The sequence below is a fragment of the Thalassophryne amazonica genome, chromosome 3, assembly GCF_902500255.1.
Source record: "Thalassophryne amazonica chromosome 3, fThaAma1.1, whole genome shotgun sequence".
In the NCBI taxonomy this organism is placed as follows: Eukaryota; Metazoa; Chordata; class Actinopteri; order Batrachoidiformes; family Batrachoididae; genus Thalassophryne; species Thalassophryne amazonica.
Genome location: NC_047105.1, coordinates 68,991,213 through 69,127,856, shown reverse-complemented (window position 1 = coordinate 69,127,856; position 136,644 = coordinate 68,991,213). Strand labels below are relative to the sequence as shown.

At 42.7% G+C, this 136,644-nt stretch overlaps 3 protein-coding genes and 1 long non-coding RNA gene across 4 annotated transcripts in view; 1 reads left to right on the top strand and 3 right to left on the bottom strand.

Annotated features, from left to right (window-relative positions):
* Window positions 1-31,032: 31,032 nt before the first annotated feature.
* Window positions 31,033-57,026, bottom strand: LOC117506968 (MAP kinase-activated protein kinase 2-like). Its single transcript, XM_034166642.1, has 10 exons — window positions 56,517-57,026; window positions 48,722-48,861; window positions 46,883-46,947; window positions 46,730-46,809; window positions 46,522-46,648; window positions 46,253-46,328; window positions 46,049-46,173; window positions 34,298-34,383; window positions 34,136-34,216; window positions 31,033-31,399 (listed from the first exon to the last, which is right to left on the bottom strand). Exons 1-10 carry the CDS (start codon window positions 56,733-56,735, stop codon window positions 31,193-31,195), a joined length of 1,206 nt encoding a protein of 401 aa, XP_034022533.1. The 5' UTR covers window positions 56,736-57,026; the 3' UTR covers window positions 31,033-31,192.
* Window positions 57,027-59,583: 2,557 nt separating this feature from the next.
* Window positions 59,584-100,358, bottom strand: uroc1 (urocanate hydratase 1). The gene is given in 20 exon segments (XM_034166641.1): window positions 59,584-59,728; window positions 59,831-59,930; window positions 61,419-61,500; window positions 64,769-64,868; window positions 64,969-65,067; window positions 65,177-65,366; window positions 65,505-65,577; window positions 78,119-78,216; window positions 78,298-78,385; window positions 78,388-78,476; window positions 83,621-83,683; window positions 92,019-92,107; window positions 92,241-92,384; window positions 92,485-92,551; window positions 92,669-92,730; window positions 92,819-92,947; window positions 93,034-93,093; window positions 93,181-93,274; window positions 97,086-97,216; window positions 100,038-100,358. Coding segments are annotated over 20 exon segments (2,025 nt in total). The 5' UTR covers window positions 100,164-100,358; the 3' UTR covers window positions 59,584-59,587.
* LOC117506967 lies at window positions 82,871-93,850 on the top strand. Its single transcript, XR_004559591.1, has 3 exons — window positions 82,871-82,880; window positions 90,552-90,556; window positions 93,764-93,850. It is a non-coding gene; the product is annotated as an uncharacterized LOC117506967 (long non-coding RNA).
* A 15,166-nt stretch (window positions 100,359-115,524) lies between the features above and the next one.
* Window positions 115,525-136,644, bottom strand: part of LOC117506965 (protein transport protein Sec61 subunit alpha-like 1) — a 24,335-nt gene continuing 3,215 nt past the window's right edge. Inside the window, exons 4-12 of the mRNA XM_034166640.1 lie at window positions 129,665-129,743; window positions 129,454-129,585; window positions 129,256-129,365; window positions 125,248-125,401; window positions 124,392-124,552; window positions 124,077-124,274; window positions 123,673-123,864; window positions 123,511-123,587; window positions 115,525-116,657 (exon numbers count right to left, since the gene is read on the bottom strand). Of these exons, the coding sequence (XP_034022531.1) occupies window positions 116,471-116,657; window positions 123,511-123,587; window positions 123,673-123,864; window positions 124,077-124,274; window positions 124,392-124,552; window positions 125,248-125,401; window positions 129,256-129,365; window positions 129,454-129,585; window positions 129,665-129,743 (1,290 nt within the window). The 3' untranslated portion in view covers window positions 115,525-116,470. The remainder of the gene's footprint in view (window positions 116,658-123,510; window positions 123,588-123,672; window positions 123,865-124,076; window positions 124,275-124,391; window positions 124,553-125,247; window positions 125,402-129,255; window positions 129,366-129,453; window positions 129,586-129,664; window positions 129,744-136,644) is intronic.

Here is a 136,644-nt window from a genome sequence, read left to right as displayed (position 1 = left end):
ACCATATGTGCATGCCATTTTTAAAGGGATTTTTTGTAATAAATTTGCAAAAATCTAAGAATAAAACCCTTTCCCATTGTCATTATGGGGTATTGTGTGCAGAATTTTGAGGGGAAAAAAAATAATTCATTTTGGAATAAGGCTAACATAAAATGTGGAAAAAGTGAAGTGCTGTGAATACTTTCCAGCTGCACCGTGTGTGAGTGTGTGTATATATCTTTTCCTGTTTAATGGAAATTGTATATTTGCATTAAGGTAAGATGTTGCACCGGGTTAATGGTGTTTTTGCTATTAGTGATGAGTTTGTGTTTTCGCAAATGTGGGAATTTGAAACTGTTTATTTTGGTGTTACGAAATTAAATAAAGGAATTTATATGTTGGCAACAAACTCTGAATTAAAGTTGATGTACCAGGACTCCATTCCACACCGCATGTTGGGAAGGGCCTAATACCCGTAATTGGACCCAAAGCAACCTCCCATTCAGAAGAATGAGTAGTATAGAGTGGTGGTAAGAGTGCTACATATACACACATGGGGTGATCACATAACTTCCACCCTCCTGTGTAGTCAGTGGTGGTAGCAAGGCCACAGGCTCTTATGTTTCACTCCTTGCTGGTATGTGTGCACCTCCACAGTGACAATCACAGACAACAAAAATCTCAGGTGTGCCATAACTCTTTAATGTCTGCATTGCGTACAGTATAGTTAAAACCATGTTTTCCAACCAGAAGCTCTTTGTCACTCTTCACTGTTGGTATCTGACATGTGGCTCCCATCTGCGCTTGGATGATGCTGGAGATGACAATACTTTTCCTAAATTGCATATTCATTTTGGATCATGTCAGATTTCTGCAGGTGAACTAATACAGTAAAGGAACGTTAAATACACACCCCAAAAAATAGTGTATGATCATATGAAGGTTTACAGTCATGTGTCTTTTAGTCCTGCAGGTTTTAAACTTACGCTCTGTTTCTCTGGAGCAGTTGGTGCAGGAGTGGAGGGAGGAGGTGGAATCCAAGGGGGCAGGTTGCTTTGGTTTGGTGTCTTTGTGCCCTTTAGTGTCTGTTGGGACGGGATGGTTGATAACAGACCTTTCTTCAGAGCTAAGGAGATAGATGCGTCCACAGCCCTCGGCAGTGTGTGAGGAGCCGAGCCTCTCAAAAACAGGCCTGTCAAATTCAACGTTTGAAAGAACACTTGAAAGTTTCTACCACTTGTGCCTTATTTGACACCAATTCATGCAAATTAATTCTTTGTCATTCACTGATATCATAATTTATAGTTCTACATTTGTTCAGTTCTGTGCAAAAACTGAATCACTTTAACTAACACTCAACACTTCCAAGATCATGTTATATCAGGGAGGATGTGCTGGTGCTATGTGTCACTGAATCCACTACACACTATATCATTTACATGGGTCCTGGATGACAACCACCCAGAGGAAATAAATCAAAAGACACACACCCCCGAAGCACTGCTGGACATCATGCCGAGTCGCTTCAAGTCATGGAGAAGTGGCCATTCCAGCACATTTAGGAGTGCTTTGAGCTGATCCCTCAGCCCGAGGAGAGCAGATCTAGTGGAGGCAGTAATGAGAAAACACAGGTGACTTCCTGTGGGGTCACTCCGCTGGACATAGCGGTTCACTGCAACACTGCTGTTACAGCGCATACAGCAGCACTGCAAGGAGATCCCAGAGCCTGTTCAGCCCAGGATCATATAAGCAAAGAATCATATACTGGTCATTTTGGGGAGGAGAGGACAATGGATCCAGCGGGGACAGTATTGATGAGACACACCTCCTGGATGTCATTCTGCGAGTTGGTGAGTGTGTTCTCCAGACTTTTCTTCCTGTTTGTTTTTTTTTTCTCCTCTGTGGAGCCACGCCAGGGTTTTTATTATTTTTAAAAAGCAAGTCCTTTTGGCTGCTCGCTTGTTTGCACTCAGGGTCGCCACAGCAAATCTGAGGTGGATCTACATGTTGAATTGGCACAACTTTACACTGGATGCCCTCCCTGACACAGCCCCACATTACTTGGAGAACTGTGTCAGGGGTTTGAGCCGGGAACCTTCCGCACTGAAACCAAGCACACTAACCACTTGTCCACCACCCCTGCCTGTAAAGTCCCTTTGGCTGCTCCCTCATTTTCACTCAGGGTCGCCACAGCAAATCCAAGGTAGATCTGAATGTTGATTTGGCACACGTTTTATGCTGGATGCCCTTTCTGACGTACTTCACATTACATAGATAAATGTAGCAGTGGCGGGGTGTGAACTGGGAACCATCTGCACTGAAACCAAGCACACCAACCACTTATTTACAGGGCTTTACCTTCCATGGCTACAGTCTGGGATTTTTCCACAGCCTATAGCAGCATAACAGTAGCCCACAGCCACCCAGAGCACTTTGTCTGCAAATGTGTCATAGTTTCAGCTGAACGAGTTCGACATCCGTGAGAGTACCGTGTGGCATTCAAGCGGCAGTCGCTCTATATATGTGGACTACTTGTAATTTTTGCTCCTATTTTAGCTGCCAGTCCATGTGACATTTGGCCCACATTCAGGCGAGATGCGCTAATCTTTCGTAAGTACCAAGTCAATGAGATTCCACCTGAATAATTGCAGCTAATTTGCATGTTTCGTTGCAAATTTGTGTCTTCAACTATGCCCCAATAGTCGCAGTCCAGTGAAATGAATGACTTGGACTTTTGTTCGCTTCAAAAGAGTTTGACATCGCTGAACACTTCTGTCTGGCGACCTGATGACTCCATAAGCTCTTCCCAGGCTTCTCTCATCATGAAAGGCCGGAGTTCCAGACACATGATTGTCACTGCAGAGATAAATGAATGTCTCACCAAGTTTGATACTTCCACCACATACAGATACACTTCAGATGCCTGATTCCAGGAAGTCATTGAAAGTCTGGATGATAGTTTTGATTCAGAACTATCACAAACCAACACATTGATTCCTCAATGAGCTTTCACCATGTTTGGAGGATATTGCTCCAAAGTGTTTGAGCTTAGCATTTATGACCTTGCGTTTTAACTTTCAACTTCACCTAATGTCCATGGTTTTGTGACCAGTAGAAAGGTGACATGATTTCGTATCAATGTCTATATGTACCGTATGTGTAACCAACCAATTCATCATAATAAACATTCTAAATATCCCTGACACGAGCACAGGGTTCAAAATTTTGACCTCAGCCTTGGACCCAGGCTTTTAACTGTTTTATTCCCCAAATCAAATAACTTTGTCCTTGGATGGCCCCCAGTCTATCAACCAAGTGTGGTTAAAGTCTGATTAAGTTATTTTCTTCACAAACAGACACACAAAACTGAAAACAATACCCCTGCATACACTTCTGCACATGCGTATTAAAAAAAAAATTGATTTTTGGAAGTGTAAGATTTTTATCATGAGTGACCTTTCTGCAGAATTCAGCAAAAGCATCACGAAACAGGCATTGTCTCTTTTTTTTTTTATATACAAAAGAACACCTTTGTTCATCATGTCTTTCTGCACCACCTTTAATCTTACAGAGGTTTTAATGATGGTATCAGCACTGTCTCTGGTTTCTGGATGTTCCTTCCTTAGGCTGGCCCCCTCACCAGCTTCCTCACATCAAGATCCAGCTCCCTAAACTTCACAAAGACAACAGGGAACCAGACTACTTTAAAATCTATTCCACAATGTCACATTTCAGCAAACAGCTCTGTATGATTTGACTCACAGAAACGCTGACAGATGTGGGGGAATCCTTCTCATCCACATGTTCCACTCTGCAAAGTACAGTAGCAGACACTGAACAACTGCTTTAATCACCTTCACCTGCTCTTTGCTGTACTTTGTAATGAAAAGCTGTCAGATTCAGCATCATTAATTCCCTTTGCTAAGCAGGTTTTAGACCCCCAAAATGTGGTTGAGTCTGGCAAGTTTATGAACACAATAGTGTGCAAGCAAATGTATATAAGATGGTCCAATGTTGCATGGTGGTGAATATGAATGTAATATACATATATATTGTATGTTGTAGCTGAACGTTCAGGTCTTTTTAAGAAAATCCTCCTCTATACCACTTCATCATGAAGTTGTATAACTGAGGATACAAAATGGAAAACCGGTACTATGCACAATTTCTCCAATCACAGAAGCTTATAACTTCTTCTGGGTGTCTTGGTGGCTTTCCTCACACGTCTCCTTCTTGTACAGTCAGTTTTTGAGAACTGTCTACTCCACACAGATTTACCATAGAGTGCCATACTGTTTGTATTTCTTAAAAATTGATGTAAATAAAGTCCAAGACATATTCAGTGACTTGGAAATGTTCATGTATCCATCCCCTGGCTTGTCTGAAGAAAACTGGCAATAACCTTGATTAATTACAAGTACTATACCAAAGTGTTCCATTACTTATGCAACCCATCATCTTGGCTTTTATATTTTTAATTAATTTATATCAAGTTGTAGAGATTTACTTTGAGTGTGAGGAAGATAATTTTAGAATTTTTTATTTTTTTTGTATTTGAAGTGGCATAAACAAATTAAAATGTGTGAAATACCACATGTTCAAATAATTTTGGAGGGCACTACAATAAGGTATGGCCATTAATAATCAGGGCTCAGCTTGGTAAAAAACAAAATAGTTCTGATAGCAATAATAAAAATATACTGATTAATTTGTGCACCAAGCGTCATATTGTGGGAGAGAGAATGATCAGCCATGGCAGACGAGCACTCAGTGTGTGTACTCTGGTTTAGTGTTCTCTTACCGTGAATCAGGCAGCTCACTTGTGTGAAGTTTGTTGTTGCTGCTGTCACTGTCTGTGCCCCCCGATAGAACATCTGCAAAGTGGGAGATGTTTTTGACAAAAGCCAGGAAAAGGAGAAGAGTCTTAGTGGAAATGAAAATATAAGATAAAAATCACATTGATGTCAGCGGGAATGAGTGATTAAAGGACAAGTTCCCATTTTTACAACCTAAGTTATATTACAACACTGTTAAGTAATCTAACCACAGAGTGCTGTACTCATCAATGACTAATGCATCATAGAGAAGTCTCATGCTAAAAAAAAAATGAAAAGGAAATACATGGGGTTCAATAGGGCTGTGTTCGTAAAGCGATACACGTGAACTAAAAAACATTTTGCCAAATGTTAAAATTTCATTTTATCCCTTTATGCCCAGATTTTTTTATAAGTAGAAAAACTTGCATTAGTACCTTTGAGATTTTTTTTATTGTGAGTATAAAATGACCGTGGTGCACTTTGGCAACAATTGTTGCCAGTGGGACAAAATGGGTTAAGGTTTGGCAATGTTTTCTGTTTACTCACAATGTGCTGCATTCACTATAAATTGACTGGAGTTAATTTTTAAGAGTGATACTGAGTTGACATGAGACGGTACATTACCAGTGTTGGACAAGTTACTTCAAAAAAGTAATTAGTTATAGTTACTCGTTACTTCTCCCAAAAAGTAACTTAGAGCATTATAAAAGTAATTAGTTACTAAGGAAAGTAAGGGCTATTTTTTTTTTTTAATGTTCAGATATGGCAATGAATTTCAATTCCCCCCCCCCCCCCCCCCCCATGGACATTAAATTCAACTCTATGTTCAATTATTTATAATAAAACTGAATATTAAATATGTTTAGTGAATTAAATGGACACGTAATAAAAAAATAATTACAGAAAATATTGTACACTAACCTACACTGTTTTAATCTTGCTGTGAGACAATTCACTTTGCTACGTGTTCAAATATGTCAATGAATTTGGATCCCCCCCTTACTGAACTTTAAATTCAACTGTGTTTTAAATTTATAATAAACCTGAATATTAAATGTGTAATGAATTAAATGGACACTTTTAATGTTGTGGTGGGACAATATCAGGCATGGTGGACAGGAATGGCTGGACACAATTGCACAACTCAAGCACAAAGCGCTGTAGTGTAAAATGGTTTAATAATGAGGTACTTAACTGGGGTCGGTATAGGCAGTCCAAGAGAAGTAACGGTACAAAAATCATCAGGCAAGGGTGTGGTCAAACAAACAGGCAGGCAGGTGAGCTAAAAACATGATGAGACTGGCAGGATGAGAAAACACACAAAAAAACACAGCTGGAGAGAAGGAACAAGGCGCGTCAATCTGGTGAGGGATGTGTGCAACCGGTGGAGCTTATATACACCCAGCTGATGAGCTACAGATTAGGAACAGGTGTGTTGAAAGCACCAGAACAGGGTGTGGCCAGACAGAGTGAAACGCCCACCACCAAGCACCAAGCGACAGACAAGAGAGATAGGGACAGAGAAAGCCCAAGCAAAAAAGAGACCAACAGGAGACTAAACACATACAGAAAACAATTGCATAAAATAGCTAAAATTAAACACAACCAACCCCAATTCCTGACAGACAAGACACCCATCAAATTAAATATATTATTGTAGATATTATCATCACTGTGTTTATAATAGTAGAAACATCAAACATAATAATTTAAATAATTTCCTTCAGGATAAATAAAGATGATCTTTATGTTTAATAGATATTTTAGAACTTTTGATATTTATTGCACCTCAACAGGCCACAAACCATCAAATAAATCTAAAATTAAATGATACTCATTCACATGTACATCCTTGCCTTTTATCTCAGCGAGGGGAAATAAATGTCTGTAGTTCCAGTTGAAAAACAGTAATGCTGTGTGTGTGTCTTGGTCACTGGTGTGAGCGAACGCGTGTGTGTTTGTATTTGTGCGTGAACTCCTGAACACCTCTTCCTCTGGTTGGCTTACCATTAAATTTTACTCTTCCTTAGCCAGTCACCATCACTTATGCAGTTGTTCTGCTGCAACCACCAAAGAAAAGAAAAAGAAAAAACTTTGCAGCTCAGCTGTGGCTGAGAGATGAAAACAGCTCGCCACATTTTACTGTCAGTAATCATAACAGCATTGTAACGATGGAAACAGTAATCAGATCCATCATCCATCCATTTTCTTCCGCTTTATTCGGAGTCAGGTTGCGGAGGCAGCAGCTCAAGCAAAGCCGCCCAGACCTCCCGATCCACACACACCTCCTCCAGCTCCTCCGGGGGAACCCCGAGGCGTTCCCAAGCCAGCTGAGAGACGTAGTCCCTCCAGCGTGTCCTGGGTCTTCCCTGGGGCCTCCTCCCAATGGGATGTGCCCGGAACACCTCTCCAGTGAGGCGTCCAGGGGGCATCCGGAAAAGATGCCCGAGGCACCTCAGCTGGCTCCTTTCGATGTGGAGGAGCAGCGGCTCGACTCCGAGCTCCTCCCGAGTGACCAAGCTCCTCACCCTATCTCTAAGGGAGCACCCAGCCACCCTGCGGAGGAAACTCATCTCGGCCACTTGTACTCGCGATCTCGTTCTTTCAGTCATGAGCCAAATCTCATGACCATAGTTGAGGGTCAGAACGTAGATCAATTGGTAATCGAGAGCTTTGCCCCCCTGCTCAGCTCTCTCTTCACCACGATGGTCCGATACAGCGACCGCATCACTGCAGATGCTGCAAAGATCCGTCTGTCGATCTCACGCTTCATCCATCCCTCACTCGTGAACAAGACCCCGAGATACTTAAACTCCTCCACTTGAGGCAAGGACACTCCACCAACCTGAAGAGGGCAAAGCACCTTTTTCTGGTCGAGAACCATGGCCTCAGATTTGGAGGTGCTGATTTTCATCCCGGACGCTTCACACTCGGCTGCAAACCGCCCCAGCGCATGCTGAAGGTTGTGATTTGATGAAACCAACAGAACCACATCGTCCGCAAACAGCAGAGATGAGATTATGTGGTTTCCAAACCAGACCCCCGCTACACCCTGGCTGCGCCTAGAAATTTTGTTCATAAAGGTAATGAACAAAACCGATGACAAAGGGCAGCCCTGGCGGAGGCCAATGTGCACTGGAAACAGGTTTGATTTACTACCGGCAATGCAAACCAAGCTCCTGCTGTGGTCGTACAGGGACCGGATAGCCCTTAGCAAAGGACCCCGTACTCCCGGAGCACCCACGACACGGTGCCCAGAGGGACACGGTTGAACGCCTTCTCCAGATCCACAAAGCACATGTGGACTGGTCGGGTGAACTCCCATGAACTCTCGAGCACCCTCCAGCGGGTGCTCGAGGGTTCAGAGCTGGTCCAGTGTGCTGTGACCAAGACAAAAACCACACTGCTCCTCCTGAATCCAAGGTTCGACTATTGGTCGAATTCTCCTCTCCAGTACTCTGGAATAGACCTTACCAAGGAGGCTGAGGAGTGTGATTCCCCCTATAGTTGGAACACACCCTCCGGTCCCCCTTCTTAAACAGAGGGACCACCACCCCGGTCTGCCAATCCAGAGGCACTGTCCCCGACCGCCACACGATGTGGATTCAGAGGAGTGTCAACCAAGACAGTCCCACAACATCCAGATACTTAAGTTACTCGGAACGGATTTCATCCACCCCCAGGAGCCTTGCCACCGAGGAGCTTTCCGACCACCTCGGTGACTTCGACTTGGGTGATGGATGATTCCGCCTCTGAGTCCCCAGTCTCTGCTTCCTCTGCAGAAGACGTGACAATGGGATTGAGGAGATCCTCGAAGTATTTCTTCCACCGCCCGACAACATCCCCAGTCAGGATCAACAGCTCCCCACCCGCACCATAGACAGTGCCGGTGGAGAGCTGCTTACGCCTCCTGAGGCGTCGGACAGTTTGCCAGAATTTCTTCGAGGCTGACCGATAGTCCTCCTGCATGGCCTCCCTGAACTCCTCCCAGACCTGAGTTTATGCCTCTGTGGCCGCATGGGCTGCAACACGCTTGGCCTGCCGGTACGTGTCAGCTGCCTCCGGGGTCCCACTTACCAACAAAGACAAGTAGGACTCCTTCTTCAGCTTGACGGCATCCCTTACGTCCGGCGTCCACCACCGGGTTCGGGGATTGCCGCCGCAACAGGCACCAGAGACCTTGTGACGACAGCTACGAGCGGCCGCATCAACAATGGTGGTGGGGAACATGGTCCACTCGGACTCCATGTCTCCAACCTCCCCCGGGATCTGGAGGTGGGAGTTGAAGACCTTGCTGACACAGGGTTCCGCCAGTCATTCCCAGCAGACTCTCATGATATGTTTGGGCCTGCCAGGTCTGACCGGCTTCCTCCCCTCCCAGCGGATCGAACTCACCACTAGGTGGTGATCGGTTGACAGCTCAGCCCCTCTCTTCACCTGAGTGTCCGAGACACGTGGCCGAAGGTCAGATGATACAACTACAAAGTCGATCATCGACCTCTGGCTCAGGGTGTCCTGGTGCCACGTGAGCTTATGGACACGCTTGTGCTTGAACATGGTGTTCATGATGGACAAACTGTGACAAGCACAGAAGTCCAACAACTGAACACCACTCAGGTTCAGATCGGGGAGGCTGTGCTTCCCGATCACCCCCCCTCCAGGTCTCACTGTCGCCACCCACATGGGTGTTGAAATCCCCCAGGAGAACAATGGAGTCCCCAGTCGGAGCACTATCTAGTACCCCTCCCAGGGACTCCAAGAATGTCAGGTACTCTGCACTGCCGTTCGGCCCGTCACATGTATGTCATGTGACATGGATTAGTCGCCGCATTTGTGTTGCGTTGCATTTAGCATGCAAATTTGGTTCCATACATTTTGTACCATTGCACACTATGAACCCCACCCACACACACTAGTGGGGCGGCATTTAGCTAAACATGGTGGAGTTTGTTTTACTGACAGTGGACAGTTTGAACAAACTAATTGACGGTGCTAATTCTAACACACACACACACAAAAAAAAACAAATCCAGTACGTTCAAATTTTAACCAAATTAATTTTGGACAAGTTATTTAAAATTACTGTCATGTCTGAAGTTTTATAAAGTGAAAATATCAGATATGTTTTAGTTTTAAAGTAATGTGCTAATTTTTAAGGTTTTGTGAGCACATGCTGTGCCCAGTGCATTATGGGTAGGATGATGTAATCTCAGTACATTCACGACAGGACAAATGCATTTCAGACACTCTGTTCAGGCTCCACGGACAACAGCATTAAACTCTAGTGCCTAAAACTCTCGTGAATATATTCTCTGGGTTTATAGACGTTATTGTATTTGCATTTGTTAAATTCCACGCATTTTAAATGTAGCAGGGATTATCTGGAATTTTGTTTTCAAGGCCTCTACTGCCATCTACTGGCCAGTAGTGTTCATGGCAGTATTCGCCCTAAGTACTAAGCGTCCGGTTATATCAGATGATTGTCAAATCAACTTTTTGGCTTTGCAAATGGCTTTTTTTTTAACAAATGAAGTTTAAAAACAAAACAAAACAACAGCAAAAAATAAATAAAATAACATTACAAGACAGCTCTGCAGTGTTTGCACATGCACAGTGCGAGCGGTTTGACGCTTGTAGCTTTTCAGCAGCAGGATACCCTCATGACGGCCGACCAGAATAATATCAAACAGGTTTGATTTTCATTGGACCATACGATCGGCGATCAGGAGGTGGTCCTGAGATGTTAAATGCAGCTTGTTACTCCATGTACACTACACGATGCAGGACGCGCGATTAACCTGAAGCTCTGTCCAAAAAATTCCTGCATGAAAAATCATATTGCACAGTGTAAAGCACGTTTTACATCATCATAAAATGTGCGCACATTCTCTCCACATGCAAAACATTTTGCAATGACACTTCCAGGGCTCGGCCTGTTTTTACAAATAAAAAATTGGAATATTTTACAAAAGGACATTTATCTGTAAACACCAACACATGACAGACGTCACATTAATGTGTTGGTTTACATAATGAATGGCTGAACCAATCAGTGTTTAGCGGAGGCACTTTTACCCAGAATCCTTTGCCTGTATTTGTTACAAAATCTCAGAATTAGTGCATTATTCAACATTAAAAGATATATGCTATATTTTAACTTTGTGCAAATGACAGAATTGACATTAATGGAGTTATTCTGTCGGTATTAATGTTATTTATAAATCAAAACCATAAGTCAGTATGACTTTATTTTTCAAGACCTCCGCCTGACCGGAGCATTGAGATTGATAGAGAGCTGTGCGTTGTGGCTGCTCTCAGAGTGCCTCTGTGCTGGGAGCTCTGTAGTAAACAAGAGCTTCCAGCAGGGTCAGAATGTTCGAAGAAAAGAGTGTGGTCTCATTGTTTGGGTCTGTTGTGTTACTTTTAATATTAGTAGAAGCTATTGTGGCATTAAAACTTAAATTGGTTTTATTAGTAGTTGTAAATGTACCAGAGACAATATTGGAAATTATCTGTTATCGGTTATCTGTAACTTCCGATACATTTTTGGGTGGTTTATTGTTTTATCTTTATCGAAGATAACTTTTCAGTTATCTGATTATCTGTTATCGAAGTTAATTTTTTGGTTATCTGTGCCCACCATTGTATATGTGTGTGTGTATATAAAATAGCCATATAATAAACTAATTATTAACCTCGCTTGCTCTGTCTGTGCGGGAATATCAGATCTCAACATTTTTAACAATGACCTCAATAATGCTCGGTCTGTACTGTCAACACCTCGGTTAGTAATCCTTTAATACTAAATTTCTCAAGAGAAAGTAACTGTAAAAGGGTGAAGGTTTACCCGTTGGACTATGGTGCTGAAAAAAGAAACCAATGAGGAACTGCCAACACCTGCAGTTCCTTGAATGGACACTTCAGGTGGTTAAAATGTCCAGGTTTACAGCAGAAATAAATGTGTTTATGGCCTGGTACAAAAAATGGTTTTGGTCTCCATAAATTAAATGCATTTATATTGGGGGAGGTGATGGTCTATTTTGGGGTGGGCAAACGTGTGCCATGAAGGGCCGAATCACTGCAGGTTTTCCTTGCTACCAGTCACCTCAGCAGGTGATTTCATTGACGATCAGGTGTTTATGTTCAGGGGAGAAGCTCATTAGCAACCCACCTGCAGAGGGGATTGGTTCCAAGGAAAACCTGCAGTGTCTTGGCCCTCATTGCCCACCCCTGGTAGTGGTTAAGAGTTGGGCTTCAGACCAGAGGATCCTCGGTTCAAACCCCAGCCAGACGGCAAAATCTTTAGCAAAGGTCCTTAATCCCAGAGTTGCTCCCGGTGTGTAGTGACCACCTTGCATGGCAGCACCCTGACATCAGTATGTCTGTATGAATGCGAGGCATAATTGTAAAGTGCTTTGAGCGTCTGATGCAGATGGAAAAGTGCTATATAAATGCAGTCCATTTACCATTTCATTTATATAGCACTTTCATACTCAAAGCACTTTACAGTGATGCCTCATATTCACCCACTGATGTCAAGAGTCTACCATGTAAAGGTAAAGGTGCTGAACTATACACCATGAGCAGTTTAAGGATTAAGGACCTTGACCTAGAGCCCTTAGTGATGTTCACTTCTGACATCAGTATGGCCCTAGCATCCTCTGGTTATAAGCCCGTCGCTTTAACCACTTGACCATTACTTTCCCAATACCCAGGCTCCCTGTTAATCGTAACTGTATGGAAGGTGAATTTTTAACACAGGTCGCTCAATTTCCTGATGAATTTCTGAGCAGAAATTCTTCCCCAACAGAACTTTCAAGGCATTTTTTCCTTATCTAGAGGTCGGAACCGTTGACCTTCTGAGGGTTTTGAACTCAGCATTAGGTGTTGTTAACCACGGTCAGGATGGTGACATCTACAGTTGCCTTATTTGAGGTTCAAACCAGCTTTTCTGAAAACCTGTAGGTACCTCCATGGAGGGTTTGTCCAGTATATGAACAGTTTATGGTCTCCACTTGTTGTGTGTTGGGGGGGGTTTGGCTGGACAAGGTTGTGTTGTTTTGTGTTTGTTTTCCTTCCCAGGTGATTTGGGGCTGTTCTCTGAGGAAAATGTGCTGCAGAAGAGTCTCTCTCCTCTCTTACGATGATTGGCTGCACCTGTTACATTCTCGTGCGGCTCTCTATTAGGACAATCCACGACACCTGTGATGTTCACGTGCAGATCTGAGGACTTCCAGCTGGTACCAATGTAGTGATGAAGAACTACATTTAAACCAGCAGTGAGTTGGATAAGATTGCCGGAGAATACGACCTTGTGACGACCGTGTGGGGACGCTGAGGGCCGTTTCAGAGTCTGACATCGTGCCTGTGAAGGAGGACGAGGGTGAGAGACAAATGTTGTCAGCACACGGCAGAGGTGATTATTCTGAAAAGTTTATCCGTGAATGTAAATTGGCATCTTATATGCAGCTATAAGTAATTATTGGTGGAAAGTGTTTGGCGTGCTCCTCACGGCAGTGGCATGCGGATTAATGATCCTCCACTAGCTGTGGGCAGCAGCCTCCTTGAATTAAGTTGGAATTCAGACCTAAACGTGTAGCTGATAAGTTTGCCTCCAAACAATATTTCGTAGTAATAGTGTTGAATAATCTCATCTTTGTTCCTCCTTCGCAGAGTACAGTTCTGGGAAAAAGTCACCTGGGGGGGGTGTCGGCGGAACTCCTGAGTCCTGAATGTTCGGACTCCGACTGTTGAGACGCTGAGAGAGCGCGTCGCCTTTTCACCTCACCAGAACTTTAATTAATTAGTATTTTATGTATAGCACAAAGGGGAGAAAAATAAATTGTTTTCTTTTTTGAACTGCTTCTGATTATTTCATGCTGGGTTCAGTCAGATACTGGACCGCTCCTCACTCCGCGTCTTATCCATAACAGAATTCTCCGGCCAAACCAATATGGACCCAGCGGCAGAAGCAGTTCCATTTCAGGAGAAAGTCCAGAAGCACCTGGAGATGATTTGGGAGCAGGTGCAGCACCTTTCGATTCAAATTAAACAGACAGACGCCCTGGCGTGGGTCACGGCGTTGTGGAGCAATAAATCATCACTGCTAGAATCCTTTGACGAATTTTCCCGTGAACTTCGTTTGGTTTTTGATCATCCGGTGAAAACAAATGCCGTGGTTCAGCGATTGCTGAACCTCCAACAAGGGCAACAAAGCGCAGCTGATTATTCTGTGGATTTTCGAATCTTTTCCGCTCAGTCTGGTTGGAACGCTGCTGCTTTGAGGGGGGTGTTTGTAGACGGGTTGAATGACTCCCTGAAAGATGAGCTAGCTGTCCGTGACGAACCAAAGGATTTAGATGAGTTAATATCCTTGGTTATTCGTCTAGACGATCGGATTAAGGAGCGTGGACGAGAGAGAGGGCGAGTGTCTGAGCGGGGTGTTTTGTCTTGGGGTTTTCCCCGACATAAGTCCGGACCGCCTCTTCTTGGTTCCTCTGAGACTCCTCCGACGGGACCTCTAGCTCCTCTAGTGGACGAGCCGATGCAACTTGGAAGGGTCAGAACAGCCATATTGCCCCGGTCAAACGAGCGTCAGGAGACAGCATCATAATATGGCTCCAGGTGTTTTATGGACATTTTTGTGGGATATAAATGGGAGTTTTTGTGAACCAGTTTTTGTGTGTAACACTTGAGGTAGTTCTGGTGGGGTGACCAGGCTGGCTGGTCGGAGTTCGTTTGGACTCAGGTAAGCGTGTGTTTTTTTTTATTGTTTGTAGTTATTTAATTTTTGTTAGCGGCATGGGTCGTTTTATTTTGTTGGTTTTTATTTCCCTGTCCCCTAACCCCAGCCTCACGCACTCCTGGCCGTTCGTCTTTGGTGTTGTGGGGTGGTGCAGGTTGGTTGCTGGGCATTCCCATGAGGACCTCTGCACCTGGGGGGGGGGGGGGTCCGGGGCTCTTTTCTTAGATTTAGTTGTTTCCCGGTTCCTCTCCAGCCTCAGCGTGCCTCTGACCGTTTGCCATTGGCATTGCTGAGGTGTCGGGCAGTGGGGATATACTCCAGTCGGAGCGGTGGGGCCGATCAGTGCCGTACGCCTTTTCCGCTGCCCACCCCTCCCGGTAGGCTGGAGTATAGTCGGGGGGTCGGCGCCGGCCATCTTGCCGGTTTTCCCCTGCCCTTGGGGGTGGAGCTGGGTTGCGTTTTTCCTATTGGCTTCTCCGGCTTAGTAGTCCTGTGCCGATTGCCACGACGTGTTTCCCGACGGACCTGGAGGGTCTTTCGGGGTGCTGGGGAGCTCAGTGGGGCTTTCTGTAGTTTTTGTTTGCTCCTGGGGTGGTTTTTGGAAATCCCTGGGGGTTTGGGGTTTTTGTTTCCTCCTGTTTCCCCCCGGGGTTTGATGGGACGGTCCTCTGGGGGGGAGGTTGACTGTGGGGCCGACCGGCCGTGTTGGGCTGGGGTGGGGTTCCTGGGTTGTGGGGGTGTATCCTGGGGTTTGATGGGACGGTCCTCTGGGGGACGTTAAGGCTCCCGTGTATGCCTGGGGATTCCTGGATGGCTCCTGCCATGGTCGTTGCTCCTGGGGTTGCCGATGAAGTCCCCTGGAGGAAGTCGGGCTCCACATATTAGGGGAGGGCGTTGTTTGTTTTTTCCTTTGACCTGTGTTCTAGTGTGTTGGGGGGGTTTTGTTGGGGTTTTTGGATTTGTGTGTTTTTTGTTCCTCCCCAGGGTTTGATGGGGGGGGGTTGGGTTGGGTATTGTGTTTTTCTTTTGTGTTTACCCCGGTGTGCTTCCCTGGGGTATGTTTGTGGTACTTTCTGGGGGGGGATGCTGGGGGTCTTTTTTTTGTGTGTTTTGTTTTTGTGTTTGGGGTTGTTTCGGGATGTTTTTTTTTTTTGTTTGTTTGTTTTGATGCCGGCCAGCCTTTCTACCGCATCTCCCGGCTCTGCTGCCTGCTGTGATCTCTGCCCTCCTCCTGCTTTGGCCTTTGATGTGTGGGGTGGTTTTTGGGTCTGGTTTGTGCGGTCGCCGGGAGGCTTCCTGTTGACGGGGGGGTACTGTTGTGTGTTGGGGGGGGGGTTTGGCTGGACAAGGTTGGGTTGTTTTGTGTTTGTTTTCCTTCCCAGGTGATTTGGGGCTGTTCTCTGAGGAAAATGTGCTGCAGAAGAGTCTCTCTCCTCTCTTACGATGATTGGCTGCACCTGTTACATTCTCGTGCGGCTCTCTATTAGGACAATCCACGACACCTGTGATGTTCACGTGCAGATCTGAGGACTTCCAGCTGGTACCAATGTAGTGATGAAGAACTACATTTAAACCAGCAGTGAGTTGGATAAGATTGCCGGAGAATACGACCTTGTGACGACCGTGTGGGGACGCTGAGGGCCGTTTCAGAGTCTGACATCGCGCCTGTGAAGGAGGACGAGGGTGAGAGACAAACGTTGTCAGCACACAGCAGAGGTGATTATTCTGAAAAGTTTATCCATGAATGTAAATTGGCGTCTTATACGCAGCTATAAGTAATTATTGGTGGAAAGTGTTTGGCGTGCTCCTCACGGCAGTGGCGTGCGGATTAATGATCCTCCACTAGCTGTGGGCAGCAGCCTCCTTGAATTAAGTTGGAATTCAGACCTAAATGTGTAGCTGATAAGTTTGCCTCCAAACAATATTTCGTAGTAATAGTGTTGAATAATCTCATCTCTGTTCCTCCTTCGCAGAGTACAGTTCTTGGAAAAAGTCACCTGGGGGGGGGGGGGGGGGGGTGTCGGCGGAACTCCTGAGTCCTGAACGTTCGGACTCCGACTGTTGAGACGCTGAGAGAGCGCGTCGCCTTTTCACCTCACCAGAACTTTAATTAATTAGTATTTTATGTATAGCACAAAGGGGAGAAAAATAAATGTGTTTTCTTTTTGGAACTGCTTCTGATTATTTCATGCTGGGTTCAGTCAGATACTGGACCGCTCCTCACTCCGCGTCTTATCCATAACACCACTGTTCTTTTAACCTTGGTTTCTTTGGATTGTCTCCACAGCGAGATGTAGTGCTTCTGCCTCTGTGTCATCTGCAAAGTTAATGCCAGTCTGGTGACCCTGTAAAATATGGAAAATACATATTAACTGTCAAAAAATTTACAATATGACTGTTCAAACACAAAGATAATGTAATTAAAAGGGGTTTAAAAAAATAGCAAAACCTTTCAGAGCAGATATGTTTGCTGACATTTAGGGAGTCTTACATCTGCAGGGAAAGTGTGGAAAAACGAGCGAGTTGCAAAGTATTTGAATGGAACGTACAACTCCTGCTGCCACAGTAACCTTGTACGCCGTGCATGAGGAAGGAAAAGGGATGTGATTAGGTCCAACTTTCATTTGTATCAAGACAAACAGACAAATTAAAACTTCCTGCTGACATCGAAGGAAGCATGCAGTTGTGCTTGAACACTAGCCCGACAAACCGGCCTGAATTAGGCCGGATACTGGCCTGTGTCTCCTAGCCTGTGATTGGCTGGCAGCCGAGAAGCTGTTGGTCTGGTGCGAGTGCTGCTCTTCTATTGGTCATTTAGGAGTGGGAATTCCCATTCCTAAATTGCGGCCAGTATCCAGCCTTAATCAGGCCAGTTGTGGGGCTACTTGAACGTTTGAACACAGCTGGCCACTAGGGTGTGACAGTGCACCACTGCTCTGGATGGTGAAAAAAGTTTTGAAATACAAAATGTTCTCAATATTTTTACGCATTGTGTGTTTAAATGTGATTAGTTTTTGTATATATATATATATATATATATATATATATATATATATATATATATATATATATATATATCCTCATCTTTGGGGGAAAAACCCCCCACAAGCGCACACACGTATTTGCATACACAAGCATTCTATAGTGTGTGATCAACATATTTCAGTCAAATCCCAAAAACACATCTAGCAACAAAATTTAGCCACTTGGTGTTGTCCATTGGATATAAAAAGAGTGTGATTGAGCAATTTGAGTAATGGCTGGTTGTGTGATGGTGAATTTCTGCTTTCATATAAGGAACGTGGATATTTGTAAAAATAGAGATGTGACCTTTTTTTAGTGTTTAATTACATCTTAAACACAGCAGCACACACAAATCAGTCTCATCAACTGAAAAAGAAGTACCTTGCTCTTTTGAAATCATTAACATCAATCAATCAATTTTTTATATAGCGCCAAATCACAACAAACAGTTGCCCCAAGGCGCTTTATATTGTAAGGCAAGGCCATACAATAATTATGTAAAACCCCAACGGTCAAAACGACCCCCTGTGAGCAAGCACTTGGCTACAGTGGGAAGGAAAAACTCCCTTTTAACAGGAAGAAACCTCCAGCAGAACCAGGCTCAGGGAGGGGCAGTCTTCTGCTGGGACTGGTTGGGGCTGAGGGAGAGAACCAGGAAAAAGACATGCTGTGGAGGGGAGCAGAGATCAATCACTAATGATTAAATGCAGAGTGGTGCATACAGAGCAAAAAGAGAAAGAAACAGTGCATCATGGGAACCCCCCAGCAGTCTACGTCTATAGCAGCATAACTAAGGGATGGCTCAGGGTCACCTGATCCAGCCCTAACTATAAACTTTAGCAAAAAGGAAAGTTTTAAGCCTAATCTTAAAAGTAGAGAGGGTGTCTGTCTCCCTGATCTGATTTGGGAGCTGGTTCCACAGGAGAGGAGCCTGAAAGCTGAAGGCTCTGCCTCCCATTCTACTCTTACAAACCCTAGGAACTACAAGTAAGCCTGCAGTCTGAGAGCGAAGCACTCTATTGGGGTGATATGGTACTACGAGGTCCCTAAGATAAGATGGGACCTGATTATTCAAAACCTTATAAGTAAGAAGAAGAATTTTAAATTCTATTCTAGAATTAACAGGAAGCCAATGAAGAGAGGCCAATATGGGTGAGATATGCTCTCTCCTTCTAGTCCCCGTTAGTACTCTAGCTGCAGCATTTTGAATTAACATCAGGCAGATGACTGGAAAGATTATCATTAAAAGTTGCAAAGCTTTTAATGACTTTTAATTTGTGTACTTACAGTTGTATGCAAAAGTTTGGGCACCCCTGATAATTTTCATGAGTTTCCTTTAATAATCATCGGTTGTCTGGATCAGAAATTTCAGTTAAATATATCATATAGCAGACAAACACAGTGATATTTGAGAAGTGAAATGAAGTTTCTAGTATTGACAGAAAGTGTGTAATAATTCTTTAAACAAAATTAGGCAGGTGCATAAATTTGGGCACCCCAACAGAAAATATACATCAATATTTAGTAGATCCTCCTTTTGCAGAAATAACAAACTCTAAATGCTTCCTGTAGCTTCCAATGAGTCTGGATTCTGGTTGAAGGTATTTTGGACCATTCTTCTTTTTTACCTTGAGCTTGTCCTTTAAGCTCACAATTCAATGGCATATATCCTTCATATTAGTGTTTAATGGTAGCCATAAGTGTATCTTTGTCAATTTTTTTGACGTAGCCATTCTAAATATCCCCAGTATTCTTTGGGCCAAAGGTTTGACCTTGGTCTGTGACCTTACCTTTGAAATGATTTTTCTCAAAATTGAATCAACTTGTCCTTACCTGACCCTCATTCACTCCACCAAGTTTGTTCCAGATCTGATCTAAAGTGCACGACCCCTCTTACCTTGACACAGTAGAGACGTAGAAAGTAGGAATTAACAGATTGATCCTCAATGAGACACACCACACCACAACCCAAACAGGTCCAGCGTGAACCACCCCACTGGGACTCTGCAGCCACGAGCACCTGTGCAATGGCGCAGGAGATCAACTGAAACACACCAGCACAGCAGTAAAATGATACATCACTTATGTGTAGTGTGCGCACTAAAAGACAATAATTAATATTCAAGGGAGTAAACTGTGTATCAGTATGAACTGTATGAGGAGCAGGAAGCTTAGTGGATAAGGAGCTGCTGTGCCAATATGGGAACCTGGGTTTGAAACCCACTCATGCTACCTGTCTGTGTCATTAGACAACACAGTTAATTTGCATTGTCCCAGTCTACCCAGCTTTAAAAATGGGTGCTGGCCTTGTCTGGTGAAGGAAATACTTCCAAAAATGCAAGTAAAAGAGATTAGACAGTAGACCAGACATGCTGGTTTGTGAGATCTTCTGTCTGCTGGTCCACACAGGTTTCTCAGGTCGAGTTCATACCTCAAGCTCCTTTGTTTGGACCTGGATCAAAGATCAGAATAATAATGTTGGAGTTTTCTTTTTTTTTATTATTTGTAGGTTTGTTCTCACATCACAATATCTCTCAGAGAAGCAAACCATGTAAATAAAGACACACTTACCCTCAGTGATCAGAATTGTTTATGTTTATGTTTCAGGGTTGATGTCACAATGGAAATTTTGGGAGCCAGCTTAATGAAAAGCCTAACATGACAGTGTGTAGCCTCATAAACACTTACACCATTGAACATAGAATCAATTGTATTAACACAAAGCTCACAAATCGTTATTTTGATCACACACCCATCTTCTACCACTTAGTCCAATTAAGGGTCGTTGGGAGTTGGAGCCCATCCCAGCAGTCATAGAGCACGAGGCGTGGTACACCCAGGACAGGACGCCAGGCTGTCACAGGGCCACAAACAAACACATTCACACCTACTCACACACCCACGAACAGTTTAAAGATTCCAATCCACCTAACTTGCATATCTTTGGACGTAGGAGGAAACCGGAGCACCAGGAAACATGGGGAGAACATGCAAACTCTTCACAGAAAGGCCACAGGTGGGAATTGAACCCATGACCCTCTCGCTGTGAGGCAACAGTGCTAACCACTAATCCACCGTGCTGCCTTTGATCAATGTTATTAAATTATACTCAGAACCATTACACTATCGAACCAAGGGACCGACCACCTTCAAACATGGAAACATGGACTGTCATTGGTAAAGTAATCTCTTTCTCATACACACACACAGTTATGGTCCACTGGTTCAGATTGTCTTCTCACTGCAAAAGAACCTTGATCAACTTGGAACTGGACCAAGTGCCACTTTTTCAGATGGACCATGATCTGCTTGTTAAGTCTGTAACAGAGTTCAAGCACATTCCCAAACAACCTCAACATGTTTGACAGAGAGGATCATGGTCCTAGCAAATGTCAGTTTAAAGATGTTCAGCTCAGTGAGAGTGTCAGTTCAGTATTTTCTTAAATGCTTTCTCTACCAGCCAGTAGTTTATTGTAACTGTTGATCCAATTTTTTTCTTTCAGAATATATTTTATTGAATGGAGCACAGTGGATTAGTGATTAGCACTGTTGCCTCACAGCAAGAAGGTCATGGGATCAGTTTCCGCCTTGTCCTTTCTGTGTGGAGTTTGCATGTTCTCCCTGTGTTTGTGTGGGTTCCCTACAGGTGCTCCAACTTTCTTCCACTTTCAAAGACATGCAGGTTAGGTGGATTGGTGACTATAAATTGACCATAGGTGGATGTATTTGTCTGTCTGTATATGACCCTGCAACAGACTGGGGTCCTGTCCAGGGTGTACCCGCCTCTCAACCTATGAAAGCTGGGATAGGCCCCAGCCCCCAGTGACCCATGATTGGAGTAAGCAGGTATAGATAATGAATAAATATATTAAGATTAAATTGCGCTATTAAATGCCAAGTTTCAAGCTCAATAATCTGGCACCTTCCTGGCCAGGAAATATAAATACAACTTGGACCCTGATTGGAGATTTCCATGAAAGGAATTATGGGACAAACACATTCAATTCTGAAGGCAGTTATAAGGAATTTTTAAATGTTGCACACGGGGACATCAAATGAAAGAAGTTTCTAAAATATGGACATTTTCGTTTTTCTTTTGTTGTTGTTGTCGTTATTATTGTTTGACAGCTGAATTTCCATCCATGACGAGCGCCAGAGTACATCCTGGACAGTCTGCTAGTCTATGACAGGGTCACAAGTGAAGTTATCATTATTAGGTATTATTGATGCTACTACTACTACATCCATTTTCTATACCCGCTTACTCCAATCAAGGGTCACAGAGAGGCTGGAGCCGATCCCAGCAGTGATCGGGTGAGAGACGGGCTACACCCTGCCCTGGACAGGACACCAGTCTATCACAGGGCACGACTACTTCTACTACTACTACTGATAAAGAATGATGACAATAATAAACACAAACAATTCACACAATTAAGAGTGATTAATACTCATTGTGAAAAAAAATGAATTCATAATATTCTAATTATGAGGGCATGCTTGAACGTATGCACTTAAAATAACAATGCTCTGTTTGTGCTAAAGCTATGGTTTTTGTTTTGTGTATCTGGAGCATTATTTAGAATCTTTAGATGTTAATTAAGATCTGGTGCTGGACTGCAGATTTATGTATACTGTTTGTTGCCTTCAGCATTGTGGGATGTCGTTTCCAGGACTTGGAGGTATGTGTTCTGAGAGTCCTCCTTGTCGAGTTCTATGTTTTTACATCTCAAGCTATTTGCAGATGACATTTCCTAATAACACAAACATTCAAATCTGACAAACAAATCAGCTGTCACAGACAGCCCATTCATCAGGACACCTCCTCTAAATGCTACAACTAATAAAATGAAAAAATAACATCAGAAACATGAAGCGTTAATGATGCAGTTATCATGATTCAATCAAACATGGATCAGATGATACTGCAGATTGCAGAGTCAAACCATATGAATATAAAAAAATGCACTGCTTATTTTTTTAATCGTATTTTAAATACACAGCAAATTTGTCAATGTTAAATTTCCAGTGTTAATATATGTCAGTGTAAAATGTTGATTCTGTTGTTCATGTCAACAAAATCTACACCGCATTGGTGTTACAAAGGTAAATCACGTAGTGTTAATTTACCTCTGTACAGGTGTAAATGTAATTTCCACCACACCATTGCCTTACAATATAAAGCGCCTTGGGGCAACTGTTTGTTGTGATTTGGCGCTATATACATGTGCTCTGATGTCACTGTTTATCTCCATAGAAACTACCCAAACAATCTTTCATACAAACTGTTTAGGGACATTACAGTGTTGTGGTGGAAATTACAGCAATAGTGTGGGACAACTACATTTTGTTTTAAAAAAATCACAACAGTTGTATGACATTGAATACCCCAATTATGTTTTGATTATTTTACTGATATTTTATTCAGAGATATTTTAAAACATTAGAAAAAACGTTTCTTTACCATTCATTTTTATCATTGAAGATCAAAAGTCTGGGTGTGGGACAAGCACAAAACGGCAATATTTGCATATAATGATGCTGAAAAAAGGTGAAAAAGTCATCATAGACTACTAGAACAAATTTCTTAACACACTTTCATTGTAAAGATAACTATAAAAGTGTGAAATTTCCCCTTTTTTCTGTTTTTCATACAATATGACCAAAGGACATACTAAGTGCCCGTAGTCTAAGAATCACCCATCTATCAGTTAGTTGGAAAGGAGAAAAAGAAAAATGTCCAAATGTATAATATAATAAAATGGCATCACTGGCTACATCATGCATTTACTTATGTTCAGTATTGTTACACCTACATACACAGCAAAAGCAGAAGTTCAGAATTAACCCCCACAGTGTTATTTTGAAAACAAAACTGTTTGTACATGCCCACAGTGCTATTTTGAATACAGTGTCAACACATCTAGTGTAAACCTTCTGCCAAATCAACATGTAGATATGCTGTGGCGACTCTGAGCAACAAGGAGGAAGTTGATCCAGTCTATATGTGTCCACACTGGAGCTTGGATACCAAACGCGGGCCCACCTGGACCCGATGAAACTTTGCTGAAATGATGTGTTCAGCTGCACATAATGAATGACATGTTGTCATTGTTAACCGTGTCATTTAACTTTTTTTCTTTTTGCCTTGTGGATCATTAATGGGATTGTTGACAGTGGGACAAAGTAGCAGCTTCCTCCAGCTCAGGCTGAAAAAAGCACCTGGAGCACTGTATTATGACATCGAGGATTTCTTTAAAATTTATTAAATTATTAATTTATGAAATTTTCTTTAAAAATGCTGCATTTATTCACAAGCAATTTCATCAATAAGGAATTACAGTATTTCCAGACAATGTCTTCCAAAACAAGGGCGTCTTAGGTGGATAACAGTTTTCCTCAAGCTGTATTCTGCTACAGTTACAGAAAAAAAGACGTATTCAGATTACAGGTATATTTAGTAAAAATGGGGATTACTTCGCAGGATTACAATTTTAATGCATTTTTTGATATTATCTGTATATATATTTTTTTTCCTTTCAAACGAAAACATCCCTTCATGAACAGCGACATGACGTCTCCTAACCGGCAAAATATTGATGAGGTTCCGGAATGTTAATGCAGTTTCAATGGAGATTCACGACTGAACACACTCAGAAAAATGCTTGCAAAATACGTGTTAAAAAAATGCCATTTTGACCTGGATAATTAGCCAGTAAAATTAAATTACATTAAATTATGTCAGGAAAGTATTAAACTTACTCTGACACACGCACATTCCCAAATATTAGTGTTGAAAGTTACACGGATCTGCGCTGTTCAAGCTGCTGAGCTGAGGCGTCCTGCAGCTGCTGTTCAATGCAGCTCCTAAAACCATTACAATACATTTATATACATATTATATTTTACACAATTATCCTTTATTGACCGAGTTTCATTCATGAAGTCAGTGGTGTGTGTGTGCACATCTCTATGTGTGGGTGTGACTGTGAGCGGCACAGCGCGGGTCATTATAATCTCATTATTTTAAGGTGCAAATAAAAAAAAATCCCCAGTCTTGTCGAACAATTTTAATCACTAACGACAAGTATTTTAACTAGACATTGGTCTAGCAGTGGAAAATATCAACTAGACATAAGTGAAGAGTTAATGGTCCGTGTCATCGGGCGACACAGGTACTGCAGGAAACACACAGCTGTTTATCATCCAAATATCACGGACAAAGTGACAAGAAGAACCAAAACCACTTACTTATGGAAGGAAATATTGTCTCCCTTGTTCCTCCGTTTGTGGCTTTGCCAACATGTGCAGCTTTCCGGCATATTCCACCTGTTTCTTGAACTTCTATGCACGCAAATCACTAACCTGCCCGGAATTAAAATGGCGATCACGCCTCCTTACTGACAGTATTTACTTAATGGTTTTCATTATGCTGTTCTTATTTTGAAAGTTCAATAAGTGGACTGATATGTTAAACATGGTGCGAATTTACTGAACAAGTAGACTTTTTTGTTTTGTGTTTTGTTCTGTAAGCCACTTTTAATTACAAATTGATCCGCACACACCTGAGTTTTCATCATCCTTCATTTGTTTGGCATTTTTTGTTGAAAATTTAGCAGGTGAACAAAAAACAATATTGTGGCGATCTTAATTCATAATGTGAAGTAAAACAGAGCATGCCATGTAAAAGAAACAGTTTTATTTTTGCTTAATAAACTGTACTATGTAGTCAAGACTATTTCTATTTAGTTTCTTTTGTCTGTATTAGCATATTTAATATTGGAGTAATCCAGAAGTAATTGAAAGTAATCAAATTACATTACTTTAATATTATGGTACTTATATTACCTTACTGATTACATTTTTTCAACAGGTAACTAGTAACTGTATCGGAATTTAAAGTAACCCTCCCAACCCTGCAGACTGATATATTTTAAGTGTTTATTTCTTTACATTTTGATGATTATAACTAACAACTAATGAAAACCCCAAATTCAGTATCTCAGAAATTACAATATTGTGAAAAGGTTCAATATTGAAGACACCCTGGTGTCACACTCTAATCAGCTAATTAACTCAAAACACCTGGAAAGGCCTTTAACTGGTCTCTCAGTCTAGTTCATAGGCTACACAATCATGGGGAAGACTGCTGACTCAGCGTCTTGCCTGGGCTAAAGACAAAAAGGACTGGACTGCTGCTGAGTGGTCCAAAGTAATGTTCTCTGATGAAAGTACATTTTGCATTTCCTTTGGAAATCAAGGTCCCAGCGTCTGGAGGAAGAGAGGAGAGGCACAGAATCCATGTTGCTTGAGGTCTATTGTAAAGTTTTCACAGTCAGTGATGGTTTGGGGTGCCATTTCATCTGCTGGTGTTGGTCCACTGTGTTTTCTGAGGTCCAAGGTCAACACCGCCATCTACCAGGAAGCTGTAGAGCACTTCATGCTTCCTGCTGCTGATCAACTTTATGGAGATGCAGATTTCATTTTCCAACAGGACTTGGCACCTGCACACAGTGCCAAAGCTACCAGTACCTGGTTTAAGGACCATGGTATCCCTGTTCTTAATTGGCCAGCAAACTCGCCTGACCTTAACGCCATAGAAAATCTATGCGGTATTGTGAAGAGTAAGCTGCAACACGCCAGACCCAACAATGCAGAAGAGCTGAAGGCCACTATCAGAGCAACCTGGGCTCTCATACCACCTGAGCAGTGCCACAGACTGATCCACTCCATGCCACACCGCATTGCTGCAGTAATTCAGGCAAAAGGAGCCCCAACTACGCATTGAGTGCTGTAAATGCTCATACTTTTCATGTTCATACTTTTCAGTTGGCCAACATTTCTAGAAATCCTTTTTTTTTTTTTTTGTATTGGTCTTAAGTAATATTCTAATTTTCTGAGATACTGAATTTGGGATTTTCATTAGTTGTCAGTTATAATCATCAAAATTAAAAGAAATAAACATTTGAAATATATCAGTCTGTGTGTAATGAATGAATATACAGTAATATAGTTTCACTTTTTGAATGGAATTACTGAAATAAATCAACTTTTTCATGATATTCTAATTATATGACCAGCACCTGTCTATATATATCATGAATGATATTCACGTTTTGGGGGTTGTTATTAAGTAGGGCTGGTAGGTCAGTGGAGAAGCTCCTCACCTGTCAGTATGTATTCCTGGGTTCATATTCCACTCATGTTACCTGCATGTACTTTTAGACAAAAAGCTATGTTACACCTGTTTGTGTTACTTGATAAGAGTTAAGTGTAATTTGGTAGTGCTGCTTTTCTAACACTAGTTTACATTATGATTAAGAGTACCCATCGGTAACCACTGTTAGTTTTTCAACATGGACAGTGTGGAAATAACTTGCGACCAGAAAATCCATGGGCTTTCCCGGACTGTTGAGGGAAAATCACTAACATGCTCTTGAACAAGGCCCTTGATCCCTGAAGTTGTTCCAGGTATGCAGTTGAGGGTCTTGTATACTACAGAATTGCCTTGGATCCTGGACTGCAACCACTCAGCCAGACAACCGGCCCATTCTCACTTCTTAAAAGTAACCATCTGTCTGTTGCACTCATAAAATGTGGGCATCCTCTTGGCCTTTTTCCAGTTGCTGGGGTTCTCAACACTGAGGTTTCTGTATCCATGATCATACCAGACAAACGTGCCACCTATTCTCAAACAGCGAAAGTGGTATATCTCATCTGAGTTCCCTAAATTAATTTCAAGGGTATCCAAGGGTCCTCTGAAGAGACCTAATACTAAATATATCCAGTTGTCAGCTCAGGTCACTGGTTAGTGTCCAGTCTCACAACCCTTTCATAGACTGGAAGCACCAGTCTTGGATGTTTGTCCTTCTACAAGGTTACTGGCATCGCCAAACACATCGTACACTATATAACATCTTTCCTGGTGTGTCTTAATCTCAAAATCTGAGGGACAGACAAAATAAAATTGGAATAAAATACGACTATGGCTTAAAGAAACATGATTTTTTTTAAATTATCTACAAAAGAGACGATTGACATAATGACCATTAGAATAAATAAAGTGAAGAAATGTACTCACTTAGGTTGTTTTTCTTTATATAAAATCTTCATTTGGACTTTTTTTTTTTTTGGTTTTTGGTTCAAATATAAATACTGGTACATGGAGAAATCTCTGAGGTAAATTATACATCACTTAATCATTAAAGTGTAGCTCTGAAGGTCATTGGAGGAACTTAACTGACCTTACACTGGGGTTCGATCAGAGCGAGGAGGACACCTTTCTCTCGGACGGACAGGAGACACCCAGAAATCAGACTCGACGCCATCACAACACTTTCACCTTCCTCTGTGTGCAAGCTGCCTCCAGGTTAGATCTACTGAACAGTCAGCCAAACTAACCGTGTAAATGGCAGTGTGGCGACTCATGCAAATTTATCTGACTTCATGTTTGCAGTCATGACAAAGGACCATTTGTTATTTTCCATATAGGCCATCCAAATGTTCTCACCTTTAAACTACGAGGGCTGTCAATAAAGTATAGGTCCTTTTTATTTTTTCAAAAACTATATGGATTTCATTCATATGTTTTTACGTCAGACATGCTTGAACCCTTGTGCGCATGCATGAGTTTTTCCACGCCTGTCGGTGACGTCATTCGCCTGTGAGCACTCCTTGTGGGAGGAGTCGTCCAGCCCCTTGTCGGAATTCGTTTGTCTGAGAAGTTGCTGAGAGACTGGCGCTTTGATCAAATTTTTTTCTAAACCTGTGAGACACATCGAAGTGGACACGGTTCGAAAAATGAAGCTGGTTTTCAGTGAAAAGTTTAACGGCTGATGAGAGATTTTGAGGTGATACTGTCGCTTTAAGGACTTCCCACGGTGCGGATATTCCACTGTTAAAGGAGATTTTTTTAATGAAAGACGTGCGGACGGGTCCGCGCGTCGGGATGCAGCCGGCGCGGTGCGGTGGCACAGGAAAAACACCTCCGTGTTGATAACCATTTGTAAAATCCAGGCGGCTTTTGATGGCTTTCAGTGGAGTAAGTATATGAGAAATTGTTTATCAGCTGGACATGTTCCAACTTGTCCTTAAGGCTTCCAACAGAGGTGTTTTTCCTGTGGCGGAGCGTCGCGGCGGCTGCAAGCCGATGCTGCAATCCGTCCACACGTCTTTCATTAAAAAAAATCTCCTTTAACAGTGGAATATCCATATAAAATGCTGAAACCGACTTCTTCTGAAACTTCTCCGTTCTCTCACAACGTCCTGGATCAATAGAGCCTGAAATGTGGAGGTTGTCAGCTTGAAACAGGCTGACGACAGCGCCTGAGAGCGCTGCACGACGTCTCGCACCATGGGAAGTCCTTAAAGCGACAGTATCACCTCAAAATCTCTCATCAGCTGTTAAAATTTTCACTGAAAACCAGCTTAATTTTTCGAACCGTATCCACTTCGATGTGTCTCACAGGTTTAGAAAAAATTTTGATCAAACAAAGCGGCAGTCTCTCAGCAACTTCTCAGACAAAGGAATTCCGACGAGGGGCTGGACGACTCCTCCCACAAGGAGTGCTCACAGGCGAATGACGTCACTGACAGGCGTGGAGAAACTCACGCATGCGCACGAGGGTTCAAGCATGTCTGACGTAAAAACATATGAATGAAATCCATATAGTTTTTGAAAAAAATAAAAGGACCTATACTTTATTGACAGACCTCGTATACTTGCACTCATAAAATTTAAACAGTTTATGACACAATATCAAACTTCAAAGTGCCTTAAAAACCTAGCAGAGGAAGAAATTTCATATAGGTGGAAATGTTTGGTACCACAATGTACAAGAGGTTACCCTGAGCTTTTCATGAATTAATTCATGTCTCTCAGCTCTCTATGTGATCAGTTCCACTCTGCACAAGCATTTTCAGCTGAATGTCACGGTGCCTATTAAATATATTTTGGCATTGACATGACGATGCCTGTCGTGCGTCACGGGCGTGTTATTAAGCCTGACACCGCTGCTGCTTTTATTCCTCTTTTTAGTGCATTTGAGCAGAATTTGTTAGATTCTGCTGCTTTTGGCACAGAACAGATGATGAACTCTTATTTCCACTTGCTCTGAGGTTCTGGATGTTGTTGCTCCCTGTAAAGTCATGCGTTCTAAGCTTAAGCAAGAACCGTGGCTTAATGACATCACGCACGCAGCTCGGCGTGACTGTCAGAGGGCAGAGCGCAGGTGGAAACAAGACCGTTTGGAGGTTTCCAAACAGATTCTTAAAGAGAGCTGGAATAATTATCAGATGGTGGCTAAAGATGAAAAAAAAAAAGTATTTTCAGAATTGATTTTAAACAATCTTGGCAAGCCTTGTATTCTTTTTAAAACAATTGATTGTTTTTAATCCCAGTCCGTCCACTTTACTGCAAATCACAAGTGAAATGTGTGAAAAATTTGTCCACTTTTTTATTGATAAGGGCCCTGTCTCACTGGGGAGAGGATTAATTGCACATGAATTGAGTATACAAATTGCGGGCGTTCGTTGTCGTCCGCAACAAAAATGGCCAAAAATGACAAATGTCCCAGTATGAGTTACAGATATATTAATAATATATAGCGAATATATGATGAACAATCACGGTTATATAACGCATTTAGTGAGGAAACTGATCCGACACATTGAGATTATCACGGCAGTGTGACGGGTATATTATGAATGCATCGCGCACGTGTTGTGCGTGCACGGCATCCGCATTGCGTCATAAAAGACGCGCACTTGGGCCGTCGGCATCACTATTCACACCAACGATACAGGCTCTGGAGCATTTGCTGGACTTGAACAAGTTGATCACAGAGTTAATGTTCATTTTGTCATGCAAGGGTTAACTGTTCATGAGTTTGGGGAGCGGGAGGGGGGAAGCCTCGTGTTTGAGACTGTTTTTTTTGTTGTTGTTGTTTTTGGAGTGAGTGAGTTGTGGGTAAACAGCAACTCTTCCTTTTGTTGGTGTTAAATAAAAGTCCTGGATTGCAGCAGCTACGTCTTTGTGGATCTACACAGCCGGACCGGCACTGACTGGCAGGTATGTCACTTTCTGCCGCATATAATACTTTGGGTTTAGGTGACGTGTTTGTTATGCATTCACAGATTGTCCGCAAATCACCTGCAAAGCAGATGTAATAAAAACGCTTTATTCATGGCCAGTCTGCATGCATTCACTACAACATATTTTAGTTTGTGATGTGGACATGATGGCCACGATATACAACCCCTGGCAAAAATTATGGAATCACTGGCCTCGGAGGATGTTCATTCAGTCCACACATAGTGTCTTCATGTTTGCAGAATTTTCCTCACTATCACAAAAATTCTGCTCTGAATTTAGTATTTAATTTTCAGCTGACTGAAATAAAACCAGACATTTGACAGTTATGTGAAAGAAAAGACGAGAATGGTGCATTTTCAAGCATAAATTTGATAAAGCATAAAAAACCTTTTATTTAAAATTATACAACAGTAATATAAATGATATGAGTTCAGACTATTGGAATGACATAGAGAATTAAAAAAATTACTAAAAATGATAAATTACTTCAACTGTAAAACACTGCTTGTGACTTTGTGTACTTTGGTCTGATAATCATTCAACAAATGTAACTTCTCTGTGACTGTGACTATGAGAGGCCATTTTTCCATCACTGTCTGCTTCTGCTCCTCTTTCACCTCCTCCAGGTGCGGGACGCTGACGTCTCTTATTCAGCAGAGGGTTGTTGGACGTGTCCAGGTCTTTGATTTTCACCTGGTCGTAGTCCACACGCATGGTGGCCAAGGCACTGGTCATTTCTTCCTGTGGAGGGAAGATTGACGTGTACTGCTGTAAATGTACACTTTCTGGACAATTTGTGGTGACTGACCGACTGTGGACCAAAAACTAGTGTGTTTAGGTCTGAACCTCCAGGAACAGTCAAATTTAACTGACCCAAGAACCACCTCCACAGAATGTCATTATAACTGTCCATTTTAAATACCAAGCAAAGCTAGTAGGCTAATGTTGGTTCGGGGTTACTGTCGTTTATTAAGTCATACTTTTGTGGACTGGGCAGTGATTTTCTTGATGAGCAAGTTTGGTGGGGTAAAATATGATCTGAATATCACCTCAGTAACTGTGGACTATTCGAGTTAGTGTGGAGCTAATGTCAGCTAAAACATTGCGTTAACACTTTACTTGAAGGTATCGTCATAATGGTGACATGATACTGTTATAACTGTTACATAACACAGTCATGAAGGTGTCATAAACATTACGGCTTTCATTATGTCATAAACATTTATTACTGCTGTCATTAAGTGACATTCGGTTTTTGTAATGACAAGCTGACAACTTGGCATACAACCGACGACCAAAAAGGCCAAAGACATCTTTTGGTCATGTCACTTTGATTAAAGTCAAGTTGTTAAAATCAAGACAACCAAAAAAATGTCAACTTGTCACTAAGGGCCCTTGGGCAAGGTCTTTCATCCCTTAGTGTGTAGCGAGCATGTTGTATGGCAGCACCCTTATATCGGGGTGAATATAAAGCATTATTTGTAAAGCTCTTTGAGTGTCTGATGCAGATGGAAAAGCGCTATATAAATTCAGTCTATTTACCATTCCTGGGGAATCTTGAGGCGTTCCCAAGCCAGTTGGGAAGTACGAGATGACCAGCGGGCATCCTCATCAGGTGCCTGAACCACTCAACTGGCTCCTTTTGATGCGAAGAAGCAGCAGATAGTGGAGCTTCTCAATTTGTCCAGGAGTGTAAGCCTGGATACTCGATGGAGGAATCTCATTTTTGCCACTTAGTCATTACCCAGAGTTCATGAACATAGGTGAGGATAGAAGTGTAAATCAACTGGGAGGTTTAGAGCCACACTCTTCGGCTCAACTCCTTCTTCACCCCGACGGTCCTGTACATTGTTCGTAGATGCCGCCCTAATCTGTCTATTGATTTCACGCCCCACTCGTAACAAGAATCCACCATGGTCTCAGATTTGGAGGTGCTGATTCACATCCAAGATGCTTCACACTCTGCCTCAAACCTGCCCAGTCCGCCAAGGAGGTCACTGCCAGATGAAGCCAACAAAATCATATCATCCACAAAAAGCAAAGATGCAACTCTGAGGTCACCAAACTGCACACCCTCTGGTACATGACTGCACCTTGAAATCTCATCCATCAACATCACGATCAGGATTGCTGACAAGGGGCAGCCCTGACGGAGCCCAACACCCACCAGGAACAAGTCCGATGTAATGCAGACAATGCCGATATCCTACTTTGATCGTATAGAGACCGAATCACACATTGCAGTGAATCTGGTATCCCATACTCCTGCAGCACCCCCCACATGATACCTTGAGGGACCCGGCGGTATGCCTTTTCCAAGTCCACAGAACACATGTAGACTGATTGGTCATACTCCCATCATACTTTCTAATATCCTTGCAAGGGTGGATCGCCACCTCGTGGTGGAGGGGTTTGTGTGATCCAGTGATCCTGGGAGCTGTGTTGTCTGGAATATTAGCTCCTGGTAGGGTCACCCTTGGCAAATTGGTCTCAGGTGAGGAGACAGACAAAGGGCAATCCAGTAGATCCTATATGACGGACACAAATAGGGATGGAGTCATCTCACCTAGATTGGGGATATCGGGGCCTCCTCCCGGTGCCAGGCCTGGGGGAGAATTGGTGGGGTGGTGTTTTAGGGGAAGCTCACAGTGTCTGTGGCCGAGTCTGCAACTGTGGGACTTATTTGGGCTCACACCGAAAAAACAACAACGTGGTGTCACCTTCACGTGGGCTCACCAAATGCAAGGAGTCTGTAAAGGGTCTGGGGCGCTGTGTTACAGGCAGTGTGTTAAAACTTAGAAATAAATAAGAATTAAAAACGTCTTTGTTTTTATTGGCAGATGGCAAACCAGCTTAGAGGTCCATACTGCCACATACTGCATTGGAGTGTGTGGATTCATGGCGTTATTCTAATTCAATACAATACAATACAGAATGTGAAACAATACAATTAAAAGTAGAATAATAAAAATTTACAAAAAAAAATCTTAACATTATTAGGAAACCGCACATTTCATAGTTTTGTCATAATCATACTGCACTTCAAAAAGGCTGACTTCCATAAATGTCAGCAATGACTGAACCTCAGTTGGGCTGTGCTGTGACTGTAAAACTTGATTTCTTTTTTTAAAAAAAACTGAAAAGACAGAAGCAACTTTATTCATTATTTTACCTTCTGAGTTTAATATGTATTTAACTTTTTTCTGATGAAGAAAAATAATTCTGTAAGAAAGGCAAGTGTTAGCTGGAATGCTGATAAGTTCGTAAGCATTTGGTGCATAAATTAAAAAATTTAAGTGCACCTTTGGAATTAGCACTGAAATGCAGTGGTTTTGGGCTATAAATAAACTACAGCACTCACAGAGTGCACACCTCCTACAAGGAAAATGCTTAAAACTTAAAAACTTCAAATAAAAAAATCTTAACACCAAAGAAAGAGATCAACAGATAATCAGATCTCGATCAAATGAGTCCCACCTTCACATTGTCCCACAGCTCCTTATCTTCCGTTAAGACACGGGACGTGTGGAGCGGTGTTGGAGGCACCACCATTGACTGCTGCAGTGTGTAAAACACAAACATGAATGTCAACAACAGACGGGAGGAAACCCGCATAGAACAGACAAGGTGTTAACTTACGCTAATCCAAGGGTGGTTCATAAACTGTCCAATGGTCATCCTCTCATTAGGATCTGTCTTCAGCAACTGGATGATCAGCTGTTTGGCTGGACAGAATATAAAGTGACAATAAAAAAAAAACAACAACAAAAAAAAACATCTGTCAAATTTTTAAGACAACCCAATGTTGTCTCTTATTGTTTTTATCATAGATGTAACCCATGGGTGGCTCCAGGATGGGGTAGGACTCTTCTGGTGCTGTAGCAGCCTCACAGATCCTATCAGATACACAACATCAACTAAACAAGCTCACAACGGTCACACAATGCAAAATCTACATACTTTTTTGTCATTATTCTAGTTGTTTTGTATCCTGAGCCATTTGTTGTTTGCTGTGTAGGTTTTTCTCTGTGTAACTTTGACCATTTCCCATTTTGCACCTATGTTGTGTGAGCAGGACAGTTATTATGATTTTACAACAATAACTACTGTTCTACCTATTCCCTGCACTTGTAACATCATAGGGCTTAGACATCAAAAATATGGATGAGTGGGAGAGTGTGTGGGTAAATGGGTTAGTACCAGATTTCCCAATCCTGGTCCTGGGGACCCAAAATAGAGTGCATACACAGTGCTTCACTTTTTACACATTTTGTTGTGTTACATCCTTATTCCAAAATGGAATAAATTCATTTTTTCTACTCACAATACCTGATAATGTCAACATGAAAAAAGTTTTTAGCTTTATTTTTGTGGTCACACACACATCTTCAACTGCTTATCCGGGATTGGGTCACCGGGGCAACAGCTCCAGCAGGGGTCCCCAGACTTCCCTTTTCCGGGCCACATTGACCACCTCTGACTGGGGGATCCCGAGGCGTTCCCAGGCCAGAGTGGAGATATAATCTCTCCACCTAGTCCTGGGTCTTCCCTGGGGTCTCCTCCCAGATGGACGTGCCTGGAACACCTCGCTAGGGAGGCACCCAGGAGGCATCCTTACCAGATGCCTGAACCACCTCAGCTGGCTCCTTTCAATGCGAAGGAGCAGCGGCTCTACTCCGAGCTCCCCACGGATGACCGAACGTCTCTCCCTATCTCTAAGGGAGATACCAGCCACTCTCCTAAGGAAGCCCATTTCGGCCACTTGTCCCTGCAATCTAGTTCTTTCGGTCATGACCCAACCCTCACGACCCTTGTTCCTACTCTTGAGAGTAGGAACAAAGATTGACCAGTAGATCGAGAGCTTCGCCTTTTGGCTCAGCTCCCTTTTCGTCACAACAGTAAGGTAGAGCAAATGCAACACCGCCCCTGCTGTGCTGATTCTCTGGCCAATCTCATGCTCCATTGTCCCCTCACTCGTGAACAAGACCCCAAGGTACTTGAACTCCTTCACTTGGCACAAGACCGTATTCCCTACCCGGAGTAGGGAATGCGGTCTTGACAAATTTTTGCAGATTTATTAAAAATAAAAAACTAAGGAATCACATGTACATAAGTATTCATACCCTTTGCTCAATACTTTGTTGATGCACCTTTGGCACCGATGTCCCCTGTGTGAGGATGCAGCCTGTGATGATTCAGCTTGACTGAACTGCATACCAAAGAGCTTCATCCTCCGGGAAGATTTTTGTATGAGAACTGCTGAAAGACTATAAACTGATTTTGTATCTGTTCTTGTTTTGCATGTTTGAAAATTCTTTGTTGTACTTTGTTTATTTGATCTTTTCTATTGTTAGTCTGGCTGAAGCAGTTTGTCACCCCCTCCTTCCCTCCTTAGTGTGGTCTGCTTGAGGTTTCTTCCTCAGAAAACACCCTTACCACTGTTGACTACATGCTTGCTCAGGGGAACTGGTAAAGTTTAGTCTTTACCCTTGTGAAATGCTGCTGGGGGATTTATGCTGTGACTGAAGTGAATTGAGTTGTTCATTTTCTACGGTGAAAACACTTTGTTTGAATTATTAACAGGCAAACCTGAGTGTAAATGACATACAGTGGGGAAAATAAGTATTTGATACAATAGAAAAACAGACCTTAACATTTGGTACAGAAACCATTGTTCAGATGTTTCCTGCAGTTCTTGACCATGTTTTCACACACTGCAGCAGGGATTTTGGTCCACTCCTCCATACAGATCTTCTCCAGATCTTTGAGGTTTGGAGTTTCAGCTCCCTCCAAAGATTTTCTATTGAGTTCAGGTCTGGAGACTGGCTCGGCCACTCCAGGACCTTGAAATGCTTCTTATGGAGCCCCTCCTTAGTTGCTCTGGCTGTGTGTTTGGGGTCATTGTCATGCTGGAAGACCCAGCCATGACCCATCTTCAATGCTCTTACTGAGGGAAGGAGGTTGTTTGCCAAAATCTTACGATACATGACACCATCCATCCTCCCTTCAATATGGTGCAGTTGTCCTGTTCCCTTTGCAGAAAAGCACCCCCAAAAATGATGTTTCCACCCACATGCTTCACGGTTGGGACAGTGTTCTTGGAGTTGTTCTCATCCTCCTTCTTCCTCCAAACACAGCGTGTGCAGTTGTTACCAAAAAGCTCTATTTTGGTTTTATCTGACCACATGACCTTCTCCCATGCTCCTCTGGATCATCCATATGGTCTCTGGTGAACTTCAAACGGGCCTGGACATGTGCTGGCTTCAACAGAGGGACCTTGCTGCCCTGTAGGATATTAAACCATGACGGCATTGTGTGTAATGTAATCTTTGTGACTGTGGTCCCAGCTCTCTTCAGGTCATTGACCAAGTCCTCCCGTGTAGTTCTGGGCTTTCTCAGAATCATCCTTACCCCACGAGGTGAGATCTTGCATGGAGCCCCAAACCAAGGAAGATTGACAGTCATCTTGTGTTTCTTAGATTTTCTAAGAATTACTCCAACAGTTATTGTCTTCTCACCAAGCTGCTTGCCTGTTGTCCTGTAGCCCATCCCAGCCTTGTGCAGGTCTACAATTGTGTCCCTGGTGTCCTTAGACAGCTCTTAGACAGGTCTTGGCGATGGTGGATAGGTTGGAGTGTGATTGATTGATTATGTGAACAGGTGTCTTATATACAGGTAATGAGTTCAAACAGGTGCAATTAATCCAGGTAAAGAGTGCAGAATAAGAGGGCTTCTTAAAGAAAAATTAACAGAATTCTTGCTGGTTAGTAGGGGATCAAATACATATTTCATGCAATAAAATGCAAATTAATTATTTAAAAATCATACAATGTGGTTTTCTTGATTTTTTTTTTCTGTCTCTCACAGTTGAGGTGTACCTACAATAAAAATTACAGACCTCTCCATTCTTTGAAGGTGGGAAAACTTGCAAAATCAACAGTGTATCAAATACTTGTTTTCCCCACTGTATATACAACCACTGGCAAAAATTATGGAATCACCGGCCTCGGAGGATGTTCATTCAGTTGTTTAATTTTGTAGAAAAAAGCAGATCACAGACATGACACAAAACTAAAGTCATTTCAAATGGCAACTTTCTGGCTTTAAAAAACACTATAAGAAATCAAGAAAAAAATTGTGGCAGTCAGTAACGGTTACTGTTTTAGATCAAGCAGAGGGAAAAAAATATGGACTCACTCAATTCTGAGAAATAAATTATGGAATCACCCTGTAAATTTTCATCCCCAAAACTAACACCTGCATCAAATCAGATCTGCTCATTAGTCTGCATCTAAAAAGGAGTGAACACACCTTGGAGAGCTGTTGCACCAAGTGGACTGACATGAATCATGGCTCCAACACTAGAGATGTCAATTGAAACAAAGGAAAGGATTATCAAACTCTTAAAAGAGAGTAAATCATTATGCAATGTTGCAAAAGATGTTGGTTGTTCACAGTCAGCTGTGTCTAAACTCTGGACCAAATACAAACAACATGGGAAGGTTGTTAAAGGCAAACATACTGGTAGACCAAGGAAGACATCAAAGCGTCAAGACAGAAAACTTAAAGCAATATGTCTCAAAAATCGAAAATGCACAACAAAACAAATGAGGAATGAATGGGAGGAAACTGGAGTCAACGTCTGTGACCGAGATGTAAGAAACTGCCTAAAGGAAATGGGATTTACATACAGAAAAGCTAAACGAAAGCGATCATTAACACCTAAACAGAAAAACCAAGGTTACAATGGGCTAAGGAAAAGCAATCGTGGACTGTGGATGACTGGATGAAAGTCATATTCAGTGATGAATCTCGAATCTGCATTGGGCAAGGTGATGATGCTGGAACTTTTGTTTGGTGCCGTTCCAATGAGATTTATAAAGATGACTGCCTGAAGAGAACATGTAAATTTCCACAGTAATTGATGATATGGGGCTGCATGTCAGGTAAAGGCACTGGGGAGATGGCTGTCATTACATCATCAATAAATGCACAAGTTTACGTTGATATTTTGGACACTTTTCTGATGTTTGGGGATGATGAAATCATTTTTCAAGATGATAATGCATCTTGCCATAGAGCAAAAACTGTGAAAACATTCCTTGCAAAAAGACACATAGGGTCAATGTCATGGCCTGCAAATAGTCCGGATCTTAATCCAATTGAAAATCTTTGGTGGAAGTTGAAGAAAATGGTCCATGACAAGGCTCCAACCTGCAAAGCTGATCTGGCAACAGCAATCAGAGAAAGTTGGAGCCAGATTGATGAAGAGTACTGTTTGTCACTTTTAAGTCCATGCCTCAGAGACTGCAGGCTGTTATAAAAGCCAGAGGTGGTGCAACAAAATATCAATCAATTTCAATCAATTTTATTTATATAGCGCCAAATCACAACAAACAGTTGCCCCAAGGCGCTTTATATTGTAAGGCAATGCCATACAATAATTACGTAAAAACCCCAAAGGTCAAAACGACCCCCTGTGAGCAAGCACCCGGCGACAGCGGGAAGGAAACCCCCCTCCAACAGGAAGAAACCCCCAGCAGAACCAGGCCCAGGGAGGGGCAGTCCTCCGCTGGGACTGGTTGGGGCTGAGGGAGAGAACAAGGAAAAAGACATGCTGTGGAGGGGAGCAGAGATCAATCACTAATGATTAAATGCAAAGTGGTGCATACAGAGCAAAAAGAGAAAGAAACACTCAGTGCATTATGGGAACCCCCCAGCAGTCTAAGTCTATAGCAGCATAACTAAGGGATGTTTCAGGGTCACCTGATCCAGCCCTAACTATAAGCTTTAGCAAAAAGGAAAGTTTTAAGTAGAGAGGGTGTCTGTCTCCCTGATCCGAATTGGGAGCTGGTTCCACAGGAGAGGAGCCTGAAAGCTGAAGGCTCTGCCTCCCATTCTACTCTTACAAACCCTAGGAACTACAAGTAAGCCTGCAGTCTGAGAGCGAAGCGCTCTATTGGGGTGATATGGTACTATGAGGTCCCTAAGATAAGAAGGGACCTGATTATTCAAAACCTTATAAGAAGAAGAATTTTAAATTCTATTCTAGAATTAACAGGAAGCCAATGAAGAGAGGCCAATATGGGTGAGATATGCTCTCTCCTTCTAGTCCCCGTCAGTACTCTAGCTGCAGCATTTTGAATTAACTGAAGGCTTTTCAGGGAACTTTTAGGACAACCTGATAATAATGAATTACAATAGTCCAGCCTAGAGGAAATAAATGCATGAATTAGTTTTTCAGCATCACTCTGAGACAAGACCTTTCTAATTTTAGAGATATTGCGTAAATGCAAAAAAGCAGTCTTACATATTTGTTTAATATGCGCTTTGAATGACATATCCTGATCAAAAATGACTCCAAGATTTCTCACAGTATTACTAGAGGTCAGGGTAATGCCATCCAGAGTAAGGATCTGGTTAGACACCATGCTTCCAAGACTTGTGGGGCCAAGTACAATAACTTCAGTTTTATCTGAGTTCAAAAGCAGGAAATTAGAGGTCATCCATGTCCTTATGTCTGTAAGACAATCCTGCAGTTTAGCTAATTGGTGTGTGTCCTCTGGCTTCATGGATAGATAAAGCTGGGTATCATCTGCGTAACAATGAAAATTTAAGCAATGCCGTCTAATAATACTGCCTAAGGGAAGCATGTATAAGTGAATAAAATTGGTCCTAGCACAGAACCTTGTGGAACTCCATAATTAACCTTAGTCTGTGAAGAAGATTCCCCATTTACATGAACAAATTGTAATCTATTAGATAAATATGATTCAAACCACCGCAGCGCAGTGCCTTTAATACCTATGGCATGCAAAAGTTCTGAAAATTCACAGAGAAACTCACAGTAACGACCAGGAGGACAATAGATAACAACAAATAAAACTGGTTTTTGGGACTTCCAATTTGGATGGACAAGACTAAGAGTCAAGCTTTCAAATGAATTAAAGCTCTGTCTGGGTTTTTGATTAATTAATAAGCTGGAATGGAAGATTGCTGCTAATCCTCCGCCTCGGCCCGTGCTACGAGCGTTCTGGCAGTTAGTGTGACTCGGGGGTGTTGACTCATTTAAACTAACATATTCATCCTGCTGTAACCAGGTTTCTGTAAGGCAGAATAAATCAATATGTTGATCAATTATTATATCATTTACTAACAGGGACTTAGAAGAGAGAGACCTAATGTTTAATAGACCACATTTAACTGTTTTAGTCTGTGGTGCAGTTGAAGGTGCTATATTTGAAGGTTTTATTTGTTATTGTCTATCGTCCACCTGGTCGTTACTGTGAGTTTCTCTGTGAATTTTCAGACCTTTTGTCTGACTTAGTGCTTAGCTCAGATAAGATAATTATAGTGGGCGATTTTAACATCCACACAGATGCTGAGAATGACAGCCTCAACACTGCATTTAATCTATTATTAGACTCTATTGGCTTTGCTCAAAAAGTAAATGAGTCCACCCACCACTTTAATCATATCTTAGATCTTGTTCTGACTTATGGTATGGAAATAGAAGACTTAACAGTATTCCCTGAAAACTCCCTTCTGTCTGATCATTTCTTAATAACATTTACATTTACTATGATGGACTACCCAGCAGTGGGGAATAAGTTTCATTACACTAGAAGTCTTTCAGAAAGCGCTGTAACTAGGTTTAAGGATATGATTCCTTCTTTATGTTCTCTAATGCCATATACCAACACAGTGCAGAGTAGCTACCTAAACTCTGTAAGTGAGATAGAGTATCTCGTCAATAGTTTTACATCCTCATTGAAGACAACTTTGGATGCTGTAGCTCCTCTAAAAAGAGAGCTTTAAATCAGAAGTGCCTGACTCCGTGGTATAACTCACAAACTCGTAGCTTAAAGCAGATAACCCGTAAGTTGGAGAGGAAATGGCGTCTCACTAATTTAGAAGATCTTCACTTAGCCTGGAAAAAGAGTCTGTTGCTCTATAAAAAAATCCCTCCGTAAAGCTAGGACATCTTTCTACTCATCACTAATTGAAGAAAATAAGAACAACCCCAGGTTTCTTTTCCGCACTGTAGCCAGGCTGACAAAGAGTCAGAGCTCTATTGAGCTGAGTATTCCATTAACTTTAACTAGTAATGACTTCATGACTTTCTTTGCTAACAAAATTTTAACTATTAGAGAAAAAATTACTCATAACCATCCCAAAGACGTATTGTTATCTTTGGCTGCTTTCAGTGATGCCGGTATTTGGTTAGACTCTTTCTCTCCGATTGTTCTGTCTGAGTTATTTTCATTAGTTACTTCATCCAAACCATCAACATGTTTATTAGACCCCATTCCTACCAGGCTGCTCAAGGAAGCCCTACCATTATTTAATGCTTCGATCTTAAATATGATCAATCTATCTTTGTTAGTTGGCTATGTACCACAGGCTTTTAAGGTGGCAGTAATTAAACCATTACTTAAAAAGCCATCACTTGACCCAGCTATCTTAGCTAATTATAGGCCAATCTCCAACCTTCCTTTTCTCTCAAAAATTCTTGAAATGGTAGTTGTAAAACAGCTAACTGATCATCTGCAGAGGAATGGTCTATTTGAAGAGTTTCAGTCAGGTTTTAGAATTCATCATAGTACAGAAACAGCATTAGTGAAGGTTACAAATGATCTTCTTATGGCCTCGGACAGTGGACTCGTCTCTGTGCTTGTTCTGTTGGACCTCAGTGCTGCTTTTGATACTGTTGACCATAAAATTTTATTACAGAGATTAGAGCATGCCATAGGTATTAAAGGCACTGCGCTGCGGTGGTTTGAATCATATTTGTCTAATAGATTACAATTTGTTCATGTAAATGGGGAATCTTCTTCACAGACTAAAGTTAATTATGGAGTTCCACAAGGTTCTGTGCTAGGACCAATTTTATTCACTTTATACATGCTTCCCTTAGGCAGTATTATTAGACGGTATTGCTTAAATTTTCATTGTTACACAGATGATACCCAGCTTTATCTATCCATGAAGCCAGAGGACACACACCAATTAGCTAAACTGCAGGATGTCTTACAGACATAAAGACATGGATGACCTCTAATTTCCTGCTTTTAAACTCAGATAAAACTGAAGTTATTGTACTTGGCCCCACAAATCTTAGAAACATGGTGTCTAACCAGATCCTTACTCTGGATGGCATTACCCTGACCTCTAGTAATACTGTGAGAAATCTTGGAGTCATTTTTGATCAGGATATGTCATTCAAAGCGCATATTAAACAAATATGTAGGACTGCTTTTTTGCATTTACGCAATATCTCTAAAATCAGAAAGGTCTTGTCTCAGACTGATGCTGAAAAACTAATTCATGCATTTATTTCCTCTAGGCTGGACTATTGTAATTCATTATTATCAGGTTGTCCTAAAAGTTCCCTAAAAAGCCTTCAGTTAATTCAAAATGCTGCAGCTAGAGTACTGACGGGGACTAGAAGGAGAGAGCATATCTCACCCATATTGGCCTCTCTTCATTGGCTTCCTGTTAATTCTAGAATATAATTTAAAATTCTTCTTCTTACTTATAAGGTTTTGAATAATCAGGTCCCATCTTATCTTAGGGACCTCGTAGTACCATATCACCCCAATAGAGCGCTTCGCTCTCAGACTGCAGGCTTACTTGTAGTTCCTAGGGTTTGTAAGAGTAGAATGGGAGGCAGAGCCTTCAGCTTTCAGGCTCCTCTCCTGTGGAACCAGCTCCCAATTCAGATCAGGGAGACAGACACCCTCTCTACTTTTAAGATTAGGCTTAAAACTTTCCTTTTTGCTAAAGCTTATAGTTAGGGCTGGATCAGGTGACCCTGAACCATCCCTTAGTTATGCTGCTATAGACGTAGACTGCTGGGGGGTTCCCATGATGCACTGTTTCTTTCTCTTTTTGCTCTGTATGCACCACTCTGCATTTAATCATTAGTGATCGATCTCTGCTCCCCTCCACAGCATGTCTTTTTCCTGGTTCTCTCCCTCAGCCCCAACCAGTCCCAGCAGAAGACTGCCCCTCCCTGAGCCTGGTTCTGCTGGAGGTTTCTTCCTGTTAAAAGGGAGTTTTCCTTCCCACTGTAGCCAAGTGCTTGCTCACAGGGGGTCGTTTTGACCATTGGGGTTTTACATAATTATTGTATGGCCTTGCCTTACAATATAAAGCGCCTTGGGGCAACTGTTTGTTGTGATTTGGCGCTATATAAAAAAATTGATTGATTGATTGATTGCAGCTAGAGAACTAGCGGGGACTAGAAGGAGAGAGTATATCTCACCCATATTGGCCTCTCTTCATTGGCTTCCTGTTAATTCTAGAATAGAATTTAAAATTCTTCTTCTTACTTATAAGGTTTTGAATAATCAGGTCCCATCTTATCTTAGGGACCTCATAGTACCATAACACCCCAATAGAGTGCTTCGCTCTCAGACTGCAGGCTTACTTGTAGTTCCTAGGGTTTGTAAGAGTAGAATGGGAGGCAGAGCCTTCAGCTTTCAGGCTCCTCTCCTGTGGAACCAGCTCCCAATTCAGATCAGGGAGACAGACACCCTCTCTACTTTTAAGATTAGGCTTAAAACTTTCCTTTTTGCTAAAGCTTATAGTTAGGGCTGGAATGGGTGACCCTGAACCATCCCTTAGTTATGCTGCTATAGACGTAGACTGCTGGGGGGTTCCCATGATGCACTGAGTGTTTCTTTCTCTTTTTGCTCTGTATGCACCACTCTGCATTTAATCATTAGTGATCGATCTCTGCTCCCCTCCACAGCATGTCTTTTTCCTGGTTCTCTCCCTCAGCCCCAACCAGTCCCAGCAGAAGACTGCCCCTCCCTGAGCCTGGTTCTGCTGGAGGTTTCTTCCTGTTAAAAGGGAGTTTTTTCCTTCCCACTGTAGCCAAGTGCTTGCTCACAGGGGGTCGTTTTGACCGTTGGGGTTTTACATAATTATTGTATGGCCTTGCCTTACAATATAAAGCGCCTTGGGGCAACTGTTTGTTGTGATTTGGCGCTATATAAAAAATTGATTGATTGATTGATTGATTGATATTATTTTTTCTTTTTGAATTTTTATGCTTAAATAGATTTTTGCTGGTTATTGGTGGTCTGGGAGCAGGCACCGTCTCTACGGGGATGGGGTAATGAGGGGATGGCAGGGGGAGAGAAGCTGCAGAGAGGTGTGTAAGACTACAACTCTGCTTCCTGGTCCCAACCCTGGATAGTCACGGTTTGGAGGATTTAAGAAAATTGGCCAGATTTCTAGAAATGAGAGCTGCTCCATCCAAAGTGGGATGGATGCCGTCTCTCCTAACAGGACCAGGTTTTCCCCAGAAGCTTTGCCAATTATCTATGAAGCCCACCTCATTTTTTGGACACCACTCAGACAGCCAGCAATTCAAGGAGAACATGCGGCTAAACATGTCACTCCCGGTCCGATTGGGGAGGGGCCCAGAGAAAACTACAGAGTCCGACATTGTTTTTGCAAAGTTACACACCGATTCAATGTTAATTTTAGTGACCTCCGATTGGCGTAACCGGGTGTCATTACTGCCGACGTGAATTACAATCTTACCAAATTTACGCTTAGCCTTAGCCAGCAGTTTCAAATTTTCTTCAATGTCACCTGCTCTGGCTCCCGGAAGACAATTGACTATGGTTGCTGGTGTCGCTAACTTCACATTTCTCAAAACAGAGTCACCAATAACCAGAGTTTGATCCTCGGCGGGTGTGTCGCCGAGTGGGGAAAAACAGTTAGAAATGTGAACGGGTTGGCGGTGTACACGGGGCTTCTGTTTAGGGCTACGCTTCCTCCTCACAGTCACCCAATCGGCCTGCTTTCCCGGCTGCTCGGGATCTGCCAGAGGGAAACTAACGGCGGCTAAGCTACCTTGGTCCGCACCGACTACAGGGGCCTGGCTAGCTGTAGAATTTTCCACGGTGCGGAGCCGAGTCTCCAATTCGCCCAGCCTGGCCTCCAAAGCTACGAATAAGCTACACTTATTACAAGTACCATTACTACTAAAGGAGGCCGAGGAATAACTAAACATTTCACACCCAGAGCAGAAAATACTAGTGATGTGTTGGAACGTTCTTTTGTTTTTCATGATTCCATAATTTTTTCCTCAGAATTGAGTGATTCCATATTTTTTTCCCTCTGCTTGGTCTAAAAAAGTAACCGTTACTGACTGCCACTTTTTTTTTTTCCTGATTTCTTAGTGTTTCTTAAAGCCAGAAAGTTGCCATTTGAAATGACTTTAGTTTTGTGTCATGTCTGTGATCTGCTTTTTTTCTACAAAATTAAACAACTGAATGAACATCCTCTGAGGCCGGTGATTCCATAATTTTTGCCAGGGGTTGTATAAATTTGCATGACATTTCAATACAAAATTTGTCTCTGGAGCCTGACCTTCCTCAGATACGTCAGCCCACTCAGGGTTTGGGAATTCATACTGGCCCAGTCTGATCCTTTGCTTCATGCCTGGAGAGATGGCCTGACCTGTGTTGGAGTAGAACGGAGGAAAGCCACAGAGCCTGGAAAAACATAAACAACTCTTTTACTTTGCTCATTACCTTCTCATAAAGTAGAAACAGGACTGCACATGGTACTCACAGGATGTACATAATCACACCCAAAGACCACATGTCACATGATTTGTCATATTTCTCGGGCCCAAGTACTTCTGGCGCTGAACACAGAACACACACACACATACACACACTCAGTGAAGCCTGTGTGGCTGCACAGAGCACTCTCAGACATCCAGGCTGATGTACAAACGAACATGGACAGCATGACAGCAGCAGTATGACCAGAACCAATGCAGAGGCTTTTATTTATACTGCAGAGTTCACAACGCTACGAACAAAGCAAAAACTCACCAACGTAATATGGCGTATAACAGGGAGTCTGAAGGGAGTTGTGCAGTGTCGTCTCCTTGGCAAAGCCAAAATCAGTCAGTTTCAGTGTAGCATTGCTCTCCTTGGTGGTATAGAGCAGGTTTTCAGGCTGCGGTGTGTCGAGAATGAGAAGCAGTTATTTTTTTCCTACTTTTCCTGTGTAGGATTACTTTTGACAGTAGCAGTGTACCTTTACATCCCTGTGAGCGATGTCCATGTGGTGTAGGTACTCGATGGCTGTGCCGACATCATGCATGATCTCTGATGCCTCTGATGGACAGACATGTTGTCACATGTCACAATGTAAAACTCCATGAGAGGGCTTAATGTGCACAAAACCCACCTCTCTCTGTGAAGGCCTGGTCCCCTCTGGCCTGAATGCGACTGAACAGCTCCCCTCCCTCCATGCTGAAAACAATTTGGGATGGAACGCGAGAAGAATTTTGGTTAAAACAAGCGAACACTCCAGAAAAAAAAAAAAAAAGAGAGAAAGGAAAGAAAAGGGAAGAGGAAACAAGGGGAGAGGGATAAAGAGGGGAAATAGGGGAGAAAAGAGGGAAAGGAAAAAAATGGAAGAAGAAAGAAAGGAAGAAAAAATGGAAAAGGAAGGAAAAAAGGAAAAAAGTGGAAAGGAGGACTGGAAGAAGAAAGGAAAAGAAGAAAAAAAAGAATTTTTTTTCCTTTTTTAGACATTCTGATTGTAATGTTAATATTGTGATTATTATTTAATTTGTAAATTAATCTTCTGTATAAAGGGGTAGATCATATAAGTTCACTTCTTTCTACCCCCTTTCATTCAGGAGTATTGTTATGTTTGTTATGTTTTCTTTTGGAATGACTTTTGGTTGTGTGGTTGGAACTGAATGAAATAAATAAAATAAATAAATAAGATCATGTTATCCAAATTCTATCATGACTCCAATGTTTTGAGCTATCCTGTGCAAAGTTTACAGGTAAACAAGAAAGATTTTAAAGGGCTCATATTGTGCAAAATTGTATTTGTCTATGTTTTACAGTTAAAGCTACATTATGTATGATTTAGTGTCATCTAGTGGTGATTTTGCACACTGCATTATACAGTCAATGTCAAGATTTTGTTTTCTGTCTCATTTTCACACCTGTAGGGACATGGATTCATGCTACCTTGCCTTTTCTCATGACAAGTAATACAGTGCATCTGGAAAGTGTTCACAACATTTAAGTTTTTACACATTTGTTATGTTACAGCCTTATTCCAAAATAGATGAAATTCATTTTTTTTCCTCAAAATTCTACACACAACACCCCATAATGATGTGATAATAATGTGACTTTTTTTTTTTAGATTTTTGCAAATTTACGACTACTAATAATAATAAAAAAAACCCCTCTTTTTTATGTTGTCAGGGCTCTCAACACTGTAGCACCCCATGTGCTGGATCATGCCCAGAAAAAATGTGCCACATGGCCAAAATGTCAATGCTGATGTTTCCTCACAATACATTTTTCATCCGAGTCTCCCATAAGTAACCGCTTATTTGACACAAAGTAATTCTAGTGGTACCCAACGATCCTCCAAAGAACCCTATAGTACCAAAGACCTCAAGTTATTGTCTTAGGTCACTGATAGGCATCCAAATTTCTCAAACATATACAGAGACAGGAAGCACCAGGAACCTAAAAACTGGTGCCATTGTTCTCCTGTATAAATGCTGGAATTGCCAAAAACCTGTGTCCAGCCCTACTTATGACTCCATAAGCTCTTTCAATGCATCTCTCGATTTCAAAGGTCGAGAACTCAGACACATGAACATCACTGCTGAGACATGAGTGAATTTCTCCACAAGTTCAACATGTTCACTGCATGCAGACAGACTTCCGATGGCAGAGTCCAAGAAGTTTCTGAAATCCTAGATCTTACTCAGGAACCAAGACAATCACAAACCCAGGCACTCTGACTCCTCAGGCCTCTTCTCAAGCCTGACTGAGAATATCAAGAAAGCTGCTAGTCTGATGACAGCAGCTTTCTTATTCATGTCTGAAACAGTGTCAGGATTTATAGATGACATTAGTACTGCTTGGTGTTTCAGCTTAAAGTTCACAAAATAACACTACACTGAATGACAGCAATGAGGCATAAGAAATCCATTTATAGCGTAGGTGTATTTTTTGTTCAAGTCCTGAAATAAGTAGGCAGTCTCACCACTCCATAATGACGAGGAGACACTTCTTCCCCTGATGCATGTTCTCATACAGGCTGAGAATCCGGACAATGTGAGGACCTCCAGACACACGCCAATGCAGCTCAACTTCCTGCCGCGCTTTAGGTGTGTCATATAAAATCTGGACAAAACATAGAATGCGTTAGATTAGTGAAATTCTTGTTTGATATATGCCAGGATATAAATCATGGTTATAGGGCCTGCAAGACAAGGCCTTTAGTTTTTGGCCTTCAAACCTCTGTAATAGTTTTTCTGCCAGTATTAGACAAACAAATTCAACTGAAGCAACTGCACAGACTTAAAGACTTTTCTGGTATTCATTATAGTGAAGGGTTTTAATCCCTTTATTGTGAAGAGTGTTAATATGTGAATGTACTTTGCATGCTTGATTTGAAAGTGCTTCATATATAAAAACTGATTTTAGTTGATACACAGTGTCAGGATGACACAGTGAACTGTGAACTGTGATGTTAAGAAATTCTATCTTTGGAAATCTTTGCCAAACAAACACACATGCACCATTCAAAAGTAGTTTTGATTAGAGAAATATTAAGCACAACACATTATCTGGTCCATTATCTTTGCCACCTAGTTGATTTGTGATTATAATGACCACAGAACTGGACATGCTTTGCCTGGATGACAGTTCAGTCATATCTGTCTTTACATGTTTCATCATTTCCTTGCTGTATCTTGTTGACTTGACTTTTTGTTATTGATAGTATGGCCATAGCGGTTGGTCACCACTCTGAGCCTAGTCTGCTTAAGGTTTCTTCCTACCACAAAAAAAGCCTGAATGAGGTTTTCCTTAACACTGTTGGGTGGGGTGAATTGAGTTGAAGCGACGTACTTTGTGATTTGTTGCTATATAAATAAATTGAATTACACTGAATTGGAAACACTTTTTTCAGCAAAACATGTCACCAAGTGTACTAAGAACATATATTAAAGGATACATTCACTTATTGTAATCCAGCCACTGAATGTTTAATTTACATTTGACAATGGCTTACTTTACAAGCAGTCATTTTTTGAGAATTTAGTTGAGAGTAAAAATAAATGACAGTGAACAGCCAAGCTACAAAAATCCATTGTATACTTAATATTGCAATGAAAGTACACTAACAACCCGCTTTGTAATTGTTAGCATGTTAGTGGTACAACATCTGAAGAAATAACGATACTTATTTGTAGATTGTTGAATATACTGGTTACATATAGACACACACACACACACACACACACCCAATAAAAGCAAAATACGAAGAAGAAACTATAAGTCAAGTGAACAAAGACTTTGAAGAGATCTTAAAGAGTTGAATTTGTAAAACACACTACTTTGCCATCACCACTAATAAAAGATGTGTTTCTGTGCTTCTTGCTTTAAATAGAAATGAGGGGTCCAGACATATTTCATAGAACCCTGAAACAAGCCATTCCACACCTACATTATGCTTACAGCAGTGGGGCTTCTACAATCCCAGTTCCATTGAAGTTGGGACGTTGTGTGAAATGTAAATAAAAACAGAATACAATGATTTGCAAATCCTCCTCAACCTATATTCAATTGAATACACCACAAAGACGATATTTAATGTTCAAACTGATAAACTCTATTGTTTTTGTGCAAATATTTGCTCATTTTGAAATGGATGCCTGCAACACGTTTCAAAAAAGCTGGGACAGGGCAACAAAAGACTGGGAAAGTTGATGAATGCTCCAAGAACACCTGTTTGGAACATTCCACAGGTGAACAGGTTAATTGGAAACAGGTGAGTGTCATGATTGGGTATAAAAGGAGCATCCACAAAAAGGCTCATCCATTCACAAGCAAAGATGGGGAGAGGATCACTACTTTGTGAACAACTGTGTGAAAAAATAGTCCAACAGTTTAAGAACAATGTTTCTCAACTTTCAACTGCAAGGAATTTAGGGATTCCATCATCTATAGTCCATAATATAATCAGAAGATTTAGAGAATCTGGAGAATTTTCTACACATATGCGGCAAGGCCGGAAACCAACATTGAATGCCCGTGAATCTTCGATCCCTCAAGTGGCACTGCATTAAAAACCGACATCATTGTGTAAAGGATCTTACAGCGTGGGCTTAGGAACACTTCAGAAAACCACTGTCAGTTAACACAGTGCGTCACTACATCTATAAGTGCAAGTTAAAACTCTACCATGCAAATTGAAAGTCATACATCAACAACATCCAGAAACGCCATCGCCTTCTCTGGGCCCGAGCTCATTTGAAATGGGCAGACGCAAAGTGGAAAAGTGTGCTGTGGGCTGATGAGTCCACGTTTCAAATTGTTTTTGGAAATCATAGACATCGTGTCCTCCGGACAAAAGAGGAAAAAGACCATCCAAAGTTCAAAAGCCAGCATCTGTGATGGTATGGGGGGTGTTAGTGCCCATGGCATTGGGCAACTTACACATCTGTGATGGCACCATCGATGCTGAAAGGTACATCCAGGTTTGGTTTCGACCAACTGAAGTCGTACATCAAGCAAGAATGGGAAAGAATTCCACCTACAAAGCTTCAACAATTAGTGTCCTCAGTTCCCAAATGCTTATTGAGTGTTGTTAGAAGGAAAGGTGATGTAACACAGTGGTAAACATACCACTGTCCCAACCTTTTTTGAAATGTGTTGCAGGCATCCATTTCAAAATGAGCAAATATTTGCACAAAACAATAAAGTTTATCAGTTTCAGAGACAGAATCTAAAAAAAAATCCAGAAAATCACATTATATGATTTTTAAACAATTAATTTGCATTTTATTGCATAAAATAAGTATTCGACCCCCTAGAAAAGCAGAGCTTAACAATTGGTACAGAAACATTTGTCTGCCATTACAGAGGTCAGACATTTCCTGTAGTTCTTGACCAAGTTTTCACACACTGCAGCAGGGATTTTGGTCCACTCCTCCATATAGATCTCCAAATCTTTCAGGTTTGGAGTTTCAGCTCCCTCCAAAGATTTTCTATTGAGTTCAGATCTGGAGACTGGCCAGGCCACTCCAGGACCTTGAAATGCTTCTTACGGAGCCCCTCCTTAGTTGCCCTGGCTGTGTGTTTGGGATCATTGTCATGCTGGAAGACCGAGCCACGACCCATCTTCAATGCTGTTACTGAGGGAAGGAGGTTGTTTGCCAAAATGTCGCAATACATGACCCCATCCATCCTTCCTTCAATAAGGTGCAATCATCCTGTCCCCTTTGCAGAAGAGCACCCCCAGAGTATGATGTTTCCACCCCCATGCTTCACGGTTGGGATGGTTTTCTTGGGGTTGTTCTCATCCTCTAAACATGGTAAGTGGAGTTCATTCCAAAAAGCTCTATTTTGGTCTCATATGACCACATGACCTTCTTCCATGCCTCCTTTGGATCATCCAGATGGTCACTGGTGAACTTCAAATGGGCCTTGACATGTGCTGGCTTGACCAGGGGGACCTTGCTGCCCTGCAGGATTTTAAACCATGACAGCATCATGTGTTACTAATGTAATCTTTGTGACTGTGGTCCCAGCTCTCTTCAGGTCATTGACCAGGTCCTCCTGTGTAGTTCTGATCTTTCTCAGAATCATCCTTACCCCACAAAAGTGAGATCTTGCATGGAATCCCAGACCGAAGGAGATTGACAGTCATCTTGAATGTGTGAACAGGTGTCTTTTATACAGGTAACAAGTTCAAACAGGTGCAATTAATACAGGTAAAGAGTTCAGAATAAGAGGGCTTCTTAAAGAAAAATTAACAGGTCTGTGACAGCCAGAATTCTTGCTGGTTGGTAGGGGATCAAATACTTATTTTATGCAATAAAATGCAAATTAATTATTTAAAAAATCATACAATGTGATTTTCTGGATTTTTTTAGATTCTGTCTCTCATAGTTGAAGTATACCTATGACAAAAATACAGACCTCTCCATTCTTTTTAGGTGGGAAAACCTGCAAAACTGAAAGTGTCAAATATTTATTTTAACCACTGTATCTTGTCTTTGTGGGGTATTCAATTGAATATAGGTTTAAAGAGGATTTGCAAATCATTGTATTCTGTTTTTATTTACATTTTTCACAACGTCCCCAACTTCATTGGAATTGGGGTTGTATACATCATCATAAATTACAGGACTTTGGTAATGTTTAAAATAAAACTACAACTGTATTTTACTACACAATGGAGAAAAAAAAAACATTTTGCACAATATGTCACCTTTCAGCACATTTTCCTGCTGCATTTTACTGCATTTGGAAGAGATTTCTGGGCAGAACTGGATTGATTGCACAATATTCTATATGGGAAGTGATGCAGCAGTGGTGTCAGACAAAGGGGAGTGGCTTTTATTTTCCATTAGACTCCTGATCCCTAACAGACACAGCAATTCATCTTGAAGGGAGGAGGAAGAGGCTTCAGATAATGTTTCCGAAGATCTCCCACCAAACCACTAATGCACAAAATACAGCACTAACAAGAACCCAAGACCATTATGAAATAAGTGTACAGATAAAGGCTATAGCTGAGCTTTGAATTCTTTAGAATGCTTTCCAAAATTCTTGTAGGGTAGATATGATAATGTGGATTCAACAATGCTGAATTGTTTTTTAAGATGTTGTCCAGCACGGACAAAAGAGTTCTTTATGCATGAGTGGAAACTGTCAAAGCATCTGAGACAGCACATCACTGTCTGAAGATGACAGTAGCTCAACTTATCTGACAGAATTAACTTCACATTAAAGGCCCCTTCACACCTAGTGTGAAGTCTGGATGAAGTGCACACTTACAGTAGTGTTCAGAATAATAGTAGTGCTATGTAACTGCAAAGATTAATCCAGGATTTGAGTATATTTCTTATTGTTACATGGGAAACAAGGTACCAGTAGATTCTCACAAATCCAACAACACCAAGCATTCGTGATATGCACACTCTTAAGGCTATGAAATTGGGCTATTAGTAAAAAAAAAAAAAAAAAAAGTAGAAAAGGGGGTGTTCACAATAATAGTAGCATCTGCTGTTGACGCTACAAACTCAAAATTATTATGTTCAAACTGCTTTTTTAGCAATCCTGTGAATCACTAAACTAGTATTTAGTTGTATAACCACAGTTTTCATGATTTCTTCACATCTGAGAGGCATTAATTTTGTTGGTTTGGAACCAAGATTTTGCTTGTTTACTAGTGTGCTTGGGGTCATTGTCTTGTTGAAACACCCATTTCAAGGGCATGTCCTCTTCAGCATAAGGCAACATGACCTCTTCAAGTATTCTGACATATCCAAACTGATCCATGATATCTGGTATGCGATATATAGTCCCAACACCATAGTAGGAGAAACATGCCCATATCATGATGCTTGCACCACCATGCTTCACTGTCTTCACTGTGAACTGTGGCTTGAATTCAGAGTTTGGGGGTCATCTCACAAGCTGTCTGCGGCCCTTGGACCAAAAAAGAACAATTTTACTCTCATCAGTCCACTAAATATTCCTCCATGGTAATGGTCGACAGAGATTGTGCAGGAGATTTCCCCAGAGTTCCAACTGAGTACTGATGAATCTGTACTTTGAAGCATGTTTACAGAGAGCATAAAAATTAGTGGAGTCTTTATTTGTCTTTGAAACGGCTGAGATGTTTCAGCCATTCTCGAGGCAATGGTGGGCTGTACCAAGGGTGGGGGATCAAGACAAGCTCAGGCCAAGTCCCCCTGGAAGGAGCTACTGTCCGACCAGCTTTGGGCATGCAGCTTTTGTACTGAGCATGGAAAAGTTAATCTAACATATAAAGACGAGTTCACCTGCCTGATGTGTCGTGATAGACATTGTGATATATGCCAATGAAAAACATATCGCCCAACCCTAATGCAAACTACACAACAAAATATAAATGCAACACTTTTGGTTTTGCTCCCATTTTGTATGAGATGAACTCAAAGATCTAAAACTTTTTCACACTACACAATATCACCATTCCCTCAAATATTGTTCACAAACCAGTTTAAATCTGTGATAGTGAGCACTTCTCCTTTGCTGAGATAATCCATCCCACTCAAGGTGTGCCATACCAAGATACTGATTAGACACCATGATTAGTGCACAGGTGTGCCTTAGACTGCCCACAATAAAAGGCCACTCTGAAAGGTGCAGTTTTATCACACAGCACAATGCCACAGATGTCGCAAGATTTGAGGGAGCGTGCAATTGGCATGCTGACAGCAGGAATGTCAACCAGAGCTGTTGCTCGTGTATTGAATGTTCATTTCTCTACCATAAGCCGTCTCCAAAGGCGTTTCAGAGAATTTGGCAGTAGATCCAACCAGCCTCACAACTGCAGACCATGTGTAACCACACCAGCCCAGGACCTCCACATCCAGCATGTTCACCTCCAAGATCGTCTGAGACCAGCCACTCGGACAGCTGCTGGAACAATCGGTTTGCATAACCAGAGAATTTCTGCACAAACTGTCAGAAACCATCTCAGGGAAGCTCATCTGCATGTCGTCGTCCTCATCGGGGTCTCGACCTGACTCCAGTTCATCGTCGTAACCGACTTGAGTGGGCAAATGCTCACATTTGCTGGCGTTTTGGCACGTGGAGAGGTGTTCTCTTCACGGATGATGCGAAGGAGATGTGTTGCACTGCATGAGGCAAATGATGGTCCCACCAGATACTGACTGGTATCCCCCCCCCCAGTAAAACAAAACTGCACCTTTCAGAGTGGCCTTTTATTGTGGGCAGTCTAAGGCACACCTGTGCACTAATCATGGTGTCTAATCAGCATCTTCGTATGGCACACCTGTGAGGTGGGATGGATTATCTCAGCAAAGGAGAAGTGCTCACTATCACAGATTTCGACTGGTTTGTGAACAATATTTGAGGGAAATGGTGATATTGTGTATTTGGAAAAAGTTTTAGATCTTTGAGTTCATCTCATACAAAATGGGAGCAAAACCAAAAGTGTTGCGTTTATATTTTTGTTGAGTATATGTTTATCACTTTTATGCAGCCAAGTTTAGAAGATATACTGGCAGGCACCAATTTACTTCAGAAACGTTATATTTATTACTTTACCAAATATGCAGTATGAGTGATGCTCTCAGAAAAATGTCATTTGCATTGCTTTTGTAAATAAGACATTAAAACACAGTCATGAGATGTGTATTACTCAGTTTATATACTTATATCATTATTCAATATATTGCAATATCGAATTACATTATTCACAGAATCACATTTCTTCAGAATCATGATACATAACAAATTGGCTTACAAACGTATAGTATCAACAAATTAATATAATTGTCGCCCTGAGTGAAGGGAGACATACCCATGACCCTCTCCTGTGGCTATAGTTTTCAACATATAATGATTTTCTGTGTTTCTTTGAGGACATACCTTCTGTTCAGAAAAAAATCTCTCCAGAGGGGTCCTGTCCTGATTAGACACCTTTGACATGTATAGTCAAGGATTCTTGAGCTACTGGAACTTTATTTTAGTTATGCAATTAACTGCATGCACTTTTGCTGATTCTTTACTGGCATGTTCATACAAGCCTTAGTACTACAAAAAAGGGAGGGACACTTCCTGAAATTACTGTTGCAAGAGGCCCAACGTTTTAATATGACTGAGGTTGTAAAAAAGTGAACTTGTCCTTTAGCAGACATCGAATCCGACCTAAAGGTACTGCATGCATTTTGCAGAACAGTCTGCACACAGACACCCTGCACAGATGAGTGACTAACAACATTCTGGATCATACATGACGCGCGCGCACATACCTTGAGGGCGCATTTTTCTCCAGTCTGCTTGCAATAACATTCCAGCACTTTTCCGTTGATACCCAGGCCAAGAACCTGAGCAGTTACTTTGTAGTCATCTGTTACTGCGTTTCGTCTGAACTCCACTTTGCTGTAATAAGGTGGTGGCTGAGGGTCAGTGGGGCCACTGTCCACGCTGCGATGCGCAGGGAGGGACTGCTCCTCCGTGACATGATGCATCTTCCCCTCTCAGAGCCAATAAAGTCATCACAGGCACAGAAATTGTGAGGTGATCTTAAGGTGTCTCCACGGTCCAACCTTTCCCACGGAGCCTGTGGGCCACGACCACTGCGCGACCTCTCTGAGGCCCGAAAAGGACGGAGGAGTGAAAAATCACACCGAAGCTGCTTCTACGGAATGTTTAAAAAGATGCCAGCCAGGCTGGCTGCAGTCGGTGAAATAAATAAAAATAAAGCAAATAGAGAAACACGGGACATACGCGGTCCTCATCACCGTTATGACCCTCCGGTTCTGGCAGGAAACAACGAACCTTCCCAAGAGTCTGACGTCAGCGCACAGCGGCTCAGATTCAACAAGCGCGCACGGACTTCTTAAAGGAACAACCGTGCGTAAAGACGCACGGCGGTCAGCGCAAGAAAAGTGGCGGCGCCATGGGGAGGCTATAATTCTGCCAATAATGTGAATAGCAACTGACATATTTGTGGATCTCAACTGCAGTTTTGCTGAGAATGTCTCAATATTGCGTAACTGAGCAAAGTGATGAATGTGTGTGTTCGGTGATCCACCCACACTGAATCACCCTTCACAAACAGAATTTTAAGTTTTGCAAATAAACATTTATTTGTAAAAACCCACACACAAGTTACATATCAGAAATTTGTGTTTGTGGATCACAAAGCACGTCATTCTAAGTGATGTGTGTGTGTGTGTGCACTGATACCACATTTTAGAGGAGCACGAATGACTTAAACATATACCTTGGTATTTATAAAGCAATTTACTATACGTATATTGTTCATTTCAACGACATTTTGTGGAGCCCCTCCAACTTTTACTCCCCCCCCCCAACAAAAATTTCCTGGCGCCACCACTGACTAAAACTATTCACACACTGCTTCAGATTTTGTTGTGGAACTAACTCTGGGGGAAAAAAGTGTCTACAGATGATATTATAAATGTGCATTTAATGACATACCGTATGACATTATAATGCACATTTATAATTTTATATCAAGTACTTTTATTATACTTTTATTTATCAAGTGGTTAGTCCAAAACAGAGGGTTCCTACTTCAAGACCACCGTGTCCATTTTCCATGTCAAATCAACACGCAGATTGGTCGGATTTGCTGTGGCAACCCTGAGCAAAAAGGAAAAAGCCAAAACAACATATGCAGTTGGTAGGAGAGAAGCAAACATGAACGCTATTATGACAACGAATTTTATAGATTACCATACCATACCAACTTTATTTGTAAAGCACCTTAAAACAGCCAGCGCTGACACAAGGTGTTGTACTAAATATAATACAAATTGAAACACAATAAAATAAAAATAAAAACAACCACTGAAATGCAATTTAAAAAAATAATAAAACTAAACTTCCTTGGTGTCAAAAGCTTTAATATCCTCTAAACATGCCAGGAGCCATTTCAATGACTGACCATCCCTCTGAGTCACTAGGCAGATAAATTTGGCAGTCATCTGCATAGCATCATAGATTAACACATTAAACTGTATACATTCATATACATACATACATCTTCAACCACTTACTGTATCCGGAATAAGGTCACAGGGGCAACAGCTCCAGCAAACTTCCCTGTCACTGGCCCCATTAACCCCTCTGACTGGGGGATCCCAAGGCATTCCAGGCCCGTGTGGAGATATAATCTCTCCACCTAGTCCTGGGTCTTCCCTGGGGTCTCCTGCCAGATGGACATGCTTGAAACACCTCCCTAGAGAGGCTGCCAGGGGGCATCCCAAAATAAAAATATTGACGTTTGCATTGAGATTCCTCTGAGATATCACAAAAAAAAGCTAAATGGACTGCATTTATATAGTGCGTTCCTGTCTGTGTCAGATGTTCAAAGCGCTTTACAATTATGCCTGACATTCACACAGACACACCCACACACCAGTGTCAGGGTGCTGCCATGCAAGGTGCTCAATGCACACCGGGAGCAATTTTGGGATTAAGGACCTTGCCAAAGAGCCCTTAGTGATTTTCCGGTCAGACTGGGGTTTGAACAGAGGATCCCCTGGTCTCAAGCCCAACGCTTTTAACCACTAGACCATTACCTCCTCAAAAGCTACATATATGTACGGTTTGTTGCACCAAAGTTTAACAGTTGTCACTTTATTTCCTTCACACACAGACAACTTTGTCCACAGGTCAGGAAACACAACAAACCTCCACTTCCTGGTGGTAAGCTTTTGTGATGTCATAGACACTCAGTATTAAACATAAAGTCTTGACAAAGCATCACTATGACATCATAATGCATTACTGGAGTCTTTATCACTTTTAATGCTCTTTGTTTTCATGGTGTTATAATCTGAATCAAACAATTACACATTGTTATAACAAGTATATAGTTGGCCACACAAAAGTGCTCACGATTTATTTTATTTTTATGTACTTATATTCACACAGCCAATATCCATGCACACACTTTGATGATTAATTCAGTGGTTTTGAAAGTTCGAAACTGTCTTTAAAATTGCAAATACCTCTGAGCTTCCTGCTAGTAATCATTATGAACTACATTTTGTAGTTTCTCTGTACTGATCACTGTGGGTGATATCGCTCCTCATTTAGACACAGTGATTATAGCCAGAGGTACACATAACTGGTACTCATCATGCTTGTGTGTGCTAAAAATCATTGATGCATAGCAGACAACACACAGAGGGAAACACTTTTCCTACAATCTGTCATTGCTTTCCTCCTACAAAGTGCTTCCTTTGTGTTTTCTGCTGCGCATCATTTATTTTTAGCACGCACAAGCACCATGAGTACCAGTTATGTGCATGCCTGATTATAGCTTCAGGTTTTGTTGCTGTGTTCGCTATCCTTGAAGTGCACGATCGAGCACACTCGCATCCTCTACTGGAAAGGGCATTGTGACACGCAGCTGGCTATGGTCCTCCATAGTGTGCTGGATGGTCTCAAAGGCGTTTGAGTTTCCAGACCAGCAACGACGAGCCACCTGCAGCACGTACAGACACATGACAGTCAGTCAAGGACCATCTACAATATGAAGACATTTGAAATGGTGACTGATGCTCAAATCTTCCCTCTGCACTCTCACCCCATTGGAAACATCCCAGCTGAGCATCAGACGGGCACGTTTTTCTGCTTCCTCTGATCCATCTAGAACCAAACCAAACCCTCCATTTATCACCTCCCCCCTGTAGACGAGGCAAAGAATGAGGTGATAAACATGTGCTGAGAAGCAAAGAATGCTTTTTTAATTCATGTCATTTGTCCGTGTGAGAGACTTCATCTTTATATACTTGGCTGCACCCCTTGGTAGACAAAGCTTTCTTGGTACCAAAATGTTGATGAGGAACTGCAACACTCATTTTAGGATGCTGCCACTTGATTGCAGTGTCAACAATCCACAGTTGAAGCAACTACTCCACAGCTGTTTCTTGTTAACCATTGTCCATTTTAATTGACAGTTAATTGATGTTTTATTTCTGTCAACCAACACCATGTTTTCATTTGTGTATATTTACATAATTACAAGTCAAACTTCATGTCAAACTAATTTAGCAATTTTTGTAAGCAGTACTTCAGCATTTTCAACTTCATACTTGAAGTGAAATAATACTTCAATCCAGTCAATTAAAGAGACATAAGATCAAATGTATAAATATTACCAAAGCTATGTACTTTTGGCAGTGACCTACATTTATTATGTAACAATGCAAGGTATTACAATCAATAATAAAAGGTTTCAGAAATACTACACAGCCATGATGCTTCAGAAGCAAAACCTTTCCTGTTTCTATTAGCAAATAGCTTTGAACTAAATTTGAGATTATTAGGCTTAGCCCTACACAAAAAGAATATACAGCTGGTCACATTATATTGGTTTTCCATAAACACACAATGAAAATATTACAGTTGTATGCACTGTGCAAACAATGTCATGACAAACAATCTTGTGAAAAAATTGTCAAATTGTGCAAAATACTGTTCACTTTCTTCAGAAAATATAGGAACCATTAATTTTGGTGTGTGTCATTTTAGTGGAACAATTCAGTTTGAGAAGGATTTAGACTACAAGCTACTCTATGCTACACCAGACTGTAGATATTTAAATGTTCTGGGTTTATGGCAGTGATAGTTCTTTATGCATAGCTGCAAACCCCCCATCACCCTGGTGGTTATTTTTGGTTTGATCTGATCGATTGATTTATGTAAGATTGATTGATCTGCTCGATTGATTTATCTAAGAAGATGTACCAACACTGACATGTAATGAACATACATAAGAGAACATTATTAAATTAACAATGCAAAGCGGCCGAGTCACCATATTGACACGATATACTGGACAACAACTGCATGCTGTTTCCCCTTAAAAATTAAGTTCAATCATTGTGACTAATATTTTCATGCATTTTTAAATTGCACCATGCTCAAAATGCCCCCCCCCCCCTCAAAAAAAGAGAGACCCATTGAACATGTGATGTTTCAACAGCAAAAACAGTTATGGCCACTTTGGGATAAGTATTTCACATGTTTTTACTCCAACTGGACTCTTTGAGCAGCATCCCAACAAACATTTTATGACCAAGAAACATTTGTCTTCCTGGGGGTGCAGCCAACTTCATAATTAGGCCTTGTAAGTGAATTATCCGAAGGATGACATTTATTGACAGAGTTACCAGCCAACACCACCGCCGTTGTGCAGGGCAACCCATGTGGCTCCCCTGAAAGCATCGCCGACAAAGTTCTGCACCGCCATGTCTGAAAGGTAAAGACCAACTGAGCTGCCATTTTAATTCCATTATTTTTTGATTATATGAATGAATGTAAAGCAAAGCTGGAACCAGACCTCAAATCTGACAGATGCACATTTGTGAAAATTGCAATTGTTGTGATTGTGCGATTGCACCTTTGCAACATGGTCACAATAAATATATAAAAATATTTATTTTATTATATATATATATATATATATATATATATATATATATATATATATATATACATATATATATATATATATATATATATATACACTCAACAAAAATATAAACGCAACACTTTGGTTTTGCTCCCATTTTGTATGAGATGAACTCAAAGATCTAAATCTTTTTCCACATACACAATATCACCATTTCTCTCAAATATTGTTCACAAACCAGTCTAAATCTGTGATAGTGAGCACTTCTCCTTTGCTGAGATAATCCATCCCACCTCACAGGTGTGCCATATCAAGATGCTGATTAGACACCACGATTAGTGCACAGATGTGCCTTAGACTGTCCACAATAAAAGGCCACTCTGAAAGGTGCAGTTTTATCACACAGCACAATGCCATGTCGCAAGATTTGAGGGAGCGTGCAGTTGGCATGCTGACAGCAGGAATGTCAACCAGAGCTGTTGCTCGTGTATTGAATGTTCATGTCTCTACCATAAGCCGTCTCCAAAGGCGTTTCAGAGAATTTGGCAGTACATCCAACCAGCCTCACAACCGCAGACCACCTGTAACCACACCAGCCCAGGACCTCCACATCCAGCATGTTCACCTCCAAGATCGTCTGAGACCAGCCACTCAGACAGCTGCTGAAACAATCGGTTTGCATAACCAAAGAATTTCTGCACAAACTGTCAGAAACCGTCTCAGGGAAGCTCATCTGCATGCTCGTCGTCCTCATCGGGGTCTCGACCTGACTCCAGTTCGTCGTCGTAACCGACTTGAGTGGGCAAATGCTCACATTCGCTGGCGTTTGGCACGTTGGAGAGGTGTTCTCTTCACGGATGATGCGAAGGAGATGTGTTGCACTGCATGAGGCAAATGGTGGTCACACCAGATACTGACTGGTATCCCCCCCCCAATAAAACAAAACTGCACCTTTCAGAGTGGCCTTTTATTGTGGGCAGTCTAAGGCACACCTGTGCACTAATCATGGTGTCTAATCAGCATCTTGGTATGGCACACCTGTGAGGTGGGATGGATTATCTCAGCAAAGGAGAAGTGCTCAATATCACAGATTTCGACTGGTTTGTGAACAATATTTGAGAGAAATGGTGATATTGTGTATGTGGAAAAAGTTTTAGATCTTTGAGTTCATCTCATACAAAATGGGAGCAAAACCAAAAGTGTTGCATTTATATTTTTGTTGAGTATATATATATATAAAATAAATTTTTTCACAAATCTGATTGGTTAAGCGTGTGAAATTTCAGACCGTATAATATCGGGGTAACGGTGGCAAAATATGAGACCGTTTCACAGTTGGATGTATTACTCCGCACACTGACTAGTGTTCTGACGAGATGTCATTCCTGTCGAATGTCATTCCTGTCTTCTGCGCAACTGCAATTGTCGGGACGTGGAACTGTTAATTTATGCGACGAGATGCACAATTCGACAGAACACCGACTGCATGCGCTGCTAGCTATTAGCGCTGTTAGCTGAGAGTGAGAGAGAGTCATGTATCACCACCATACAAAAGTCTTGATGTGGATTCTGATACAGAATTACCGTTTCACATTTGATGGATTTTCACGTTTGATGGATTACTCCGCCCTGACCACTGTTGGAGCGATGCTGCCTTGGCTCGACGGTAAGCCTCGCCGGCCAAAGCTCAATTTGCGACCGTATAACCAGCATGAACATCCACAAATCATCAGACACAACTGAGTTATTCCCTAAATACATATATCACAATAAATATATTCAAACATGACATTTTTATGTGAAAAAAGTTGAGATGACAAGAGTCCTTCAGCTGCCATTTGGCAAACTCCAGGTGGGCTGCCATGTGCCTTTTACTAAGGAGTGGCTTCCATTTGGCCACTCTACCATACAGGCCTGATTGGTGGATTGTTGCAGAGATGGTTGTCCTTCTGGAAGGTTCTTCTCTCTCTACAGAGGAATGTTGGAGCTCTGACAGAGTGACCCTCAGGTTCTTGGTCACCTCCTGACTGAGGCCCTTCTTCCTCAGTCCCTCAGTTTAGATGGGCAGCCAGCTCTAGGAAGAGTCCTGGTGGATCTGAACTTCTTCCATTTAAAGATGATGGAGGCCACTGTGCTCATTGGGACCTTCAAAGCAGCAGAAATGTTTCTGTACCCTTCTCCAGATTTGTCCCTCGAGACAATTATGTCTCGGAGGTCTACAGACAGTTCCTTTGACTTTATGCTTGGTTTGTGCTGACATGCACTGCCAACTGTGGGACCTTATATGTAGACAGGTGTGTGCCTTTCAAAATCATGTCCAATCAACTGAATTTACCCCAGGTGGACTCCAGTTAAGCTGTAGAAGCATGCCAAGGATGATCAGTGGAAACAGGATGCACCTGAGCTGAATTTTGAGGTTCATGGCAAAGGCTGTGAATACTTATGTACACGTGATTTCTTCATTTTAAAATTTGTAATAAATTTGCAAAAATCTCCAAAAAACATTTTTCACATTGTCATTATGGGGTGTTGTGTGTAGAATTTTGAGGAAAAAATGAATTTCATCCATTTTGGAATAAGGCTGTAACATAACAAAATGTGAAAAAAGTGAAGTGTTGAGATTACTTTCTGGGTGCACTGTATATCAGGACGTGGAGCAATGTAATTGTGATTATGACCAAACAGCATGGGATAATAATGCTTGAAACTGACTAAAAATGACTAAATGCAAACATAAATACTGTATCTCTCTTTTAGACCTAGGCCAGTTTAGCATGCCAGCACATCCTCCACTTCATGGGACTGTCTGGAAACCATGAAACCATGGAAACCATTTACAGAATGCCACCAGCCATATATAACTGGCTCAAGGGCCACATCAAGCTTGTGGGCTTTTTTTTCCACCCCACATTCCAAGAAGCCATTTGTTCCTATTTATGTCAGTCATTTGTTCATTAGGAAAACGTGCTTGGCATAGCTGATCCCTAACACGATGCATGGTTTATCAGGGACACATTAAAGTTATGTGGCAGTTCACTTAAAAGCAAACACATATCATCTGAAATTGGCAGTATGATCAGTAAAATCAAACCTTCAGCCTTCATTTACCTGCACAGAAGGCAGATCCGTCATAAATATTTGAGGTCTCCCTGAAGGGGCTGTCTGTGCCGCTAACATCATGATGGTCTCTGCTAATCACCACAGGAGCCTGTTCCCCAGCACCCAAAAAACAAACTGTCACATCAGACAGCCCACAGATACAATCAACAGCCCGAGGAAAGTTGAAAATCAGATATTTATAATCTTACTGAAACGCTTCCTTCAGCGACAGCTTTGTTGATTGCCAAAGCGACACAGACTCGGCCTTTCTGATCCGAGTACAGGATTCTGGCCTGAGATCCCACAACCTAAACAAAGAGAAAGCACAGAGGAAATCAGCAGATTTAACAGTTCCTGTATGGTGTTAGAGACAATAAATATATTGTTGACTGCAAATATATAATAAAAATCACAGGCCATTTTGTGTTTTCCAGCTTCTCTGATCCAGAGGATGTTGTCATGGTACTGCTGTCTGATACGATCAGCCACAGTAACACCAATCTCCTCCAGGACAGCAGCAGCAATTTCATCAGTGACAGCAAGGTCTTGTGGGTCCCCAGAGGTGCAAACCCAGCGAAAAGGCCCAAAGCCCAAAGAGAAAATATCCCTGTGACACAGCCATCAATGCATACATCTCATCAGCACCTCGTATATAACATTAGCAGTCTTTTTATTCATTTAAAATGGTCTGAACAAACTGTGTTCTATCAGTGTTGCAACAGAATAAAGATAATTTATATCCCACCCCATGATATGCTGGACGTATGACGGGTAACGGAATTCTGTTGCACCAGCTCCAGTCTTCTGTACATCTGCTCCTATAAACAAAAGTAATGTTTAGAACTGTTCTGTCACCCCCTCAACTGCACTCAGGTCCATAAGTAATTTCACAGCGACACTATTTTTGTACTTTTGCATCTGTACACCAACACAATGGAGTTGAGGTGAAATAATCATGATCTGTTTGCAGCGTAGAGACCATAATTAAGTGGACAATTGTCCATAAGTAATCAGACAACATAAACATAAGACACATCATTCATACAAGTGATCACTTTTACAGTCAGTTTTCTTCAGACAAGTCAGGGGATGGACACATGAATATTTCCAAGTCACTCATTGTGTCTTGGAAGTCATTTCCACCAAGAAATATAAACAGGGTGGTACTCTGTGGCAGTGGTGGGCACACTTCCGATAATCCGATAACAGATAATTATCGAAGATAATGTTTTCAGTATTGGATTATCTTTTTAGATAACTTAAAAAAACATTATCGGCCCAATTATCTTCCGATTAATTTTTGTCCGATAACTTTTAAACCGATAAACAAAATAAACAAAGCTGAACAGCAACAAGCATTTTTAAAACTAGTTCAGCACCCACCTGTTAAAAGTTTTGTAATAGAAGCATAGCTATAACCTTTGCAAACAGAAGAGAACTGCTTGTATAAAAAGCATTTCAATCCTCTGCTAACAAAGGACAAACAGCCCCAAAAGGAAAAAGGAAAAAAAAAACACTTCCTTTAACACCATACTGATATGCTGGCAATATGACCTAAGTCATCCAAAGGCATACATTTTTAACTTATGGTTCAAATTTTAACCAAACTAATTTTGGACAAGTTATTTAAAATTACTGTCATGTCTGAAGTTTCATAAAGTAAAAATATCAGATAAATGTTTTAGTTTTAAAGTAATGTGCTAATTTTTAAGGTTTTGTGAGCACATGCTGTGCCCCGCAGTGCATTTTGGGTAGGATGATGTAATCTCAGTACGTCACGACAGGACAAATGCATTTCAGACACTCTGTTCAGGCTCCACGGACAACAGCATTAAACTCTAGTGCCTAAAACTCTCTTGAATATATTCTCTGCATTTATAGACGATTTTTTTTAATTGTGTTTGTTAAATTCCACGCATTTTAAATGTGAGCAGACAGGGATTATCTAGAATTTGTTTTGAAAGCCTCTACTGCCATCTAGCATCTACTGGCCAGTAGTGTTCATGGCAGTGTCTGGGAACCAGTAGATGGTAGTGTTCTATTTATTTTGACCCCGGTTATGTCAGATGATTGTCAAATCAACTTTTTTGCTTTGCAAATGGCTTTTTTTTTTTTTAACAAATGAAGTTTAAAAACAAAACAACTGCAAAATAATAATAATAATAATAATAATAACAACATTATTACAAGACAGCTCTGCAGTGTTTGCACAGGCACAGTGCGAACGGTTGGATGCTGCTTGTAGCTTTCAGCAGCAGGATAACCTCACGACGGCCGACCACAATAATATATTAAACAGGTTTGATTCTCATTCGACCATACGATTGGTGATCAGGAGGTGGTCGTCAGATGTTGACCACAGCTTGATACTCCATGAACACTACACGATGCAGGATGCACGATTAATCTGAAACTTGGTCCAAAAAATTCCTGCATGAAAAATCATCTCGCACACTGTAAAGCACGTTTTACAACATCAAATGAATGTTGTAAAGAGAGAATGTGGAGAGAATGTGTGCAAACATGCGCACATTCTCTCCACATACAAAAATTTTGCGATGACACTTCCAGGGCTCCGTAAAAATGCCTGTTTTTACAAATAAAAAATGGAATATTTTACAAAAGCACATTTAAACACCAACACACGACAGACGTCACATTAACGTGTTGGTTTACATAATGAATGACTGAACCAATCAGTGTTTAGCAGAGGCACGTTTACCCAGAATCCTTTGCGATCTGTCTCTTTGTTACAAAACATCAGAATTAGTGCATTATTCAACATTAAAAGATATATGTTATATTTTAACTTTGTACAAATGACAGAATTGACATTAATGGAGTTATTCTATCGGTATTAATGTTATTTATAAATCAACACCATAACTCAATATGACTTTATTTTTCAAGACCTCCGCATGACCGGAGCTTTGTCATTGATAGAGAGCTGGCTTTACGGTTGCTGTCAGGGTGCCTCTGTGTTGGGAAGGCTGTAATAAACAAGAACTACCAGCAGGGGCCGAATGTTGAAAGAAAAAAGTGTGGTCTCATTGTTTGGGTCTCGGGGTGCCTCTGTGCTCGGAGCGCTGTAGTAAACAAGAGCTTGCAGCTGGGGCAGACTGTTGAAAGAAAAAAGTGTGGTCTTATTGTTTGGGTCTGTTGTTATTTTTAATATTATTAGAAGCTATTAAATTTGTTTTACTAGTAGTTGTAAATGTGCCAGAGATAATATTGGAATTTATCTGTTATCAGTTATCTGTAACTTCCGATACATTTTTGGGTGGTTTATTGTTTTATCTTTATCGAAGATAACTTTTCAGTTATCTGATTATCTGTTATCGAAGTTAATTTTTGGTTATCTGTGCCCACCACTGCTCTGTGGTAACGGTGCAGTGACACAAGCATGACTTTGATTCATGACCTGTGTCGTGCTGGAGAGTAAACTTGTCTTTAAAGGGTGCAGACTGAATGTGAGAGGGGTGCCGACGCGTGCTATTGCACACAGAGGATTTTGAAATGTTCAAAAAATCTTTCACGCACAGGTGTCGTGGTATGTGGCGTGATTAATCGCCAACATGATGTGCAGCTCATCAAGTGGAGTAAAGAAGTGAATAGAGCGAGTGGTGACGTCAACGGATCGCATCAGAGCGCAGCTCGTCTGAACGATTATAACAAGAAGTTAAATCTGTTAAAAACATACTTTAACAGCTGCACACAAGTAGGAAAGAACACGCAACTGGTTTACCAAGCCATGACAATGTAAACATGACAAATAATTACCTTTTTAGATGGCTGAAAATGCTCTATCCAGCTTGTTAGGCATGCCCGCACGGCACCAGCTGAAGCCTCCTCTGTGATTCAGGAAGTGATTGGAGCCATTTTCACCAGCCAATTTGCAGAGAAAATGATTAATCCACAACAAATAATTATTTATATACACAGCATCCACTGCAGAGCACGTGGCAGGCAGTAGAACAAAGAACGGCATCCAGCTGGGATCACAGTGGGTGGGATCATCACGACGACGGGCATGCTAGTGCGTGAATCAAAGTCATACTCGTGTCACTGTGCCTTAAATCTGGTCTTGAAAAATGGAGGCGTTGTTCATATTGCACAATAGGGTGTAATTCCTAAACGTCTAATGTGATATTTTCATTAAACCCCTTAAATTCAAGCTGAAGGGCTACACTACAAACACATCTCATTTCATTTCAACTCCATTTTGGTAGTGTACAGAGGCAAAACTACAGAATTGTGTCACTGTCCAAGAACTTATGGACCTGACTGTATACCAGCTTGGATTTACTAATACTGGTGTTCTTCAGGAAAATATTTACGTTAAAATTACTAAACAGTATACCAGTATAAAGGCCTTGTATACAACCCCTACTGCAAGGATCAAGGTTAACGGATACTTATCTGACAGTTTCATATTGCAAAGAGGAAATAAACAGGGCTGCGTGAGGTCCCCTCTTCTGTTTGCATTATATTTAGAGCCATTGGCCCAATCCATAAAACAAAACCAAAACATTAAAGGGATTATGATCAAAGGAAGGAGAATAAGCTTGCTTGTTACGCTGATGACATTTTAATTTATTTAGGACAACCAACAAACTCCGTACCAAGACTGTTTCATCTGTGTGAGCAATATGGTGAAATGTCTGGGTATAAAATTAATATGAGCAAAACTCAAACACTTTCCTACAATTATAATCCACCAGGGGAAATATTTACCAATACCCAATGGTATGCCAGGCTAAATCTTTAAAATACTTGGGCAAACTAAACTTTTTGAGGTGAATTATGTCCCGTTGCAGAAGAAAATTATAGAAGATATAAACGATGGAATTTGATCCCTTTCTTTACCTTACGCTCACGGATAGAGTCCATCAAAATGAACGTCTTGCCAAGACTATTGTACGAGGTCTGTTAGAAAAGTAACGGACCTTTTTATTTTTTGCAAAAACTATATGTATTTGAATCATGTGTGATTGCATCAGCCAAGCTTAAACCTTCATGCGCAGCGTGAGTTTTTTCACGCCTGTCGGTTGCGTCATTCGCCTGTGAGCACGCCTTGTGGGAGGAGTGGTCCAGCCCCCTCGTCGGATTTTCATTGTCAGGAAATTGGCTGATTGACTGCCGCTTTGCTTCATCAAAATCTTTTCAGAAAGTGTGAGAGACAGCCAAGTGGAAACCATTTGGAAAATTCAGATGGCTTTCGGTGAAGATCTTATAGGGATCACACAGATTAAGGACAATTACAACTGGATTAAAGACGGCCCACAGCGGCGGATGGCGCGCCACGCACCGAGCAGCGATCAACAGGCTCAAACGACCAGATCATTTCCAAAGTTAACGCTTTGTTGATCCGGGACGTCGTCTGACTACCAGAGAAATGGGAAGACAGCTGGACATAGCACTTTTTTGGCACATTCCACTGTTACAGGAGTTTTTGTAATGGAAAGAGGAGCAGAGAAATTCGCCACAGAGTCGCTCATGGCGCAGGACGAAAGCACCTCCGTGTTGGTCTCACAGGACAAGCCCTAACATGCCCAGCTCTTGCACCATTCGGAAAATTCAGACGGCTTTCGGTGGCTTTTCAGTCGTGTGACTATCTGAGAAATTGTGGACGACCTGGACATGCCACAACATGTCCTGTGAGGCTTCATCACGGCGTTGCTTTTTGTTCTGTGCCCTGCGCCTCCGTCCCAACGCGCGAATTCCTCCGCATGTCTTTTCATGACAAAAAACTCCTGTAACAGTGGAATGTGCCGAAAAAGTGCTATGTCCATCTGTCTTGCCATTTCTCTGGTAGTCAGATGACGTCCCGGATCAACAAAGTGTTCACTTTGGAAATGATCTGGTCGTTTGAGCCTGTCGATCACTGCTCGGTGCGCGGCGCGCTATCCGCCGCTGTGGGCCGTCTTTAATCCAGTTGTAATTGTCCTTAATCTGTGTGATCCCCATAAGATCTTCACCGAAAGCCATCTGAATTTTCCAAATGGTTTCCACTTGGCTGTCTCTCACACTTTCTGAAAAGATTTTGATGAAGCAAAGCGGCAGTCGATCAGCCAATTTCCTGACAATGAAAATCCGACGAGGGAGCTGGACCACTCCTCCCACAAGGCGTGCTCACAGGCGAATGATGCAACCGACAGGCGTGAAAAAACTCACGCATGCGCACGAAGGTTCAAGCTTGGCTGATGCAATCACACGTGATTCAAATCTATAAGGTTATTGCAAAAAATAAAAAGGTCCGTTACTTTTCTAACAGACGTCGTATTTATTCCAGACTCTACCCATATCCATTGATCAGAACTTATTTAATGATTGGGACAAAATGATATCACAATATATATGGGGAGGGAAGAGACCTAGAGTCAGCTTCAGAAACTTACAATTAGCTAAAGAAAAAGGAGGATGGGGGCTGTCATCTCTTAAGAACTATTACTGTGCAGCACAGATTAAGACAGTAATAAACTGGTGTGATTATCTTATAATGCTCAGTGGAAAAGTACTGAGGAGAAAATCTTTTCTTTCCTAATACAATCCACGTTGGCAGACCCAAATATCCAAAAATATATAGACAGGGTTGATAAGCCTTGGGTTCAATGTACTCTCTCAATATGGAAAAACGTGGTGAAATAATACAAATTTGATAAAGACATTGCAGTGTTAAAATGGTATGCATATGATTCTGACTTTGTTCCAAACCGATTAGATTCACGATTTAAACTTGGACCACCAAAGGACTACCGATAATAGACAACTTGATTAAAGATGGTAAATTAATTAGTTTTGAAATACTGAAACATAAATATAACTTGGAAAAGCAAGACTTTTATTGATACTTGCAAATACGACATTATATAGACATAAAGGTAGATATGGTATCTGATGTTAATCTGGATCTGTTAAAGCTGTTTAAAAATGCATATGCTGGTGATGTAAAAAAAAAAAAAAAAAAAAAAAATTCTTCTTTGTATACATTTTTGTCAAATCACATGTCATATTCAGCTGGGACTGTTAAGGCACTATGGGAGAAAGAAGCAGGAATAAACATAACCAAGGAGGAATTGTTGTGTGGGCCGCTGAAGAGGAGGTACTGCTGGCCCACCACCACCAGAGGGCGCCCTGCCTGGAGTGCGGGCTCCAGGCACCAGAGGGCGCTGCCGCCTAACAGGAGCAGCCAGGGTGACAGCTGTCACCCATCACCTGAGACAGCTGACAGCAATCAGCAGAGGGGTATATCAGCAGGACGGCATCTCCACCTCATTGCCGAGATATCGTTTCTACCGAGGAGGTAACATATCCAGCCGACTATATCACCTTTGAATACTTTTTGCCTTTATACAGAGAGACAGAAGAGCAGCAGGAGACAGTATTGGATAAGTACTCACACTCCTGCACTTCAGTGTTTACTTGACGAGAGGGGGAGGTGGTGTTACCACCGTCCATGTTGCTGGGTGCAGCGCACCCACCTCTGACTGTTTTTGTTCCTCGCCAGCAGTACCAGATCCGACAAGCGGAGGCAGTGGTCACCTGGGAGTTCGGGACTTGGCAGCTCCAGTATTCCCGGGGTTCGGTGGCGGTGGAAATCGAGTGGTTCCGGTTCGACTTGGACAGACGTCTCCTACCTTCGAGCCTGCCCACACGACACCATTGGACTTCGGCTTATTCACGAAACTGTTATCTGTTGTGTTTGTTGTGCGAGTTTCACAACAGTAAAGCTTTGTTATTTGACTTACTCCATTGTCCGTTCATTTGCGCCCCCTGTTGTGGGTCCGTGTTCCTACACTTTCACAACAGGATATCTCGGCCAGCGTCATGGATCCCGAGGGGCGTCAACCGGCTGTTGAACGGCCAATGGAAGAACAGGGAGCACAGGCGTCCGCAGGAGGGGTAATCGGTGAGTTGCAGCGGATCCTCACCGCTTTCACGACTCGGATGGATTTGATGACCGAGCAGACATATGATGGGTTTGTGAGGGAGTTCAGAACAGTGTTCGATCACCCTAATAGAGGAGAGACCGCTTCAGCCGTGCTGCTGTCAATGAGACAGGGGCGCCGGAGCGCAGCTGCCTATGCAGTCGACTTCCGCATCGCGGCTGCGAGGTCCGGCTGGAATAGCACTACCCTCCGCGCCGCCTTTGTAAACGGACTGTCGTTGGTCCTCAAGGAGCACCTGGTGGCTAAGGACGAACCGCGGGATTTAGATGGGCTCATCGATCTTGTCATACGATTAGACAATCGGTTAGAAGAGCGCCGTCGGGAACGAGACGAAGGGCGTGGCCGGGCACGCGTCGTCCCTCTTCCTTCCGGTTCCGACCGCGTTCCGCCCTCCCCACGCTCCACGGCCCCTGCGCTCCGTGCGGTTACAGCCCCCCCTGCTGACGAAGCTATGGACAGGAGTAGGGCAACATTTAGGGCACCGGTTACACAAAGGAGGCTGGCCCACGGGGCGTGTTTTGTTTGTGGCTTGATTGAGCATCATTAAGAGACTGCCCCGAGCGTTTTAAACACCAACGCCCGCCCCTAGAACTGGGCTAGGGGTGGGCCGAGACATTCACGTGTGGACACACCCACATCGCCACACGACTCCCAGTTACCATCCTGTATGAGGATTTAACCCTGAAGGCCCCAGCACTGGGTGACACGGGCTCAGAAGGGAATTTGCTAGACAGCAAAAAGGGTCCAGGGAGATAGGGTTTCCCTCTGGTGGCGCTTACCTCGCCTGTGCAGGTACGGGCGCTAGATGGCTCCCTACTCCCTCCAATCACTCAACAAGACACCACCAGTACTCTGGTGGTGTCGGGGAATCACCGGGAGGAGATCGAGTTTTTGTGACTCGGCCACCTCCCGGTGATTTTAGGGTTCCCTTGGATGTTGAAACACAATCCCCGGATCGATTGGCCGTCCGGGGTAGTGGTTCAGTGGAGCGAGACCTGCCATCGGGTATGTTTAGGTTCCTCGGTTCCTCCCGGTTCCCAGGCCAGGGAGGAGGTCAGAGCCCCGCCCAATCTAGGGACGGTTCCGGTGCAGTACCATGACCTTGCGGAGGTGTTTAGCAAGGATCTGGCGCTCACCCTTCCCCCGCACCGCCCGTATGATTGTGCCATTGATTTGGTTCCAGGTGTTGAGTTCCCGTCCAGTAGGCTGTACAACCTCTCACAACCTGAACGCGAATCAATGGAGACCTACATCCGGGACTCTTTGGCTGCCGGGTTGATCCGGAATTCCACCTCCCCGATGGGTGCGGGTTTCTTTTTGTGGGAAAAAGGATGGCGGATTACGTCCATGCATCGATTACAGGGGGCTGAACGAAATTCACGTGTTGTAAACGATACCCCTTACCCTTGTTGGAGTCGGTGTTCACGCCCCTGCATGGAGCTAAGATATTCACCAAGCTTGATCTTAGGAATGCGTATCACCTGGTTTCGGATCCGGAAGGGAGACGAGTGGAAGACGGCAATTAACACCCCGTTAGGTCATTTGAGTACCTGGTCATGCCGTTCGGTCTTACAACCGCTCCCGCGACGTTCCAAGCATTGGTTAATGATGTCTTGCGGGACTTCCTGCACCGATTCGTCTTCGTATATCTTGACGACATACTCATCTTTTCTCCGGATCCTGAGACCCATGTTCGACATGTACGTCAGGTCCTGCAGCGGTTATTGGAGAACCGGCTGTTTGTTAAGGCGAGAAGTGTGAGTTTCACCGCACCTCTTGTCCTTCCTGGGGTTCATCATCTCCCCAACTCCGTCGCTCCTGATCGTCCAAGGTTGCGGCGGTGAGAGACTGGCCCAACCCACAAGCCGTAGGAAGCTGCAACAGTTCCTCGGCTTTGCTAATTTCTACAGGAGGTTCATTAAGGGCTACAGTCAGGTAGTTAGCCCCCTGACAGCCCTGACCTCACCAAAAGTCCCCTTCACCTGGTCGGATCGTTGCGATGCCGCGTTCAAGGAGTTGAAACGGCGCTTCTCATCTGCACCCGTTCTGGTGCAGCCCGATCCTAGTCGCCAGTTAGTGGTTGAAGTGGACACCTCGGACTCAGGGATAGGAGCTGTGCTGTCCCAGAGCGGGAAGACCGATAAGGTCCTTCATCCGTGTGCCTATTTTTCCCGCAGGTTGACCCCGGCCGAACGGAACTATGATGTCGGCAATCGAGAGCTTCTTGCGGTGAAAGAGGCTCTTGAAGAGTGGAGACATCTGTTGGAGGGAACGTCCGTGCCATTCACGGTTTTCACTGACCACCGGAACCTGGAGTATATCAGGACCGCCAAGCGGCTGAATCCCAGGCAAGCCCGCTGGTCACTGTTCTTTCGGCCGTTTTGACTTCCGCATCACCTACCGGCCCGGACCAAGAACCAGAGATCGGATGCCTTGTCCCGGGTACACGAAGACGAAGTCAAAACGGAGTTGTCGGATCCACCGGAACCCATCATCCCGGAGTCCACTATCGTGGCCACCCTCACCTGGGACGTAGAGAGAACCGTCCGGGAGGCCCTGGCACAAAGCCCGGACCCCGGGACTGGACCAAAGAACAGACTTTACGTCCCACCAGAAGCCAGGGCTGCAGTCCTGGACTTCTGTCACGGCTCTAAGCTCTCCTGTCATCCAGGGGTGCGAAGAACCGTGGCAGTTGTCCGGCAGCGCTTCTGGTGGGCGTCCCTGGAGGCCGACGTCCGGGATTATATCCAGGCCTGTACCACCTGCGCCAGGGGCAAGGCCGACCATCGCAAGGCTCCGGGACTGCTACAGCCGCTGCCCGTGCCTCATCGCCCCTGGTCCCACATCGACCTGGATTTTGTCACGGGCCTCCCGCCGTCCCAGGGAAACACCGTCATCCTCACGATAGTGGACCGATTCTCCAAGGCGGCCCACTTCGTGGCCCTCCCGAAGCTCCCAACAGCCCAGGAGACGGCAGACCTCTTGGTCCACCACGTCGTCCGGCTGCATGGGATTCCATCAGACATCGTCTCCGATCGCGGTCCCCAGTTCTCCTCGCATGTCTGGAGGAGCTTCTGCCGGGAACTGGGGGCCACGGTCAGTCTCTCGTCCGGATACCACCCCCAAACCAACGGGCAAGCAGAGCGGCCCAATCAAGAGATGGAGCAGACCCTGCGCTGCGTGACAGCCGCGCACCCGGTGGCCTGGAGTACCCATCTGGCCTGGATCGAGTACGCCCACAACAGCCAAGTGTCGTCAGCCACCGGCCTCTCCCCCTTTGAGGTGTGTTTGGGGTATCAGCCCCCGTTGTTTCCGGTGGTTGAGGGAGAGGTCGGTGTGCCCCTCGGTCCAGGCCCACCTACGGAAGTGCCGTCGGGTTGTGGCGTGCCGCCCGCTCTGCTTTGCTGAAGGCCCGGATGAGGACAAAGGCCCATGCAGACCGTCGGCGAACCCCGGCCCCTACGTATCGTCCTGGGCAGGAAGTGTGGTTGTCCACCAAGGACATCCCACTACAAGTAGCCTCCCCGAAATTGCAAGACAGATACATAGGTCCTTTCAAGATCCTCAAGGTCATCAATCCCGCCGCAGTGAGGCTTCAGCTTCCGGCCTCACTGCGGATCCATCCAGTGTTCCACGTGTCGAAAATCAAGCCCCATCACACCTCGCCCCTATGTACACCCGGTCCGGCACCACCTCCTGCCCGGATCATCGACGGCGAGCCGGCTTGGACTGTGCGCCGGCTTTTGGATGTCCGACGGATGGGCCGGGGCTTTCAATATCTGGTGGACTGGGAGGGGTACGGTCCCGAAGAACGCTCCTGGGTGAAGAGGAGCTTCATCCTGGACCCCGGCCCTCCTGGCCGACTTCTACCGCCGCCACCCGGACAAGCCCGGTCGAGCGCCAGGAGGCGCCCGTTGAGGGGGGGGGTCCTGTTGTGTGGGCCGCTGAAGAGGAGGTACTGCTGGCCCACCACCACCAGAGGGCGCCCTGCCTGGAGTGCGGGCTCCAGGCACCAGAGGGCGCTGCCGCCTAACAGGAGCAGCCAGGGTGACAGCTGTCACCCATCACCTGAGACAGCTGACAGCAATCAGCAGAGGGGTATATCAGCAGGACGGCATCTCCACCTCATTGCCGTAGATATCGTTTCTACCGAGGAGGGTAACGTATCCAGCCGACTATATCACCTTTGAATACTTTTTGCCTTTATACAGAGAGAGAGAAGAGCAGCAGGAGACAGTATTGGATAAGTACTCACACTCCTGCACTTCAGTGTTTACTTGACGAGAGGGGGAGGTGGTGTTACCACCGTCCGTGTTGCTGGGTGCAGCGCACCCACCTCTGACTGTTTTTGTTCCTCGCCAGCAGTACCAGATCCGACAAGCGGAGGCAGTGGTCACCTGGGAGTTCTGGACTTGGCGGCTCCAGTATTCCCGGGGTTCGGTGGCGGTGGAAATCGAGTGGTTCCGGTTCGACTTGGACAGACGTCTCCTACCTTCGAGCCTGCCCACACGACACCATTGGAATTCGGCTTATTCACGAAATTGTTATCTGTTGTTTTTGTTGTGCGAGTTTCACAACAGTAAAGCTTTGTTATTTGACTTACTCCATTGTCCGTTCATTTGCGCCCCCTGTTGTGGGTCCGTGTTCCTACACTTTCACAACAGGAATGGACACTTATATGGAAAAATCAATGGAAATGTACTTCCTCACAGAGATGGGATGGAAAACCTTGATTAGATATTTTATTACTCCATGTCAGAATTCTCATTACGATGGAAACCCCCCTGTCTGTTGGAGAAAATGTGGAAATCAATGAGAAAATCACTTCCATACTCTGTGGGACTGTTAATTAATTAAACAATATTGGAATGACATTCATAGAACACTGCAAGAAATTTTTAAATGTGTAATCCCCTTTGAGATTAAGGCAGTTTTTTTGGAAAAGTACCACAGGACTGGATGAAAAAGGATAAATCTCTATTTAGTATTTTGTTGGTTGCCAGTAAGAAGTATATAACCAAGAAATGGTTATCACAGGAAATACCAAATTTGACAACATGGTGGGAAATAACATTAGATATTTACAAAATGGAAGAGATGACGACATTTATAAACAACAGACAAGGATGGTTTATGACATGTTGGGAAAAGTGGGTTGAAAACACAAACTTAAAAAGGCTCAATTCTATTTGGAAAATGTGAGTAAATTGATTAATGTATGAGGTATGAGTAATGGTCACTCCCTTCTGTTCCTTCCTGTGTTTTTTGTTTTCTATTTTTTTACTTTATATGATGGAAATGTGAATTAAGAATTCTAAACACTATGGAGGGGTGTACATACTATATCTATACATGTTTAATGTACCCATCATTGTTTAAAACTCATAAAGAATTAAAAAAAATTACTTACCAGCTCTTTTGGCTTCCAGCAGAAATGCATTTCCATAGTCCCAGAAAAACATACCTGCCTCTGAAAGCTTGTTGATGGCTTGCACCTGTCTGCAGAGGCTGCAAACAACAGGTGTTTGAGCTCAAGGGTTCCTACTGCACAGCATCATTCAAACACAGATTATGTATGAATAAATTCACCTTTCCTGCACCATGGTGCGGAACTGACTGGGATTGGTGGACATGAGTTGGTTTGCCTGGCAAAAGCTGAGCTGGACAGGGTAGTAGCTCCATTGAAGGGGTTGTGAAGCGAAGTCTTGGTCTGACCCAAATCCACCAGGAGCTCGCCCCTCCTTTCATACTCTAACTGCAGCCTTTCCTAGTTAAAGTAAGAAACAAAAGCCAGGTTTTCAAGAGTTTGTGCTTTAAAAAGTTTTTTTAGTGTAAATGAAGACCTGTGCACAGCTTGCTGTGATTTAAATCCACAGATGTACAATACAATTCAGATCGTGTAACCGTACACTGGGATCAGAGTTCCCTTTAGGCTTGGTTTGTGATATGAAGTGTCTTGAGGCAAACAGAAAAATATTATGTCTGAGGAAGACCAAATAAGATGAATAAATAAATTATGTAAATTCCAGTCACTAATTATTCTCATGCTTGCCCACAGTATATGGAAGACATCAACTGTTGTGGTCAGAGGTTTATATACATTCATAATGGCCATATTGAGCTTTCATTTATGTAACTGAACTGTTCTTTTTCTGGGGCAAAATTATTGCATAACATGTATCTTTAGTATGACAAAACAAGAACCCAATTCACGAGTTTTCATTTATTTTGGATTTTCTGAATCAATGCAGGGACAAGAATATACACCGTCTGCTCTGATTGCTTTGGAGTGAAGAATGATCCATAAAATATGTTAACTTGCCGAAGCCTCTATACGTCTTATTGTGATGATAAAGAGCAACAGCTGGTAGCTTCTCTGTGTCAAAACAGAAAAAGTGTTTGACAGCCAGACTGACCAATATAGAGTACAATGGGGAAAGGTGATGGAGTGTAGGTTTGAGAAAGTGTATCATAGATTTGAAAAATTATGATTTGTCTCTTGGAGTCATTGCTAATCAACTGCAGTTTCCAGTTTATAGACGTATGAAAGGTGTCACATAAGGAACTGTTATGTGGGCCGCTGAAGAGGAGGTACTGCTCATGTACGCGTCAGACGCCAGCCGGGTGGCTTTGTTATAAATCTGCTTCGAGGAGAGGCACGCGCCTGGGCCTACGGCGCTTTGGGGAGCAGAATTCACGGCTCCTAACGTCTTATACTGGGTTGTACGGAGTTCAAACAGTGTTTGACCATCCCAACAGAGGCGAGACCGCTTCGAACGTGCTGCTGTCTATGAGACAGGGGCGCCGTAGCGCAGCCGAGTATGCAGTCGACTTCCGCATCGCGGCAGCGAGGTCCGGCTGGAATAACGTTGCGCTCCGCGCCGCCTTTGTAAATGGACTGTCCCTGGTCCTTAAGGAGCACCTACTGGCTAAGGAGGAACCGCGGGATTTTGACGGGCTTGTCGATTTAGTTATACGCTTAGACAACCATTTAAACTAGCATCGTCGGGAGCAGGCTGGGGGGCGTGACCGGGCACGAGCCGTCCCTCCCCCTTCCAGTTCCGAAAAGGTGACGTCGTCCCCACGCTTCACTGCCAGAGAGCTCCGTGTGGCTACAGCTCCCCCTGCTGAGGAGGCTATGGACACGAGAAGGGCCAAAGTGAAAACAAACATTAGACAAAGGAGGCTGGCCCGCGGGGAGTGTTTTATCTGCGGCTCTTGTGAGCACCGGCAGAAGGACTGCCCCAAAAGGTCAAACTACAACGCCCGTCCTTAGAAACTGGGCTAAGGGTGGGCCATAACACGCATGCGGGGAAACCCCGCAAATCTGCACGAATCCCAGTAACAATCCTTTGTGGGGATTTAACCCTTCACGCCCCAGCACTGGTAGACACGGGGTCGGAAGGGAATCTGCTGGATAGCAGATGGGCAAAGGAAGTAGGGCTCCCCCTGGTGGCTCTGCCGGCACCATTGCAGTTGCGAGCACTAGATGGCACCCTGCTTCCATTAATCACACATCAGACACAACCAGTGACTTTGGTTGTGTCTGGGAATCACAGGGAGGAGATCGTGTTCCATGTAACACCATCTACCTCCCGAGTGATTTTGGGCTTTTCATGGATGGTGAAGCACAATCCCCGGATAGATTGGCCATCCGGGGTTGTGATGCAGTGGAGCGAAACCTGCCACCGGGAGTGTTTAGGATCCTCGGTTCCTCCCGGCACTACGGCTAATGAGGAGGTCAAAGTCCCCCCCAATCTATCGGCGGTGCCAAAGGAGTACCATGATCTTGCTGACGTTTTCAGCAAAGATCTGGCACTCACTCTTCCCCCGCACCGACCGTACGATTGTGGCCATCGATTGGTCCCGGGCGCTGAGTACCCGTCCAGTAGGTTGTACAACCTCTCATGTCCGGAACGCGAATCAATGGAGACCTACATCCGGGACTCCTTAGCTGCCGGGCTGATCCAGAACTCCACCTCCCCGATGGGTGCTGGTTTCTTTTTTGTGGGTAAAAAAGACGGCGGACTCCGTCCATGCATTGATTACAGAGGGCTGAACGAGATCACGGTTCGCAACCGATACCCGTTACCTCTGTTGGATTCAGTGTTCACGGCCCCTGCATGGAGCCCAAATTTCACGAAATGGAATCTTAGAACGCGTACCACCTGGTTCGGATCCGGAAGGGAGACGAATGGAAGACGGCACTTTGAGTACCTGGTCATGCCGTTCGGCCTCACTAACGCCCCCGCGACGTTCCAAGTTTTGGTAAATTACGTCTTGCGGGACTTCCTGCATCGGTTCGTCTTCGTATATCTGGACGATATACTCATCTTTTCCCCGGACCCTGAGACCCATGTCCAGCATGTACGTCAGGTCCTACAGCGGTTGTTGGAGAACCGGCTGTTTGTGAAGGGCGAGAAGTGCGAGTTCCACCACACTTCTTTGTCCTTCCTTGGGTTCATCATCTCCTCCAACTCCGTCGCCCCTGATCCGGCTAAGGTTGCGGCGGTGAGAGATTGGCCCCAACCAACAAGCCGCAGGAAACTACAGCAGTTCCTCGGCTTTGCAAATTTCTACAGGAGGTTCATTAAAGGTTACAGTCAGGTAGTTAGCCCCCTGACTGCCCTGACCTCCACCAAGGTCCCCTTCGCCTGGTCGGATCGGTGCGAAGCCGCGTTCCAGGAGTTGAAACGCCAGTTCTCGACTGCACCAGTTCTGGTGCAGCCTGATCCTGATCGCCAGTACATAGTAGAAGTGGACGCCTCTGACTCAGGGATAGGAGCCGTGCTGTCCCAGAGCGTGGAGGCTGATAAAGTTCTCCATCCTTGTGCCTTTTTTTCCCGCAGGTTGACCCCAGCTGAACGGAACTATGACATCGGCAATCGGGAGCTCCTCGCGGTGAAGGAGGCTCTTGAAGAGTGGAGACACCTGCTGGAGGGGCATCGTTGCCCTTCACGGTTTTCACGGACCATCGGAACCTGGAGTACATCCGGACCGCCAAGCGGCTGAACCCCAGGCAAGCCCGCTTGTCTCTGTTCTTCGGGCGCTTTGACTTCCAGATCACGTACCGCCCGGGACCAAGAACCAAAAATCAGATGCATTGTCCCGGGTGCACGAAGAAGAAGCCAAAGCGGGGCTGTCGAACCCCACCGAGACCATCATCCCCGAGTCCACTGTCGTGGCCACCCTCACCTGGGACGTGGAGAAGACCGTCCGGGAGGCCCTGACAAGGAGCCCGGACCCGGGGACTGGCCCCAAGAACAGACTGTATGTCTCACCAGAGGCAAGAGCTGCCGTATTGGACTTCTGTCACGGGTCCAAGCTCTCCTGTCATCCCGGAGTGCGTAGGACCGTGGCAGTAGTCCAGCAGCGCTTCTGGTGGGCGTCCCTGGAAACCAACGTCTGGGACTACGTCCAGGCCTGTACCATCTGCGCCAGGGGCAAGGCAGACCATCGGAGGACTACGGGACTCCTCCAACCCCTGCCGGTGCCTCATCGCCCCTGGTCTCACATCGGCCTGGACTTCATCACAGGCCTCCCGCCGTCCCAGGGCAACACCGTGATTCTCACGATAGTGGACCGGTTCTCCAAGGCGGCCCACTTTGTGGCCCTCCCGAAGCTCCCGACGGCCCAGGAGACGGCAGACGTCCTGGTCCACCACGTCATGCGGCTGCATGGGATACCATCGGACATTGTTTCAGATCGTGGTCCCCAGTTCTCTTCGCAGGTGTGGAAGAGTTTCTGTAAGGAGCTGGGGGCCACCGTGAGTCTCTCGTCCGGGTACCACCCCCAGACAAACGGCCAGGCAGAGCGGGCCAACCAGGAGCTGGAGCAGGCCCTTCGATGCGTCACCTCCGCGCATCCGGCGGCCTGGAGTCACCATCTGGCCTGGATCGAGTATGCCCGTTGAGGGGGGGGTCCTGTTATGTGGGCCGCTGAAGAGGAGGTACTGCTGGCCCACCACCACCAGAGGGCGCCCTGCTTGGAGTGCGGGCTCCAAGCACGAGAGGGCGCCAGACCCAGAAGAAGTGACAGCTGTCATTCATCCCCTGCACCAGCTGTCACTCGTTCATCATCATCACCATCATAAAAGCCGGACTGCAACTCCACCTCCTCGCCGAGAAATCGACTACCATTAAAAAGGTAATTTCTCTGCTGACAGACACTTTGTGTGTTTAACCTGAACTTCTGTTACAGCCGTTTTCCTGGAGTGTTTCCTTATCTGAGGGATTGGCGTTTGGTGTGACAGCGACGGCTTCGCCTCACATCCCAACCCAGATAAGTGGTTAAACCAGGAGCTGTACGAGTGTGTGATTGGAGGTGGAGGAGCTCCCTCCTAACTGTGTATGGACTGTGAATTACTGAATGTGCGGACTCACACTCATACATCATATCTCTGCTTTCTGCCAGCAGTACCAGGGTCGACAGCCGAAGACAGAGGCCACCTGGGGACTCGGGACTTGGCGGCTCCGGTGTTCTTCAGACCGTTGGTGGTGGAGGCTGTGTGGGACGCGGCTTCTCTCTCGTCAGGGGTCTTCTATCTTCGAGCCTGCCCACACGTCACCTGGTGTTTATTGACTGTGCAAATTTCTGTACATTTAGTTGTGTATTATCACAACATTAAATTGTTACCTTTTGGCTTACTCATTGTCCGTTTATTTGCGCCCCCTGTTGTGGGTCCGTGCTACGACACCTTCCCAACAGGAACGTTTGACTGATTGAAATAAATGCTAAACCTATCGCTGACCTTATTGTTGATTTCTACTGAATTTTTTACTTATTTATTTTTTGTACCCACCAAATCATCCCATTGAGGTCATGTGGATTCTGATGACTCCTGTTGTTAACTGCAACACCATCTTAACTTTAAATCACATTTAACAGAACAAGGTTTTCATTTGTAACTTACCACAAGTCTACAACATTGCCATGGTAACCGAGACTGAGGGGAGTCTTGGACCTTTTAGCATCTCTGTAAGAGGAAAAAAATAAAACAAATTGTGTGCATTCGTACTCAGGTTATGCTGTCCTGACCTTGAAGCACGGACAATGTGGGAACATACTAGGGGTTGGCTGAAAAACTCTGCCTCCTACGCAATTGTTTTGACAACAAGAAAGATACTCACATGAATCGTGTATCTGCTAAAAGCTTGGAATGTTCAGGCAGTGTCATTAGTTTTCCACGTAGTCACCTTCCCTTTTGACAGACTTACAGTATACAAATAATGAATGTTTATGAGTTCAATGGTAGGAATATTTCATGAAGTGAAAGATGGAACATACCATTCAACGAGGAGAAGCCGAATTGAATGGTATGATCCAGCTTTCACCGAATTAAATATTCGTTCCATTGAAAGAATGTAAAAACATTCATTATTTGTTTTATATAACGGCTAAAATAGGTCTTTGTCATTTGATATTATATTAATTTATAAACAACAGAAAGGGACTTAGGGCCCTGTCCCACTGGGGAGAGGATTAATTGCGCATGAATTGAGTATACAAATTGCGGGCATTTGTTGTTGTCCACAACAAAAATGGCCAAAAATGACAAATGTCCCAGTATGAATTACGGATATATTAATAAGATATAGCGAATATATGATGAACAATCACGGTTACATAACGCATGTAGTGAGGAAACTGATCCGACACATTGCGATTATCACGACAGTATTACGGGTGTATTATGAATGCATCGCGCATGTGTTGCGTGTGCACGGCATCTGCATTGCGGTCATAAAATAAGCTCACTCGGGCCGTCGGCATCACTATTCACACCAACAATACAGCCTCTGGAGCATTTGCTGGACTTGGACAAGTTGATCACAGAGTGTTGTCATGCGAGGGTTAACTGTTCATGAGTTTGGGGAGCGGGGAAGTGTGAGACGGTGGTTTTTTTTTTTTTTTTGAGAGTGTCACAGAAAACAGACTTCAGCGTGAGTTGTGGCTAAACAAATAAAAGTCCTGGAGGAGACCCGATTGCAGCAGCTACGTCTTTGTGGATCTACAGAGCCGGACCGGCACTGACTGGCAGGTATGTCGCTTTCTGCCATATATAATACTTTGGGTTTACGTGACATGTTTGTTATGCATTCACAGATTATCCCTGTCAGTTGCAGATATCAGCGGTTAACGGCAGATATACAGCGCATAGAGTGAGTATGTATTGTGTATGAATTGAGTATATATGGAGTATGTAAAGTGGATATTATCCGCATTCAGATTTTTGAACAGCTCAAAATCCTGGCTGCGGACATGTGTGCCTCTGCGGATGATCACGGGCGTGTTCGGATGACGGTCGACTCATACAGGCATGTTACACGGATATTGCGGATGTTTGGCGAATATGGGCCAATTTTGTGCGCAATCCATACGCAAATCCTCCTAAACGCCAGTGGGACAGGGCCCTTACATTTTGGTGTGCATCACTGGTGCTTTGACATCAACAGTCCAACACGAACTTTAAATAGGAGTCCAAAATTGTTCTCAGTCAACTTGGAAAAACAGATGTAGCCCGTGATACTTAAAAAAAAAAAAGAAAAAAAAAAAGACGAAATAAAGAAAGACTTTGTGTACTTCTTCATTCCAGTGAAAAATTGCACCAGAAATTTGTCCAGGTTTTCATCCTAACAATGCCTCCAGACTTCTTACGGCATAGTAGATGTTTTTTTTTGTGTGTGTGTTAGAAGAACTGGCAGCATCAATTAGCTCGTTCAAATCGTTGTCCGTCAGCAAAAGAAAATCCTCCATATTTAGCTAAATGCCGCCCCCACTAGTGTGTGCGTGGGTGTGGTTTGTAACGTGCAATGGTACAAAACGTATGGAACCATATTTGCACACTAAATGCAATGCAACACAAATGGGATGTCATGTGACATACAAAGCACCAATCAAAGGACGAGGATCCACTCAGCCGTTATGTAATATGTCATCACTGGACAAGATATTGCATCCTGTCAGTCATGAAACTGGGTGTCATGGTAAAGGACTCTGGTCCCAGCTTCACTTTGATATCTTGCTTGTTATTGATTGGCAGGACTTGGAGGCAGAACTTCTCAGCCGATTCTTGTATAAATAACACAGCTGCCAAGTACTGTCACCATGTCACAGTGGAGCATTACAGACAAACTTCTTACTTAACACATGAAAGAGACACACTGTGGTAATAAGAAACTAAAATAAAATCAAGAGGCAGAGTGGTGCATTCGGGCATAAAGTTATGGAAGGTCTTGTTTCCGATATTACCTTAAACATATCTGTACAATTCACTAGTTCCTTATTTGAGATTTTGACATATTACAGAGACAGAAAAATTCACACTCGTCAATTCAGAGTAACATATTGCTGTCTGAATGTGAACAAACCTTGCAGTATGTGGGGATGTGAGATTGGATCCATCCAAACAAATGCATCAGGGTGACATGTTGCAACTTTAGAGGTTAATCAATAAGCTGGAAAAGAGACTCACTAACCAAATCTTCCACTGCGGTTGTCCTAATAATGACCCATGGGCAGAAAGAGACTCTGCAACATTTGACAAATCAGGATTTGTACATTTGAACTGAACTGTCTTGTTGTTGGTCTGATAAAACCTAGTTTCTTTGAAAATCCTAAGCAGAAATGAATAGAAAATAAATGTGTACGAGGGCTGTCAATAAAGTAACGGTCCTTTTTATTTTTTTTCAAAAACTATATGGATTTCATTCATATGTTTTTACGTCAGACATGCTTGAACCCTCGTGCGCATGCGTGAGTTTTTCCACGCCTGTCGGTGACGTCATTCGCCTGTGAGGCTTATTTGCTCCCATTGACAGTCCACATACTTACATTGCAAAGTGTCACATCCGGCCACAATTGGGAAATGAGGTGTGGTCTGAAGACCAATGGTCGGCAGTCTATGACCAGTCTACATATTTGGTCCCATTCGCTCGGTTGTACCGAGTGTGTTGCACATGTTCAAAACACTCTTGGTGCCATCGAGATGGGACGTGCATCTGACGGCAGTCTGTGTGCAGTTTTGCATCATCTGAGCGCAGTCTACATCAAAACAGCATCTGAAACGATCTGATCGTGGCTGATTGAGATCTGAGATCGATCGGTCACAGCAAAGCCTGCCGGCATGTTGTGCCATGTATGTCCACCTCCAGTGGACCCCGGCCAGGGAGGGCAAAGGACATGTTGATATGTAATAACATGTATGTGGCTCTAAACTCTGTAGGAGGTGTGACATGGAACTGTATCCCAGGCCATGACAAGATTATTAAACATGAAACTCACCTCCAGCACGGAACCAGGACAGCACAGAGCACAGAGGATCCAAACCACAGCCTGTGGTGAAAAGCCTCTCAGCAGGCAGCTGTGCGCTGCAAATAACCACGCAAAAATTTAATCCCATGTGATAACCCGACTGACATCACCGTGTACAGACTTGCGATGTGCTCCTGAAGTGAGAAAAAAGAAAAAAGAAATTAAAGTTTGCTGGAAAGGCAAACGCATGGTGTGACACTGCTGCAAACTTTCAGCATAGGTGTCCAGTGGCATGCGCACACGTGGAATTGTCACTCAGCTGTGTGCATGTGTGTGTTCATAACAGCTGCATGAGCCACTAAGCGTGCAGCTGCGCAGGGCGCACATGCTACTGGACTCCTTTGCTGAAGGTTTGCTGGCAGTGGGCCAAGCAGTCACTCCACGGGTCAGACGGCGCTTTGACAAATATGGTGTGAGTCCGGTCCATACGTTGGTTGTACTCCGGTGTCCAGTACCGGCAGGGACTGTGCAAAGGGAGGAACACAGCGCTGCCTGTCACTCTGGTCCTATGTTTGTCATCCAGACGTTTGGACATCGGGCAGTCTTCAGCGCCTTTTATGGCCATCTGACAGCAATCTGTGTCATCTACCTTTTGTCCACATACGCTTTGGATGCCATCGTGCACGTGTGGACAAGGTAATCTAGATGCATTCTGACACAGCTGACCATGCCTATTTTCCTCCCGTCTGTGTCCCATTATGACAATATTTGCAGTTTTGGCCTGGTTCCTGCACATTCTTGCTATGTGTGACGGGGGCTTCATTGACATGAAACCGAGGCTGGGGCCACATGGTTTTGTTTACATTCTGTTGCCAAAGGGAATTCCCCACAAAGCATGTGGATCTGACAGACAACAACAAAGCAGATGCCATGTTCAGTTTTTGTCTTCAAAGGAAGAATAGAAAAGAGAAACAACACAGGAATTTGACTATAAGGGGGAGGGGGAGGGAAAGTCAAAGATCCCTATGTATGATTGACTATACTGAGGAAATTTGTTTGATTCTCTGTCCTTAACAGGAATTGTTGTCGCCATTTTATCAGTTATTATGGTGCTTTTTTCACCGTAATTAAAGATGATGAAAACTTCCTCTTTGTCTACATTGTCTAATTTCTTTTTTAAAAATACGTTCCTCTCCTTGTTGATTTTAGGCATTTTACGCTCCTGTTATAAGACAGTGATTCTAGCGCAGTGGTAAGGTTTCTGTCTGTTAATCAGAGCTTTTGTAAATTGCAGGTTGGAATCCTGAGAGTGGCATTCATTTTATTTAACAAGGATGATTTAACTGCAGAGTTCTGTATTTGGGTCCCCTTTTATTTATTATTTCTATCAACCCAGTGATTTTTCACAAATTATACATCAATATCTAATCTATCAGTGTCCGGTGATTGTAGGAATTATTTATATACCCAGCTGAACATAATAAGACATAATGAGAGCGCACTGCTTCATTCATGTCATTTCATGACTGTACGTTTGTGACCATAGGTCATATACAGAGACACAGAGGGATCATACTTGTATTGTCCGCTCGATAAGAGGTATTAAATATTGGACATTGCGGTGTTTTTTTATGATGTGTAGTTTTTTTTTTAATCTCCACAGCAGTGGTGTGATGTGGTTCCACACGCTCCAGCTGCACGCACTGTGTTCGTGCACGCACATGAGCGTGCACAAAACCGTCATAGCGGGAACATTCATGCCTGCCCAACTGTGTGTCCCTCCCAACGTCAGTTCAGTGTTTTTGGGGTTCGCTCATTCGGGCTGTTTCGCCGTGATTCACCCTCATTCCTACTTATTTGTGCTATGTGTGAAGGGCCCTACACAAACAAAAATAAACGAGTTATTGGAAAAACATAGGCCATGGTACAGTTACTACTAATAATCCAGTCAATCATCATTTTCAAATTATGCAGTATTTTAAGTAGCACACAATACTCTGCCCAACTCATAATATATATATATATGGGTGATTCTTAGACTACGGGCACTTATTATGTCCTTTGATCATATTGTATGAAAAACAGAAAAAAGGGGAAATTTCACACTTTTATAGTTATCTTGACAATGAAAGTGTGTTAAGAAATTTCTTCTAGTAGTCAATGATGACTTTTTCACCTTTTTTCAGCATCATTATATGCAAATATTGCCGTTTTGTGCTTGTCCCACACCCAGACTTTTGATCTTCAATGATAAAAATGAATAGTAAAGAAATGTTTTTTCTAATGTTTTAAAATATCTCTGAATAAAATATCAGTAAAATAATCAAAATATAATTGGGGTATTCAATATCATACAACTGTTGTGATTTTTTTTAAACAAAATGTAGTTGTCCCACACTATTGCTGTAATTTCCACCACAACACTGTAATGTCCCTTTAAACAGTTTGTATGAAAGATTGTTTGGGTAGTTTCTATGGAGATAAACAGTGACATCAGAGCACATGTATATAGGGCCAAATCACAACAAACACTTGCCCCAAGGCGCTTTATATTGTAAGGCAATGGTGTGGTGGAAATTACATTTACAAGGCCAATAGTGCCCGTAGTTAAAGAATCACTCGTGTATATACACTCAACAAAAATATAAATGCAACACTTTTGGTTTTGCTCCCATTTCGTATGAGATGAACTCAAAGATCTAAAACTTTTTCCACATACACAATATCACCATTTCCCTCAAATATTGTTCACAAACCAGTCTAAATCTGTAATAGTGAGCACTTCTCCTTTGCTGAGATAATCCATCCCACCTCACAGGTGTGCCATACCAAGATGCTGATTAGACACCATGATTAGTGCACAGGTGTGCCTTAGACTGCCCACAATAAAAGGCCACTCTGAAAGGTGCAGTTTTATCACACAGCACAATGCCACAGATGTCGCAAGATTTGAGGGAGCGTGCAATTGGCATGCTGACAGCAGGAATGTCAACCAGAGCTGTTGCTCGTGTATTGAATGTTAATGTCTCTACCATACGCCGTCTCCAAAGTCATTTCAGAGAATTTGGCAGTACATCCAACCAGCCTCACAACCGCAGACCACGTGTAACCACACCAGCCCAGGACCTCCACATCCAGCATGTTCACCTCCAAGATCGTCTGAGACCAGCCACTCGGGCAGCTGCTGGAACAATCGGTTTGCATAACCAAAGAATTTTTGCACAAACTGTCAGAAACCATCTCAGGGAAGCTCATCTGCATGCTTGTCGTCCTCATCGGGGTCTCGACCTGACTCCAGTTCGTCGTCGTAACCGACTTGAGTGGGCAAATGCTCACATTCCCTGGCATTTGGCACGTTGGAGAGGTGTTCTCTTCACGGATGATGCGAAGGAGATGTGTTGCACTGCATGAGGCAAATGTTGGCCACACCAGATACTGACTGGTATCCCCCCCCAATAAAACAAAACTGCACCTTTCAGAGTGGCCTTTTATTGTGGGCAGTCTAAGGCACACCTGTGCACTAATCATGGTGTCTAATCATTATCTTGATATGGCACACCTGTGAGGTGGGATGGATTATCTCAGCAAAGGAGAAGTGCTCACTATCACAGATTTAGACTGGTTTGTGAACAATATTTGAGGGAAATGGTGATATTGTGTATGTGGAAAAAGTTTTAGATCTTTGAGTTCATCTCATACAAAATGGGAGCAAAACCAAAAGTGTTGCGTTTATATTTTTGTTGAGTATATATATATACACACGAGGTCTGTTAGAAAAGTATCCGACCTTTTTATTTTTTCAAAAACCTGATGGATTTGAATCACGTGTGCTTGCATGAGCCAACTTTGAACCTTCATGCGCATGTGTGATTTTTTTCCACGCCTGTCGGTTGCATCATTTGCTTGTAAGCAGCCTTTGTGTGAGGATGGGTAGAGTCTCTCCTCGTTTTTTCTTTGCAAGGAAATGGCGGAACGATTGGAGCAGCGCGACTGCATCAAATTTTGCTAGAAACTAGGTGACAGCCAGGTGGAAACGATTCGGATTATTCAAACGGCTTTCGGTGACGATCCTATGGGCATCACACAGATTAAGGAGCGGTACAACCGGTTTAAAGACGTCCGCACAATGGTGGAGAGCGAGCCACGCTCTGGTCGGCCATCAACATGCTGAAATGACCAGATCATTTCCAAAGTGAACGCTGTGGTGATGCGGGACCGTTGTGTGACTATCCAAAAATTGCAGAAGAGGTGGACATCAGCACTTTTTCGGCACATTCCATTGTGACAGAAGATTTGGCCATGAAAAGAGTGGCGGTGAAATTCGTGCCGAAGGCTTCAGCACAAAGCTGCTGACAGCGGAGCAAAAGCACCTTCGTGTTGAAGTCTCACAGGACATGCTGTGACATGCCCACCTCTTGCACAATTTCTCGGATAGTCACACGACTGAAAAGTCACCAAAAGCCGTCTGAATCTTCTGAATGGTTTCCACCTGGCTGTCGCCCAGTTTCTGGCAAAATTTGATGCGGTGCTGCTCCAGTCGTTCCGTCATTTTCCTTGCAATGAAAATCTGCCAAGCGCACTGCACACATCCTCACACAAAGGCTGCTTACCAGCAAATGACGCAATCAACAGGTGTGAAAAAATTCACGCATGCGCACAAAGGTTCAAGGTTGGCTGATGCAAGCACACGTGATTCAATCCATCAGGTTTTTGCAAAAAATAAAAAGGTCCAATACTTTTCTAACAGATCTCGTGTATATATATATATATATATATATATATATAGTTAATTAATAGTGAGCAATAATAATAATAATAATAATAATAATAATAATGATGATGATCAACCAGTAGCTTATCAAAATAATCATTAGTTGAAGCCCTACCAAAATGTATATGACCGTGCATGTAGAGTGCACCTTTGCCCATGTGACACTTAAATACAGGTATTAGACTTTCAAATGCATTTGCCAATGTTCTTTTAAAAAAAGAGTTCTGATAAATGAAAGGCTCGATTTTTGGTGAATTAAACATGTATTGTGAGTCTGCAACGTTACCTGATGCGTTTGATGCAGTGCTCCAAACTGTTGGTGACCTCCATCACCCAGCCCTGCTCATGTCTCTTTCGAAGAGGCGCCTCATCAACCTGCAGAGAGTTCGTACGCACACAGTCACACCGGTGCACTTTTGTGCATCCTCCATCACTGTTCTGAAGAAGGCAATCAAAAATACTGATCGCTCAGCTGTGAGTGGAAGGACACTAACAGATCTCAGCTAACCTCTGCAATCACTCCGATACAACCGCAAATGACTGCGGCTTTAGCCTGAGCCCCGCTCATACCCCCCAGGCCAGAGGTCACAAAGACACGCCCCCTCAAGTCACCAGAGCCCAGGTACCTCCGACCTGCATTCAGCACAGTCAGCTACAGAGGCAAAAGACAGAAAACATAAAAGACAATGCAATAATTTGCACTCTTTTATTTTATATTTTTGCATTCATTTAGAAAAATCTGTCACACACACCACAGTTCCATGAACAATCCCTTGAGGGCCGATGTAACAGTAACTGCCAGCTGTCATTTGACCGTACCTGAGAATGAGTCGAGAAAATAATTAAAATTAATACAAATAACGGTTACCATTTAGTAATTAATGTGCTATTACAGCCTTGTATTGTTAGGATCAACAATGCAAAGCATCAACTTACATGGACACACCGAGTGCAAACATCTTTTCATAGAGCTCCTTGGAGGAGTAATTTGGAACAACCTGAGTCAAGACAAAACGAGTGAATGCGTTATTCCGCTGTGATGCAGATATCACTCTTTGAAGTCACGTGTGTGTGTTGTGCAGTTACCATGCCGTTGGTGATGACAGCGCGGGGTGACGAGGGCAGGCTGGGGAACAGGCCCATTGGATGCCCGCTGTACATGACCAAGGTTTGCTCCTCTGTCATCACACTCAGGTAATGCATCACCAGGCGGAACTGCACAGTGATTACACACACTCAGCAAATGTCTCACACATCGGCTTTACAACACAACACAAAAGAGGCCCTGACAAGGGGCTTACCTGAGCCCAATTACTAAACACCTGGCCATTCCCTCCATAGGTAACAAGCTCCTGAGGAAACTGAAGAAAACAAATACATATGTCAGTGGTAATGTGAACAGGGAATTAATCTTTGTTAATTAAACACAGTCGTCAGAAGAACCTCACCTGAGCAACTGCTGAGTCCAGGTTGTTCATGATCATGAGCATAATGGCAGCTGCTTGACATGTACGACATGGATACTGATCGATGGGGTAAGCTCTGAGGAAGCACACGTAAACTCACCACAGGTTGGAAAAAAGTAACCAGACAAAGTTCATTTAGCATAAAGCCTGTATGATGTAAGAACATGTTGATATTACCCAACAGTGTTGGTTGACATAAAGAATATATATATATTCAATAATATATCATTCAAATTCAATAATTTAAAATGATTATTGAATTTGTGCATAATTCAAATATGCTTTTGGAATGCATAATTGGAATCATTCAAAAATAATGAACCAGTTTGGACAGAACGTAGGGTAGATATAGTGGAGGGCACAGCTCACTTAATCAGATTAGCTTTGATAATGCTAACCTGATCAACCTCTCCGGCATTTAGATGAAGCTACTGATAACCGCTAACTTTTATTGCATTAATTTTGCTTTGGCTTGTTTGAGGTTTTTGAAACTCTGAAAATCAGGCCTCGAAGTGCTGAAATCATAAAAAAAATGCTGTAAGGAAAAATGGCGGCTCCCAAAAAGGGTTTAGCATGCCAAGGTGAGATGATGATGATAGACGTACATAAGTAATGAAATGAACAAATGAAATTAAACAGTAGTTTGTATTCAACATACAGATTATTTACAGTACAGGAAGCATAACATAAAAGAAATATTACATAACAAATATCACTTGCTCACTCACTCACTCACTCAGTCATCTTCCATTGCTTACTCCAATTAAGGGTCACAAGGGGGCTGGAGCCTATCCCAACAGTCATAGGGCGTGACACGGGGTACACCCTGGACAGGACGCCAGTTTGTTGTACACAACAAACATGTGGAATAGAATTCTATCAATAGGGAGGGTCATTTGTGTTGTGGGCTGGGGTGTTTGGCTGGTTTGGTTTTTGTTTTGTGTTTCTCCCACCAGGTGGTATGCATTCAGGATGGAGTGGCTGAGCATCAGGACCTCACCCTGAACACCTGAGGCTTGTTATCACGTGCAGGTCATCAGGACTCACAGCTGTGGTGTATTTTGTCTTAATCAGAGATTGCTGCATTTAAACCTTGAATGCACAGTGTGTGATTGCCAGAGACTCGACCTTGTGAGCAGACGCGTGAGATCGACGTCAGGAGAACAATCTCACCATCACGGACGCAGAGACTGCTCCAGGTTTGACGCCACAGTCTGTGAAGGAGGATTGGGTGAGGTCTCACGCTCTTCAGCACACTTCCTGAGGTAATTTGGTTTTGGTGACTTTTATGAAGTAATGACAGTGGATTGGGTGTCCCTCACACCTTGTGTTGGTGAGCTGTCACGTTATGCTAATTGTCTAATCAGCTTCTGCTGCAGTGGAGATTTGAACTGTGTTGTTCCGTGCCTGCAGGGTAACAAGCTGATGTATAGATTTAAGTCAGGAAGTGTTTGCTGATTGTGTGCACCTTTGAGCTGTGTCTCTCTGTGTGGAGTTGGACTCACCTCATGTTTTCTTTCTTCACAGACTCGGTTTGTCGCGGCCACCTGGGGGGTGTCGGCGGGGTCCCTGGGTCCGAACTGCTGTGGCTCCGGACCGTTTGCGCTGCTGAGAGCGCGCCGTGTTTTCACCTCACCAGACCGCGGACTGTTTAGTTGTTTAATATCACTCACTGTTATGTTTATTAAATTCTGTTATCCTTTGAACCGTGCTCTGCTTATTTTATGCTGGGTCCTTCAAACGCTGGGTCGGTGTTCCGACCGCGTCCGAAACAGTTTGAAACTTTTTTGGCACATTCCACTGTTACAGGAGTTTTTGTAATGGAAAGAGGAGCGGAGAAATTCGCCACTGAGCCGCTAATGGCGCAGGACGAAAGCACCTCCGTGTTGGTCTCACAGGACAAGCCCTAACATGCCCAGCTCTTGCACCATTCGGAAGATTCAGACGGCTTTTGGTGGCTTTTCAGTCGTGTGACTATCCGAGAAATTGTGGACAACCTGGACATGCCACAACATGTCCTGTGAGGCTTCATCACGGCATTGCTTTTTGTTCTGTGCCCTGCGCCTCTGTCCCGGCGCGCAAATTCCTCCGCACGTCTTTTCATGACAAAAAACTCCTGTAACAGTGGAATGTGCCATTCATTTCCAAAGTAAAAGCTTTGTTGATCCGGGACGTCATCTGACTACCACAGAAATGGCAGAAGAGTTTGACATCAGCACTTTTTCAGCATGAAAAGATGTGCGGAGGAATTCGCGCGTCGGGACGGAGGCGCAGGGCACACAACAAAAAGCAACGCCGTGATGAAGCCTCACAGGATATGTTGTGGCATGTCCAGGTCGTCCACAATTTCTCGGATAGTCACACGACTGAAAAGCCACCGAAAGCCATCTGAATCTTCAGAATGGTGCAAGAGCTGGGCATGTTAGGGCTTGTCCTGTGAGACCAACACGGAGGTGCTTTCGTCCTGCGCCATTAGCGGCTCCGTGGCGAATTTCTCCACTCCTCTTTCCATTACAAAAACTCCTGTAACAGTGGAATGTGCCAAAAAGTGCTATGTCCACCTGTCTTGCCATTTCTCTGGTAGTCAGACGACGTCCCAGATCAACAAAGCGTTCACTTTGGAAATGATCTGGTCTTTTGAGCCTGTCGATCGCCGCTCGGTGCGCGGCGCGCCATTCGCCGCTGTGGCCCGTCTTTAATCCAGTTGTAATTGTCCTTAATCTGTGTGATCCCCATAAGATCTTCACCGAAAGCCATCTGAATTTTCCAAATGGTTTCCACTTGGCTGTCTCTCACACTTTCTGAAAAAATTTTGATGAAGCAAAGCGGCAGTCGATCAGCCAATTTCCTGACAATGAAAATCCGACGAGAGGGCTGGACCACTCCTCCCACAAGGCGTGCTCACAGGCGAATGACGCAACCGACAGGCGTGAAAAAACTCACGCATGCGCACGAAGGTCCAAGGTTGGCTGATGCAATCACACATGATTCAAATCAATATAAAAATAGTTTTATGTTGCGATGTTAATGGTGTTGTCTGTGTGCAGCAGTTAAAGTGCAGTCTGATCAGAGCATATCAATGCAGTTCTCAATGTTACTGAGATCTCGCAGCGCAGCGACCTCTCCGAAGTTTTGTGGGATTTGAAACCTGAAAAGGGCAGATGGCTTAGTGGTTATCAAAGTTGCTGCACAACAAGAAGGCCTTGGGATCAGTTCCCCCTCTGGTCCTTTTTTCATGTTCACCCCTTACTTGCGTGGGTTCTCTCTGGGCACGCCAGCTTCCTCCCACTCCCCAAAACACCCAAAAGTTAGGAGAATTATAAACTTTAAACTGGCCATAGATGAGAGTCTAGCTGACTTTGTTTGCCTATATGTGTTAGCCCAGGAATAGAATTTAACCCTGCACAGGATGTACCCTGCCACTCTCCTAATGCCCCCCAACCCCACCCGGGACCCTTAATTGGAATAAGTGGGTTTAGAAAAATAAATGAATGAATGCCTTGGGCCTGTACACAGGAGTAAGTGAATGAGTGCTCTTGTAATTATGTAATTTTGTTGAGTTTATTCTAGAAAATTTTATGAACTCATTTAGTAGTTGCACTTTATGAAATTTTTCAACACTGCACTGGTAAGAATAATGCTGAATAATCCTTTTTGGTCAGGATGAGTGGTTAGTATGCTTGGTTACAATACCGAAGGTTCCCGGTTCAAACCCCACCCCTGCCATATTTCTCTATAAAATGTGGAGTTGCGTCAGGAAGGGCATCCGGCGTAAAACTTGTGCCAAATCAACATGCAGATTAACCTCGGACCTGCTGTGGTGAACCTGAGTGAAAACAAAGGGAGCTACCAAAGGGTATCACTCACACTGAGTCTGGAAGGCTCACCTCATGTGTAACGTGGGGCAGAAGCGGTACATGTAGATGTGGCCGTACTGGCGCAGTTCTTCAGCAAACTCGGATGCGAGAGTGGCATGGTGAGCAGGTGGGAAATAGCGCAAAGCATTTCTCAGTGCCAACTAAAGAGAACAGACATTTAGATTAGTGAACTGTTGGAATGTCAGGCAGGAGAAACCAGCTCGACTCTCGTAGTTATTGACTTAGCCTTTGGTCAGAGTTTAGTTTGACTAATCAGTCTTCAGGACTTGAGAGAATAATCTATTTTTTAGGGGCAGGACATGTTCTGGCAGCAGTGATGCAATTTCAAAGATGACACAATATGAGCTAATATCCAACAGAATATAGAGTAAAAGTTTTCTGAGTCAGCTGCAACATTTTCACACTTTGTAGCAGCAAATACACATTTGCATATTTCCTTTTGGGTGTGTACTGTAAGTAAAACATGCATGATATCAGGCACCTCATCTCCCTGCAGCTAATGAGTACTTTCAATATTGTTTAGTCAATTATAATGTATAAAACCTCATAAAAGACCAGAAAAATGAGTGAGTCTAAACTGATGTCTTGACATTATTTATTTTGCCCAGTCAGAACTCAAAAAGATCAAGATGTTCAATTTAAAGTAAAGCAGAACAGAGAAAAGCAACATCCTCATAACCTGAAACGCTGACTCTAACACACAAACCATTAATTTATCCAAATTACAAATTGACTCAGGGCAGCACGGTTTTTTAGTGGTTAGCACTGTTGCTTCACAGCAAGAAGGTCATGGGATTGATTCCCACCTGTGGCCTTTCTGTGTGGAGTTTTCATGTTCTCCCCGTGTCTGCGTGGGTTCCCTCCAGGTGCTCCAGCTTCCTCCCACATCCAAATACATGCAGGAAACTTTAAATTGTCCGTAGGTGTGCGTGCGGGTGTGAATGTGTTTGTTTGTCTATACGTGTACCCCGTCTCATGCCCTATAACTGCTGGGATAAGCTCCAGCCCTCCGTGACCCTTAACTGGAGTCAGCAGTTGAAGATGAGTGAGCGAGTGGTCGACTTAGCAATTAAGCAACTCACTGCATGTGGTCTGGATTAAAGCTACAGTGTGTATGATTTAGTGTCATCTAGTGGTAAGGTTCCAGATTGCATTATGCCTTCACCGGACACAATTTTGTTTCCCTTTGTGTTTTTGCTTCTTTGGCAATGGAGACTCATGCGCCATTCCCTTCACTTGTAAGAAGCAATATGTCCACATGTTTGTGTTAGTTTCCAGTTAGGTTCCAGATAGGAATTGGGAAGCAAACAGCATCCAAAGCTGCAAAAAAGGGCAGAGCTGAAGCTGGCAGTGACACGGGATGGAAAATTTTGCCGCCTGCCTGTCGTGTTGCCACGGTGAACTTTGGGATAACAGATCGGGTACAGATCTGCATCAGTGTTTGGTACAAGTCTAATGCTGTCAACAGGGTAGCTGGGACATTGCAGTTGGCCCAGTTAAATTGCCACGAGCTTGCCAGTGACTATTAGGCTCCCGATGACTTCTATTGGTGTCAAACTTTTGAACAGTCCAAAAGTTTGTTCCTGATTCTCCCTCTAATCCATATAGTGTCCGCGCGCTCTTGGATGACCATGTATACTTGCAGATGGATTGCCACAGTGTTTGCGATTATCTTGTGAGTTTGCCATTTTGCTATTTTTTCTCATGGGAACTCAACCACAACCAAAATGGACACATGTGGACAGGAGGTTTTAAAACAAACAAGCAATCAAGCAAGCGACCTGGAGGATTCTCAAACTTCTTAGCCTGCACTAGTGGCCAGCTGACATTGTATTGGGGAACAACTACTGACTCCTGTTGTTTTTTCCTTAGTATTCAGATGGACATATAGAATCAACAAAATCTTGAGTGTGCTTAAATTTATCCCCCGCTGGACGATAGACAAAGCTGTTTGACATAGATTTGATCTCCATTCATTAGTGTGTCTCATGTTTCATTTCAGCACTATAAACCGGATAATAAAAAGTTAACTGGGGACATTCACTCTTTTCTCTAAAATACATGTCTGTACTACCAGTGCTTTAGTGTCACCAACAGGTCAAATTTGGAGGTGTGGTTACCCATTCAGCTTTTTAACCATATGTCCGATTTGCAGTGTTGCCAAAGTAACTTTGAAAAGTTACTTCATTAGTTACTTTATACAGTTATATTTTACAGTTACTTTATACAGTTACTTCATTAGCAGCTGCGGACAAATTGTCAGCAGCTGCTGAATGTAATTAATAAAGTAACTCATAATTTAAATTGGTTATTTTTAAGATTTAGTACTCAGAAAAGTAACTATTAGTTACTTTGCTGATTGCTCAATCTTAAGAGTAACCAAGTTAGATTACTAGTTCCCTTATTAGTTACATTACTTATTAGTTGCAAGATTTCAGCAGCTTCTAATAAAGTAATTGCATAAAGCTGCTAATGAAGTAATGCATAAAGTAACTGTATAAAGCAACTAAAAAAGTAACTAAAGTAACTTTTCAAAGTTACTTTGTAAAGTAACTTTTCAAAATTGCTTTGACAACACTGCCGATTTGTAAAAAAATCAGGTGCTGCTGAATTCGTTGGATCAAGCTGAATTCACTGGACCCAATACTGTCCATTTATACATATCAGGATTTCTACCATATTGAATTTTATAGGAAAGCCTCAAAAGTTTCACGAAAATTTGCACAGTTGATCTTCAGACCAAGACGTACAGTTCTATATTCATGGCTGTTTGATTTTTCAAAGCATTAAAAAGCCAACTGAAACCAGTGGTGAAGCTGAGGAATAGGAAGTGAGGTCATATCTAAGCAGTAGCTAGGAGTACACCCAACCACAGGCTGCAGTGTCACCTTAACAGAATTTATTAAAATATATCAGGTCAATGTGCAATAGCTGCAATTCCATTATTTACTGCGTACTCACTCGTTCGTCTTCCGCTGTGAGGTTCGGAGTCCGGATGGGTGCGTGTGGGACACTGGGATCTCTCCCCCGGTTAGGGGGCAAAGGGTCCAGAGGTAACCCACTGCATATATCCTTTAGAGTAGCCATCCTGTTGAGTTTGCACTCTCACGTGGAAAAGGACAACAATCAATGGTCACCCTCACAGCAAATGAAGAGGGAAAATGCTGCACAATACAAGCAAAAATTTGGGGGTGGTCATTCTCTTCTTTATTGTCTCATTGGCCATTTGAGTGTCACAATCCACCAACAACTAGACAGGTCAGGTAATTATTGACCAGAAACTGAAGTAACACATGTAAACACAGTTAAAGACAGAGGCCAGGCCTGTCTGATTAAACTTTGATATGTTCTTAATCTTTTTATCAGAAACTGTTTGTCCATATCCTTTGATTATTTAGTTGGTTTGAGAGCAGGATTTTTCAAAAATTACTGAAAGAGGCACCTGATTTGCCCAATGTCCTCCCAAGTTTTAGGCATCCTATAAGTTGGATTAAAATGTAGTACTTCTAAATACACACCCTATGTCAAGAGTTTGACATAGTCATTAACAGATGTGCAAGTTGCAGCTGAAATTTAACATATTCTTAAGAAAATCCTCCTCTATACCTCTGCATCATACTGGTGATGCAATAGGCAAAAGCTGCACTTTGTACAATTCTTCCATCACAACCACAGAAGCCTATAACTTCTACAGAGCTGTCTGGGTGTCTTGGTAGCTTCCCTCACTACTCTCCTACCAGCAGTCACTCAAAATTTTAGAACTGCCTAATTGACACAAGATTGTATCATACAGTACTATACTGTTTGCATTGTTATTGACTGATGTAAATGAAGTGCAAGCCATATCTAATGACTTGAAAATGTTCATGTCTCTAACCTATGATTTGTCTAATAAAACAAGCTGTAAAAGTGATTTTTATTTAAAATAATCCTTATATTTAGTTTGTCCAACTATTTATAATGGACTGCATTTACATAGCGCTTTTCCATCTGCAACAGATTTTCAAAGTGCTTTACAATTGTTATTTCCCCCAGCTCTTTTATGTAAGATTCTGCCCCTTACCAAAAACCAAACCATTGTATTCCTCATTTTGAGTTTATTCAAGGTCACGTTAGAAACCAGGCATGGGACCCTCACAGACAGTGTCCATCTTGTAAAAAGCCCCTAAAATGAGTCATACAACACTTTTTATACCTTGTGGGCATCACAGTAGGTGTGGTTTAGTCTCACATTTCTCATGTTACTGGATCTCACCAACAGGGGAAGATCTCCCTGTTTCTGAAACTTGCACATATGATGGAAGTGAAACTTAACGCTCAGAAACTTCCAGAGAAACACTTGATAACTGTCACAGAATAAGGAATTAGCACAGATATTATCTAACACAATAATGCTTCACATTCACCCTCATGTGAGGGTGCTGCCATGCAAGGAGCCCACTACACACCGGGAGCAACTAGGGGATTAAGGACCTTGCCCAAGGGCCCTTAGTGATTTTCTGGTCAGGCTGGGATTTGAACTGAGGATCAAACAATCAATTCAATCAATTTTTTTATATAGCGCAAAATCACAACAAACAGTTGCCCCAAGGCGCTTTATATTGTAAGGCAAGGCCATACAATAATTATGTAAAACCCCAACGGTCAAAACGACCCCCTGTGAGCAAGCACTTGGCTACAGTGGGAAGGAAAAACTCCCTTTTAACAGGAAGAAACCTCCAGCAGAACCAGGCTCAGGGAGGGGCAGTCTTCTGCTGGGACTGGTTGGGGCTGAGGGAGAGAACCAGGAAAAAGACATGCTGTGGAGGGGAGCAGAGATCGATCACTAATGATTAAATGCAGAGTGGTGCATACAGAGCAAAAAGAGAAAGAAACAGTGCATCATGGGAACCCCCCAGCAGTCTACGTCTATAGCAGCATAACTAAGGGATGGTTCAGGGTCACCTGATCCAGCCCTAACTATAAGCTTTAGCAAAAAGGAAAGTTTTAAGCCTAATCTTAAAAGTAGAGAGGGTGTCTGTCTCCCTGATCTGAATTGGGAGCTGGTTCCACAGGAGACGAGCCTGAAAGCTGAAGGCTCTGCCTCCCATTCTACTCTTACAAACCCTAGGAACTACAAGTAAGCCTGCAGTCTGAGAGCGAAGCGCTCTATTGGGGTGATATGGTACTACGAGGTCCCTAAGATAAGATGGGACCTGATTATTCAAAACCTTATAAGTAAGAAGAAGAATTTTAAATTCTATTCTAGAATTAACAGGAAGCCAATGAAGAGAGGCCAATATGGGTGAGATATGCTCTCTCCTTCTAGTCCCCGTCAGTACTCTAGCTGCAGCATTTTGAATTAACTGAAGGCTTTTTAGGGAACTTTTAGGACAACCTGATAATAATGAATTACAATAGTCCAGCCTAGAGGAAATAAATGCATGAATTAGTTTTTCAGCATCACTCTGAGACAAGACCTTTCTGATTTTAGAGATATTGCGTAAATGCAAAAAAGCAGTCCTACATATTTGTTTAATATGCGCTTTGAATGACATATCCTGATCAAAAATGACTCTAAGATTTCTCACAGTATTACTAGAGGTCAGGGTAATGCCATCCAGAGTAAGGATCTGGTTAGACACCATGTTTCTAAGATTTGTGGGGCCAAGTACAATAACTTCAGTTTTATCTGAGTTTAAAAGCAGGAAATTAGAGGTCATCCATGTCTTTATGTCTGTAAGACAATCCTGCAGTTTAGCTAATTGGTGTGTGTCCTCTGGCTTCATGGATAGATAAAGCTGGGTATCATCTGCGTAACAATGAAAATTTAAGCAATACCGTCTAATAATACTGCCTAAGGGAAGCATGTATAAAGTGAATAAAATTGGTCCTAGCACAGAACCTTGTGGAACTCCATAATTAACTTTAGTCTGTGAAGAAGATTCCCCATTTACATGAACAAACTGTAATCTATTAGACAAATATGATTCAAACCACCGCAGTGCAGTGCCTTTAATACCTATGACATGCTCTAATCTCTGTAATAAAATTTTATGGTCAACAGTATCAAAAGCAGCACTGAGGTCTAACAGAAAAAGCACAGAGATGAGTCCACTGTCCGAGGCCATAAGAAGATCATTTGTAACCTTCACTGGGATCTTCTCCCAGTGCTTTAACCACTAGACCATCACCTCCACTGAAAGCTCCAAAAAGCCTCTTGAGAGATTATGCATACAAATGTCTGTAATTAGTAGGCTGGAGCCTATCAGAGCAGCCATAGGGCAAAAGGGGTACTCCCTGAACAGGATGGCAGTCTATCACCATCATCGCCGTTTATGTGAGGGAGAGATGGTGCAGCGCAGCTCATGTTCACGTGAAAGATCAGATCTGCTCCTTGGAAGTGGAGCTACTCGCGGTGAGCATGAGGAAGTACTATCTCCCACGGGAGTTTGGAAGTGTGATTGTGCTCTGCGCGTATATTCCTCCCTCTGCAGATGCCGCTGCTGCCTGTGAGCAGATCCACAGTACAGTCATGCGGCTGCAGACACAACACCCCCGCGCGCTCCTCCTCATCACAGGGGACTTTATCCACGCCTCCCTCTCTACCACCCTCCCCACGTTCACCCAGTACGTCACATGTAAAACCAGGGACAATAGAATACTGGACCTTTTTTATGCTAATATGGAGGACGCTTACACCTCCGCCCCCCTCCCCCCCGCTGGGACACTTGGATCACAATCTCATCTATCTGCTTCCCAATACACACCCAGAGTGAGAAGAGAACTAATGCAAAAAAGGTCAATGAAACTCTGGACTGAAGAGGCCACTGAAAGGCTGAGGGACTGTTTCAGAACCACAGACTGGAGCATGTTTCAAAACTCTCACGGTGAAGACATCAACGGCCTGACCCAGTGTGTCACTGACTACATGAACTTCTGTGTGGAGAGGACTGTGCCCACCCGGAGGGTACGGTGCTTTCCCAACAACCACCCCTGGGTGACCCCCGAGCTGAAGGTCCTGATGAACCAGAAGAAGAGGGTTTTCAACTCGGGAGACAGAGAGGTGCATCGTAGAGCCCAACAGGAGCCCCAGTGGAAGATCCGTGCAGCCAAGAAGGAGTATGGAAGGAAGATGGAGGAGCAGCTGGCCCGAAACAACATCAGGGACATGTGAAGATGCCTCAAGACCGCCTCCGGATTTGGGCAGGGTGCCAGCAGGACTGCAGATGGAGATTCTCGTGCAGAGGAGCTAAACAGCTACTTTAACCGTTTTGGCTCCTCCACACCTGCCCCCCCCCCCCCCCACACACACACACCTGCTCCCGGCCCTCCACACATCTCCAGCAGCCAGCCCTCCAGTCCCTGTGACCCCCCACCTTCTTCCCCCGTTCACCTCCATTGCACCCCAGACTTTGTCCCTCCTCCCCCCGGACTGTATTCAGCACCAAACCACCTCAGCTCACACCTCAGCTCCCCCTCCCTCCCCTCTCACTGTAACTCCGACCGAGGTGAGAGGCCAGCTCCTGCGGCTCAAGCAGAGGAAAGCAGCAGGACCTGATGGGATCTCCCCGAGGCTGCTGAGGACCTGCGCAGATGGGCTCTGTGAGATCCTCAGCCACATCTTTAACCCTGTGGAAGACCTCTTTTGTGGTCCCGGTTCCCAAAACACTGCACGCCAAGGAACCAGCCCACTACAGACCAGTTGCCCTGATTTCCCACCTCACTTTCATGTCTCTTGCTTGCCTCTACTGGTGGTTGGCTCTCACTGCGGTATTGTATCACTTCCTGTTCCGGAGCACAGCGGTGTTTTTCTGTATCTGTTAGCTGTTTAATCTGCGCAGTTAGATTGATCTAGTTATCTAGATTACGATTTGTTTCCCAGTGTAATCTTTACGTGCCTTAACTAAAGCACTCCTTCTGCTGAATCACCTCTAAATTATTTACACATTATTCACTTTGCGTGTTTTTAGGAATCCGCTAGCTTAGCGTAGCTACTAGCTCTTAGCCGATTTAGCATGGCGGCTTCTCCTGTCTCTCCCGCACTTTTCTGCTCTGGGTGTGAAATGTTTAGTTATTCCTCGGCCTCCTTTAGCAGTAACGGTACTTGTAATAAGTGTAGCTTATTCGTAGCTTTGGAGGCCAGGCTGGGCGAATTGGAGACTCGGCTCCGCACCGTGGAAAATTCTACAGCTAGCCAGGCCCCTGTAGTCGGTGCGGACCAAGGTAGCTTAGCCGCCGTTAGTTCCCCCCTGGCAGATCCCGAGCAGCCGGGAAAGCAGGCTGACTGGGTGACTGTGAGGAGGAAGCGTAGCCCTAAACAGAAGCCCCATGTACACCGCCAACCCGTTCACATTTCTAACCGTTTTTCCCCACTCGACGACACACCCGCCGAGGATCAAACTCTGGTTATTGGCGACTCTGTTTTGAGAAATGTGAAGTTAGCGACACCAGCAACCATAGTCAATTGTCTTCCGGGGGCCAGAGCAGGCGACATTGAAGGAAATTTGAAACTGCTGGCTAAGGCTAAGCGTAAATTTGGTAAGATTGTAATTCACGTCGGCAGTAATGACACCCGGTTACGCCAATCGGAGGTCACTAAAATTAACATTAAATCGGTGTGTAACTTTGCAAAAACAATGTCGGACTCTGTAGTTTTCTCTGGGCCCCTCCCCAATCGGACCGGGAGTGACATGTTTAGCCGCATGTTCTCCTTGAATTGCTGGCTGTCTGAGTGGTGTCCAAAAAATGAGGTGGGCTTCATAGATAATTGGCAAAGCTTCTGGGGAAAACCTGGTCTTGTTAGGAGAGACGGCATTCATCCCACTTTGGATGGAGCAGCTCTCATTTCTAGAAATCTGGCCAATTTTCTTAAATCCTCCAAACCGTGACTATCCAGGGTTGGGACCAGGAAGCAGAGTTGTAGTCTTACACACCTCTCTGCAGCTTCTCTCCCCCTGCCATCCCCTCATTACCCCATCCCCGTAGAGACAGTGCCTGCTCCCAGACTACCAATAACCAGCAAAAATCTATTTAAGCATAAAAATTCAAAAAGAAAAAATAATATAGCACCTTCAACTGCACCACAGACTAAAACAGTTAAATGTGGTCTATTAAACATTAGGTCTCTCTCTTCTAAGTCCCTGTTGGTAAATGATATAATAATTGATCAACATATTGATTTATTCTGCCTAACAGAAACCTGGTTACAGCAGGATGAATATGTTAGTTTAAATGAGTCAACACCCCCGAGTCACACTAACTGTCAGAATGCTCGTAGCACGGGCCGGGGCGGAGGATTAGCAGCAATCTTCCATTCCAGCTTATTAATTAATCAAAAACCCAGACAGAGCTTTAATTCATTTGAAAGCTTGTCTCTTAGTCTTGTCCATCCAAATTGGAAGTCCCAAAAACCAGTTTTATTTGTTATTATCTATCATCCACCTGGTCGTTACTGTGAGTTTCTCTGTGAATTTTCAGACCTTTTGTCTGACTTAGTGCTTAGCTCAGATAAGATAATTATAGTGGGCGATTTTAACATCCACACAGATGCTGAGAATGACAGCCTCAACACTGCATTTAATCTATTATTAGACTCTATTGGCTTTGCTCAAAAAGTAAATGAGTCCACCCACCACTTTAATCATATCTTAGATCTTGTTCTGACTTATGGTATGGAAATAGAAGACTTAACAGTATTCCCTGAAAACTCCCTTCTGTCTGATCATTTCTTAATAACATTTACATTTACTCTGATGGACTACCCAGCAGTAGGGAATAAGTTTCATTACACTAGAAGTCTTTCAGAAAGCGCTGTAACTAGGTTTAAGGATATGATTCCTTCTTTATGTTCTCTAATGCCATATAACAACACAGTGCAGAGTAGCTACCTAAACTCTGTAAGGGAGATAGAGTATCTCGTCAATAGTTTTACATCCTCATTGAAGACAACTTTGGATGCTGTAGCTCCTCTGAAAAAGAGAGCTTTAAATCAGAAGTGTCTGACTCCGTGGTATAACTCACAAACTCGTAGCTTAAAGCAGATAACCCGTAAGTTGGAGAGGAAATGGCGTCTCACTAATTTAGAAGATCTTCACTTAGCCTGGAAAAAGAGTCTGTTGCTCTATAAAAAAGCCCTCCGTAAAGCTAGGACATCTTTCTACTCATCACTAATTGAAGAAAATAAGAACAACCCCAGGTTTCTTTTCAGCACTGTAGCCAGGCTGACAAAGAGTCAGAGCTCTATTGAGCTGAGTATTCCATTAACTTTAACTAGTAATGACTTCATGACTTTCTTTGCTAACAAAATTTTAACTATTAGAGAAAAAATTACTCATAACCATCCCAAAGACGTATCGTTATCTTTGGCTGCTTTCAGTGATGCCGGTATTTGGTTAGACTCTTTCTCTCTGATTGTTCTGTCTGAGTTATTTTCATTAGTTACTTCATCCAAACCATCAACATGTTTATTAGACCCCATTCCTACCAGGCTGCTCAAGGAAGCCCTACCATTGTTTAATGCTTCGATCTTAAATATGATCAATCTATCTTTGTTAGTTGGCTATGTACCACAGGCTTTTAAGGTGGCAGTAATTAAACCATTACTTAAAAAGCCATCACTTGACCCAGCTATCTTAGCTAATTATAGGCCAATCTCCAACCTTCCTTTTCTCTCAAAAATTCTTGAAAGGGTAGTTGTAAAACAGCTAACTGATCATCTGCAGAGGAATGGTCTATTTGAAGAGTTTCAGTCAGGTTTTAGAATTCATCATAGTACAGAAACAGCATTAGTGAAGGTTACAAATGATCTTCTTATGGCCTCGGACAGTGGACTCATCTCTGTGCTTGTTCTGTTAGACCTCAGTGCTGCTTTTGATACTGTTGACCATAAAATTTTATTACAGAGATTAGAGCATGCCATAGGTATTAAAGGCACTGCGCTGCGGTGGTTTGAATCATATTTGTCTAATAGATTACAATTTGTTCATGTAAATGGGGAATCTTCTTCACAGACTAAAGTTAATTATGGAGTTCCACAAGGTTCTGTGCTAGGACCAATTTTATTCACTTTATATATGCTTCCCTTAGGCAGTATTATTAGACGGTATTGCTTAAATTTTCATTGTTACGCAGATGATACCCAGCTTTATCTATCCATGAAGCCAGAGGACACACACCAATTAGCTAAACTGCAGGATTGTCTTACAGACATAAAGACATGGATGACCTCTAATTTCCTGCTTTTAAACTCAGATAAAACTGAAGTTATTGTACTTGGCCCCACAAATCTTAGAAACATGGTGTCTAACCAGATCCTTACTCTGGATGGCATTACCCTGACCTCTAGTAATACTGTGAGAAATCTTGGAGTCATTTTTGATCAGGATATGTCATTCAAAGCGCATATTAAACAAATATGTAGGACTGCTTTTTTGCATTTACGCAATATCTCTAAAATCAGAAAGGTCTTGTCTCAGAGTGATGCTGAAAAACTAATTCATGCATTTATTTCCTCTAGGCTGGACTATTGTAATTCATTATTATCAGGTTGTCCTAAAAGTTCCCTAAAAAGCCTTCAGTTAATTCAAAATGCTGCAGCTAGAGTACTGACGTGGACTAGAAGGAGAGAGCATATCTCACCCATATTGGCCTCTCTTCATTGGCTTCCTGTTAATTCTAGAATAGAATTTAAAATTCTTCTTCTTACTTATAAGGTTTTGAATAATCAGGTCCCATCTTATCTTAGGGACCTCGTAGTACCATATCACCCCAATAGAGCGCTTCGCTCTCAGACTGCAGGCTTACTTGTAGTTCCTAGGGTTTGTAAGAGTAGAATGGGAGGCAGAGCCTTCAGCTCTCAGGCTCCTCTCCTGTGGAACCAGCTCCCAATTCAGATCAGGGAGACAGACACCCTCTCTACTTTTAAGATTAGGCTTAAAACCTTCCTTTTTGCTAAAGCTTATAGTTAGGGCTGGATCAGGTGACCCTGAACCATCCCTTAGTTATGCTGCTATAGACGTAGACTGCTGGGGGGTTCCCATGATGCACTGTTTCTTTCTCTTTTTGCTCTGTATGCACCACTCTGCATTTAATCATTAGTGATCGATCTCTGCTCCCCTCCACAGCATGTCTTTTTCCTGGTTCTCTCCCTCAGCCCCAACCAGTCCCAGCAGAAGACTGCCCCTCCCTGAGCCTGGTTCTGCTGGAGGTTTCTTCCTGTTAAAAGGGAGTTTTTCCTTCCCACTGTAGCCAAGTGCTTGCTCACAGGGGGTCGTTTTGACCGTTGGGGTTTTACATAATTATTGTATGGCCTTGCCTTACAATATAAAGCGCCTTGGGGCAACTGTTTGTTGTGATTTGGCGCTATATAAAAAAATTGATTGATTGATTGATGAAGACCATGGAACGGCTCGTCCTGTCTCACCTCTGCACCATGGTGAGCGACATCCTGGACCCACTGCAGTTCACCTACAGGCCCAACATCGGGGTAGATGACGCTGTCACCTACCTACTACAGCGAGTGCTCACCCACCTGGAGACCAGCGGGAGCACTGTGAGAGTCATGTTCTTTGATTTCTTCAGCGCTTTCAACACCATCAGACCGGCGCTGCTGCGGGGGAAGCTGGAAGAAGCAGGTGTGGATGGACATCTCGCCGCCTGGACTATCGACTACCTCACTGACCGCCAGTAGTAGTTGCGGCTGCGTGGATGTCAGTCTGAGGTGGTAAGGTGCAGCACCGGGGTCCCCCAGGGCACCGTCCTCTCGCCTTTCCTCTTCACCCTCTCTACACCTCGGACTTCACCTACAACACGGACAGCTGCCACCTTCAGAAGTTCTCTGATGACTCCGCCATTGTGGGTCATGTGTCTGAGGAGAAGGAGCTGGAGTACCGGTCGGTCATCACAGACTTCATGGACTGGTGTGAGCGCAACCACTTGTGTCTCAACACCAGTAAGAAGAAGGAGATGGTGATCGACTTCAGGAGGAAACCACCACCTCACCCACAGGTGAACATCCAGGGGAAGGACATAGAAACTGTGGACAGATTCAAATACCTGGGTGTTCACCTCAACAACAAACTGGACTGGACTCACAACACTGATGCCCTGTACAAGAAGGGACAGAGTCGCCTCCACCTCCTGAGGAGACTGAGATCCTTTGGAGTGAGCAGGCCTCTGCTTAAGACATTCAATGACTCTGTTGTAGCCTCTGCTCTCCTCTATGCTGTTGTCTGTTGGGCCCCAGGCAGCACAGAGCAGGAGAGAAAGAGACTGAATAAGCTGGTCAGGAAGTCCAGCTCTGTTCTGGGCTGTCCTCTGGACTCTCTGGAGGAGGTGGCTGCGAGGAGGGTATTAGCCAAGTTCATATCCATCATGAACAACTCCTCTCACCCTCTGCACCAGACTGTAGTGGAGCTGAACAGCTCGTTCAGTGACAGGCTGAGGCACCCTCAGTGCAAAAAGGAACGATACCGCAGGTCGTTCCTCCCTGCTGCTGTCAGACTGTATAATAACACTGTGAAATAACCACATGCAATATGTCCACAAATAGTGCAATAACAACTCGTTTACAAATCCCTGCACTAATGTCACCTTATCACATCTAAATTCCACTTCACATATTGTAAATAAGATGCTCCTATCTCTTTTTCAATCCCAATCATGTTTATATATATGCATATGTACTTATATGTGTACGTACACATACACACACACACATATATATATATATATTCTATTTCTACCTCATTTTCTTATTTCATTGTACTGTTACTAGTATTATTATTATTGCTTATCCTTCCACACGCTGCTTGATGAACATTTTCCTCTACTTGCACCCATCTTATGTGTTTCTTAAGAGCTGACATAACATGTGAATTTCTCCTCTGTGAGATCAATAAAGTTTTATCTTATCTTATCACAGTGTAATTGCTAAATGGTCACCTAAAAATCTACATTGCGAGCACCTTTTGAGTGTTTAATTTCAACTCCATTGCGGTGATGTACACAGTTACAAACAGTCACTGCCCAAATACTTATGGACCTGACTGCAGCTGTTAACTTATTACACAAATGACTCCCAAAGATATGTTGAACTGATGACTGTTAGGAATCTCATGCCAAACTACTCTGACGAAATCCAAAATATTTGCATGTGTGTTGTATGCAGTTACAGACCTCATTATCAGATCAAAGAGAAAACAATAGTTTTGTACTGTGTAGTGATATTTTTGAGGAACTTTAATTGATTTTGGTGCACTGTAACTGCTCAAAATAATTAAATAGATTAAGTACAGTAAACTTGACTCTCAAATTAAAAAAAAAAAAATCTAACAAATACGAGGTCTATTAGAAAAGTATCCGACCTTATTTTTTTTTTCAAAAACCATATGGATTTGAATCACGTGTGATTACATCAGACATGCTTGAACCCTTGTGGGCATGCAAGAGTTTTTTCACGCCTGTTGGTTACGTCATTCGCCTGTGGGCAGTCTTTGAGTGAGGAGTCGCCCACCCTCTCATCGATTTTTTCATTGTTTAGGAATGGCTCAGAGACTGCTGCTTTGTTTGATCAATTTTTTTTCAAAACTGTAAGGCACAACTGAGTGGACACCATTCGATAAATTCAGCTGGTTTTCGGTAAAAATTTTAAGGGCTGATGGGAGATTTTGGTCTGGTAGTGTCGCCGTAAGGACGGCCCACGGCGCCTGACGGTGATCTGCGCTTCGAGGCGGCAGCGTCTCGCCGTTTCAAGTTGAAAACTTCCACATTTCAGGCTCTGTTGACCCAGGAAGTCGTCAGAGAACAGAGAACTTTCAGAAGAAGTCAGCATGAGGAGTTTATTCGGACATTCCATTGTTAACAGACATTTTGTAATGAAAGAATGTGCGGGCAGAGTCGCATGTTGGGCCGGACCCGACCGCAGGGGGTCGTGACAGGAAAAACACCTCCGTTGGAAACCTTAACGGGCAAGTTGGAACATGCCCAAGCTGTTAATTTCTCAGTTACTCCCTTGTTGAAAGCCATCAAAAGCCGCCTGAATTTTACAAATGGTTTTCAACACGGAGGTGTTTTTCCTGTCGCGGTGCACACAGATTTGCCGAGTTATCACGGAAATGACTCGGCGAATTTGCGCGCACGTCTTTCATTACAAAATGTCCTTAAACAGTGGAATGTCCGCATAAAGTCCTCTTCTGAATCTTCTCTGTTCTCTCACGACGTCCTGGGTGAATTAAGCCTTAAATTAGGATGTTTTCAGGTCGAAACAGGCCGACGACGGCGCCTGGAAGCACTGCACGACGTCCCGCTGCGTGGGAAGTCCTTACACCGACAGAAACACCCCATAATCTCTCATCAGCCGTTAAACTTTTCACCGAAAACCAGCTTAATTTCTCAAATAGCATCCACTCGGATATTCCTCACAGGTCCAGAAAAATTTTTGATAAAGCAACGCGCGCCGTCTCGAGCAGCGTGTGAAACAAAGGAATTCAGCCGAGAGGGCGGGACCACATCGCACTCAAGGCCTGCCCACAGGGAAATGACGTCACCGACACGCGTGAAAAAACTCACGCATGCGCACGAGGGTTCAAGCATGATTGGTGTAATCGCACGTCATTCAAATCCATAGTTTAAAAAAAAAGGGTCGGTTTATTATCTAATAGACCTCGTATTTTAAGTTAAATATTTTAACTCCAATTTCCAATATTGGAAAGAATGTTCCTGTTAATTTACTCATTAAATATCACATTCACACACCTTAATCAGAGTTTAAAACAATTGCACTTTTAAATCACTTGACTAATAGTAATCCTATTAGTAAGATCAGTCAGAAAAAGCGTTTCAGTGATGCGAAAAGCCATAGCAGAGCTTCCCGACTTGGACAATAATGATGACCACTGGATGTCTGAAACATCTCTGCCTTGGGTACAGCTAGAATAACATTGTGTCAAAAGAATGGGTACTTCAGGAGACCACTTGCATTGTGAAGGAATGTCACTTCCATCATTCAGTAGCTGGAGACCACAAAGGGTACACCAGCATTTCACCAGGCTGTGACAGATAGAGAGTTCCTTTCGAGAGGTGTGAATGGACCCCAGGTGGTTCTGCAGTGTAGTGGATGCAGTGATGTGTGGCACCAGTGCATGCTCCCAGACCTGACCGGACAGCCTCATACTTTGGCTATTTCTCAGGTTTTAACACCTCTGAAAGCTATGATTTACTCAGCCCCAGGTACCAACACTGTGGTGCCACCTTTCTTTCTAAACATAAGGACCCTGACAAAAAGCATCCCACACATTATTCCCCATGAACATCTGGAGTAACACTGATGCCAAAAATCAACATAAAGCAACCCCAAATAAAAATGTGAGACACCAAGAAAATAGTTAAACCTTAGGTGAAAGTAATTATCACAGTACCTTCAGAAATTCTGAAAACACCAAAAGATATACAAATATTTTCCCCACACTGCATGCACAATTAGCAAGCTGAATCTCAATTTTTTTTGTCTTATTTTTACCAGATAAAGCAGCTGCCTAATAATTATACACACCTTGATAAACACGTTCAACTTGTCCCCCTTTTCTACTCGGGGTTGCAACAACAGAGCCGAGATGCATCTGCATGTTGATTTGGCACAGGTTTCATGCTGAATAACGCTCCTGACATACAGTGAAGAAAATAAGTATTTGAACACCCTGCGGTTCTGAAAGTTCTCCCACTTAGAAATCATGGAGGGGTCTGAAATTTTCATCTTAGGTGCATATCCACTGTGAGACATAAAAAAAAAAAAAAATCCGGAAATCACAATGTATGATTTTTTTAATAATTTATTTGTATGTTACTGCTGCAAATAAGTATTTGATCACCTACCAACCAGCAAGACTTCTGGCTCACACAGACCTGTTAATTTGTCTTTAAGAAGCCCTCTTATTCTGCCCTCACCTGTATTAATTGCACCTGTTTGAACTTGTTACTTGTATAAAAGACACCTGTTCACACAATCAATCACACTCCAACCTGTCCACCATAGCCAAGACCAAAGAGCTATCTAAGGACACCAGGGACTAAACTGTAGACCTGCACAAGGCTGGGATGGACTACAGGACAACAGGCAAGCAGCTTGTTAGAAGACAACTGTTATGATTATTTATTAGAAAGTGGAAGAAACACAAGATGACTGTCAGTCTCCCTCGGTCTGGGATTCCATGCAAGATCTCACTTTGTGGGGTAAGGATGATTCTGAGAAAGCTCAGAACTACACAGAGGACCTGGTCAATGACCTGAAGAGAGCTGGGACCACAGTCACAAAGATTACATTAGTAACACATGATGCTGTCATGGTTTAAAATCCTGCAGGGCAGCAAGGTCCCCCTGGTCAAGCCAGCACATGTCCAGGCCTGTTTGAAGTTCACCAGTGACCATTTGGATGATCCAGAGGAGGCATGGGAGAAGGTCATGTGGTCAGATGAGACCAGAATAGAGCTTTTTGGAATCAATGTTTAGAGGATGAGAACAACCCCAAGAAAACCATCCCAACCGTGAAGCATGGAGGTGGAAACATCATACTCTGGGGGTGCTCTTTTGCAAAGGGGACAGGACGACTGCACCGTATTGAAGGGAGGTCATGTATTGCAAGATTTTGGTAAACAACCTCCTTCCCTCAGTAAGAGCATTGAAGATGGGTCATGGCTGGGTCTTCCAGCATGACAATGACCCCAAACACACAGCCAGCGCAACTGAGGAGGGGCTCCGTAAGAAGCATTTCAAGGTCCTGGAGTGGCCTGGCCAGTCTCCAGACCTGAACTCAGTAGAAAATCTTTGGAGGGAGCTGAAACTCCAAACCTGAAAGATTTGGAGAAGAACGGTATGGAGGAGTGGACCAAAATCCCTGCTGCAGTGTCTGCAACCCTGGTGAAAAACTACAGGAAATGTCTGATCTCTGTAATTCCAAAGGCTACTGTACCAAATATTAACATTGATTTTCACAGGTGTTCAAATACTTATTTGCAGCAGTAACATACAAAAAAAAAAAATATCATACATTGTGATTTTTTTTTTTTGTTTTTAGATTATGTCTCTCACAGTGGTCATGCACCTAAGATGAAAATTTCAGACCCCCTCATGATTTCTAAGTGGGAGAACTTGCAAAACCGCAGTGTGTTCAAATACTTATTTTCCTCACTGTAGCTTTTGTGTTAATCACTTAAGCCAAACCCTCTCTCATTACACAAATACATATCGCCTAATAATGCTTGAATCCAATAACCTTTCAGTTTTATGTAGCTTGGAGTTGGAAAATGTGCATAGAAATAAGGTCAGAATACTAATAATTATGCAACATAGTTGCCAAATTAGTTTTCTAAACTAACCAACACACACACACCACACACACAATTAGATGGAGGACGTTGGGAAAGTAATCACTGGAGGGCATAAGGCTAAAGAAAACCAGCTAATGCACAGCAAATTTTTTCAAAGTTCCAAAATGAAAATTTATTGACATCATTGTGAAATTCATTTTTTTTTTAAACATATTCAAAAGATTAATTCAAAGTTATTCACTGTATGGCTTATTTACAGATAGATATTCATCAGATGTGAAAAGCTGATTAATGAGAGTCTGGTTAAACAGATAATTTAAAAAAATAATTTCTTACACTGTTAACAAAAATGAATGACATGCTCGCTAATACTGCTGCTCACCAAGAACACCAGACATTATCAACAGTTTTGTGAATGACTACTGCACTAATTAATCACATACTGTAGACACAAATGGAGCGCTGCATTGTGAAAGGTAGATGCCAATGTGAGGCCTCTCATCCCTTCTTACAAAAATGTTCAAATAAAAGTCACAACAGATTATGTAGTATACAGTATGTGTCAGCTTTTGACAGTTCATGAGGTCCATACGTTTACCTGATAAGGCTGATGGGGGAGGTGTGAAACTTAAGCTAAAAAGATCTTTCTTTCTTTTTTGAGAGTGCGGGAGCAGATGAGTGTTTGTGGACAATTGCCAAGTGGCTGTCTGCCCTCGTCCAAGTCGAGTATGCCTGCATACTTACAAGCTCTCCTGTCAGTCAGAGCACATTCTGACATTTATTTCACAAGCTCAACTCTACATGAATCTTGTGATGCGTCAACACCAACTCACTCAGAAAAGTGAGTGACAAAGAAAAAACCAAAATAACAGTCTGTGTGTTACTCGTATGTGCAGGGAGCAAAGACTGTAGATGTAAAGACGCAGCCCCGCCGCCTTGCTACATCCTGTCTCCACTGGGAGTCCTGCATGAGTTAAGACTCCTCAGACATCATGAAACTGGGCAGCTAATGACACAGGTGCTTCACATCGATGCAAAATAATAGCAAGGCTGGAGTATGTCCTATAAAAAGGTAGGAGAATGTTGGCTTTACTAAAACAGTAGGGACCCCATGCTGCCAACTTCGCTCTGTTCTTTGACAAAGATCTCAAAATACTGATAGATGATGGTGACGGCCAACAGGATACCGGTGCCAGAACCAATGGCTCCAAGGAAGTCAGCCATCACTGATAATCCACCAATACAGAGTCCACCAAAGGCGGCAGCAGTAGGAATGTACCTAGAAAGCAGTGAGTATGTCACTACAGTGTCTTTCAAAAGAAATGCTCATTAACTGAAACATGCACTAAAGACATTCATTACTGTTGTAGTGCAGTGATTAAACAGTAAATTTTGTAAATACACTAGCATTTCTCAGGTGTAAATACTTATAAAACATTACAGCATTATGACTGCAACTAATGACCATCTTGCAAAAATGACCATTTACAGTATACGACAAACCATTAATCTGATTTCTCAATCAGGTGACTGTCATTATTGGATAAAGCATACGGTACATCCGGAAAGTATTCACAGCGCTTCACTTTTTACACATTTTGTTATGTTTATTCTAAAATGAAGTAAATTTGTTTTTTCCCCACTCAAAATTCTACTCACAACACCCCATAATGACAACATGAAAACCTTTTTTGTTTACATTTTTGCAAATTTATTTAAAAAAAAAAATCGCATGTACAAAATTATTCACATCCTTTGCTCAATACTTTGTTGATGCACCTTTGGCAGCAATTCCAGCCTCAAGCCTTCTTGAATATGATGCCATAAGCTTGGTGCAGCTATCTTTGGACAGTTTTGCCCATTCCTCTTTGCAGCACCTCTCATGTTCCATCAGATTGGATGGGGAGTGTCGGTGCACAGCCATTTTCAGATCTCTCCAGAGATGTTCAATTGGATTCAGGTCTGGGGTCTGGCTGGACCACTGAAGGACATTCACAGAGTTGTCCTGAAGCCACTCCTATGATATCTTGGCTGTGTGCTTAGGGTCATTGTCCTGCTGAAAGATGAACCATCGTCCCCGTCTGAGGTCAAGAGCGCTCTGGACCAGGTTTTCATCCAGGATGTCTCTGTACATTGCTGCATTCATCTTTACTTAAATCCTGACTAGTCTCCCAGTTCCTGCCACTGAAAAACATCCCCACAGCATGATGCTGCCACCACCATGCTTAACTGTAGGGATGATGCCTGGCATTCACACCAAAGAGTTCAATCTTTGTCTGATCAGACTAGAGAATTTTGTTTCTCAGAGCAATCCTGGAGCTGTGACGGAGTAAACACCGGGTTTTTGGTCACCTCCCAAGGTCCTTCTCACCCAATTGCTCAGTTTAAACAGGCAGCCAGCTCTAGGAAGAGTCCTGGTGGATCAGAACTACTTCCATTTACGTACAGTAGTGTTCAGAATAATAGTAGTGCTATGTGATTAAAAAGATTAATCCAGATTGAGTATATTTCCTATTGTTACATGGGAAACAAGGTACAAGTAGATTCAGTAGATTCTCACAAATCCAACAAGACCAAGCATTCATGATATGCACACTCTTAAGGCTATGAAATTGGGCTATTAGCAAAAAAAGTAGAAAAGGGGGTGTTCACAATAATAGTAGCATTTGCTGTTGACGCTACAAACTCAAAACTATTATGTTCAAACTGTTTTTTTAGCAATCCTGTGAATCACTAAACTAGTATTTAGTTGTATAACCACAGGTTTTTTTTTTATGATTTCTTCACATCTGCGAGGCATTAATTTTGTTGGTTTGGAACCAAGATTTTGCTCGTTTACTAGTGTGCTTGGGGTCATTGTCTTGTTGAAACACCGATTTCAAGGGCATGTCCTCTTCAAGTATTCTGACATATCCAAACTGATCCATGATACCTGGTATGCGATATATAGGCCCAACACCATAGTAGGAGAAACATGCCCATATCATGATGCTTGCACCACCATGCTTCACTGTCTTCACTGTGAACTGTGGCTTGAATTCAGTTTGGGGGTCATCTCACAAACTGTCTGCGGCCCTTGGACCCAAAAAGAACAATTTTACTCTCATCAGTCCACAAAATATTCCTCCATTTCTCTTTAGGCCAGTTGATGTGTTCTTTGGCAAATTGTGACCTCTTCTGCACATGTCTTTTATTTAACAGAGGGACTTTGTGGGGGATTCTTGCAAATAAATTAGCTTCACACAGGCGTCTTCTAACTGTCACAGCACTTACAGGTAACTCCAGACAGTTGTTGATCATCCTGGAGCTGATCAATGGGTGAGCCTTTGCCATTCTGGTTATTCTTCTATCCATTTTGATGGTTGTTTTCCGTTTTCTTCCACGCGTCAGTTTTTTTTTTTTTGGTCCATTTTAAAGCATTGGAGATCATTGTAGATGAACAGCCTATAATTTTTTGCACCTGCGTATGAATTTTCCCCTCTCCAATCAACTTTTTAATCAAACTACGCTGTTCTTCTGAACAATGTCTTGAACGTCCCATTTTCCTCAGGCTTTCAAAGAGAAAAGCATGTTCAACAGGTGCGGGCTTCATCATTATACAGGGGACACCTGATTCACACCTGTTTGTTCCACAAAATGGATGAACTCATTGATTGAATGCCACACTACTATTATTGTGAACACCCCCTTTTCAACTTTTTTTTTTTTTACTAATAGCCCAATTTCATAGCCATAAGAATGTGCATATCATGAATGCTTGGTGTTTTTGGATTTGTGAGAATCTAGTGGTACCTTGTTTCCCATGTAACAATAAGAAATACAAAACCTGGATTAATCTTTTTAGTCACATAGCACTATTATTCTGAACACTACTGTATGATTGTAGTCAGATGGCACTTCGACTGCCGTTCAATATATTTCTACAACCCCTGGCAAAAATTATGGAATCACCGGCCTTGGAGGATGTTCATTCAGTTGTTTAATTTTGTAGAAAAAAAGCACATCACAGACATGACACAAAACTAAAGTCATTTCAAATGGCAACTTTCTGGCTTTAAGAAACACTATAAGAAATCAGGAAAAATAATTGTGGCAGTCAGTAACGGTTACTTTTTTTAGACCAAACAGAGGGAAAAAAAAAAATATGGACTCACTCAATTCTGAGGAATAAATTATGGAATCACCCTGTAAATTTTCATCCCCAAAACTAACACCTGCATCAAATCAGATCTGCTCGTTAGTCTGCATCTCAAAAGGAGTGATCACACCTTGGAGAGCTGTTGCACCAAGTGGACTGACATGAATCATGGCTCCAACACGAGAGATGTCAATTGAAACAAAGGAGAGGATTATCAAACTCTTAAAAGAGGGTAAATCATCATGCAATGTTGCAAAAGATGTTGGTTGTTCACAGTCAGCTGTGTCTAAACTCTGGACCAAATACAAACAACATGGGAAGGTTGTTTAAGGCAAACATACTGGTAGACCAAGGAAGACATCAAAGTGTCAAGACAGAAAAATTAAAGCAATATGTCTCAAAAATCGAAAATGCACAACAAAACAAATGAGGAACGAATGGGAAGAAACCCGAACTGTAAGAAACCACCTAAAGGATGGGATTTACATACAGAAAAGCTAAACGAAAGCCATCATTAACACCTAAACAGAAAAAACAAGGTTACAATGGGCTAAGGAAAAGCAATCGTGGACTGTGGATGACTGGATGAAAGTCATACTCAGTGATGAATCTCGAATCTGCATTGGGCAAGGTGATGATGCTGGAACTTTTGTTTGGTGCCGTTCCAATGAGATTTATAAAGATGACTGCCTGAAGAGAACATGTAAATTTCCACAGTCATTGATGATATGGGGCTGCATGTCAGGTAAAGGCACTGGGGAGATGGCTGTCATTACATCATCAATAAATGCACAAGTTTACGTTGATATTTTGGACACTTTTCTTATCCCATCAATTGAAAGGATGTTTGGGGATGATGAAATCATTTTTCAAGATAATGCATCTTGTCATAGAGCAAAAACTGTGAAAACATTCCTTGCAAAAGACACATAGGGTCAATGTCATGGCCTGCAAATAGTCCGGATCTTAATCCAATTGAAAATCTTTGGTGGAAGTTGAAGAAAACGGTCCATGACAAGGCTCCAACCTGCAAAGCTGATCTGGCAACAGCAATCAGAGAAAGTTGGAGCCAGATTGATGAAGAGTACTGTTTGTCACTCATTAAGTCCATGCCTCAGAGACTGCAAGCTGTTATAAAAGCCAGAGGTGGTGCAACACAATACTAGTAATGTATTGGAACGTTCTTTTGTTTTGCATGATTCCATAATTTTTTCCTCAGAATTGAGTGATTCCATATTTTTTCCCTCTGCTTGGTCTAAAAAAGTAACCGTTACTGACTGCCATAAATTTTTTTCCTGATTTCTTATAGTGTTTCTTAAAGCCAGAAAGTTGCCATTTGAAATGACTTTAGTTTTGTGTCATGTCTGTGATCTGCTTTTTTTCTACAAAATTAAACAACTGAATGAACATCCTCCGAGGCCGGTGATTCCATAATTTTTGTCAGGGGTTGTACTCCTCAATCTGGCTCCAACTTTCTCTGATTGCTGTTGCCAGATCAGCTTTGCAGGTTGGAGCCTTGTCATGGACCATTTTCTTCAACTTCCACCAAAGATTTTCAACTGGATTAAGATCCGGACTATTTGCAGGCCATGACATTGACCCTATGTGTCTTTTTGCAAGGAATGTTTTCACAGTTTTTGCTCTATGGCAAGATGCATTATCATCTTGAAAAATGATTTCATCATCCCCAAACATCCTTTCAATTGATGGGATAAGAAAAGTGTCCAAAATATCAACGTAAACTTGTGCATTTATTGATGATGTAATGACAGCCATCTCCCCAGTGCCTTTACCTGACATGCAGCCCCATATCATCAATGACTGTGGAAATTTACATGTTCTCTTCAGGCAGTCATCTTTATAAATCTCATTGGAACGGCACCAAACAAAAGTTCCAGCATCATCACCTTGCCCAATGCAGATTCGAGATTCATCACTGAATATGACTTTCATCCAGTCATCCACAAACCAAGATTGCTTTTCCTTAGCCCATTGTAACCTTGTTTTTTCTGTTTAGGTGTTAATGATGGCTTTCGTTTAGCTTTTCTATATGTAAATCCCATTTCCTTTAGGCGGTTTCTTACAGTTCGGTCACAGACGTTGACTCCAGTTTCCTCCCATTCGTTCCTCATTTGTTTTGTTGTGCATTTTCGATTTTTGAGACATATTGCTTTAAGTTTTCTGTCTTGACGCTTTGATGTCTTCCTTGGTCTACCAGTATGTTTGCCTTTAACAACCTTCCCATATTGTTTGTATTTGGTCCAGAGTTTAGACACAGCTGACTGTGAACAACCAACATCTTTTGCAACATTGTGTGATGATTTACCCTCTTTTAAGAGTTTGATAATCCTCTCCTTTGTTTCAATTGACATCTCTTGTGTTGGAGCCATGATTCATGTCAGTCCACTTGGTGCAACAGCTCTCCAAGGTGTGATCACTCATTTTTAGATGCAGACTAACGAGCAGATCTGTTCTGATGCAGGTGTTAATTTTGTGGATGAAAATTTACAGCGTGATTCCATAATTTTTTCCTCAGAATTGAGTGATTCCATATTTTTTTCCCTCTGCTTGGTCTAAAAAAGTAACCGTTACTGACTGCCACAATTATTTTTCCTGATTTCTTATAGTGTTTCTTAAAGCCAGAAAGTTGCCATTTGAAATTACATTAGTTTTGTGTCATGTCTGTGATCTGCTTTTTTTCTACAAAATTAAACAACTGAATGACCATCCTCCGAGGCCGGTGATTCCATAATTTTTGCCAGGGGTTGTACTTGGACTGCACCCCAAATGTTTTGCCAATGTTCAAAACATTTGAGGTGGCAGCACAAACTGTGCCTGACTGTTTAGAATGCGCTCAGAATGCTGTCCGACTGTTGTGAATGCACCTCAATACTTCCCAAATGTCGATCGAATTTTCATTCAGAGGGGATTTGGCCTTATTCGGTCTCTAGTGTGATGGGGGTATAAGGAGTGGCTTCCGTCTAGCCACTCTACCATACAGGCCTGATTGGTGGACTGCTGCAGAGATGGTTGTCTTCTGGAAGGTTCTCCTCTGTCCACAGAGGAATGCTGGAGCTCTGAGAGTGACCCTCGGGTTCTTGGTCACCTCCCTGACAAAGGCCCTTTTCTCCCCGACTGCTCAGTTTAGACAGGTGGCCAGCTCTAGGAAGAGTCCTGGCAGATCTGAACTTCTTCCATTTACAGATGATGAAGGCCACTGTGTTCATTGGGACCTTCAAAGCAGCAGAAATGTTTCTGTACCCTTCCCCAGATTTGTGCCTTAAGACAACCCTGTCTCAGAGGTCTACAGACAATTCCTCTGACTTCATACTTGGTTTGTACTCTGACATGCACTGTCAACTGTGGGACCTTCTATGTAGACAGGTGTGTATGTCTTTCCACATCATGTCCAATCAACTGAATTTACCCCAGGTGGACGCAAATTAAGCTATAGAAAAATCTCAAGGATGATCATTGGAAACAGGATGCACCTGAACTTGTGATTTATATATATATATAAACTTGCAAAAAAGAGAAAAAAACTTTTTCACATTGACATCAGGGTAAATGTGAGGCATTACTGCAAAGCACTTTGAGTGTCTGATGGAGATGGAAAAGCAATATATAAATGCAGGCCATTTATCTTTGTCATTACGGGGTCTTGTGTTCAGAATTTTGAGGAAACAAATGAATTTCATTCAATTTGGCTATAACATAAAATGTGACTCACTGTGAATACGTTCCGGATGCACTGCAACTTAAAAGCATTTCCTATACTGTATAAAAATGACTCCAAAATCTCACAGATACGGAAATACTATGGCAATATACTGTTTGAATGGTAAGTAGATTGTTTCTGGATATTTAGGAAGTTGGATAGACCACAAGATGTATTTTATTTTATTGGATAATTGGTCCTTGGTTATAAAAAGCTTGAGAAACACTTCTCTACATGGTCTTCCATCTAGTTAAGCAAAAAAAGTTTCAGATGTACCTGTTCAGTTCATGAACCATTGATGTTTCTCTGTGACCCCTCATCACCATCTGTTGTTCTTTAAGTTGCTTTGCCACCTGGAAAATCAAGAACACATCTGACTTGGAGACCTATCAAAGATAAACCCAGAACACCACCTGCTACAAATCAGATAGCACTTACATCTTTTGCAGAAGAGCCTGAGACTTCAATCCAGGTTTTGGAGAAAAACGCACACGATCCAAGCATGAACACAATATAGATGAGAGCATGAACTGGATCATCAAGAACAGACCCAAATGACTCAGGGGGAGACAGGTAGTAACAGAGTCCACCTACAGGGTAGGCACGAGCGGGGCCGCCAGTTGATGTGTCCTACGGACATAAGTAGAGAACAAGGTTTAATAAACAAACAAAAAAAACAAAACCGCATTTCACAAATTTCATGCTTCGAGGCAGACAACAGCTTTCAAAGGGGTAATTTGGCTGAAGAATGTATGGAAGCCTTTGTTTTGCTGTTTTGTTTTTAAATAAAGTCAGTGACAACTAAATGCTGTCAGAAAAGCTGTGATTAAATGTATACTTACAGACCAGGTACCAAGAAGATTAACCAGGAAGTTTCCACTGAAACGTGTGGAAAGCATCTGTGAAATAACGTACAAGTTGGAGACCAAGGCAGACTGCAGAATGATCGGAATGTTGGAGGTGTAGAAGAGCTTGATGGGGTAGGTGTTGTATTGACCACGATAGCGTGCAGATTTAATCGGCAGATCCACCCTGAAGCCCTGCAAAAGGTCAGTGAGAGGACAACTGTAACAAATGCACCAACTCCTAAAATCATGTCAGTGGCTGTTCTTTAACATCTAGACTTATTGAAACAACAAATAAAAAGAACAGCTTACCTGGAAGTATATTACGACAGCAAACACAAACACTGTTGCAATGAGGTTCATGAGGTTGGGCAGGTTCTGCCTGTAGAAAGCCTCTCTCAGAGCACGCACTTTGTCTGTCCGCGTGGCCAGCAGATGGAAGAGTGCAATGATTGCTCCCTCAAACTCTGTGCCTACAAACACAAAAACCACGAAAAATTAGAAACATTAATGAGGAGAGAAAAACAGTAATAAGATGCAACAGGAACACCGTCATTGCGTGCACTATTATTCATAAAAATTTTTTTAAAATGAAGAAATTTTCTTGCTTTAACAGTTGTCACTAAATAATAAAAAATGCAGTCATTTTCTCACACAGATTTAACTGAGATCAAAAGATTTAGTGTTTTATAACAAGACACATGCATGACAGGTAGTTGAACTCCACAATTAAAGAAAAGGCCAGTCACACACAAACATACACACTTTTCTTCAAAGTAATCTGAGTTTTCATTCATGTCAGCTGGAGGTGAGAACTTTTAGCAATCAGAAAGGTTGCCCAACAGTGACATGCTGATTCAACATCCTGGCTGACTGTTGGGTCACAGCCTCTTGCTTTTTATTGACTGTTCAAGATTATGTACACACTAATTTAAGGAATGCTTCAGAATTAGTTATGATCAAGCAGAATCTGCTCATATTTTTAGCAGAACCATTATGTTTCAAACACTCTCCCAACTCTGCTGAAGTAACTTCATGTTGTGCTTGCAGCATTTGTGACAACAATTTTTCATTATTGACTTCATCAGTTACTTGTTGCAGCCCAACCATTTTAACATTTATCAAAGTCTGTAAATTCTTTGACAGGTGCTGCTCTGTGGACTCTTACCTCTCCCAGTGTTCACAGTGGTTGGGCTAAAAGCCTTCCAGACTATTGTCTCACAAATATTGGTAGCAATGAAGAGCGAGATCCCAGATCCAAGTCCATATCCTTTTTGGAGCAATTCATCCAGCAAAAGCACAATCAGCCCAGCCACAAACAGCTGTGAGCAAACACAACAGATACAATCAGAAACACGCTGGAGCAGTTGAGGTTCTCTAGGGAGTTCAAAAACTGCTAGCCACTGTGGCTAAACAGTGGGAAATTTAATTAGCCACATGGGAAGTTGATTAGCTGCACAGTCTTAAAAAAAAAAAATGCAAATACACAACAGCGTACATTTAAAATTTGACAACTCATTAACTATAAACCCCCATTTTAAAAGCGCTCAACAGTACTATATTACTGGCATCTTAGATTATTTTTTCCCCCCAAATGTGAAAATATCAATTTTAATTAAAACACACATTTGCAAGGAGGGCTGCAAAATGTTGGGTATAATTTTTAATTTTGGCATTAATAAACTTAGAAATATCGTCACATTTTGAAATGCATCAGTTCCCATGGTGCAGTCTGGCAGTTCTGTTCACAATTGCAGGCATGTCATTTGTTCGTTATTCGTAGCTAGCAATAGTATTTATTATTCTGTGTTATGTGTATTTTAGGCCTGAGCCTTTTTTTATAGACATAAAGCCACTGAAAATAATGGAATTCAGAGTGCAGCACAAACCACAAAAGAGCCTTTACAGCTCAACAAAAGGGACATAAATCAATGTTTTTGCCAGTGGTACTGTGACAGTTTTTCAGGTTATTTTTATATTTGCCATCGTGGCAATACACAAGCAAACTAGGTTGCTACATTGTGCATTCATTCATGGCGAGGATGAGGAAGATCCATATACCAAATTTTCCAAAGTATAAGTTTCTTTTTTTGTTTGTTTTCAGAAGATCAAGATGTCCTGCGACTTTTTCCTATGTGTCACTGCAACATCACTTTTGGCTTGCTTCCGCGTCACGTGCCTCACTGGCGTCACAACACAAGGCCAGCCAGCGTCTTCTTATACCATAGAGATCCAGTGTATATTTGCAAGTGCTATTTGCTGTTGAACTGAAACAAGTACAATGTAAGAAAATTGCATTAAATTAAACTGTGCACTACTTAAACAATCCACAAAGGCTTGACTGTTTTCATGCCACCAGGCATTGTGGCTGGATGTGCGACAATAATCCGGTGCAACTTGCATACAGAGAAAAAGAAGAAGAAGAAGAAAAAAAAACCCAACACAATATTGTACATTTTCATTACAGTGGCAATGACAATCATAACATTAAACTGCCTTTTTTGTTTTAAATAAATGAGAGGGAAAGAGAGGTGGAAACTTTTGAATGGGATCAATAACTTTACTTTCAGCATGCATTTAAAATAGAGTCAGGCCACAGTTAAAGTGTTAATAATACAAGCCATCATGATGGTGTCACAGTGGCTTAGTGGTTAGCACTGATGCCACACAGCAAGGAGGACATGGGATTGCTTCCCGCCCGGTCCTTTCCTGTGTGGAGTATGCATGTTCTTCCCGTGTCTGTGTGAGTTTCCTCCAGGCACTCCAGTTTCCTCCCTGAATCAAAAACATGCTTATTTATGGTCTTCTCCTTTCTCTGCCATTTACCAAGGCTGCATCTCCACATCTGAAGTTGGTACCCGGGCACCGGTGTCATATACTGCGATCATGTCTAGGTTTGTATATTCGCTATCTGCACATGCGCAAAAAACGGGTCATTTGTTGTGTAACGAATTCACATTTTCTGTATTAGAAAAGCATAGAGCTGGTTTCATTTTATGGAGAAAAATAACATACCTGTAAACTAGATTCTGGTCTGCACACAGAAAGGGTGAACTCCGTACAAAACAAACTCCCCATTTTTCGCACATGCGGAGATAGTACACATCTGGTATGGGGATAATCTCAGTCCATGACAGACTGTGCCACTGCCCCTAGTAGTTGGATTGTGTCTAACTGTAATTACAATGGGTTAAATGCAGAGGACAAATTTTGTTGTATGTATGTACAATGAGGGGTCATTCCATGTCAATTCAAAGAATATTTGAGGGGTCTCACGCACTTTGTCTCAGATTTTCTTTCAATTTTAATCAAATATTCCCAGACTATTTAGAACAACAAATCTGAAGTTTGAGGCATGTAGGCCAAGTAGTTTCTGAGATATGGCCAATTTAGTGTGCATGGGGTCTGCCGTTTTTTTAGGCAAAAATTATGGCTGTCATATCTGGAGCCATGTTCAAGGTAGAATATCTCAGCAAATAATGGACTTCCCCAGCTACTTAGTTTAAGATGTTTTAAGCCATAAAGTTCTGGGCATGGTAGGTTTGAGTGGCAGCGGCTGAAGCCAGTGACTCTGCATCTTGTCTTCAGCTCAGTGCCTGCCGGATGCAGCTGGTACTAGAGTGTGTCAGTTGTTTTAAAGCATTTTTTATTTTTTACAAACATCTGGAATAATATGTTTTTTTCTGAGATGAAATGTCCTAACGGATCATCTGAGATGTCTCTGCTGTAATATGCACGTTAAATGAAACTCTCTTTGGATTTAATATTGTATGGTAACGTGTTAGCACTTTTACCAGCTGTAGCGTCACCCTTCAGATCCACTTAATCTATGATTACTGACAAAATATGCAGCTCATAACTCTTAATGTCCACAAGAAAGTAAACCATGAGGAGAACCATCACGCCGTCACCAAAAATGATTTAATAAACACCCGAACGGAGGTTAAGTCGATTGCACTCTAAAGAGGGGTGTTCAGGCATCTTTTGTCACATGTAAAGCTACCCATGCTCCACCCCTTTATGCATTAATAAGTTCATAATTTAGCTGCTGTGAACATGGCGCCGCCATAACAGAGCACAGACACTGGCTTCAGTTTGGCTCTTCCAGGTCTCCACAGAAAACCAATGGGTGATGTCACACAAGCTCTGTGTGTGTGTGGCAGCTGTTTTAACCCCCAATTTACACATACTTCTGGCTGAATTTGAACAATATATAATCAGTAAGCTTGTAGACTCTCTCTAATGTCACAAAACTGTCGATCTCTATAAGGAACATTTAAAAGATAATTAATGTTGAATAATCCCTTAATAAAACACAGCTGACATACGGGTTCAAACGGTTGTTAAGCTGTTTTAACCCGCATGTCAGCTGTTTATTGCCATTTAATGGACGTGGAATGTCTCCATGACATTTGTACAGGCAACATGATGACAGTTATATTTATTACATTTTTCACAGTTATATACAACACTTATCAGTGTTTTTAACTGGCCGTTTTTATGATGAATTGCCGCAGGTGAACTAAACCTTCTCACAGCTGCTGCATTTACCGTGACTGCATCAAAATGAAGAGTTACCACTTAAAACGAGTCATCATAACACAACATCACACTTGTGTAAACTTTGGAATTAATCTGTGCCTCCGTTCTTAATGTTAACAGCTACATTCCATTGAACCGCACGCTGGGACGCTTCTAATAACTACGTCACCTGTCAGAATCACACAAGTACTCACGAGTACTTTGTTTTCGGATGTCTCCGTAGCTGTTTGCTGCGACTGCCGTATACTTTGAAACCGGTCACGGAAGTGCAAAATGTAATCACTAACAGCCTAAATCTGAATGATGATTTCAGTGCGACATGTCTTTTAACAGTGTTTGCCTTATAAATAAGTAATGCTGTGATTAAATATCTGATTCCTGTTGCATGAAGCTGTAAATGTGACTTACACTCCAGTGTGACTTATAGTCCAGAAAATATGGCATGCTTCTTTACTGCACATTGGTTAACTATGTAATTTAGTTCATTGGTCTCACAATGATACTTGACAGAAATCTTGCTGTAAATTCTTGCTTCATGTGTAAGTAAAGTCCATCTGCATGTGGTGCGATTCAAATCTATAACATTTTTTCAGCCAAAATTGACAATTATGTGAAGTTTGAAGAAAAATCTTACCTGAATGATGATAAGTAGACAGATTCCAGCCCCCATCTCAGAGGGATCGCCGTACATTCCGGTCATCACATACACAATGGCCTGACCAATGGTGATTATCATTCCAAATACTGAAAAGCATTATCAGGTATTGGAGAAATTACATTCTTAAAATTCCAACCATACCTTTTGTTATTTACCTGATGATACTTCACTTACATTTCTGTGCTCCATTAAAGAGAGCTCTGTCCTTTGGTGTGTCTCCAACTTCAATGATCTTTGCTCCTGCAAGCAACTGCATAATCAGGCCTGATGTGACAATAGGCGAGATACCCAACTCCATCAGGGTACCTGGAGAGAGACTTAATTAGGAAAATCCAGCAGAAAACAAGCATGTATTACTCATATCATACACCAGCAAGTCAGCTACCTCTGTTTGAGGCCATAATGACTCTCATCCAATAGAAAGGATCTGCAGAGTCTGAAGACATAATGCCAAAGAGGGGGATCTGGAAGAAAAGAGCTTCCATGTTATTAGTGAACAGAACTTCTGTAACCGGAAGGCTTAAAATTAGTTTAAAACGGTAACTAAAAATTTCCAGTGCAAATTCACTAGGAAGCTGTAGGAAGAGTTGGAGAAATTGTACATAGTGCAACTTTTGTCTGTTGCACCGCCACTCACAGCTTCACAGTGAAGTGCAGAAGAGAAGGATATTCATACAACAAAACAGATCAGATCTAGGCTTGCATCTCTCGTGTATCTTCTGGCAAACTGTAGCTGAAACTTCACATCATGTTTTTATGAAGCTGTATAAATGGTGATGCAAAAATAAAAACTTGCAGGATGCACACTTTCTCCAGCCACAGCCACAGAAGCTTATAACTTGTTCAGGGATGTCTGGGCATCTTGGTGGCTTTCCTCACTCATCTCCTTCTTGTACGGTCCCTTAGTTTTTGAGAACTGTCTGCTCCACACAGATTTGCCATAGAGTGCCATACTGTTTGCACTGTAAATGACTGATGTAAATGAAGTGTAAAACATATTTAATAACTTGAAAATGTTCATGTCTCCATCCCGACTTGTCTAAAGAAAAGTGGCTGTAAAAGTGAGGATTTACTGTAAACATATTAAAGGGTGCCAATCATTGTGTCCAGCATATGTTTATGTTCTCCACTCAGATTGCAATAGCCAATCACAGATTAGCCTTTCTGTCCATCACTGACCTGTATTTTGGCATGCTTGGCACCAGAAAGTTATGTTGGATCCAAAAAGGCTAGGACCAAAAGATATATTGGATCGGTTCCCACTGACCAATAGCGTTAGAGCTTACTGCCAACAGCTAGCCAATCAGAGCGTGGCATATGAAGGTCAGGAACTAGCTGACAGACGCTTTGTTGAAAAAATGGCAACAAACATGTTAACAACAGCAGAAAATCGTCTGCCAGTGAGGTTTGATGAGTTCACAGAGGAGGAACTGGTGGAAATATTGAACTCCAAGGATGCCAAAAACACTATGAAGGTAGACAAGCATGCTACTGACGTTTTAGAAGCATTCATATGCTGCTCACAACAAAATAAATTGATCTAATTTACTTGACTCTTTGTTGTTTGTTTAATTTGGGAGGGGGGTGGAGAACATAATTGATGGATGGCAAGTCGTCCAACATAGAGAAATATTGGTTGAAGAAAAGTTATACTGGACGAGCGCCTCGTCCAGTTTAACTTTTCTTCATCCAATATTTCTCTATGTTGGACTCCTTACCATCCATTATTTGTATAATGTCAGGATTTTTGGTTTCACTTTATGAAAGCTATTTGTTTTGCTCTTGTTGTCAAATAATTTTTAAAATATATTTTGATTAAACAAAACTGCATTGTTTGTACTTATTTCTGACCATATATTAAAATGTGTACATAAAATATGGGGGTACCAACAATTCTGTCCACGTGTATAGGTACTGAACTAGTTCTTGCGACGGCTTCTCAAAACTCACTACTGATCACAGAAATAGAACATGGCTTTTGGTTATGAGAAGCTTCCCAAATCAGTTAACATGCACATAATGAAGTACGAGGTCTGTCCAAAAAGTATCATACTTTTTTATTTTTTTCAAAAACTATATGGATTTGAATCACGTGTGATTACATCAGCCAAGCTTGAACCTTCGTGCGCATGCGTGAGTTTTTCCACGCCTGTCGGTTGCGTCATTCGCCTGTGGGCAGGCTTTGAGTGAGCACTGGTCCACCCCTCCCGTCGGATTTCTTTTGTCTGAGAACTTGCTGAGAGACTGCCGCTTTGCTCCAAGAAATTTTTTTCAGAAACTGTTAGAGACAGGTAGGGCTGTCACGATTAGGAATTTCTGGAGACGATTAATTGTCAGACAAATAATTGCGATTGACGAATATATTGTCTATTTTTTTTTCCCCCCTTCTTTATATTCTACTATTGTAGTATAATTACACAACTCTGGAAGAACGTTTGGCTTCTGTGAGTGGAGAAACTGGGAATGGTGAAACATTTTTATTTTTATCTTCATTTTACATACAGTCCCAACTTTTTCTGAATTGTGGTTGTTTCTGTTGCATTTCTGAAATTGTTTCTCCTCATCAGTCACGTTTTGTGCTTAAACACTGCATTAAGCCCATATTGAACAAATAAATACCTTTGGAAAGTAACAGCTGTTAAAGTTCAGAGTTCTCACCTGCTTTTTGTGATCAATCAATCAACTTTTTTCTTATATAGCGCCAAATCACAACAAACAGTTGCCCCAAGGCGCTCCATATTGTAAGGCAAGGCCATACAATAATTATGAAAAACCCCAACGGTCAAAACGACCCCCTATGAGCAAGCACTTGGCTACAGTGGGAAGGAAAAACTCCCTTTTAACAGGAAGAAACCTCCAGCAGAACCAGGCTCAGGGAGGGGCAGTCTTCTGCTGAGACTGGTTGGGGCTGAGGGAAAAAACCAGGAAAAAGACATGCCGTGAAGGGGGGCAGAGATCGATCACTAATGATTAAATGCAGAGTGATGCATACGGAGCAAAAAGAGAAAGAAACAGTGCATCATGGGAACCCCCCCACAATCTACGTCTAAAGCAGCATAACCAAGGGATGGTCCAGGGTCACCCGATCCAGCCCTAACTATAAGCCTTAGCGAAAAGGAAAGTTTTAAGCCTAATCTTAAAAGTAGAGAGGGTATCTGTCTCCCTGATCTGAATTGGGAGCTGGTTCCACAGGAGAGGAGCTTGAAAGCTGAAGGCTCTGCCTCCCATTCTACTCTTACAAACCCTAGGAACTACAAGTAAGCCCGCAGTCTGAGAGCGAAGCGCTCTAATGGGGTAATATGGTACTACGAGGTCCCTAAGATAAGATGGGACCTGATTATTCAAAACCTTATAAGTAAGAAGAAGAATTTTAAATTCTATTCTAGAATTAACAGGAAGCCAACAAAGAGAGGCCAACACGGGTGAGATATGCTCTCTCCTGCTAGTCCCCGTCAGTACTCTAGCTGCAGCATTCTGAACCAACTGAAGGCTTTTTAGGGAACTTTTAGGACAACCTGATAATAATGAATTACAATAGTCCAGCCTAGAGGAAATAAATGCATGAATTAGTTTTTCAGCATCACTCTGAGACAAGACCTTTCTGATTTTAGAGATATTGCGTAAATGCAAAAAGGCAGTCCTACATATTTGTTTAATATGCGCTTTGAATGACATATCCTGATCAAAAATGACTCCAAGATTTCTCACAGTATTACTAGAGATCAGGGAAATGCCATCCAGAGTAACGATCTGGTTAGACACCATGCTTCTAAGATTTGTGGGGCCAAGTACAATAACTTCAGTTTTATCTGAGTTTAAAAGCAGGAAATTAGAGGTCATCCATGTCTTTATGTCTGTAAGACAATCCTGCAGTTTAGCTAATTGGTGTGTATCCTCTGGCTTCATGGATAGATAAAGCTGGGTATCATCTGCGTAACAATGAAAATTTAAGCAATACCGTCTAATAATACTGCCTAAGGGAAGCATGTATAAAGTGAATAAAATTGGTCCTAGCACAGAACCTTGTGGAACTCCATAATTAACTTTAGTCTGTGAAGAAGATTCCCCATTTACATGAACAAACTGTAATCTATTAGACAAATATGATTCAAACCACCGCAGTGCAGTGCCTTTAATACCTATGACATGCTCTAATCTCTGTAATAAAATTTTATGGTCAACAGTATCAAAAGCAGCACTGAGGTCCAACAGAACAAGCACAGAGATAAGTCCACTGTCCGAAGCCATAAGAAGATCATTTGTAACCTTCACTAATGCTGTTTCTGTACTATGATGAATTCTAAAACCTGACTGAAACTCTTCAAATAGACCATTCCTCTGCAGGTGATCAGTTAACTGTTTTACAACTACCCTCTCAAGAATCTTTGAGAGAAAAGGAAGGTTGGAAACTGGCCTATAATTAGCTAAGATAGCTGGGTCAAGTGATGGCTTTTTAAGTAATGGTTTAATTACTGCCACCTTAAAGGCCTGTGGTACATAACCAACTAACAAAGATAGATTGATCATATTTAAGATTGAAGCATTAAATAATGGTAGGACTTCCTTGAGCAGCCTGGCAGGAATGGGGTCCAATAAACATGCCGATGGTTTGGACGAAGCAACCAATGAAAATAACTCAGACAGAACAACCGGAGAGAAAGAGTCTAACCAAATACCGGCATCACTGAAAGCAGCCAAAGATAACGATACATCTTTGGGATGGTTATGAGTAATTTTTTCTCTAATAGTCAAAATTTTGTTAGCAAAGAAAGTCATGAAGTCATTACTAGTTAAAGTTAATGGAATACTCAGCTCAATAGAGCTCTGACTCTTTGTCAGCCTAGCTACAGTGCTGAAAAGAAACCTGAGGTTATTCTTATTTTCTTCAATTAGTGATGAGTAGAAAGATGTCCTAGCTTTACGGAGGGCTTTTTTATAGAGCAACAAACTCTTTTTCCAGGCTAAGTGAAGATCTTCTAAGTTAGTGAGACGCCATTTCCTCTCCAACTTACGGGTTATCTGCTTTAAGCTACGAGTTTGTGAGTTATACCACGGAGTCAGACACTTCTGATTTAAAGCTCTCTTTTTCAGAGGAGCTACAGCATCCAAAGTTGTCTTCAAAGAGGATGTAAAACTATTGACGAGATACTCTAACTCCCTTACAGAGTTTAGGTAGCTACTCTGCTCTGTGTTGGTATATGACATTAGAGAACATAACGAAGGAATCATATCCTTAAACCTAGTTACAGCGCTTTCTGAAAGACTTCTAGTGTAATGAAACTTATTCCCCACTGCAGGGTAGTCCATCAGGGTAAATGTAAATGTTATTAAAAAATGATCAGACAGAAGGGAGTTTTCAGGGAATACTGTTAAATCTTCTATTTCCATACCATAAGTCAGAACAAGATCTAAGATATGATTAAAGTGGTGGGTGGACTCATTTACTTTTTGAGCAAAGCCGATAGAGTCTAATAATAGATTAAATGCAGTGTTAAGGCTGTCATTCTCAGCATCTGTGTGGATATTAAAATCGCCCACTATAATTATCTTATCTGAGCTAAGCACTAAGTCAGACAAAAGGTCTGTGATCTGTGCATCTGAACATCACCACAGCTTCTCCATGTCAGGGTTTTTTTTTTTTTTTTTGTGGCTCAGTTCATTCATATATTTTCATTTTTAAAATATGTTTTTAAAGATATTTGATCGTTTATTTCATCTCATGATCTCATAAATTCAGCATACGACGCGCACATGGTGTGAACAGGACGGTAACGGCAGAATCACACCTTTAGAGAAAGTTCAGAGAGAAGTAAAGGCAGCTCCAAGTTTTCGTTTTGTTAACATGTTCACTCGGGTTAAAATCCTCTCTCTGCTCCGCGCTCGCTGTGCACTGAACGTGTTGCGCCTGCATTCAGGAATCTCCCTCACCCGCCCCCTCCCTCGCAGTCTGTAGCCTGTTAACTCCACGCGCGCACGCACACACACACAGACAGACAGCTCCGCATTTTAGACGGCTTTTGAAGAAGACGGCCACTGTTTTAATCGGCCGTCAGCCTCCATGTTACTGTCCCGCCTTAAGACGAGAGCGAGCCTGCAGCACAGTGACGTCAGATTCTGAGTCGTTTTATGCTTTGTGGATAAAATAAATAATTCACGGTAATCGCGAATATGAAAAATAATCACGAATATGAAAAATAATCGCAATTGACGAATATTGTAATAATTGTGACAGCAGTTGGAAACCATTCGATAGATTCAGTTGGATATCGGTGAAGATTCTGTCGGCGTCACGCGGATTATGGACTGTTAAAACCTTTTTAAAGACGGCCCACAGCGGCGGAGGGTGCGCGGCACGCCGAGCGGCCATCGACAGGCTGGCTCGACCAGATCATTTCTAAACTGAATGCTGTGTTGATCCGGGACATCATGTGACTACCACAGAAATGGCAACAGACCTGGACATAGCACTTTTGCGGCACATTCCACTGTTACAGGAGATTTTGTAATGAAAGACGTGCGGAGGATTTCGCGCGTCGGCACGAAGCAGCTCAGGACGCACAGCAAAAAAACACCTCCGTCTTGGAAGTCTCACAGGACATGTTGGGGCATGTCCAGCTGTTACACAATTTCTCCGATACTCACTCGACTGAAAGCCATCGAAAGCCGTCTGAATCTTCTGAATGGTTTCCAACACAGAGGCGTTTTTTTTTTTTTTTTTGCTGCGTGTCCTGAGCTGCTTTGTGCTGACACGCGAAATCCTCCGCACGTCCTTCATTACAAAATCTCCTGTAACAGTGGAATGTGCCGCAAAAGTGCTATGTCCAGCTCTGTTGCCATTTCTGTGGTAGTCACATGATGTCCCGGATCAACACAGCGTTCAGTTTAGAAATGATCTGGTCGATCCAGCCTGTCAGAATCTTCACCGATATCCAACTAAATCTATCAAATGGTTTCCAACTGCCTGTCTCTAACAGTTTCTAAAAAAAATTTCTTGGAGCAAAGCGGCAGTCTCTCAACAAGTTCTCAGACAAAAGAAATCCGACGGGAGGGGTGGACCAGTGCTCACTCTAAGCCTGCCCACAGGCGAATGACGCAACCGACAGGCGTGGAAAAACTCACGCATGCGCACGAAGGTTCAAGCTTGGCTCAGGCAATCACACATGATTCAAATCCATGTAGTTTTTGCAAAAAAATAAAAAGGTCCGTTACTTTTTGGACAGACCTCGTACATATTGTTTGACAAAACCAAGACTCCTTAGACTAGAACACTAAAGTGAACTCAAAGAAACTCATCCAAGGGCTTTATGTGGAGAATGTTGTTGTACACTTTGGAGATGATCTGGTAATCCAATAAGCTTTTATACA

Bases quoted from the DNA above. Each gene is read 5' to 3' on its own strand.
- LOC117506968 (XM_034166642.1), bottom strand. From the start codon at position 56,735: ATGCATCATGTCACGGAGGAGCAGTCCCTCCCTGCGCATCGCAGCGTG. The intron at 46,948-48,721 runs GTGAGACTGCCT...AATTGTTTTCAG, and splicing joins CTCCTCGTCATTATGGAGTG to CATGGAGGGAGGGGAGCTGT. The intron at 46,810-46,882 runs GTGGGTTTTGTG...TCTGTCCATCAG, and splicing joins CCAGGCCTTCACAGAGAGAG to AGGCATCAGAGATCATGCAT.